General features: G+C 43.4%; 8 protein-coding genes across 16 annotated transcripts in view; 2 read left to right on the forward strand and 6 right to left on the reverse strand.

Annotated features, from left to right (window-relative positions):
• LOC106609148 (probable vesicular acetylcholine transporter-B) overlaps positions 1-2,457 on the reverse strand; it is a 4,069-nt gene extending 1,612 nt beyond the window's left edge. Inside the window, exon 1 of the mRNA XM_014207632.2 lies at positions 1-2,457. This exon is cut by the window's left edge and continues 1,612 nt beyond it. Within this exon, the coding sequence (XP_014063107.1) occupies positions 1-863 (863 nt within the window). The 5' untranslated portion in view covers positions 864-2,457.
• Positions 2,458-3,448: 991 nt separating this feature from the next.
• On the reverse strand, positions 3,449-64,668 carry LOC106609079 (C-Jun-amino-terminal kinase-interacting protein 4). 5 transcript variants are annotated; one of them, XR_006771000.1, is made up of 30 exons: positions 64,031-64,668; positions 48,693-48,813; positions 44,400-44,470; positions 42,877-42,959; positions 27,441-27,585; positions 21,212-21,280; positions 20,018-20,531; positions 19,709-19,805; positions 19,320-19,456; positions 18,230-18,287; positions 17,679-17,831; positions 17,459-17,516; positions 17,240-17,370; positions 16,581-16,638; positions 14,085-14,266; positions 13,748-13,880; positions 13,532-13,627; positions 11,037-11,204; positions 10,678-10,849; positions 10,315-10,530; positions 9,540-9,708; positions 9,342-9,470; positions 9,107-9,255; positions 8,701-8,849; positions 7,247-7,418; positions 6,934-7,047; positions 6,620-6,793; positions 6,407-6,544; positions 4,458-6,285; positions 3,449-4,071 (listed from the first exon to the last, which is right to left on the reverse strand). XR_006771000.1 is itself a non-coding variant. In XM_014207478.2 (29 exons), exons 1-29 carry the CDS (start codon positions 64,328-64,330, stop codon positions 6,164-6,166), a joined length of 4,275 nt encoding a protein of 1,424 aa, XP_014062953.1. In that variant the 5' UTR covers positions 64,331-64,668; the 3' UTR covers positions 4,994-6,163. The 5 variants fall into 5 exon arrangements, 4 of the variants coding, with proteins under 4 accessions (XP_014062953.1, XP_045579643.1, XP_014062962.1 ...); XM_014207478.2 differs by lacking the exon at positions 3,449-4,071 and having other exon boundaries at positions 4,994-6,285; positions 14,085-14,264; positions 16,582-16,638; XM_045723687.1 differs by lacking the exons at positions 3,449-4,071; positions 21,212-21,280 and having other exon boundaries at positions 4,994-6,285; positions 64,031-64,667.
• Positions 64,669-64,934: 266 nt separating this feature from the next.
• On the reverse strand, positions 64,935-76,614 carry LOC106609120 (diacylglycerol lipase-beta). Its single transcript, XM_014207570.2, has 15 exons — positions 75,834-76,614; positions 75,301-75,452; positions 74,932-75,106; positions 74,512-74,779; positions 74,304-74,426; positions 74,096-74,223; positions 72,162-72,288; positions 71,965-72,048; positions 71,811-71,888; positions 71,465-71,545; positions 71,244-71,371; positions 71,059-71,127; positions 69,064-69,136; positions 68,675-68,925; positions 64,935-66,109 (listed from the first exon to the last, which is right to left on the reverse strand). The coding sequence occupies exons 1-15, from the start codon at positions 75,926-75,928 to the stop codon at positions 65,914-65,916; spliced, it is 2,028 nt and encodes a 675-aa protein (XP_014063045.1). The 5' UTR covers positions 75,929-76,614; the 3' UTR covers positions 64,935-65,913.
• Positions 76,615-77,151: 537 nt separating this feature from the next.
• On the reverse strand, positions 77,152-83,904 carry LOC106609110 (zinc finger protein 184). Of its 2 annotated transcripts, none has more exons than XM_014207556.2 (7): positions 83,627-83,904; positions 80,839-81,041; positions 80,625-80,726; positions 80,364-80,459; positions 80,128-80,238; positions 79,895-80,018; positions 77,152-79,739 (listed from the first exon to the last, which is right to left on the reverse strand). In XM_014207556.2, the coding sequence occupies exons 1-7, from the start codon at positions 83,652-83,654 to the stop codon at positions 77,344-77,346; spliced, it is 3,060 nt and encodes a 1,019-aa protein (XP_014063031.1). In that variant the 5' UTR covers positions 83,655-83,904; the 3' UTR covers positions 77,152-77,343. The 2 variants fall into 2 exon arrangements, with proteins under 2 accessions (XP_014063031.1, XP_014063011.1); XM_014207536.2 differs by having other exon boundaries at positions 77,152-79,799; positions 83,627-83,903.
• Positions 83,905-84,039: 135 nt separating this feature from the next.
• Positions 84,040-94,621, forward strand: LOC106609099 (zinc finger protein 271). Of its 3 annotated transcripts, XM_014207524.2 has the most exons (8): positions 84,040-84,393; positions 84,791-84,993; positions 86,807-86,908; positions 91,077-91,172; positions 91,267-91,377; positions 91,467-91,590; positions 91,721-92,222; positions 92,964-94,621. In XM_014207524.2, the coding sequence occupies exons 1-8, from the start codon at positions 84,366-84,368 to the stop codon at positions 94,438-94,440; spliced, it is 2,643 nt and encodes an 880-aa protein (XP_014062999.2). In that variant the 5' UTR covers positions 84,040-84,365; the 3' UTR covers positions 94,441-94,621. The 3 variants fall into 3 exon arrangements, with proteins under 3 accessions (XP_014062999.2, XP_014062982.2, XP_014062990.2); XM_014207507.2 differs by having other exon boundaries at positions 91,721-94,621; XM_014207515.2 differs by having other exon boundaries at positions 91,536-91,590; positions 91,721-94,621.
• A 1,675-nt stretch (positions 94,622-96,296) lies between these two features.
• Positions 96,297-107,924, reverse strand: LOC106609135 (ER lumen protein-retaining receptor 2). The gene is made up of 5 exons (XM_014207612.2): positions 107,605-107,924; positions 105,768-105,868; positions 99,183-99,341; positions 98,789-99,041; positions 96,297-97,437 (listed from the first exon to the last, which is right to left on the reverse strand). Exons 1-5 carry the CDS (start codon positions 107,693-107,695, stop codon positions 97,403-97,405), a joined length of 639 nt encoding a protein of 212 aa, XP_014063087.1. The 5' UTR covers positions 107,696-107,924; the 3' UTR covers positions 96,297-97,402.
• A 65-nt stretch (positions 107,925-107,989) lies between these two features.
• On the reverse strand, positions 107,990-111,649 carry mettl9 (methyltransferase 9, His-X-His N1-histidine). The gene is given in 5 exon segments (NM_001140129.1): positions 107,990-109,806; positions 110,066-110,250; positions 110,311-110,520; positions 110,675-110,865; positions 111,172-111,649. Coding segments are annotated over 5 exon segments (975 nt in total). The 5' UTR covers positions 111,349-111,649; the 3' UTR covers positions 107,990-109,594.
• A 10,259-nt stretch (positions 111,650-121,908) lies between these two features.
• Positions 121,909-126,920, forward strand: LOC106609125 (zinc finger protein 160). Of its 2 annotated transcripts, XM_014207594.2 has the most exons (5): positions 121,909-122,000; positions 123,749-124,004; positions 124,143-124,246; positions 124,814-124,916; positions 125,225-126,920. In XM_014207594.2, the coding sequence occupies exons 2-5, from the start codon at positions 123,761-123,763 to the stop codon at positions 126,166-126,168; spliced, it is 1,395 nt and encodes a 464-aa protein (XP_014063069.1). In that variant the 5' UTR covers positions 121,909-122,000; positions 123,749-123,760; the 3' UTR covers positions 126,169-126,920. The 2 variants fall into 2 exon arrangements, with proteins under 2 accessions (XP_014063069.1, XP_014063059.1); XM_014207584.2 differs by lacking the exon at positions 121,909-122,000 and having other exon boundaries at positions 122,024-124,004.
• Positions 126,921-143,022: the final 16,102 nt, after the last annotated feature.

Genomic DNA, 143,022 nt, shown 5'->3' on the forward strand with positions numbered 1-143,022 from the left:
GCCAGGGGGATGTTGCACACTGTTAGGGCACCTGCCACGACAGCTATGTAGGGGTCAACCATTAGTTTGTAGATGGGGGTACCCACCGGCATATTGTCTCTAGTCCTGTTCGAGAACGGCTTGATCACGGTCAAGAGCAGAATCCCGTCTATAAGGCAAACAACTGCGAGAACGATAAACGGTACTCTTTTACCGGCAAACTCGTACAGGATACCCCCGAAGGGAGGCGCTACCAGGCTCCCGAAAGAGATGAACGCCAGGGCGATACCAAGGGCTTTACTTCTCTCCGATTCTTCGGTGTATTTATCTGCGATCATGGCAATTCCTGAGGTGTCGGCGAAAGCTGAGCCCAGACCTTGCAAACTACGGGCAAAAAACAGCGTCGCGTAGTTCTCAGCGAAAGCAAATATGCATGTGGAAAAGAACATGACGGTTAATCCTATGAGGAGTGGAATGTCGTATCCAACGCGGTCTATGAAAGTTCCTGACAAAGGGTTCACCAAGAGCTGCAAGATAGCCTTCGACGCAAAAAGTACTCCTATTTGGACGTCTAAATTGTCCCTGTTGCTTTTAGCTTGGGCTGAGCTCATTGTGCTGTTGATTGAAGAATTAGGATGGATAACTACGTGGACGTGCTCTGCTTGCTCAAGCTCTAAATCAGCAAGGTAGTCGGGAATAATCGGGACTATAACCATATAGAGCATATTGTCTAGAAGAAGAGCCACGCAGACTATCACTAAAATGATCCGTCTTTGATGGTCGGGGGCTTTCATTGCGTTGCCAAACTGTTTCGTTCTTTCTCCCATCTCGGACAGTTTTACAGCGGCTGATTTGGCCAGCCCGGAGGACCCCCCTGTATCCATGATGATCTGCTATTATTGTTGTTGTCAATACAAAACAGCAGTTGTTTTATTTTCCTCAGTTCTCTGCTGCTATTCTGATATCTCAGCAAGACAGATAATACTGTCCCTGTACATTTATGTAGCTGTTTTTTAGTTCACTTACGCGATGCGAAAGACAAAGGGGCAGCAGGATTGGAACTTTTCTCCTTGTGATTTTCTGACAGCGCGCGAGGCTGCTGGCTTCTTCGGCGGTTGGTGGATTTCTCAGCCTCAACTTGTTCTTGTTTCACTCCCTCGCGCTCACATTCGGTGCTGTTTCATGGTCTCGAGGAGTGACGTGGTGAAATATTGTGCTCTTCTCTACACGAGGTAGGACTTCAACCGCTAATACTCCATGTCAAGTTTCTATGGAACGTTTGTATAAGTTGTTTATGGAACTTGGGACCCCGGATATCTTCGATTCCAATGCTCATGCCTCGAATCACCTGTAGCACGTTTGAGTTCCGTTTTGAGATCACGAATGGTTTCGTTGCCATTGGTACGCATTGATTCGCAGGTTTGTCGATATTTTGAGGTTTTTTTTCTCTCTTTCACCAAGGGCTGTGACGCATCACCAGCTTACCCCCAAGTGGATCCTTTTCCAGATGCGTCCTTTATGCTAATTCAGAACATGGCAGTCCCTTAACCAATAAGAGTGAGCATCATCATGACGTCTCAAATCCTACACGATCGCGGGAAAACCCTCCCAGCAAGGTACACTGATTGACATTCCAGATGTATTGGCCCAAGTTATTAGCCTATTATTGGAGTTTTAATTTATCACTGTTTCTTTACAATTCCCTAATCACGTTGCTTCTCTTGCGCGTTGCTCTGGGATGATCGTGGCTGTGGCACCCGGATTCGCGCCATCCCAAACGTTCTTATATTCAGCACCACAGCGGAGTGGACAGCTCCTGTCCAGTGCACAGTCAGACAGGCCACGCATTTGGCTTTGTACAATGATCAAATCAGTAGCATACTGTATTTCTCTACACAGCCTTTGTCAAATTAATATTAAGAATAATCTAAAACGCATCCAATTTAAATGACTAGCCTACACTAGTTGCACGGGCTTCTTTTGACTCTCACCTAAAATCGAAGTTATTTGAAACATTCCCGGAAGTGTTAGAATTTCTCAGGTTAAACGGTTCCTGATCCCACGCCAGGTCAGGAATCCCAGTGTTACATGCACATAAAGCAAGCAAGTATTTTTCTCTGCCATAGAGCATTGAGCTTGCATAGTGACTAAGTACTCCTGAAGAGGTTGACTACATACACAAGACAATGGTGCAATCTAGTGGTCACTAAAACTACTACAGGCGTAGTATCGCTATACTCTATTCCAGGGTGATTCAACTCCGACCCTACGAGGTTCGAGCCTGCTGGTTTTCGGTTCTACCTGATAATTAATTGCACCCACCTGGTGTCCCAGGTCTAAATCAGTTCCCAATGAGAGGGCAACAATGAAATCACGTAGTGGTACTGGCTTCGAGGTCCAGAGTTGAGTTTGAGTGATCTACAGAATGCAGCTGTGATTGTAACAACCTCTTGGACACTGGTACCCGATTAGCTCTGGTCCAGGGCGTTACATGAGACTCACGATGAACCAGAGCTATGAGATACCATGTACAAAAAGTGCTGTAATTCCTAAATGGTTCAGTCGATATGGATGAAAATACCCTCAAATTAAAGTATTTGTCACTGTCCCAATACTTTGAGCTCACTGCATGTATGCGGTTTTTTTTATTTAAAAAAAAATGTACATTTCAAGAGGTCGATTTTAAACACACCTCATGTATTGGAAAGACCCAGGTCTGTTAAAGAGCAGCTGACAGTGCTTCCAAAATTCTTGGAAATCTTGTAAAAAGCCAAAAGTGGAGGAGACACAAGTTTCCCCACAAGTCAGTTTAATTGATTGTTAAAATAATGAAAGGCTAAAGATATGCTGTATCAGTACATAGATAGGTGATGGATGAACTGTCACTGGGGACAACCATAGTCACGGCAACACAAGTTTTGGGGGTGACCTTGACCTGTTCATCAACACAGGAGTTGGAAGAAGTTGATCTTAGGCACTGACCTGAAGTCAGTTTCACATTTTCCTGAGCAGTAATGAAGGATTTTGTGAAGATACACTGGCCCCAGATCTGTGCTTAATGCCAACTTCCACCCAGCACACTCAACATCCCCCTTTGGAGTGTACAAAACATCAGGAACACCTGCTCTTTCCATGACAGACTGACAAGGTGAATCCAGTTGAAAGCTTATTGATGCCACTTGTTAAAGCCACTTCAAATCAGTGTAGATGAAGGGGAGGAAACAGGTTAAAATATGATTTTTAATCCTCAAGGCAATTGAGACATGGATTGTGTATGTGTGCCATTCAGAGGATAAATGGGTAAGAATGGTTTTTCACAACAGTTTCCTGTGTGTATCAAGATTGGTCCACCACCACCCAAAGGACATCCAGCAAACTTGACACAACTGTGGTATGCATTGGACACCTTGTAGAGTCCATGCCCAGACGAATTGAGGCTGTTCTGAGGGCAAAAAGGGGTGCAACTCAATATTAGGAAGGTGTTTTTAATGTTTTGTACAAGCAGGGTAGTGTATAGCGCAGTAGTCTCTCTCTAATTCAACCATTCCAATTACAATCATTGTCAAAACAATAAAACCAAGCCATTTCAATGTTTCATATACAATTTATATTCATATAGTTATATTCATATTGTACAAAGTTACATTCTGAACCGCAAAGACTCTTTCATAGAAATAAATACTGAAATGGCTAAACTGCGATATGAAGCATCTCTTCTCCTGGAGAGCAGACAGACAGACACACACAGACCGGCACAAAGGCACACACACACACACACACACACACACACACACACACACACACACACACACACACACACACACACACACACGCCCTCGTTCACTCCTCAGGACAGACACCGTAGTAAAACTCACCAGCACAATCTGCTGGTACACAGACCAGAGACACCGGCCGAGTGTGTCAAATGACACCTTACACCGCATCTAGACGCAACCACAGATTAAATGACACCTTACTCCGCATCTAGACGCAACCACAGATTAAATGACACCTTACTCCCCATCTAGACGCAACCACAGATTCAATGACACCTTACTCCGCATCTAGACGCAACCACAGATTAAATGTCACCTACCCATCTAGACGCAACCACAGATTAAATGATTACCCCCATCTAGACGCAACCACAGATTAAATGACACCTTACTCCCCATCTAGACGCAACCACAGATTAAATGACACCTTACTCCGCATCTAGACGCAACCACAGATTAAATGACACCTTACTCCGCATCTAGACGCAACCACAGATTAAATGACACCTTACTCCCCATCTAGACGCAACCACAGATTAAATGTCACCTTACTCCCCATCTAGACGCAACCACAGATTAAATGTCACCTTACTCCCCATCTAGACGCAACCACAGATTAAATGACACCTTACTCCCCATCTAGACGAACCACAGATTAAATGCACTACCCCCATCTAGACGCAACCACAGATTAAATGACACCTTACTCCCCATCTAGACGCAACCACAGATTAAATGACACCTTACTCCCCATCTAGACGCAACCACAGATTAAATGACACCTCACTCCCCATCTAGACGCAACCACAGATTAGGGTCGAAAAGACAAACATACAAAAAGTCAATAATACAAATAGGCTTCAGTATCATATCAACCTATCAGGAGGGATCCTGTTTGGTCAGAGATCAGTCACCCTGTCCCCAGTGTACAAAAGGAAGACGTTGCCCCTAGACGCTCATCTAATGTCAGTGTTGAGTAGTTCCTCCCCTAATTGTTCACGTTGGGATTTGCGGAGGGTAAATTGATCCTAGATCTGTGCCTATGGGTAACATCTACTCTCAGCATACAAAAGACTCCAAAAGCAGAGAAACCAGCTATTATACACAATCACATCTCTGCATTTGCAGAGATGATGGCTTAAAAATATATTTATCTATCCATACACCATGAACCTTATAACAAAGACGGTCTGTCAAAATGTTATTGTATCTACAGAGAGACGGGTTGAAAATGCTGCTACAACGCTGTACATTTACTTTATTCTGATCAACTGAAATTAGTTTTCCTTTGGTAACATTCTTTCACATAGGTATACATAATCAGTCACACTTCAAAAGTCCATAATGTAGTTTTAAACATTTCCTTTCTTTTACTTTCAAACCTAAGGCAACAGTTGATTTTTGTAAAATGTCTGCAAGCTCTAGCTGATGGGAAGGAAGATGGGAGAGCAGGATGGGAGAGCAGCGGCCCAGAAACTAAAGTCAGAGACCCTGTTCCAACACACTTAAAGTGCAACCCTGTAATTAACTACTAATGTGTCTCAATCATCAATCCAACCCAGTTGTAATTACCCCTAGGAAGAGTGGATGCATTTTTAGTTATTGGAATAGGGCGATTTTCTGACCCTGCAGCTACAGACATGATTGATCTGCGATCTATCAGGTTTTCCATAGACCATAGTCATGGAGAACAACACTGATCCCAAGTCCAGAAAACTGACAATTGATTAAACTGTATTGCGTACAATCAACATCCATGTTCTCACAAAATAAAATAAAAATGATCATGCAAGAAGAGCACACCTGTATCATTTAGGACACACAGGATTGGCTCCATCGCTGGATCGTTCTGTAATACTTGCTTTCTTATTGGACATCATGCGGTTGATTTGGTTTTGCAGTTCAAACACCAACATCATTATTCTCCTGTGTGCAGGTGTCTCGTACAGTTTCATACAGTATTGTCTCCTCTGTCCAATCGGTCCTTTACTGAAAGGAAGCAAAGATGAGGACAGGGGTGTGGCCAAAGACACACCCTGAACCTACATCGATTCCCACCAATCACCACGCAGTATTTGTACAGAGGGGTTGGACACTAGGCATACAATATAAAACCAAGTGCAAAACATGACAAATTAAATAAACAGAAATGATTTTGTTTTCAATAATAGTAGTAGTAGTAGTAATAATAATAATAATAATAATAATAATAATAAAAGAGCAACAGGCTTGTATCAGATTTAAAATTCAATACAATCAGTAAAATTACAAATTAAATAAAAAATAACCGTAAAACAAAAAGAAACATGCAGAAGAGTGAATCTGATTGGCCAGCTTTGTTCCTGCTTCGAGCAGGCTCCTCCCATTCTTCATCTCTGTGGCAGGGTTAGAGATCAAGGGTTAAAAGTTCAGGCCTGACTGCCCATGACCTGCCAGACGATCAGGTGACTCCTCTCAGCTTTAGCCAGGAACGGCTGCAGCTTCAGAGTGTGCTCATCCAGTGGCTCCTCAGTCTCCCCAGCCTCGTCACCTACACACAGACAAACATTAAGCCACTTCAATTTATACAAATCTGTATGTTTTCATGCCCTGTCATATACAGACAGTACTTGTCAATTGATTGTCTGATATGATGGTCCTAGCCAACTCACCCATCCTGAAGTCGATGTATCCCTCTCCACCACTCATCACTAGAACAGACCTTTCCTGCTGTTGTTGAGGGTGCTCCTCTACCCCCTTGTCACTCCCCACCTCTGCTGCTCCGCCAGCACCTGACGGGATCACCTGACCTGGGGGAGGGAGGACCTTCATCCAGTTAAAAGGCAGGAGGAGGAGAAGAAGAGAGGGAAGAGAAGTGAAATTACCTGGGACAGCCGTGAAGAACTTGACGGCATCTCGGTGACCATGGAAACAGAGCTGAGCGTGAGCCATGGAGCAGAAGGGTACAGAGGTTCCAGCTGTCACCTTGTCACTGTTTTCATCACCATACACACGGATCACTCCACCAGGTTTACCTGGCCCCGCCGTCACCTTATTGGCTAGAGACAGAGCGAGAGAGAGATTAATCATTAAATAGAGAAAGGGTGAATAGATGGAGGGATGAGAGAGAAATGAATAATTACATAGAGAGAGGGGAAAGAGATGGTGATGGAGAGAGAGATGCATTACTTCCCCTTACTGTCAGTGAGAGGTATAGAGATGATAACACCATTGCCGGTGCCGACCCAGAGACGGTTACAGGACACCATGAGAGCTGTGATCCTAACAAACGAGAAGCCCAGCTTCCCCGTACCTGAGGGAGATTAACATGACTCATTATTTAGAAAATAAAGAATGAAGTACGGGTCTATATTTCCTGTACATGACTTGGGCTTTCTAACGCCATGACTCCCTGTCCCATATTAATCAGCTAACGAGGAAACAAACTCAAACAAGTTGCATTAGAAGCATAGAACACAACAACAGGTGTTTAAATGCCCTGGGTTCCTCACCCAGCATCTTGCTGACGTAGGGTTCTATGTCGACGTCCTGCAGGTGTTGATGTGTGTGGGCGTGGAACAGTCTCAGAGTAGAGTCCAGTCGGATCGACACCCAGATACCATCTCCATCCCATGCCAGCTGTCTCACCTGGCTCTCCTTACGGGGGTGGGCATCAAATGACTTCTACGGGGGGAGAGAGATGAGAGAGGATGGAAAAGGAGAGGAGGGTTACAACTATAATCTGTGGATGGTTAAACTTGTGTGTTCAGTACGCGAGTCAGTCCGTCTGAGCCTGTGTGTTCAGTACGCGAGTCAGTCCGTCTGAGCCTGTGTGTTCAGTAGGCGAGTCAGTCCGTCTGAGCCTGTGTGTTCAGTAGGCGAGTCAGTCCGTCTGAGCCTGTGTGTTCAGTAGGCGAGTCAGTCCGTCTGAGCCTGTGTGTTCAGTAGGCGAGTCAGTCCGCCTGAGCCTGTGTGTTCAGTAGGCGAGTCAGTCCGCCTGAGCCTGTGTGTTCAGTACGCGAGTCAGTCCGCCTGAGCCTGTGTGTTCAGTAGGCGAGTCAGTCCGCCTGAGCCTGTGTGTTCAGTAGGCGAGTCAGTCCGCCTGAGCCTGTGTGTTCAGTAGGCGAGTCAGTCCGCCTGAGCCTGTGTGTTCAGTAGGCGAGTCAGTCCGCCTGAGCCTGTGTGTTCAGTAGGCGAGTCAGTCCGCCTGAGCCTGTGTGTTCAGTAGGCGAGTCAGTCCGCCTGAGCCTGTGTGTTCAGTAGGCGAGTCAGTCCGCCTGAGCCTGTGTGTTCAGTAGGCGAGTCAGTCCGCCTGAGCCTGTGTGTTCAGTAGGCGAGTCAGTCCGCCTGAGCCTGTGTGTTCAGTAGGCGAGTCAGTCCGCCTGAGCCTGTGTGTTCAGTAGGCGAGTCAGTCCGCCTGAGCCTGTGTGTTCAGTAGGCGAGTCAGTCCGTCTGAGCCTGTGTGTTCAGTAGGCGAGTCAGTCCGTCTGAGCCTGTGTTCAGTAGGCGAGTCAGTCCGTCTGAGCCTGTGTGTTTAGTATGCGAGTCAGTAGGCGAGTCAGTCCGTCTGAGCCTGTGTGTTTAGTATGCGAGTCAGTACGCGAGTCAGTCCGTCTGAGCCTGTGTGTTTAGTATGCGAGTCAGTCCGTCTGAGCCTGTGTGTTCAGTATGCGAGTCAGTCCGTCTGAGCCTGTGTGTTCAGTATGCGAGTCAGTCCGTCTGAGCCTGTGTGTTCAGTATGCGAGTCAGTCCGTCTGAGCCTGTGTGTTCAGTATGCGAGTCAGTCCGTCTGAGCCTGTGTGTTCAGTATGCGAGTCAGTCCGTCTGAGCCTGTGTGTTCAGTATGCGAGTCAGTCCGTCTGAGCCTGTGTGTTCAGTATGCGAGTCAGTCCGTCAGAGCCTGTGTGTTTAGTATACCAGTCAGTCCGTCTGAGCCTGCATGATTCCGTGTGTGTGTCAGGCGTGCCTCTATCTTCATGGCTTTGGGCTGGACCACGTAGATCTTGTTCCTGAAGCCACACCAGACCTTGTCGTGAACCACAGTCATACAGCGGATAGAGTGGTGGGGTCTGCCCAGGTCTAACAGGTGGTAGTTGGTCAGATCCCACTGACCATCTGGAGGGGAAGGGGTGGGGTTAGCACCAGCATATACAGTGCATTCAGAAAGCATTAAGACCCCTTGACTTTTTCCACTGTTATGTTACAGCCTTATTCTAAAATGGATTAAATAATTTTTCCCCCCACCCTCAATCTACACACAATACCCAATAATGACAAAGCAAAAACAGTTGAATCCCCTTTTATGGGATTCAAGTAGATCAACGGACACACAAACACATGTAAGAAAGCATATGGAAACACGTCAGCCTTACCCACTCCTCTGTGGAAGATAGCCAGTGTTCCATCAGCCAGAGACACCAACACTCTCCCCTTCACATGGACGATGCCCAGGACAGAGTCCTTCAGCTTTATAGAGTGGAGACACTTCCTCCACTGGGCCACTGACGAGTGCACGTACACACTGAAACACACAACAGTTTGACTAATGGGATCAATATGAGATTGATAAACAGATCTGATTGATTCATTAGCAGATTGGCATCTCACCATCCATTCTGTGCCCCTAGCCACATGGTGGGTAAAACACTGCTCATCTTCTGGGCTTCTTCTCTCATCAGGTCCTGTTCCTCTGGGTTAGGGTTGGAGCTCACACCATCCTTCACCAGATCAGACTCCCTGAGAATGGAAACAGGATGTTATAATGAGTGTTTGTGTGTGTTTTTGTTTGTCCGTGTTTGTCCATACCTCTGTGTGTAGTTGGCTGGCGACTTCCCAGGGCTAGTACTCTGAACACCCAGAGGGTCAGTGAAGACATGTTCAGTGTAGACTCCCCTCTGACTTAAGTCATGTTCCGGACCTGCAGGACCTGCACTGGCCTCTGTAGCTTCAGTAGCCTCCTCTGCAGCCTTGGAGTCTACACAGGGAGGAGAGAGGGAATCCCATTTGGGAACCAATTGCCCAAATCACGTTTCTATAACCCTGTAGGGTACACCTAGGAATTCAGTGGATCATTCCATGGAGAAAGTGGGGTGAAAGGGTTTAGTTTAGAGGTCTTCACTGGTCCGAGTGGGCCTGATATACCCAACAGTTCTAACTTGTCCTTCGGGACCGGGTCGGGTCCTGTTTGATTGTCATCGGGTCTCGGTCGATGTAACTACAGCTGACAGACTGAATGGACCTGACCACAGCTCTGCATAGACTATAGCATATTTATTTTATGCTAATAAGGTGAATGTATTAACTTATAGAAGGCCTAGCCGACATATAAAGACCTACTTCTTAACCAGTAGACCAACTTGGCTGATAAACATAACATTTTTGTCACTCCGGTCCAAATCGGGTCTAGGTTCCATTTGGGTTGCGGTCTGATTGTTCTCGGGTTCGTTCAGGTCCGGGTCCATGACCTCTAGCTAGCAAACCCAGCAATCACCCACTTCTGGAACTAGCAAAGTATCCACTAACTCGGCACATCAGTCCAGTGTGACTAGATCAGTAGAAACTTCAGAGGGACGTCTCTTACCTGCGTCTGTCTCATTCTCTGTGCTTGCTGTCTGGGGGGTAGCCACCGCCCCCTCGGTAGAGCAGCCAACCACATTGATCCCTGCCAGCACTCCAGCTTCGCCCCCTGAGCCACTACTGGTTGTGCTGGCTTCGAGAGTCCCGCCCTCAGCACCCGACCCCGCCTCCGGGTTATGGGGTACCTCCTCCCCTGCTGGGTAGTCGGTCTCTCTGGCACCTGACACACACGCAAGCACATATACACCAAAGACCACCATATATAAACATGTACAAACAAACATGTTATGGTTAGCTACAATCAAAATACATATACGTATTTGGCTTGGTCTTGAGTGATCATATAAAAACGCACACAAACACAGACCTGGCACGCTGGCCATGCAGAGGACGTGGGAGTTGCAGACAAAGAAGTTCTCCAGGACGTTCCCAGGCTGGTTGGCGTCGATGACGATGACCTTAGTGGTGGCCTGAGTACTGGTACAGATCCAGACCAGAGAGGACAGCTCCTCCTGGTGATGCAGCTCCTTCTCCTGCTCCTACACACCAGTATTGTATGAGCGTGCCTGTATTGTATGAGCGTGCCTGTATTGTATGAGCGTGCCTGTATTGTATGAGCATGCCTGTATTGTATGAGCGCATTTGTGTGTGTGTGTGTGTGTGTGTGTGTGTGTGTGTGTGTGTGTGTGTGTGTGCTGGCTGACCATGTGTGTTGTGTACATGTACCTTCAGGTCCTGGTCCAGTTTGTCCAGACTGCTCTGTGATCCTACCTTCCTGCGACGGCTCTCAGGACCAGGGCTGGTCAGGTCACTGTAGAACACACTGGCTCCTACTATTGACCCCCCGTCACGAGTCTTACCCCCTGACAGGTTCACACCGACAGCACACCACAGCTACGGGAGGGAGACACACAGTTAGCAATATGTCCCTGTATATAGAGAGACATACAAAGGTAAGAATAGGTGTACAGACCAGTTTGTGAGCGGAGCTGAGCGGTCCTTTCTTACCGCTCTGCTAAAAACCACTCATCGCTCACAGGAAGAGAACCTGCTGCTCCAAATTCGCTCCATTCATTAAAAATCACAATTGAACCAACACCCATCTATTTTTGTGACCACCCAGACCTACCATTTTGTTTTGAAGTATTGAAACCAAACCATATGATCTGAAGGAAAAGTATTTGAATAAACATGAAAAGATGAATGTAAGAAGCGCTCATCATTTCAAATAGGCTACATGTCATATTAAACAGCACATAAACACTAAATAGGTCAGGAGCCAGACAGGGAGACTAAGAAGGAACAAAATTGAATTACTTAGCCTATATTATTTAAAAAATGTCAAGGCTATAGGCTACAAAGAAATACATTGTGAAGCATTAGCGAGGGCTACACCAGGCTGTCAGGGACATAAAGTGCTCAGCATTTGAAAACAACATTTCGCTGTATTTGTTAGGTTCTGACAAACAGAGTGAAAAACTAACGGACAACTAATCAAAGCTTAAACCAAGTTTGTTCACCCATTGGGTCAAACAGCTGAAAAGACAAAGACATGTCTAACCCAGCACGAGTATTTATACCCTCCTTTAGGCGGAGTCTCCTCCTTGCACCTCTAAACACTACATCTTTGTTGCCAGGCATGTTAAGTTACGTGTAATAATAAAATTAAACTGTTCCTTCTGCCTTCATCTGACCTGACCTCGGCCCACATTCCTCACTAATCCATTGCTATCCAACCTTATCAGTGACCGCAACCAAGTGATTTCCTTTTCCCTTAATTAGTAACTCTCCAGACCCATACTTCTTATCCACCCTCCATTGACCCCACCATATACATTCCTCATACATGTAACCATTAACTTCTAGTGTAGAAAGTATTTTAAACTACAACCCAACATATTAAAGAATTATATTCTATAAATTGCATAATATATATATATATATATACATACACTTTGACTTAGAATTCATTAGAAATTAAACAAAAAAATGCCTTATTAGGCTCAGTCTACAGTGCCTGGAGAACAGGCCAGCAGCGGAGAATACCCTCTAAGCACTTGCAGAACCACTGGGGACGCTAAACACCCTTTGGGCCGTTCTTGCCAGGTTGGGCAGGAATGCGTTTTTCTTTTTCTTTTTTGTAGGTAGGCCTAAAAGGATTTTAGGTAAAATAACCCTATCAAAACAGATAAAGCTCCTTGAAAGAGGTAATATGCCCGGCCTATTGGGCCAAAATGCCTTGGTTTCTCAAATGATTGCCTCGCCTGGTTCACCAACATAGCCCATCTATAATTTAGCCCAATCAACTACCTCTTCCCCTACTGTATTTATTTATTTTGCTCCTTTGCACCCAATTATTTCTATTTCTACTATCTTCCCCTACAAATCTACCATTCCAGTGTTGTACTTGCTATATTGTATTTACTTTGCCGCCATGGCCTTTTTTGCCTTTACCTCTCTTATCTCACATCATTTGCTCACATTGTATATAGACTTATTTTTCTACTGTATTATTGACTATGTTTGTTTTACTCCATGTGTAACTCTGTGTTGTTGTATGTGTCAAACTGCTTGCTTTATCTTGGCCAGGTCGCAATTGTAAATGAGAACTTGTTCTCAACTTGCCTTCCTGGTTAAATAAAAGTTGAAATAAATCAATAAAGAAAGAAAATAAAAATCAATGATGGCCCATTGTATAGATAATAGAACAAAAATGAACCAAACTTAAAGAGATCTGATTTTTAGTTTATAAATACTTTGCTACAATGACACAGCTAGCTACCCACCTCGTTCCTTTCTGTTAGCATCTACACGTACTAAGTACACTATCATGCTTTCGGGATACCAGTCTTTTCTGACCCCATAATGATTCTTTAGTTGTGGACACTACATCACCACACACCCTCTTGTGCTTGGACCTTCTTATCTTTGTAAGTCATCTTGATTTTGCACCTGTGTGTTTTCAGTTTCTTTCTGAAAATATTTAGCATACTAGATGACAGAAACTAAAGCAAGGGGCTATTAGCAGCACACAAGTAGACTACAAATGCATGCTGGGCTGGGCATGGCCTGAGCTTGTGAAGTGAACGCTACTGGAGCGCTACTGGAGCGGGCGAGAAGGCCGAAGCTCCAGCCTTTGGGAAACTCGCTCCACGCTCCAGTCAAATTGGGGGACACTCCGCTCCAGCTCCACTCCAGTTCACATACTCTGGTATACACACCTTCATGGTAGCATCTTTCTCATCCAGTGGTCGGAGGTAGACCGGAACAGGTAGATTCTTCATCTTGTTCTCTGACGTCTGACCACCGTTGGCCACCTGTAAAATAAAATTGTGTGGTCAAAATACCTGGAGTCGCTTAACCTAACCTCACGTAACCTACAGCCCGTATATTAAAAGTCAGCCATATTAAGTAACCCACAAAGAGACTTCAACTACCTTGAATTTCTGCGGCAGGCTCCACCCGTAGGCCTGTACCCGGCCGTCCTCTTCCTTCTCAACGTGGGCTTTCACCTGTCTGTACTGGGCTCTCTTCTGCTCCCTACGAGACACCATGTTGCCTGCCTCAGACCTGAACGGGGGGGGTGGAATGCATAAAAAAACATCCCATCTATTCTGGACACACAATCTGGCGTAGATAGATAAATAAACTGAATGGATAGGGGCATGGAGGTGGGCCAAAGGAGGATTAAATCTCGAATGAGTGAAAAGCTGCATTAATAATTGGGTGGATCATGAGTGAATGGACAGATGAGTAGATGTCTCTAATACTCACTCCTCATTGAGGAAGTCGAAGGCCTTGCTCTTGTCACTGGGTAACTGTTGAAGCGCTGCACTCTTCTTCTTCACGGAGGGCTGGACCTGGGACGAGGGGGCGTTGTACTTCACATTGACTGGAGCCGCCTCCGCTGGTTTCTTAGCTGCTCCGCCACTTGAACTGAACAACCGGCTGAAACTGGAAGACGGAGGGAGGGATGGAGAGAGGGATACAGGGATGGAGAAGGTAGAAAGAAAGAGCAGACAGAGACATATAGAGGGGTGGACAAAGCAGCAGCGGCAGGGTTTAAGGGATAAATATTAAAATCAAGGGTTGATTTACCCCCCCCCCCAAGACTACAACAATGACCAAAAGGAGGGTTTAACAGCGAGCCAGTCTCCACTCAGCAATTTTACAGGGGATGGGAGAGCAGGGAATGCATTGGTTAATACTGTAACACGAACCAGGCAGTTAGTATGTCAACACAGAACACAACAAAAGTTAAACTATTACTGCTAATCCCAGCTCTAGACAACGCTTGTTAAGTAAGAGTGAGATGAGAAGACTAGATCCAAAAATATCAGGATTCTTTCTGTTTAAGATCAAATATCTACAGTCCATCAGGTCAAAACATAGACTTCATGACCCTCTCCATATAGCAGAAAATAGCCTACCCTCTTGGTAACAACCTCACTGTGTCAATTCAGAAATCTGTCCAATCACAGATGGCATACTGCATCTGACTCTGAAATACAACCATCTATTTCACCGTATGCCCTCTTTCTCCTCATCCCAACCCCATCACACACACCCTCCCACATCCCAACACACCTCCTACACACATATGACATCCAACGACAACCATAGGCATGATAACAGAGACAGAGGGACCAGAGGGCAACAGGAAAGACAAGGGATTTCTTCATAAATAAACATGCATTTAACATTTCACGCAACAAATAAATGCTTTACCCTCTGCCTAAAATATAAGTAAATTATTAGTCAGATGCATTACACCCCTCTCAAACAATACATGTCATTCATAAATGAACCACACACCATAGCCATTCCTACTGAAACTCAACAGGGACAGCCTGTATTGGGAAATGGCCATTTACAAGACATTTCAGTTAAATATTTTTAATATGTGTACTAGGTACACACACACACACACACACACCTTCTGATTGTAGGTGAATCGTATTCAAAACTTTTGACAAAGAGGATAAGTGTTGGTTTCCCTTGGGAGTTTTCAAAAAATGTGAACTCACTCCGACTTTAAATGAAAACAAAATGTCACTTGAAGTAAAAAGCCATTCCCTGATCAGGCAGGCACTCCCTGCATGTTTTGTTAATGTTGTTTGTTAAAAACCAGATTCAAGAAGACCCTTAGCATAGCAAAAGTTTACCTACACGCTGGAGATCAAAACGTGATTTTTTAAAAATAAAGAAAAATAGTAAAACAAAAAGGGGAAAACAGAATCAATGATGGTCAACAATCATCGTAGTGACTTTAGCTTCAGGTATGGTATGACACCTCTGAGATGAGGAGTGTATGGCGAAAAGCAGAGACAAAAAGGAAAAAAGTAAAGAAAATTAGATAGAAAGTAGTGGTAGTAGGAGGGGATAGTAGAAAAGGAGGGGATAGTAGGAAAGGAGGGGATAGTAGAAAAGGAGGGTTAGTAGAAAAAGAGGGATAGTAGGGAAAGGAGGGGATAGTAGGAAAGGAGGGTTAGTAGAAAAAGAGGGATAGTAGGGAAAGGAGGGGATAGTAGAAAAGGAGGGGATAGTAGAAAAGGAGGGGATAGTAGAAAAGGAGGGGATAGTAGAAAAGGAGGGGATAGTAGAAAAGGAGGGGATAGTAGAAAAGGAGGGGATAGTAGGAAGGGGGGGTAGTAGAAAAAGAGGGATAGCAGGAAAGGAGTGGTAGCAGGAAAGGAGTGGTAGCAGAAAAGGAGTGGTAGCAGAAAAGGAGTGGTAGCAGAAAAGGAGTGGTAGCAGGAAAGGAGTGGTAGCAGGAAAGGAGTGGTAGCAGGAAAGGAGTGGTAGCAGAAAAGGAGGGGTAGTAGGAAAGGAGTGGTAGTAGGAAAGGAGGGGATAGTAGGAAAGGAGGGGTAGTAGGAAAGGAGGGGATAGTAGAAAAGGAGGGTGGTAGTAGAAAAGGAGGGGTGGTAGGAAAGGAGGGGTAGTAGGAAAGGAGTGGTAGTAGGAAAGGAGTGGATAGTAGAAAAGGAGGGGATAGTAGGAAGGGGGGTAGTAGAAAAGGAGGGATAGCAGGAAAGGGGGATAGCAGGAAAGGAGTGGTAGCAGGAAAGGAGTGGTGGTAGGAAAGGAGTGGTGGTAGGAAAGGAGTGGTGGTAGGAAAGGAGTGGTGGTAGGAAAGGAGTGGTGGTAGGAAAGGAGTGGTGGTAGGAAAGGAGTGGTGGTAGGAAAGGAGTGGTGGTAGGAAAGGAGTGGTGGTAGGAAAGGAGTGGTGGTAGGAAAGGAGTGGTGGTGAAAAAGAAGGGAATCTTACAACTGCCAGATGCTGGATTTCTTCTTGTCTGCGGCGGCAGGGTTCTCTCTAGACGCTCTGAGGGAAGATAACAACATATTTCATGGAGTCATCACTATTCAGCTGAGACAAAAACGATCTTGTTACTCAACTAGCGAGAATCGCCAAGGAGGGAACGCACTAGAAGGGGTGCTTGTTTATCAATAAGAACAATGTGTGGGTGGAACACAGGAGACAAAAACTCTTCAATATGCATCACTTTGTTTTGGAGTAGCTCAGCTTTAAAGGCGCTGCTTGGTCAATCCGACGTCTGCATTGGCGGTCATGCGGCCTCTGCAGAAGTCAGGGCATTCATACTTCCTGCGCTTCACAGAGCAGCGCAGATCTGTTGAGCAGAGCTGTCGTCAAGTGAGTTTGTGTTTATACAGGACCTCCAGCCGCCACCTACCGTCAACCAATCATGTCAATGTGGAGCTATACGGAGCCCTCCGCATTGTTACAAAATTTGGGAGGCCCACAGCGGCACTAAATTTGGCCTTTGCATGCCTCCGGAGGCTCCGCTACTGCGTCACACCATCCATACGAAGCCAACAACCACATTTTGAATCAAGCATAAATTGGCTCTTAGTTACAAGATTCCCCTCCTCCCTCCCTCTCACTTCCTCCCCCCTCTTCTCACCGTATCATCTCTGTCCATCGTACAGCTTCCTGTAGCTCCATCAGTCTCTCCTTGTACTGGTTCCTCTCCATCAGGACTCTGGCCATCTCTACTCTGGTAAACCTCTTCCTCTGAGCCGTGGGAACATCCGCCTGCCAGGAGTGGTATCAGCACCCTCATTAGACACACACGTCCACAAACAACTCACACACACAAACAACTCACACACACACAACTCACATCTTCCTCACTGTTCTCACTCTTGGTCTTCACTTTGTCTTTCTCTGCCACCCGAATCCTAAGAGAGAAACAAACCATGTGATGAACACACACACCAGACACACACATGCTTGAGATGAACACACACAACAGACACACACTGGAGATGCCTGGGGATCCCATATTAATCTCAACAGGGGAACGAACAGACAGAGAGAAGGAAGGCAGAGTAAAGACTGACCTCCTGAGTTCCTCCTCTAGCTCCTTGTTTTTCTCCTCCAGTCTGGTCTTGGCCTGAGTCACAGCCTCTAGCTCTCCCTGCAGCGCCTCCTTCTCACACGACAGCTCATCTACGCGCGCTATCAGGTCATTCTTCACCACGTTCAACGCATTTCTGACGCAACCGTGAGGACAGATTAGTCAGCACGATCATTAGGCCCTACACCCAGTGATTCTGCATCCTGGTCCTGGGGACCCAAAGGGGTGCACATTTCTGTTTTTGTCCTAGCATTACACACCTGATTCCACTAATCAACTCATAATCAAAACTTTGATTAATGGAGTTGGGTGTTTAGTGCTAGGACAAAAACAGAAATGTGCACCCCTTTGATACCAGGATGCAGAAACACTGCACTAGGTGAACTCTTTGATGAAAGATAAATCCCTCCGTGACCAGAAGGTGGCAGTAGTGTGAATTTACTACACAACGTGGGACATTCTTGCTCTGGCACATGTATAATGTTCCATTGATTTCTTGAGCATGGATGCAGGTGATTTGAAAACACGCCTTACTTGGTCTCCAGCAGCTGAGTGTTCTCATGGATGAGGTGCTCTACTTCACGGCCCATACCTTCGAAGAAAAGGAGGGATGAAAAGGAAACGTTTTTAATAAGAAATGGGAATTCCTCCAGTCTGAAATGGAACGATATAAAACAACATGATACACACTCCTTCAGTCTTACCAAGAAAGTTAAGGTCTGAGTCTGACACCCACGCTGGCAATGTGAGGTAGAAAACAAAACTGATTAACTTGACAAGATTGTCTTACAACTTCTATGGGGACTCTACCAGGTCAATATACAGCCTAAAGAACACCTAACCTACAACCTGACTAAGAGGGAGACCCACTGTATATTTCAGTTTGGAAGCTAAGGGAGAACTAGGGAGAGGGTGATGAGTGATAGGGGAGAAAGCTAAGGGAAGCTAAGGGAGAACTAGGGAGAGGGTGATGAGTGATAGGGGAGAAAGCTAAGGGAAGCTAAGGGAGAACTAGGGAGAGGGTGATGAGTGATAGGGGAGAAAGCTAAGGGAAGCTAAGGGAGAACTAGGGAGAGGGTGATGAGTGATAGGGGAGAAAGCTAAGGGAAGCTAAGGGAGAACTAGGGAGAGGGTGATGAGTGATAGGGGAGAAAGCTAAGGGAAGCTAAGGGAGAACTAGGGAGAGGGTGATGAGTGATAGGGGAGAAAGCTAAGGGAAGCTAAGGGAGAACTAGGGAGAGGGTGATGAGTGATAGGGGAGAAAGCTAAGGGAAGCTAAGGGAGAACTAGGGAGAGGGTGATGAGTGATAGGGGAGAAAGTGCAAAGGGGGTGAATGGAATGGTTGATACACACCAGAAAACTCATCTGAAGAGAAGAACCAAGAAAAATATAAAATAATGAGATGAAGTATGCAGTATGGAAATAAAGTTAATGTGATAGGGGAGAAATGGCAAATAGGGGAGTCCATCCTAGTATATATGGCAAGTACACACAAGTGCCAGTTGAGTTTTTGCCATTCATTTGGGACTGAGGTAGAGTTCTCCAGATTTACCCAAGGCGTGGGTATGAGATGATGGTCTTGGAATAGGTGAGCGGCAAGTGTCTAAGGTGGGCGTGTCTTACCGAGCAGGTCGGCCCCCTCGTCCATGTCTGCTATGTCTACTTCCATGTCGGGTCCTGCCGAGGACAGCTCCGCAAACAAAGACTCTGTGTTCCTGTCGAACGCCATGTTTTCTATACCTACTCCTTTAGAAGGAGTACTGGAGAGAGGGATGGGAGGAGGGAGGTGGAAGGGGGGGATGATGGATGGGGGAGGGAGAGAGCGGGAGGTCATCTGAGTGACCACAGCTTCAATACACTGCATCATAAAATAAAGTGTTTGTTTTCATATCCGGCTGCAATCACCAAGCTGGAAGCGATTGTCTGTACAGTTTGACAGATAAATGATGATTGAGTGTTCAGGATAGAGATGCAGAGATGGCTATAGAAACACTAGTTCCTGTTGACCCTACCTGGCATCTTTGTAGCCACTGAGGTCCATGTCCAGTTCAGGAGTGGACTCTATGATGGACTGCACCTCTGATGACTCAGTGTTATCATCTGCTGCGTCTGGAGAGGAGATGGAATAACATGTAGATGGAGAGGAGATGGAATAACATGTACTATCCTTCTGGGAATGTTTGACATGGTGAATACAGTGGTGAGGCCAATGTGATGCCAAACACATTTTAGTATGTTTTCTAACGTAACAAAATCCAAGTCCCCCAACATAGCCAATCCCCATGTTATCTCAGTTTATGCCCTGTAGCTGCAGTACTGACCTGTGAGAGGTTCTGACCCTCCTCTGACTCCTGCTCCTCTCAGCTCGGAGTCCTGTCCCTCGTGTACTGTGGTGTTCTTACTGCTGATGTTCTCTGGCTTCCTGTCGCTTCTGTCCAGGTTCCTGTTCAGACCCTCGCACACTTCCTCTAACTCTTCCTGGTGGGGCGTGCCCACAGATGCCATGGCAACATCAGATGCGGAAGTAGACATGGGAGTGGCCGACATAGACCCGCCCCCTTGACTGGACATTGGGGTGACAGATTTGGAGCCGCCACTTTGCGTGGACATTGAGGTAACCGACTTTGAGTCCACCCCTTGAGATGAAATAGGGGTACCGGATTTGGACTCTCCTTGAGAAGACATCAGGGTAGCCGATTTAGAGCCACCTTGTTGCGAGGACATTTTGGAGCCTCCTCCTTGGCTGGACATGGGGGTCCCCGACTTGGAGCCCCCTTTAGGAGACATAGGTGGGTTAGACTTGGAGCCTCCACGGTTAGCATTTGACATCTCATCCTACCGAAGAGAAAGAGGAGGAGGAAGAATAAATTAAATAAATGACAGATGGTCAAGTGCTATATCTCAAGTCAGCTTCTTTCTCTCAAAAAGGAATAAGCATATTTGAAAAAAAGTTAGCCAATGCAACAAAACCATTAATGCTCAGTCAAAAGGCAGTGGTATAAAGGCAATGGTATAAAAGTGCATAAAACAAACCAAGAAAACTAAATGCAGTTTAAACCAACCAGAAAAACACCTCAATTCAAATCAAAGTTGTTAGATCACACAGTTAGAAAACAAAACAAACATGTTGTAATATATTCTACAGCTAAGGCTAGTTGATTGGGTTGAAGTACAGGTGGTGCCCTCTACGCATTAGTAATCCTAGCAAGCCGACTCAACCCCTGAAAGACTGCGATCCATCTGAAATGGCACCCTACTCCCTATATAGTGCACTACTTTTGGTCAGAGTCCCATAGGGCTAAAAGTAATGCACTACATAGGGATCATTTAAGATTCAGCCCCATGGTCACACCACGGTCCAGGTGAGTAACCTGCTTGGGTTGCATGCAGCTGGCAATGTACTATGATCTACGGTGGCATAAAGGCTAGATTAAGCTTTTATGAGAAGACGACATCGTCGTCGTCAACAACACAGCAATTACAGGCCATAAAAACAACAACACGGTAGTTTGGACCTGGTTCTGTTCAGCCTGCTGATTGGCTGAATGCCTCTGCCATCTGCTTGGGGAGTCTGGTGCCCCCAACTGGTTAAGAGAAAAATTACAACGAAGGCCTGTTTTAGAGCCGCGATCACAACTGGCCACATAATCAAAACACAGAGGTATAAAGATTACAAGGGGAGGGGCAATCAGAAGAGATAGAACAGCAGATTTATGTTCAAACAAGATTATTGCAAAGTCATTAATTAAGTATCTATCTATATATACACACACTGAACAAAAATAAAAACGCAACATGTTTCCTGTGCCAAGATAATCCATCCACCTGACAGGTCTGGCATATCAAGAAGCTGATTAAACAGCATGATCATTACACAGGTGCACCTTGTGTTGTGGACAATAAAGGGCCACTTTAAAATGTGCAGGTTTGTCACACAACACAATGCCACAGATGTCAAAATGGCACAAGTTGCGGGAGATTGCAATTGGCATGCTGGCTGCAGGAATATCTACCAGAGCTGCTGCCAGAGAATTAAATGTTAATTTCTCTACCATAAACTGCCTCCAACATAATTTTAGAGAATTTGGCAGTACATCCAACCGGCCTCACAATCCCAGCTCCCAAGTGGGTGGGCCTATGCCCTCCAGTCATGTGAAATCCATAGATTAAGGCCTAATGAATTTATTTCAATTGACTGATTTCCTTATACGAACTGTAACTCAGTAAAATCTTTTACATTGTTGCAGTTCAACTCATCCAAAACAGGTTGAGGTCAGGTGATTGTGGAGGCCAGGTCATCTGATGCAGCTCTCCATCCCACTCCTTTTTGGTCAAATAGCCCTTACAAAGCCTGGAGGTGTGTTGGGTCATTGTCCTGTTGAAAAACAAATGATAGGCCCACTAAGCACAAACCAGATGGGATGGCGTAATCGCTGCAGAATGCTGTGGCAGCCATGCTGGTTAAGTGTGCCTTGAATTCTAAATAAAATCACAGACAGTGTCACCAGAAAAGCACCACCACACCACCTCCTCCATGCTTCACGGTGGGAACCACACATGAGGAGATCATCCGGTCACCTACTCTGCATCTCACAATGACAAGGCGGTTGGAACCCAAAATCTCAAATTTGGACTCAGACCAAAATGACAGATTTCCACTGGTCTAATGTCCATTGCTCGTGTTTCTTGGCCCAAGCAAGTCTCCTCTTCTTATTGGTGTCCTTTAGTAGTGGTTTCTTTGTAGCAATTTGACCATGAAGGCCTGATTCATGTAGTCTCCTCTGAACAGTTGATGTTGAGATGTTTCTGTTACTTGAACTCTGTGAAGCATTTATTTGGACTGCAATCTGAGGTGTAGTTAACTCTAATGAACTTATCTTCTGCAGCAGAGGTAACTCTGTGGCGGTCCTCATGAGAGCCAGTTTCATCATTGCACTTGATGGTTTTTGCAACTGCACTTGAAATTTAACGGATTGACTGAACTTCATGTCTTAAAGTAATGGACTGTCGTTTCTCTTTGCTTATTCGAGCATTTCTTACCATAATATGGACTTGGTCTTTTACCAATAGCATACCACCCTACCTTGTCAAAACACAACTGATTGGCTCAAAACGCACACCTGTTAATTGAAATGCATTCCAGGTGACTACCTCATGAAGCTGGTTGAGAGAAGTGTGTGCAGTTGCCATCCAGGCAAAGGGTGGCTACTTTGAAGAATCTCAAATATGTTTATTTGTTTAACACCGTTTTGGTTACTACATGATTCCATGTGTTATTTCATAGTTTTAATGTCTTCACTATTATTCTACAATGTAGAAAATAGTGAAAATAAAGAAAAACCCTTGAATGAGTAGGTGTCCAAACGTTTGACTGGTACTGTGTGTGTGTGTGTGTGTGTGTGTGTGTACATTACCATTCAAAAGTTTAGGGTCACTTAGAAATGTCCGTGTTTTGAAAGAAAAATCAAACATTTTTCCATTAAAATAACATCAAATTGATCAAAAATAGTCCAAATTGGTGAAGTGAAAAAAATAACTTATTTTAAAAAAAATCCTAAAGAAATGTGCAGAAAACTGGTGTGTGCATATGTATTCAACCCCCTTGCTATGAAGCCCCTAAATAAGATCTGGTGAAACCAATTACCTTCAGAAGTCACATAATTAGTTAAATGAAGTCCACCTGTGTGCAATCTAAGTGTCACATGATCTCAGTATATATATATATATATTTGGTGGTGTTGCAGAATATGGGGCCTTTCAGAACGTGTGTGTGTGTGTGTGTGTGTGTGTGTGTGTGTGTGTGTGTGTGTGTGTGTGTGTGTGTGTATGTGTGTGTACGTACATACATACATACACACACACACACACGTTCTGAAAGGCCCCATATTCTGCAACACCACCAAACAAGGGGCACCATGAATACCAAGGAGCTCTCCAAACAGGTCAAGGACAAAGTTGTAGAGAAGTACAGATCAGGGTTGGGTTATAAAAAAATATCAGAAACTTTTAAAAACGTCCCATGGAGCACCATTAAATCCATTATAAAAAAATGAAAGAATATGACACCACAACAAACCTGCCAAGAGAGGGCTGCCCACCAAAACTCACAGACAAGGCAAGGAGGGCATTAATCAGAGAGGCAACAAAGAGACCAAAAATAACCCAGAAGGAGCTGCAAAGCTCCACTACGAAAATTGGAGTATCTGTCCATAGGACCGCTAAGCCGTACACTCCACAGAGCTGGGCTTTACGGAAGAGTGGCCAGAGAAAAAGTCATTTCTTTAAGAAAAAAAATAAGCAAACACTTTTGGCGAACACCAAAAAGGCATGTGGGAGACTCTCCAAATATATGGAAGAAGGTACTCTGGTCAGATGAGACTAAAATGTCGCTTTTTGGCCATCAAGGAAAACACCATGTCTGGCGCAAATCCAACACCTCTCATCACACCGAGAACACTATCCCCACAGTGAAGCATGGTGGTGGCAGCATCATGCTGTGGGGATGTTTTCATTGGCAGGGACTGGGAAACTGGTCAGAATTGAAGGAATGATGGATGTCGCTAAATTCAGGTAAATTCTTGAGGGAAACCCGTTTCAGTCTTCCAGAGATTTGAGACTAGAACGGACGTTCACCTTCCAGCAGGACAATGACCCTAAGCATACTGCTAAAGCAACACTCGAGTGGTTTAAGGGGAAATATTTGAATATCTTGGAATGGCCTAGTCAAAGCCCAGACCTCAATCCAGCAGAACCCATCCAACTTGAAAGAGCTTGAAGAATGGGCAAAAATCCCAATGGCTAGATGAGCCAAACTTAGAGACATACCCCAAGAGAATTGCAGCTGTAATTGCTGCGGAAGGTGGCTCTACAAAGTATTGACTTTGGGGGTGGGGGTGAATAGTTATGCACGCTCAAGTTCAGTTTTTGTCTTATTTCTTGTTTGTTTCACAAAAAATATTTTGCATCTTCAAAGTGGTAGGCATATTGGTGTAAATCACATGATACATGCCCGCCAAAAAATAATTTTAATTTCAGGTTGTAAGGCAACAAAATAGGAAAAATGCCAAGAGGGGTGAATATTTTTGCCAGTCACTGTAGGCGTAAAGGCCCATTATCAGCAACCATCACTTCTGTGTTCCAATGGCACGTTGTGTTAGCTAATCCAAGTTGATCATGTTTAAAGTCTAACTGATCATTAAAAAAACATTTTGCAATTATGTTAGCACAGCTGAAAACGGTTGTGCTGTTAAAGAAGCAATAAAACTGGCCTTCTTTAGACTAGTTGAGTATCTGGAGCATTAGCATTTGTGGGTTCGATTACAGGCTCAAAATGGCCAGAAACAAATAACTTTCTTCAACAACTCGTCAGTCTATTCTTGTTCTGAGAAATGAAGGCTATTGCCAGTTTGAGAAACGGATGCCTCAAGTCCTCAACTGAAGATCTCGTACAACGCTGTGTACTACTCCCTTCACAGAACAGCGCAAACTGGTTCTAACCAGAACAGAAAGAGTGGGAACTGGCAGCTTCATTAAACAGTACCCGCAAAACACCAGTCTCAACATCAACAGTGAAGAGGCGACTCCAGGATGCTGGCCTTCTAGGCAGAGTTGCAAAGAAAAAGCCATATCTCAGGCTGGCCAATAAAAAGAAAAGATTAAGATGGGCAAAAGAACACAGACAGAGAAAGAGACAGAGAAACTATGCCTAGAAGGCCAGCATCTTGGCAATTTCTCGCATGGAATAGTTGCAGTTGCAAACCGTAGTCTGGCTTTTTTATGGTGGTTTTTGAGCAGTGGCTTCTTCCTTGCTGAGCGGCCTTTCAGGTTATGTCAATATAGGACTCGTTTTACTGTGGATAGAGATACTTTTGTACCCGTTTCCTCCAGCATCTTCACAAGGTTCTGTGCTGTTGTTCTGGGATTGATTTGCACATTCTTGCACCTAAGTACGTTCATCACTAGGAGACAGAATGCGTCTCCCTTCCTGAGCGGTATGACGGCTGCGTGGTCCCATGGTGTTTATACTTGCGTACTATTGTTTGTACACATGGACGTGGTACCTTCAGGCCTTTGGAAATTGCTCACAAGGATGAACCAGACTTGTGGAGGTCCACCATTTTTTTTCTTAGGTCTTGGTTGATTTTTGATTTTTCCCATGATGTCAAGCAAAGACGCACTGCGTTTGAAGGTAGGCCTTGAAATACATCCACAGGTACACCTCCAATTGACTCAAATGAAGTCAATTAGCCTATCAGAAGCTTCTAAAGACATGACATCATTATCTGGAATTTCCAAAGCTGTTTAAAGGCACAGTCAACTTAGTGTATGTAAACGTCTGACCCACTGGAATTGTGATACAGTGAATTATAAGTGAAATAACCTGTTTGTAAACAATTGCTGGAAAAATGACTTGTGTCATGCACAAAGTAAATGTCCTTACCGACCTGCCAAAACTAAGGTTTGTTAACAATACATTTGTGGAGTGGTTGAAGTACTGAAAACAAATCCTATGGGAAACACTGGTTTGTGTGCAAACTTGAGACAGATCGAATCGGCGGGGGAGAGGGAGAAAGAGAGAGTGGGAGAGGGGGGAGGAGTGTAACCAAAAACTGTAAATCTTTTGGAAATGTCGAATCGGAGGTGTCACACAAAGGCATCCCTGTGAGTCTGAAGTGTGGGAGCCTGATGAAAAGGCTGTGTGTGTGTGCTAAAAACTCAGCGTGAGAGATCCACAGTGACACCTCTATTGTGCCAGAGGCATCTAAAGTGAGAAAGAGACAGTTTAGTGGGATCAGGGATAAAGAAAGCAAAGGTTTGATAGAGAGAAGGGAGGAGGATTTTGTAGAAAATATGATTTAGCAGCAGCCAGGACTGAGCTTCAACATAAGTAGATGAAACTTAAGTGCCAGTCCTATATCTTACGTCAAATGTTGTCTTGCAACTTCTGACATGAAAGACCCCTCTTCCTGGTACCTGAATCATTCCATTTGCCCCCCGTGTAGAAAAATATCACAACAAATGAATACTTCAAATCAGCCCATCATGAATGAGTATTCATGATAGAACTTTTCTCACAGCGTGGTTTCTATGGGCAACAGTGGGGAGGTTCTAGCGTGGCCCCGGCAGAAAGCAGTCCTTCCGTCTGCTCAGACACTCTGTCCTGTTTCTCTGTTAGACTCTTCCCCTCTTCTCTCGCTCCTCTGTTCCCCTCTACCCCTGTTCTCTCCCTCTCTCCTCTGTTCTACTCTTCCCCTGCTCCTGGCCCCAAATGGTACCACTTCCTCTCTCTCCATGGGCCCTCAGCCACACACAGACACACTCTTACCCCACCCCCCTGCTTAGGCATTCCAGGCACACTGATTCAAGTCTCCCTCTCAATTGTGCTTTGGTACTGCAGACGCACTGAATCAAGCTTCCTTTTCAATAAGCCTTCCCATCCTTCGGCAGAGTGACGGGTTGAAAGCGTATGTTTCCACAAAGACACAGAGTATCTACTCTGGGCCAAATTACCCCTGCCTTACGTCACCCCTCAGAGTTCTGGGAAATACTAAGAGGAGAGCAGGCATGGGGGATGGTCAGGTCTGAGGGTACGGTCATTCATCTTAGATTGCAGAATTAAACCACCGAGTACACTTTGTACTCACACAGTGAATTTGTGAAAAGTCTGTCCAAAACAGTGGCTGCATGTTAGAACAATGTTGGCATCTGAGAAAAGCGATTGACAGGTGGGAAGTAGATTGTTACCTTAAGGCTGGTGTTGGAGTGAGGGTGGCTCAGGTCGTTATATCTCCAGGATTCAGACGGCGTTTCCACAGTTTCCCTCTGCGGGTCAGGGGTCAAATCACTTCCTGGTAACTGGAATAACCCCATGGAGATGGGACGTTCCTTCCTGGATTCAGAGAAAGAAGAGGGGGAGGAATAAAGACGGGGAGAAGAGATGGATTGTTGGTCACATCTCCATAGGGTCATTTTTTTCCCTTATTTGCACTTTGTGTGAGTCATTGAGCTATGAACTTAAATCCGTTTTCATCTCATTTCTACTAGAGGTTGACCGATTATGATTTTTCCATGCCGATTCCGATTATTGGAGGACCCACAAAAACCCGATACCGATTAATCTGCCGATTTTTATATATATACAGTGAGGGAAAAAAGTATTTGATCCCCTGCTGATTTTGTACATTTGCCCACTGACAAAGAAACGATCAGCCTATAATTTTAATGTTAGGTTTATTTGAACAGTGAGAGACAGAATAACAAAAAAATCCAGAAAAAAAACGCATGTCAAAATTGTTATAAATTGAATTGCATTTTAATGAGGGAAATAAGTATTTGACCCCTCTGCAAAACATGATGGCAATCACAGAGGTCAGACGTTTCTTGTAGTTGGCCACCAGGTTTGCACACATCTCAGGAGGGATTTTGTCCCACTCATCTTTGCAGATCTTCTCCAAGTCATTAAGGTTTCGAGGCTGACGTTTGGCAACTCGAACCTTCAGCTCCCTCCACAGATTTTCTATGGGATTAAGGTCTGGAGACTGGCTAGGCCACTCCAGGACCTTAATCTGTTATGGCTAGGGGGCAGTATTTTCACGGCTGGATAAAAAACGTACCCGCTTTAATCTGGTTACTACTCCTGCCCAGTAACTAAAATATGCATATAATTATTGGCTTTGGATAGAAAACACTCCAAAGTTTCTAAAACTGTTTGAATGGTGTCTGTGAGTATAACAGAACTCAAATGGCAGGTCAAAACCTGAGAGATTCCTTTACAGGAAGTGGCCTGTCTGACCATTTCTTGAACTTCTTTGCCATCTCTATCTTTTACAAAGGATCTCTGCTCTAACGTGACACTTCCTATGTCTTCCATAGGCTCTCAGAGCCCGGGAAAAAAACAGAATGTCGTCATCCCAGCCCCAGGCTGAAACACATTATCGCCTTTCTCAAGTGGCCGATCAAGGGACTGTGGGCTTAGGCGCGTGCCCTGGCCGCCCCCGTCTTTGTGATTTTTCCTCTGTTTGCCGAAAAGGAGATTCCCAGTCGGAATATTATAGCTTTTTTACGAGATAAATTGCATAAAAATTGATTTTAAACAGCGGTTGACATGCTTCGAAGTACGGTAATGGAATATTTAGAATTTTTTTGTCACGAATTGCGCCATGCGTGCGACCCTGATTTACCATTTCGGATAGTTTCTGGAACGCACGAACAAAAACGGCGCTATTCGGATATAACGATGGATTATTTGGGACCAAACCAACATTTGTTATTGAAGTAGCAGTCCTGGGAGTGCATTCTGACGAAGACAACAAAAGGTAATCAAACTTTTATAATAGTAAATCTGATTTTGGTGAAGGCTAAACTGGCCAGGTGTCTAAATAGCTAGCCCGTGATGGCTGGGCTATGTACTTAGAATATTGCAAAATGTGCTTTCACCAAAAAGCTATTTTAAAATCGGACATATCGAGTGCATAGAGGAGTTCTGTATCTATAATTCTTAAAATAATTGTTCTGCTTTTTGTGAACGTTTATCGTCCTGTCCCCTTAGCAGAAAAACATCCCCAAAGCATAATGTTTCCACCTCCATGTTTGACGGTGGGGATGGTGTTCTTGGGGTCATAGGCATCATTCCTCCTCCTCCAAACACGGCGAGTTGAGTTGATGCCAAAGAGCTCCATTTTGGTCTCATCTGACCACAACACTTTCACCCAGTTGTCCTCTGAATCATTCAATGTTCATTGGCAAACTTCAGACGGGCATGTATATGTGCTTTCTTGAGCAGGGGGACCTTGCGGGCGCTGCAGGATTTCAGTCCTTCACGGCGCAGTGTGTTACCAATTGTTTTCTTGGTGAATATGGTCCCAGCTGCCTTGAAATCATTGACAAGATCCTCCCGTGTAGTTCTGGGCTGATTCCTCACCTTTCTCATGATCATTGCAACTCCACAAGGTGAGATCTTGCATGGAGCCCCAAACCGAGGGAGATTGACAGTTCTTTTGTGTTTCTTCCATTTGCGAATAATCGCACCAACTGTTGTCACCTTCTCACCAAGCTGCTTGGCGATGGTCTTGTAGCCCATTCCAGCCTTGTGTAGGTCTACAATCTTGTCCCTGACATCCTTGGAGAGCTCTTTGGTCTTGGCCATGGTGAGAGTTTGGAATCTGATTGATTGCTTCTGTGGACAGGTGTCTTTTATACAGGTAACAAACTGAGATTAGGAGCACTCCCTTTAAGAGTGTGCTCCTAATCTCAGCTCGTTACCTATATAAAAGACACCTGGGAGCCAGAAATCTTTCTGATTGAGAGGGGGTCAAATACTTATTTCCCTCATTAAACTGCAAATCAATTTATAACATTTTTGACATGCGTTTTTCTGGATTTTTTGTTGTTATTCTGTCTCTCACTTTTCAAATAAACCTACCATTAAAATTATAGACTGCTCATTTCTTTGTCAGTGGGCAAACGTACAAAATCAGCAGGGGATCAAATACTTTTTTCCCCCTCACTGTATGTATTTGTAATAATGACAACTACAACAACACCGAATAAACAATGAACACTTATTTTAACTTAATATAATACATAAATAAAATAAATGTAGTCTCAAATAAATAATGAAACATGTTCAATTTGGTTTAAATAATGCAACAACGCAGTGTAGGAGAAGAAAGTACAAGTGCAATATGTGCCATGTAAAAAAGCTAACGTTTAAGTTCCTTGCTCAGAACATATGAAAGCTGGTGGTTCCATTTAACATGAGTCTTCCATATTCCAATATCTCTCTCATCATCACTCAATGCCAAGGTTTACCTCCACTGTATTCAAATCCTACCATACCTTTGTCTGTACATTATACCTTGAAGCTATTTTATCGCCCCCAGAAACCTGCTCCTTTAACTCTCTATTCTGGACGTCATAGACGACCAATTCTCATAGCTTTTAGCCGTACCCTTATCCTACTCCTCCGGTGATGTAGAGGTGAATCCAGGCCCTGCAGTGCCTAGCTCTACTCCTATTCCCCAGGCGCTCTCTTTTGATGACTTCTGTAACCGTAATAGCCTTGGTTTCATGCATGTTAACATTAGAAGCCTTCTCCCTAAGTTTGTTTTATTCACTGCTTTAGCACATTCTGCCAACCCGGATGTCCTAGCCGTGTCTGAATCCTGGCTTAGGAACACCACCAAAAACTCTGAAATCTTCATCCCTAACTACAACATTTTCAGACAAGATAGAACGGGCCAAAGGGGGCGGTGTTGCAATCTACTGCAGAGATAGCCTGCAGAGTTCTGTCCTACTACCCAGGTCTGTACCCAAACAATTTGAACTTCTACTTTTAAAAATCCATCTCTCTAAAAACAAGTCTCTCACCGTTGCCGCCTGCTATAGACCACCCTCTACCCCCAGCTGTGCTCTGGACACCATATGTGAACTGATTGCCCCCCCATCTATCTTCAGAGCTCGTGCTGCTAGGTGACCTAAACTGGGACATGCTTAACACCCCAGCCATCCTACAATCTAAGCTTGATGCCCTCAATCTCACACAAATTATCAATGAACCTACCAGGTACCACCCCAAAGCCGTAAACAAGGGCACCCTCATAGATATCATCCTAACCAACTTGCCCTCTAAATACACCTCTGCTGTTCTCAACCAAGATCTCAGCGATCACTGCCTCATTGCCTGCATCCGTAATGGGTCAGGGGTCAAACGACCTCCACTCATCACTGTCAAACGCTCCCTGAAACGTTTCAGCGAGCAAGCCTTTCTAATCGACCTGGCCCGGGTATCCTGGAAGGATATTGAACTCATCCCGTCAGTAGAGGATGCCTGGTTATTTTTTTAAATGCCTTTCTCACCATCTTAAATAAGCATGCCCCATTCAAGAAATGTAGAACCAAGAACAGATATAGCCCTTGGTTCTCTCCAGACCCGACTGCCCTTAACCAACACAAAAACATCCTGTGGCGTTCTGCATTAGCATCAAACCGCCCCCGTGATATGCAACTTTTCAGGGAAGTTAAAAACCAATATACACAGGCAGAAAAGCCAAGGCTAGCTTTTTCAAGCAGAAATTAGCTTCCTGCAACACAAACTCAAAAAAGTTCTGAGACACTGTAAAGTCCATGGAGAATAAGAACACCTCCTCCCAGCTGCCCACTGCACTGAGGATAGGAAACTCTGTCACCTCCGATAAATCCACTATAATTGAGAATTTCAAGAAGCATTTTTCTACGGCTGGCCATGCTTTCCACCTGGCTACCCCTACCGCGGTCAACAGCACTGCACCCCCCCACAGCTACTCGCCCAAGCCTTACCCATTTCTCCTTCTCCCAAATCCAGTCAGCTGATGTTCTGAAAGAGCTGCAAGATCTGGACCCCTACAAATCAGCCGGGCTAGACAATCTGGACCCTTTCTTTCTAAAATAATCTGCCGAAATTGTTGCAACACCTATTACTAGCCTGTTCAACCTCTTTCGTGTCGTCTGAGATTCCAAAAGATTGGAAAGCTGCTGCTGTCATCCCCCTCTTCAAAGGAGGGGACACTCTTGACCCAAACTGCTACAGACCTATATCTATCCTACCCTGCCTTTCTAAGGTCTTCGAAAGCCAAGTCAACAAACAAATTACCGACCATTTCGAATCCCACAGCACCTTCTCCGCTATGCAATCTGGTTTCAGAGCTGGTCATGGGTGCACCTCAGCCACGCTCAAGGTCCAAAACGATATTGTAACCGCCATCGATAAGAAACAATACTGTGCTGCCGTATTCATTGACCTGGCCAAGGCTTTCGACTTTGTCAATCACCACATCCTCATCGGCAGACTCAATAGCTTTGGTTTCTCAAATGATTGCCTCGCCTGGTTCACCAACTACTTCTCTGATAGAGTTCAATGTGTCAAATCGGATGGCCTGTTGTCCGGGCCTCTGGTAGTCTCTATGGGGGTGCCACAGGGTTCAATTCTTGGGCCAACTCGTTTCTCTGTATACATCAATGATGTCGCTCTTGCTGCTGGTGATTCTCTGATCCACCTCTACACAGACGACACCATTCTGTATACTTCTGGCCCTTCTTTGGACACTGTTAACAACCCTCCAGACGAGCTTCAATGCCATACAACTCTCCTTCCGTGGCCTCCAACTGCTCTTAAATACAAGTAAAACTAAATGCATGCTCTTCAACCGATCACTGCCTGCACCTGCCCGCCCGTCCAGCATCACTACTCTGGACGGTTCTGACTTAGGTATTTGTAGTTGTCCACATATTCTAGGTGTCTGGTTAGACTGTAAACTCTCCTTCCAGACTCACATCAAACATCTCCAATCCAAAGTTAAATCTAGAATTGGCTTCCTATTTCGCAAAACAAAGCATCCTTCACTCATGCTGCCAAACATACCCTCGTAAAACTGACCATCCTACCGATCCTCGACTTCGGCTACGTCATTTACAAAATAGCCTCCAATACCCTACTCAATAAACGGGATGCAGTCTTTCACAGTGCCATCCGTTTTGTCACCAAAGCCCCATATACTACCCACCACTGCGACCTGTATGCTGTCGTTGGCTGGCCCTCGCTTCATACTCGTCGCCAAACCCACTGGCTCCAGGTCATTTACAAGACCTTGCTAGGTAAAGTCCCCCCTTATCTCCGCTCACTCTGAGATTAAGTAGGCTACTATGTTGAGCTCCTATTGCACAGCAATACTGTAGCCTACCCATACTGGGCAGCACCCACCTGTAGCACGCGCTCCAGCAGGTATATCTCTCTGGTCACCCCCAAAGCCAATACCTCCTTTGGCCGTCTCTCCTTCCAGTTCTCTGCTGCCAATGACTGGAACGAACTACAAAAATCTCTGAAACTGGAAACACTTATCTCCCTCACTAGCTTTAAGCACCAGCTGTCAGAGCAGCTCACAGATCACTGCACATAGCCCATCTATAATTTAGCCCAAACAACTACGTCTTCCCCTACTGTATTTATTTATTTTGCTCCTTTGCACCCCATTATTTCTATTTCTACTTTGCACTTTCTTCCACTACAAATCTGCCATTCCAGTGTTTTACTTGCTATATTGTATTTCCTTTGCCACCATGGACTTTTTTGCCTTTAATTCCCTTATTTCACCTCATTTGCTCACATTGTACATATATAGACTTATTTTTCTACTGTATGTTTGTTTTACTCCATGTGTAACTCTGTGTAGTTGTATGTGTCGAACTGCTTTGCTTTATCTTGGCCAGGTCGCAATTGTAAATGAGAACTTGTTCTCAACTTGCCTACCTGGTTAAATAAAGGTGAAATAAAAAAATCCCAGTTAAGTTTTAGGTTGTTATTATTATAGGCATTATGACGCGTCAACTATTATTGTATTTTATATACACCTTTGACTATTGGATGTTCTTATAGGCACTATGTATTGCCAGCCTAATCTCGGAAGTTGATAGGCTTCAAGTCATAAACAGCGCTGTGCTTCAAGCATTGCTAAGAGCTGCTGGCAAACGCAGGAAAGCGCCGTTTGATTTAATGGTTACGAGCCTGCTGCTGCCTTCCACCGCTCAGTCAGACTGCTCAGTCAGACTGCTCTATCAAATCATAGACATAATTATAATATAAACACAGAAATACGAGCCTTAGGTCATTAATATGGTCAAATCCGGAAACTATCATTTCGTAATCAAAAAGTTTATTCTTTCAGTGAAATATGGAACCGTTCCGTATTTTATTGAACGGGTGGCAACCCTAAGTCTAAATATTGCTGTTACATTGCACAACCTTCAATGTTATGTTGTAATTCTGTAAAATTCTGGCAAATTAATTATGGTCTTTGTTAGGAAGAAATGGTCTTCAGACAGTTCCCAACGAGCCAGGCGGCCCAAACTGCTGCATATACCCTGACTCTGCTTGCACTGAATGCAAGAGAAGTGATACAATTTCCCTAGTTAATATTGCCTGCTAACATGAATTTCTTTTAACTAAATATGCAGGTTTAAAAAAATATACTTGTGTATTGATTTTAAGAAAGGCATTGATGTTTATGGTTAGGTACATTGGTGCAACGATAGTGCTTTTTTCGCAAATGCGCTTTTGTTAAATTATCACCCGTTTGGAGAAGTTGAAGTAGGCTGTGATTCCATGATAAATGAACAGGCACCGCATTGATTATATGCAACGCAGGACAAGCTAGTTAAACTAATAATATCATCAACAATGTGTAGTTAACTAGTGATTATGTTAAGACTGAATGTTTTTAATAAGATAAGTTTAATGCTAGCTAGCAATTTACCTTGGCTCCTTGCAGCCACCAGGTCCTTTTGATGCTGCACTCGCGTAACAGGTGGTCAGCCTGCCATGCAGTCTCATCGTGGATTGCAATGTAATCGGCAAAATTCGGCGTCCAAAAATGGCGATTACCGATTGTTATGAAAACTTGAAATCGGCCCTAACTAATCGGCCATGCCGATTAATCGGTCAACCTCTAATTTCTACCAGCATGTCACATGTGCAACCAGAGGAAAATAAACTCTAGACCACCTTTACTCCACACACAGACGCATACAAAGCACTCCCTCCCACACCAATTGGCAAATCTGACCATAATTATATACTCCTGATTCCTGCTTACAAGCTAAAAATAAAGAAGGAAGTACCAGTGACTCGCTTAATATGGAAGTGGTCAGATGACGCAGATGCTACGCTACAGGACAGTTTTGCTAGCACAGACTGGAATATGTTCCGGGATTCATCTAATGGCATTGAGGAGGATACCACCTCAGTCACCGGCTTCATCAATAAGTGCATCTACGACGTCGTCCCCACACGTGCATATCCCAACCAGAAGCCATGGATTACATGCAACATCCGCACCGAGCTAAAGGCTAGAGCTGCCGCTTTCAAGGAGGGGGACACTAATCCGGACGCTATTAGGAAATCCCGCTATGCCCTCAGACGAACCATCAAACAAGCAAAGCTTCAATACAGGACTAAGATTGAATCATACTACACTGGCTCCGACGCTCGTTGGATGTGGCAGGACTTGCAAACTATTACGGACTACAAAGGGACACCCAGCCGCAAGCTGCCCAGTGACGTGAGCCTACCAGAAAGGCTAAATGCCTTTTACGCTCGATTCAAGGCAAGCAACACTGAAGCATGCATGAGAGCACCAGCTGTTCCGGACGACTGGGTGATCACGCTCTCCCTAGCCGATGTGAGCAAGACCTTTAAAACAGGTTAAAAAAATGTATCTAATTTTTTTATTTTACCTTTAACCTTTATTTAACTAACTAATTCTTATTTTCAATGACGGCCTAGGAACAGTAGGTTAACTGCCTTGTTCAGTGGCAGACCGACAGATTTGTACCTTGTCAGCTCGGGGATTTGATCTTGCAACCTTCCGGTTACTAGAACAATGCTCTAACCACTAGGCTACCTGCTGCCGCACAAGGCTGGAGGGCCAGACGGATTACCAGGAGATGTACTCAGAGCATGTCTGGACCAACTGGCAAGTGTCTCGTTGACATTTTCAACCTCTCCCTGACCAAATCTGTAATATCGACATGTTTCAAGCAGACCACCATATTCCCTGTGCCCAAGAAAGCATAGGGAACCTGCCTAAATGAATACCGCCCCGTAGCACTCACGTCGGTAGCCATTAAGTGCTTTGAAGGGCTGGTCATGGCTCACATCAACACCATCATCCCAGAAACCCTAATTCGCATACCATCAGATCCACAGATGACGCAATCTCAATCGCACTCCACGCTGCCCTCTCCCACCTGGACAAAAAGGAACACCTATGTGAGAATGCTGTTCATTGACTACAGCTCAGCATTCAAACACCACAGTGCTCACAAAACTCATCACTAAGCTAAGGACCCTGATCCTCAACACTGGGGCCCCTCAGGTGTGCCTGATTAGTCCCCTCCTATCCTCCCTGTTCACCCAAGACTGTGTGGCTAAGCACGACTCCAACACCATCATTAAGTTTGCTGACGACAAAAGTGGTAGGCCTGATCACCGACAACGATGAGGTAGCCTATAGGGAGGAGGTCAGAGACCTGGCAGTGTGGTGGCAGGACAACAACCTCTCCCTCAATGTGAGCAAGACAAAAGAGCTGATCGTGGAAGAGGATGGAAAAGGAGGGCATAACACGCCCCCATTCACATCAACGGGGCTGTAGTGGAGCGGGTCTAGAGCTTCAAGTTTCTTGGTGTTCATCTCACCAACAAACTATCATGGTCCAAACACACCAAGCCAGTCACGAAGAGGGCACGACAAAACCTTTTCCCCCTCAGGAGACTGAAAAGATTTGGCATGGGTCCCTAGATCCTAAAAAAGTTCAACAGCTGCACCATTGAGAGCATCCTGACCAGTTGCATCACCGCCTGGTATGGCAAATGCTCGGCATCCGACTAAGGCACCACAGAGGGTATTGCTTATGGCCCAGTACATCACTGGGGCCAAGCTTCCTGCCATCCAGGACCTATATACTAGGGCAAAGACTCCAGTCACCCAAGTCTTAGAGACTGTTCTCTCTGCTACCGCACGGCAAGCGGTACCGGAGCGTCAAGTCTAGGTCCAAAACGCTCCTTAACAGCTTCTACCCCCAAGCTGTAAGACTGCAAAACAATTAATCAAATGGCCACCCAGACTATTTACATTGACACACACACACACACACACTGTTTGTTATCTATACATAGTCACTTTACCACTACCTATATGTACAAATTACTTAGACTACCGGAACCCCCTATATGGCCTCGTTATTTTGTTGCGTTACTTTTTATTCCATTTTTTTTTTGGTTTAGTTTATCTAGAACATATTTTCTTAACTCCATTTATTGAACTGCATTGTTGGTTAAGGGCTTGTAAGTAAGCATTTCACTGTAAGGTACCTATTGTATTCGGCACATGTGACAAATAACATTTGATTTGAAAGAGTTCCAAAAGGTATTGAAAAACCCTCCCGTGGCAATTTCTAAATACTCCAGTAAACGGTACACCGCCCAAGCCTACTTTAAACATCAATGGAAGTGGAGCTCAATATTAACCCACCCACATCAATGAGGAGCTAACAGTAAAGTACCGTAGGCAGAAACAATGGCTTCCATGTTAAAAAGAGCAAGCTGTACTTAATAGCAGCCCATAGACAATCGACACACCACTTTGGAGAGACAAAGACAGGCCTCACTGCCTGCCATTGGACATAAACTGGAGAGAAGCTTAACTAAAAATCAACTATATTTTTTCAACTCTCACAGAAATATCCTAAAACCAAAAATAGCATACAGCTGTGACAGGTCCCTCTTGTAAAGGAGATGTTTTATTTATCAAATGGGATCAACTGTATAAATAAATTATACATTAACGTAAATAATATGCAATGTTAGAATGGATGAGTGTGTCTGAGTATCTACTGTCTGAGAAGGTTCTCTCACCTGACCTACTTTCAGCCTGCAGAACCATAATGCCTGTCTGTCTGTCATAAACACAGCAACAGCATGGTAACCACATGTTAATATAATGGCAACTGGCTTTACCCCACAGGAAGTAAACAAGCAAGGGAAAGAGGGATGAGGTGGAGTTAGAGGGGTAAGCAAGCAGATAAATGTACAGGTGACTTAAGCAGAGAATGGACAGCGTGAAACAAGGAGAAGAGAGGATAAGAGGACAGAGTAGGAACAGAGAAAGAGCAGAGATGGAGAAGAGGACAGGAAGGAGAAAGAGGTAAACACACCTATCTCTTTCACAGAGAGTTACCTTCAGGAGTGAGGCGACTTAAAGTAGGCTGCGTTTCTGTCTCTCACACACACACACACACACACACACGCACAGTACCTGTTGGGTCGTGGCAGGGCGGGCAGGGCAGGGAGGCCAGTAGAGACAGAGTAGTGCACCAGCAGCAGGACAGACAGAGAGACCAGCACGGCAGAGTTAATGACCACGGCCCCCCCCACAAAGCCAAAGACAAACAACAGTATACGCCCCGGGCTCATGGCCCTCCCTGAACATGGCCCAGCGTCCCACACTGCCGGGACCAGGGGAGGGAGGCTAAAACACACGCCTCTGAAGCTTTTACACACTGTCCCTGGATCACAACGCAAAGAAGTATACTTCCCCTTGGTGTCTGTCAACAAAGTACACCTGACATACACATGGTCTGTCGCTGACTGCTGGAGTGAGAAGAATGGTCAGGTACAGGAGATCTGGTTCAGAGTAGAGCGGTCTCGAGTTATGTGAGCTCAGACCAGCAGGCCAACGAGCGACGGCCACAGAAACAACAACAGCAGCAGCAATCCCATTAGCAGCAGCGGTGGTGGCGGCAGAGAGAGACAGAGCAGCAACTGCTACTGTAGAGTGATGCCGGCTTCAGTTCAACACTACTGTGACATCATGCAGAGAGAGAGAGAGAGAGAGTGGACACTGGCTTCGCGGCGGTTTTCCCTTTCTCCACTCTTTGATGTATTGTATCTTCTTTCTGTCAGACGATACTCTTGCTTGTCCTTCTTTCTTTGCTAAGCTGCGACACCGCTGCCGCTGTACAGTCTAGAATTCTCGCTCTCCCCTCCCTCTTTCTCTTTCCCCCCGCCTCCCACCCCCCTTATCCCTCCCTTTCGGATGCTGAGGCAGCATTAGAGCTGGTAACATATGCCTCCTCCCAGCTCGATGCTGATTGGCTGAGCCAGGGAGAGACTGGGAGGACAAACCTGTGGATAATGGCAGCGCCTGCTACTACTGAAAGACTGGAGGGCTGCTGCCACACACATAATGTAACACCTGTGTTAGGGGAAACCGCTGAAAATCACAAATGAGTGCCTTGTGAACAAAAACAAAATGTTTAAATCTGTTTCAATCTAAAAAGCATCACAATCTGCTTTGATGTAGTGGTCAAAGTAAACATCCCTCTCTAGACCATTCAAAAACGGAGGCTTATCCAGGGTGAGACCATGACCTCTTTTCACTTCCGTTTCACTCACTAGTCTGATCTGCTCAGCAGACTAACACACTACAGCTCTGAATCCCTCTAATCATCACACTGAGATTACTGCAGCTGACAACTTCTGGCTGGTTTATATACACAACATAATAGTCCCACTCAATCTCTATATCCCAATCTCCTCTTCATCCTCCTCCACTCCCTTCAACTCAGATCCACTAAAATGTCATCACCTATCCTCTCCTCTTTTGACTGCCCTCTCCCTCTGCTCTGCTCTGCCCATCCCCTCCTCGCTTGCCCTCTCCCCATCCCCTCTCCCATTTCCTTGCCTGCCCTCTCCGCTCTTCTTTTCTCCATCAGGTGCTGACCTACATTGAACTGCCTGTGGAGAGCAGCAAGCATAGGAGTGTTGCCTGAAGTGATGAAGCACCTCACATCAACTTACTCTCTCAGGGTGAGGAGCCAACTATGCCAATGAATCTTGATGTGCTATACTGATACGGACACTGTATACTAAAATACAAAAACACACACGCTACCCAGGATGTACTGGCCACAAACCAGCAGTGTATTTGGGAAACACTGCTATATGATAGTGTACACGCAGTGATTTTGGCATGGGACTTTGATAGTTGTATACAGTACCAGTCAAAAGTTTGGACACACCTACTCATTCAAGGGTTTTTCTTTATTTTTACTATTTTATACATTGTAGAATAGTGAAGATATCAAAACTAGGAAATAACACATATGGAATCATGTAGTAACTAAAAACAAAGTGTTAAACAAATCAAAATAAACTCAGCAAAAAAAGAAAAGTCCTCTCACTGTCAACTGCGTTTATTTTCAGCAAACTTAACATGTGTAAATATTTCTATGAACATAACAAGATTCAACAGACAAACTGAACAAGTTCCACAGACATGTGACTAACAGAAATTGAATAATGTGTCCCTGAACAAAGGGGGGGGTCAAAATCAAAAGTAACAGTCAATGCAGCTGGTGGCCACACCAGATACTAAGTACTGCAGTACATCTCCTCCTCATGGACTGCACCAGATTTGCCAGTTGTTGCTTTGAGATGTTACCCCACTCTTCTACCAAGGCACCTGCAAGTTCCCGGACATTTCTGGGAGAAATGGCCCAAGCCCTCACCCTCCGATCCAACAGGTCCCAGACGTGCTCAATAGGATTGAGATCCGGGCTCTTCGCTGGCCATGGCAGAACACTGACATTCCTGTCTTGCAGGAAATCACGCACAGAGCGAGCAGTATGGCTGGTGGCATTGTCATGCTGGAGGGTCATGTCAGGATGAGCCTACAGGAAGGGCACCACATGAGGGAGGAGGATGTCTTCCCTGTAATGCAGTGTTTAGATTGCCTGCAATGACAAGCTCAGTCCGATGATGCTGTGACACACCGCCCCAGACCATGACGGACCCTCCACCTCCAAATTGATCCCACTCCAGAGTACAGGCCTTGGTGTAACGCTCATTCCTTCAACGATAAACGCGAATCCAACCATCACCCCTGGTGAGACAAAACCGCGACTCGTCAGTGAAGAGCACTTTTTGCCAGTCCTGTCTGATCCAGCGACAGCAGGTTTGTGCCCATAGGCGACGTTGTTGCCGGTAATGTCTGGTGAGGAACTGCCTTACAACAGGCCTGCAAGCCCCCAGTCCAGCCTCTGAGCCTATTGCGGACAGTCTGAGCACTGATGGAGGGATTGTGCATTCTTGGTGTAACTCAGGCAGTTGTTGCCATCCTGTCCCGCAAGTGTAATGTTCAGATGTATCGATCCTGTGCAGGTGTTGTTACACGTGGTATGCCACTGCAAGGACGATCAGCTGTCCGTCCTGTCTCCCTGTAGCGCTGTCTTAGGCGTCTCACAGTACAGACATTGCAATTTATTGCCCTGGCCATATCTGCAGTCCTCATGCCTCCTTGCAGCATGCCTAAGGCACGTTCACGCTGATGAGCAGGGACCCTGGGCATCTTTCTTTTGCCGTTTTTCAGAGTCAGTAGAAAGTCCTCTTTAGTGTTATAAGTTTTCATAACTGTGACCTTAATTGCCTACCGTCTGTAAGCTGTTAGTGTCTTAACGACCGGTCCACAGGTGCATGTTCATTAATTGTTTATGATTCATTGAACAATCATGGGAAACAGTGTTTAAACCCTTTACAATGAAGATCTGTGAATCTATGTAAGTCGCTCTGGATAAGAGCGTCTGCTAAATGTCTAAAATGTAAATGTAAAATGTCTATGGTAACCATGCTGGTTAAGTGTGCCTTGAATTCTAAATAAATGACAGACAGTGTCACCAGCAAAACACCCCCACAACGTCACACCTCCTCCTCCATGCTTCACGGTGGGAACCACACATGCGCAGATCATCCGTTCACCTACTCTGCGTCTCACAAAGACACGGCAGTTAGAACCAAAAATCTCCAATTTGGACTCATCAGACCAAAGGACAGATTTCCACCGGTCTAATGTCCATTGCTCATTTTTCTTGGCCCAAGCAAGTCTTCTTATTATTGGTGTCCTTTAGTAGTGGTTTCTTTGCAGCAATTCAACCATGAAGGCCTGATTCACGCAGTCTCCTCTGAACAGTTGATGTTGATGTGTGTCCGTTACTTGAACTCTGTGAAGCATTTATTTGGGCTGCAATCTGAGGGGCAGTTAACTCTAATGAACTTATCCTCTGCAGCAGAGGTAAATCTGGGTCTTCCTTTCCTGTGGTTTTTACAACTGCACTTGAAGAAACTTTCAAAGTTCTTGACATTTTCCAGATTGACTGAACTTCATGTCTTAAAGTAATGATGGACTGTTCATTGAGCTGTTCTTGCCATAATTACGGACTTGGTCTTTTACCAAATAGAGTCATCTTCTGCATACCACCCCTACCTTGTCACAACACAACTGATATGCTCAGAAGCATTAAGGAAAGAAATTCCAAAGAGAAACGTTTAACAAGGCACACCTGTTAATTGAAATGCATTCCATGTGAAGCTGGTTGAGAGAATGCCAAGAGGGTGCAAAGTTTTCATCAAGGCAAAAGGTGGCTACTTTGAAGAATCTCAAATATATTTTGATTTGTTTACTACATGATTCCAAATGTGTTATTACATAGTTGATGTCTTCACTATTATTCTACAATGTAGAAAATAGTAAAATATTGAAAAACCCTTAATTGCAGGTGTGTCCAAACTTTTGACTGGTGCTGTAAATGACCTTACCTTGATCTGCTTGTGCTTGTGTCCGAGGGTGTCTCCTGCTGGTGTTTGGTACGTTCCAAGTGCTCCATGTAACTGTGGATCATCTGCATAGGACATACCACAGGGAGACGGGGGGGGTTAGCTTGGACAGGGAGTATCCCTATTCAAATACATTGTTGAAAATGGCCATGATGCCTAGTGTTTCTTATGAGGTTTTTGTATCCATATACAGCTGGAACAGACAGCCTCCTGGCATGTGGGGTACAGCTGGAACAGACAGCCTCCTGGCATGTGGGGTACAGCTGGAACAGACAGCCTCCTGGCATGTGGGGTACAGCTGGAACAGACAGCCTCCTGGCATGTGGGGTACAGCTGGAACAGACAGCCTCCTGGCATGTGGGGTACCACGTACAGCTGGAACAGACAGCCTCCTGGCATGTGGGGTACCATGTACAGCTGGAACAGACAGCCTCCTGGCATGTGGGGTACAGCTGGAACAGACAGCCTCCTGGCATGTGGGGTACCACGTACAGCTGGAACAGACAGCCTCCTGGCATGTGGGGTACCATGTACAGCTGGAACAGACAGCCTCCTGGCATGTGGGGTACCATGTACAGCTGGAACAGCCAGCCTCCTGGCATGTGGGGTACAGCTGGAACAGACAGCCTCCTGGCATGTGGGGTACCGGGTACAGCTGGAAGAGACAGTCTCCTGGCATGTGGGGTACCACGTACAGCTGGAACAGACAGCCTCCTGGCATGTGGGGTACCACGTACAGCTGGAACAGACAGCCTCCTGGCATGTGGGGTACAGCTGGAACAGACAGCCTCTTGGCATGTGGGGTACCACGTACAGCTGGAACAGACAGGCTCCTGGCATGTGGTGTACCATGTACAGCTGGAACAGCCAGCCTCCTGGCATGTGGGGTACAGCTGGAACAGACAGCCTCCTGGCATGTGGGGTACCGGGTACAGCTGGAACAGACAGCCTCCTGGCATGTGTGGTACAGCTGGAACAGACAGCCTCCTGGCATGTGGGGTACCACGTACAGCTGGAACAGACAGCCTCCTGGCATGTGGCGTATTCAGCTGTCAACTGTGCCAGTTTCTAAAATCTAATTTCCTTCCATATTTAAAATGTCGTTCTCTATGCAGGCAAGAGTGGTTTGTTTTGGCGTCTGGGCCAATGTGTAATACATTATGGAAAACAAACTTTAGACAGACTGAGTTGAGGCAACATATTTAAAATGTAGGGAGTCTCTCTTAAGAATAGGATGCAATAGTCTGCAGACCTGGGTCTCAAACATATGTCATATAGTTACAAATACTTGAGTTTTACTTGATTTTAGTTTTCCCAGCACAATGGAAAGAATGGAACAGTCCCAATCACGGATGGAGTCAATTCTGAAAGTAAACTAAATTCCAATTCCACATTTTCCTAACTGAAAAGCATTGGAAGAGAATTGGAATTTCATTGTAATTTCTGAATTGATATAAAATTGACCCCAACACGCACTATAACACACTTCCCTTCCCTCCTCATACCTCGGTGTGCCTCTGGTGGAGGGCATTGTACTCTTTCTTCAACTCGGCTTCTCGTTCCTCCATTCTACCGACTGAAAGAGAGAACGTGTGATCTCAGTTAAAACATAACATGGTCAATGAGGCAAAATAACACTAACTGTTATAAAGAACATAGAAAAGCCTTTTGTGTCCAGTTAGTTAAAAGTGAATGCAATCTTGGAACATCAGTAACATCTGTGCGCGAACATCAGTAATATCCTTCTAAAAACAGGCTTCCAAGATGAGAAACCAAATAAAGTACCAAACTGCTGTCAGTTGTAGTAGCAATGCATGACCACCAGGTGTCATTCGTGCACTAGTAACAACACTGTCTGGCTCACTCAAACAGTCATGCAGAGATATTTTACACTGCTTTGGGTTAGGGGTCCCTGAGCAGCCATAATCCTGCCATGAGTAAAAACGTTTCCCTATGAAAAATGTCAGGAATTCTATGCCGTTTCATACACAAAGTCGTACCATTCATCACACACTCGGAAGCCATGTTTAAACTGTACGATAAAAAAAGCTCAAGCAGGAACCCAAACACACTAGCATACATTAGAATCAACTCTACTCTATTTCAGTATAACACATAGCTCTGAGCTCTGTAACTTAATCCACTGTAGGAAACTTGGCTGGCTTGGACTGTTTATAGTGAAAACACCATGACAATATCCTGTGTGAGTGTTCAGATGACTGCCCAGCCTAACTATGGTGGAATTTGTATTTGCAAGGCCCGGTGCCCTGGGTGGGTGGAGATTTCAATTAAAGGACCAATGGAATGGTCTAAAATTAGCTAACTCCGCCCACCCGGGCCATGCGAAACGAACTCGACCAATGCCTTCACAAAAGGCAGAATGTGTGAATCAGAGACACTAACCCAAGCAGGCATACCATCTGGTCACTGACAATGACCCTCCCAACACAGCGTGAGGTGTTTGTGTCAGTAAATGCTAACACAGTTATCTAAATCAAATCTGCTACCCCCCTTTACATTTCTCTATGATAGCACGGCTAACAGCGGACTGTGTTTTTCTGTCTTTGGCTCTTAGTGGAATATGATATAGGTCTGGGATTTGCTTCAGTAGAACACAGGCTTCAAACCCAGACCATCAGAGGTGGTTTAGTGAATGCCTAGCTCTGCTGTCTATGTGATTTGTGAGTTACCATGACAAGTGACTACTGGTAGACAAAGAGGAACCAAGTAGAGAATGAACAGACAGAAATAACCCTTAAGGAATTCACCTGCTGTGTGTGTATTGGAAAGTGGAAGTGTGTTTAGGGCTTGCGGTCTACTAGATCTGTCCTGTTCATCATCTACTCTACCCACACCTGATGAGCAATCTGAACTATGAGCTGGCCTCATGAGGAGTGTTCTCACATCTAAATGACTCAACACATGCGTATTACTGCTCAGCCTCTCCCTATCTAGTGAGTGAGATATATATTATATATATATAACAAACGGCTGAAAGAAGTGAAATAAAAGAAAGGAAGAGGTGGTGACAGGGGGAGAAAGACAACATTGGAGAGAACAAGGCCTGTGGACCTGGCGGTGAGTGTTGGTGAATATCAAGTCCGGCAGGTGTGTGTGTGTGTGTGTGTGTGTGTGTGTGTGTGTGTGCACTCAGTCAGGGTCAGTTGGCAGAGCGCTATACATGTACAGTGGGGGGGGAAAGTATTTCATCCCCTGCTGATTTCGTACGTTTGCCCACTGACAAAGAAATGATCAGTCTATAATTTTAATGGTAGGTTTATATGAACAGTGAGAGACAGAATAACAACAAACAAATCCAGAAAAATGCATGTAAAAAATGTTATAAATTGATTTGCATTTTAAATGAGGGAAATAAGTATTTGACCCCTCTGCAAAACATGACTTAGTACTTGGTGGCAAAACCCTTGTTGGCAATCACAGAGGTCAGACGTTTCTTGTGGTTGGCCACCAGGTTTGCACACATCTCAGGAGGGATTTTGTCCCACTCCTCTTTGCAGATCTTCTCCAAGTCATTAAGGTTTCGAGGCTGACGTTTGGCAACTCGAACCTTCAGCTCCCTCCACAGATTTTCTATGGGATTAAGGTCTGGAGACTGGCTAGGCCACTCCAGGACCTTAATGTGCTTCTTCTCGAGCCACTCCTTTGTTGCCTTGGCTGTGTGTTTTGGGTCATTGTCATGCTGGAATACCCATCCACGACCCATTTTCAATGCCCTGGCTAAGGGAAGGAGGTTCTCACCCAAGATTTGACGGTACATGGCCCCGTCAAATTATGTGGTGAAGATGTCCTGTCCCTTTAGCATAAAAACACCCCCAAAGCATAATGTTTCCACCTCCATGTTTGACGGTGGGGATGGTGTTCTTGGGGTCATAGGCAGCATTCCTCCTCCTTCAAACACGGCGAGTTGAGTTGATGCCAAAGAGCTCCATTTTGGTCTCATCTGACCACAACACTTTCACCCAGTCGTCCTCTGAAACATTCAGATGTTCATTTGCAAACTTCAGACGGGCATGTATATGTATTCTTGAGCAGGGGGACCTTGCGGGCGCAGCAGGATTTCAGTCCTTCACGGCGTAGTGTGTTACCAATTGTTTTCTTGGTGACTATGGTCCCAGCTGCCTTGAGATCATTGACAAGATCCTCCCGTGTAGTTCTGGGCTGATTCCTCACCTTTCTCATGATCATTGCAACTCCACGAGGTGAGATCTTGCATGGAGCCCCAGGCCAAGGGATATTGACAGTTATTTTGTGTTTCTTCCATTTGCGAATAATCGCACCAACTGTTGTCAACTTCTCACCAAGCTGCTTGGCGATGGTCTTGTAGCCCATTCCAGCCTGTGTAGGTCTACAATCTTGTCCCTGACATCCTTGGAGAGCTCTTTGGTCTTGGCCATGGTGGAGAGTTTGGAATCTGATTGATTGATTGCTTCTGTGGACAGGTGTCTTGATATACAGGTAACAAGCTGCGGTTAGGAGCACTCCCTTTAAGAGTGTGCTCCTAATCTCAGCTCGTTACCTGTATAAAAGACACCTGGGAGCCAGAAATCTTTCTGATTGAGAGGGGGTCAAATACTTATTTCCCTCATTAAAATGCAAATCAATTTATAACATTTTTGACATGCGTTTTTCTCTATATTTTTGTTGTTATTCTGTCTCTCACTGTTCAAATAAACCTACCACTAAAATGATAGACTGATCATTTCTTTGTCAGTGGGCAAACATACAAAATCAGCAGGGGATCAAATACTTTTCCCCCCCACTGTACTTCCCCATAAAGTGGTTAGTTAACCCGATCCGAGTCAAACACCAACTCAGCAGACCGGAATAAACTTACTTTGATGTGTGATGCAGAATTAAATTAAAGTCTCTATTGAAGACTGCACTTAGACACCCTCCAAACAACCCCCTTATAGACACCCTCCAAACAACCCCCTTATAGACACCCTCCAAACAACCCCCTTATAGACACCATTTTTTTTTTACAAAATTAGACACCTCCGAACAAACCCCCCACCACTGCTGAAAATAATCTTAGGGGAGACACTGATTAAAGGTTCACAGCTCCAGTCCTAAAAGACAATGATTGATCAATTATGTAACTGATTGAGTATTATGGGTGAAATTACAAGATTATTTTATAATACCTTTATTGCATCAAATGGTTGTTTTATGCAACAGAATAAGGGGTTGTTAGAACGCTCATCTGTGGGTGTTCTACTGAGGATGGGCCTCTGGGAGATAACACTGACAGGAGATTTACCATGTCTTTTGGGTGACAAAACCTAAAGAGACTGCATTCCAGAGCACGAGTTAACGCTTCTGTTCTATAAGGTACCAGGGAGAGATGACCCCAGGGTCAGACCTTGGAGTCTACACAATGAGAACTGTTTTTACAGCAGATACTGTCTGCTGTGAATTATAAGTAACTTTCATACAAATCTTAACCCTTGTGACCCATTCTATACATCTGTTGTTCGTCATGTAGGTTGAAAGGGGTGTATCTTGGCTATAAAAATACCGTTTTCCTTTTGTCTCGGGGCTCTCAACGAATCATCTGAGGGTGATTCGTCGACAAGCCATCATTATCGTAGAGCACTCAATCAATTCACTTTATGTGTGTGTGTTGTATTGACCTGCTCCCTTATTAATAAGTGATTAAAGATTTAGTTTAAGTATAACTCTGACTTGTGTGACAAGTTTGTCTCTCCTCATTTGATAATAAAGAAATTAACCACCACAGTATGAATCTGTTCGTTTGTGTGTTTGTTAAGACTCACTCTGGTCTGAGTAGTTCCTGGTCTTGAGCTCCATTTGACGTGTGTGAGACTCCAGCATCACCAGTCGACCCTGAAGGTCCTTCTTCTCCATGTCCTGACTGTCCTCAAACACCATGTACCTCTACAGACAGACAGAGTTGTTAAAACACTATGTATAACACAATGGCATGTGTCCATGTGTGTTAAGTACTTGTGAGAAAGGTCATTGATCTCTAGCCAACAGACAGGACACATTGCTAGCTGTATGCATCATGTTTGTCAGATTCATTCTGCCACCACCTCCTGTGATCCTTAGAGACACACACACACACACACACACACACACACACACACACACACACACACACACACACACACACACACACACACACACACACACACACACACACACACACACACACACACACACACACACACACACACACACACACACACACACACACACACACAGAGAAGTGAATTGCGAGAGACTAGGGACTGACTCAAATCTGGAGTGAGATCAATGAGACAAAACCCACCTGTCTGCCTGTGTGTGTGTCTGCCTGCAGCTCCATTCAGTGTGTTGTTTTGTGTGTGTCTGCCTGCAGCTCCATTCAGTGTGTTGTTTTGTGTGTCTGCCTGCAGCTCCATTCAGTGTGTTGTTTTGTGTGTGTCTGCCTGCAGCTCCATTCAGTGTGTTGTTTTGTGTGTGTCTGTCTGCAGCTCCATTCAGTGTGTTGTTTTGTGTCTGTGTAACAGGTCTGAGGTCAACATGAAGAGTCAGTCGGTCTTCAGTTCCATTCAGTGGATGTCAGACAACAGGTTCAGAGCGCCAGCTCCTTGGTGCCCACACACACCAGAGTGTGTGTGTGTGTGTGTTGTACTGACAGATCAGTGTCCGGCAGTAAGTCTTCTTGTTGTTATCCATTAGAGCTCAGCACCAGTATCTTCAGATCGACAATTGTTGTAGTTTTTCCATTGATGGGAATGAGAGAATCTGTCTGTAACTGGAGAACTCTCTCTGCCGCTGCTAGCAAAAACAGGCTGAGGAGTTATGACATAACCTAGCGAGACATAAACCCTCCCAACACATACTGATCAACTGTCTACTTTTTATTTTATTTTATTTTAAATAACCCTTTTTTCCCCCCAATGTCGCGATATCCAATTGGTAGTTAACACAATGCTCGCTTAACCCGGAAGCCAGCCGCACCAATGTGTTGGAGGAAACACTGTACAGTCGTGGCCAAAAGTTGAGAATGACACAAATATTCATTTTCAAAGTCTGCTGCCGCAGTTTGTATGATGGCAATTTGTATATACTCCAGAATGTTATGAAGAGTGATCAGATGAATTGCAAAGTCCCTTTTTGCCATGCAAATGAACTGAATCCCCAAAACATATTTCCACTGCATTTCAGCCCTGCCACAAAAGGACCAGCTGACATCATGTCAGTGATTCTCTCGTTAACACAGGTGTGAGTGAGGACAAGGCTGGGGATCACCGTCATGCTGATTGAGTTCGAATAACAGACTGGAAGCTTCAAAAGGAGGGTGGTGCTTGGAATCATTGTTCTTCCTCTGTCAAACATGGTTACCTGCAAAGAAACACATGCCGTCATCATTGCTTTGCACAAAAAGGGCTTCACAGGCAAGGATATTGCTGCGAGTAAGATTGCACCTAAATCAACCATTTATCGGATCATCAAAAACTTCAAGGAGAGCGGTTCAATTGTTGTGAAGAAGGCTTCAGGGCGGCCAAGAAAGTCCAGCAAGCGCCAGGGCCGTCTCCTAAAGTTGATTCAGCTGCAGGATCGGGGCACCACCAGTACAGAGCTTGCTCAGGAATGGCAGCAGGCAGGTGTGAGTGCATCTGCACGCACAGTGAGGCGAAGACTTTGAGGATGGCCTGGTGTCAAGAAGGGCAGCAAAGAAGCCACTTCTCTCCAGGAAAAACATCAGGGACAGGCTGATATTCTGCAAAAGGTACAGGGATTGGACTGCTGAGGACTGAGGTAAAGTCATTTTCTCTGATGAATCCCCTTTCTGATTGTTTGGGGCATCCGGAAAAAAGCTTGTCCGGAGAAGACAAGGTGAGCGCTACCATCAGTCCTGTGTCATGCCAACAGTAAAGCATCCTGAGACCATTCATGTGTGGGGTTGCTTCTCAGCCAAGGGAGTGGGCTCACTCACAATTTTGCTTAAGAAAACAGACATGAATAAAGAATGGTACCAACACATCCTCCGAGAGCAACTTCTCCCAACCATCCAGGAACAGTTTGGTGACGAACAATGCCTTTTCCAGCATGATGGAGCACCTTGCCATAAGGCAAACGTGATAACTAAGTGGCTCGGGGAACAAAACATCGATATTTTGGGTCCATGTCCAGAAACTCCCCAGACCTTAATCCCATTGAGAACTTGTAGTCAATCCTCAAGAGGTGGGTGGACAAACAAAAACCCACACACTCTGACAAACTCCAAGCATTGATTATGCAAGGATGGGCTGCCATCAGTCAGGATGTGGCCCAGAAGTTAATTGACAGCATGCCAGGGCAGATTGCAGAGGTCTTGAAAAAGAAGGGTCAACACTGCAAATATTGACTCTGCATCAACTTCATGTACTTGTCAATAAAAGCCTTTGACACTTATGAAATGCTTGTAATTATACTTCAGTATTCCATAGTAACATCTGACAAAAATATCTAAATACACTGAAGCAGCAAACTTTGAGGAAATTAATGTGTCATTCTCAAAACCTTTGGCCATGACTGTGTCAGCGTGCACTGCACCCTGCCCGCCACAGGAGTCGCTAGAGCGCGATGGGACAAGGACAACCCAGCCGGCCAAACCCTCCCCTAACCCGGACGACGCTGAGCCAATTGTGCGCCACCTCATGGGTCTCCCGGTCGCGGCCGGCTGCGACACAGACTGGGATCGAACCAGGATCTGTAGTGACGCAGATAGCACTGCGATGCTGTGTCTTAGACCTCTGCGCCACTCTGGAGGCCCTTCAATGGTCTACTTCGCAGCTTAGAGCAGTGTGTGACACACCCACCCTCAAAGAGCAACTGCATACCACCTAGCTTATTACAAACATACAGTAAAAGAGCTGAACCAGCCGGTGACAGTTTAGAGACCTGTTAGAGTGGTGTTGAAGGCTTTGGGTCTGGCCCAGCACCAACACACCTGACACTAGATTGAGGTGAATCCGGTGTTATAACACAAGGCTGGAACTAAAGTCTGCCCTCATTTACCGCAGACACACGTAAACAGTCTTGAGTCTTGTGATCATAGAGCTGTGTGTGGATGAAGGGCTTATCGACCTGAGCCCATCGGGTGGGATGAGCAGTCATCTGCTACGGGATTGACTCACCCGAGTCCCCTGCTCTGCCGGAGGCCTACTGGAACAAATAGGCTCTTCTCTACATGAAGGCAACTTTCTGTGTCAGAAAGCAGATGAAGGCATTCCTCAGAATGCCTTTGACGAACATTAAATCATTAGTTTGGCTGCAGGTGTATTCAAGGCCCTGTTCAAATGGTTAGGAAACCATAAGAACAGCATGAGGACGAGAGGGCAAGAAAGAGAGAAATGGATTAAGAAAACGATGTGGGAAGGTATGAGAGAGGGTCTGAAGGGCAGTAAAGAAAAGACAGACTTCCTCACAGTAAACTCCAAGTAAAACAGCAAATCTAATAAGAGCATTAGGCTACATGAGGCCTGGACTGGACAAGAGGGCTGGGAGAGGAGCAAGGAGGGGGACTTGATCTGTCAACAACACTAAACACAAGGCTGCTCGTCACATATGGTTTTAACTGTCATAAAAGCATAATACCCAACATCAATCCCTAGAATCTCACCCCCTCTTCCTAATCCCTTAGACTCCCCCCCCCACACACACACACACTTTCTCCGTGCTGCTCATCATATGACCCATAGTTGGGTGTTCATAAGACAACGCTCCAGAGAAAGAGTTTCTCTAGTCTCCATCTACCTCCTCTTCCCCCTCTCCTCCTGACCATGCATAATGCTCCCTTTGTCCCTTCACACACACACAAACTCTCCCTCTCTCTCTCTCACACACACACAGCGCTCTCACACACACACACACACAGCTCTATCACACAGACACACACACGCTCCATCTCACACAGCTCTCTTTCTCTCTCACACGCACAAAGTGCCCCAGTGTATCCACATTATATTGACGGGGAGTTTTATTAAGTGCACGGAGTCTTCTTTGGGTTGCTGCCTGGGTAGAACAGGGCAGCTGGGTTAGCAGGATGGCGCTGCCAGAAAGGAGATCAGATATCACAGATCTGGAAGTCACTAAAAGGGGTCATGCATCTGTGGTTGGCAAGATCCTGAAGAGTTAGATTTGAGGGTGTTTATTAAACACGCAATCAACTTAAAATATTGTGTTATAAATGTGTTCCTTGGTTTGAGGGTCAAGTGTGTGTGTGTGTGTGTGTGTATTGTGCGTGCATTGATGTGTCTGGGGTTGGAGCAGGTCACAACACGATCTGTCAGAGCGTCTGTGAACTTCCAGTGAGACAACACTATAAGAACAAACATCATGTGAACAGGAACACGAAGACCTTTTCACTTTCAACAAGTCAATAACAGCCAGGGGGTATTCAATTAAAGCCCGTTATCATTTTTTTAAATCCCAATTGACAATAATATGAAATCAGAACTGGCTCAACATCAAACATCCCGATCATTGTCCAAATCAACAAACACAATATGAATGGTTTAGGCTGTGAAATTCAACTGTGGGGCTAACTTCATTTCAACTGATGAATCTGGTTCAATACCTGGTCGGTTACACAAGTAGGTTAATTGAAACAGCACGTCGTTTTACAGCAGAAATTTAGGTCTAATCCAGAGAGCCACGTTGGTAGTCCTGGCTCTCTGTATGTGGTGTGTGTGTGTCAGTCCTGACTGCTCCTACTCATCCTGGGTACAGATGCAAGAGAGTAAGAGCTCCTGCCTTTAACAGGCCCATAGCTTAGGGAGGGTCTGCTCTGTTCACCCTCTCATCAGCTAACTACAGCAAAGTAGGGGCTGACCGACTGTGGGGTTTGTTTTAGTACAGTAGTGTGACAAACTGACAGCTGGACTAGAGCCTGGGTTTGACGTAGTGCTGGGCGATAAATCAATAGAGGTAACTACTTCCCTCAATAACGATATAAAAACGTTTAGATTACTTTTTCAACAATGTCGATATAGAATAATTAGGTACAGCAGTCCATTTCACCTCTGTGATGTAGCAGGAACGTGCGGAAAAGTGACAATATGCACGTGGAGAGGTATACGCCCACTAAAAACCACTTAGCACCTCGAGTGATGGAGGAGCCACTATTAACCACGAAAAATGTGTAATTTAGGCAAAAACAGTGGCAGTAATAGCCATGGAGAAGAAGCAGCTTCCCTCGAAGAAATTATTGATAAAAAAGGGTCCAAATGTTTCAGTTATTTGGAAGTGGTTTGGCTTTTTGAAGTCCGACAAAGAGCAGAGCAAATCATGCCGTAGACAGGTGGCTACCAAGTCTGGTAATACGACAAACCTTTTTCACCATCTGAAGCAAAATCACTCTTTGGAAAATGCATAAAGTTTGAGTTTGCGCTGCGATATTGATAAACGCCCCTCAAGCACCAGCCAATCTAGGGATGTTCGCCCGAAGCAGTCAACACTGACAGCGTTTATACCCTACAAGCAAACATCGAAAAGACACAAGGACATCACAAACGCTAGTATGCATTGCATTGCTAAGGACATGCTACCAATTAGCACAGTCGAAAAGTAAGGTTTCAAGTGGCTTATCAATTTAAATTGACCCCAGGTACGTGCTCCCTGGCCGCAAACATTTCTCTCACATCGCACTGCCTAAACTACGCCGAGTGTAGGGAAAAAGTTGAGGAACAGCTCAAGACAGATTTGATGTATTTTGCTACTACTACCGATCTGTGGTCTAGTCGCACATCAGAGCCTTAAATTAGCCTCACTTTCCACTATATTGACAGTGGAATCTTCGTAATAAATGCCTTCAAACATCATACTTTTCAGATGACCACACGGGTGAAGCTATAGCAGAGGGGCTCATTGACGCTCTCGCCTCCTGGGGACTCAGTCAAGACAGACAGGTCTGAGTTACAACGGATAGTGGTGCGAACATTGTGAAGGCGCTCAAATCAAATGGACCCCGACTGCAATGTTTTGGACATCGTCTGCACTTGGCCATTGGTAAGTAACCTTGTCAATTGTGTATATTGAAGTGATTGGATAGAATAAACTAAATGTGCATTTTTTTTCATCAAGTGATTAAGTTAAATATTACATTTGTACATAACTAAAGGGATTATTGTGATTTTAATATTTTATTAAAATGTCTTGATTTCTCTTACAGAGAGTGGGTAGAGACAAACGTGTGGATCAAGCAATTGGTGTGTGTAAGAAAGTGGTAGGTGCCTTTCCCTATTGGTGGAAAATTAGAGACCTGGCAGTTGATCAAAAAGAACACAACCTACACAAGTTGGTGACAGAGCCACCTACCAGGTGGGGATCACATCAAAAGATGGTGCAAAGAGTACTGGAGTAGGAGAGAGCCATTTCACAGGTCTTGTCCAGTGACAAGACGACCCGGCACTTAGCTCCCACCTATACAGATATAGATGTTCTTGAGTCCATCAACCAGGCATTGACCCAACTCCTAGAATTCACAGATGCTCTGTCTGGTGAGTCTTATGTCAGTGTGTCTTACCTGAAGCCAGTACTATACCTGTTCAATACAGAGGTCAGGAAACAGGGCTCACCCAAACCATCAAAACAAATGATAAATATGATGACCTAGCCACAGATGACCTCCTGGACATAGCCTCGTTGGTCGACCCTCGGTTGAAAACACATTACATCAAACAGGAGAAGGTGGGCCACATAAAAGCAAGAGCTGTCTCAGAGATGGTCAATGAGGGACATGAAAACCCAAACCCACCTTTTAAACATTATTTGATTAATATCGTGATAATGGACAACAACAAAAAGTTGCTTTTCTTGCAAAAATAAGGACATTTCTAAGTGACCCCAAACACACCTGTTCAAAAGTTTGGGGTCACTTAGAAATGTCCTTGTTTTTGCAAGAAAAGCAAATTTTTTGTCCATTAAAATAACATCAAGTTGATCATTAAATAGTACCTGCAAAACACCAGTCTCAACATCAACAGTGAAGAGGCGACTCCAGGACGCTGGCCTTCTAGGCAGAGTTGCAAAGAAAAAGCCATATCTCAGACTGGCCAATAAAAATAAATGATTAAGATGGGCAAAAGAAACAGCCACCGGACAGAGGATCTCTGCCTAGAAGGCCAGCATCCAGGAGTTGCCTCTTCACTGTTGACGTTGAAACTGGTGTTTTGCGGGTACTATTTAATGAAGCTGCCAGTTGAGGACTTGTGAGGCATCTGTTTCTCAAACTACACACCAATGTACTTTTCCTCTTGCTCAGTTGTGCACCGGGGCCTCCCACTCTTTCTATTCTGGTTAGAGCCAGTTTGCGCTGTTCTGTGAAGGGAGTAGTACACAACATTGTACGAGATCTTCAGTTTCTTGGCAATTTCTCGCATGGAATAGCCTTCATTTCTCAGAACAAGAATAGACTGACAAGTTTCAGAAGAAAGTGCTTTGTTTCTGGCCATTTTGAGCCTGTAATTGAGCCCAAATGCTGATGCTCCAGATAATCAACCAGTCTAAAGAAGGCACGCTTTATTGCTTCTTTAATCAGAACAACAGTTTTCAGCTGTGCTAACATAACCCTTTTGCAATTTTCTAATGATCAATTAGCCTTTTAAAATTATAAACTTGGATTAGCTAACACAACATGCCATTGGAAGACATGAGTGATGGTTGCTGATAATGGGACTCTGTACGCCGATTTTTTTTTTTATCTGCCGTTTCCAGCTACAATAGTCATTTACAACATTAACATTGTCTACACTGTATTTCTGATCAATTTGATGTTATTTAAAAAATGGACAAAAAGTTATTTTCTTTCAAAAACAAGGACACTTCTAATTGATCCCAAACCTTTGAACGGTAGCGTATATCGTGATAATTTAGTTGCCATATCGCCCAGCCCTAGTTTGACGTGTCTATAAACCTGTGAGAAACTGACACAGCTGGCCTAGAGCCTGGGTTTGACACGTCTATAAACCTGTGAGAAACTGACACAGCTGGCCTAGAGCCTGGGTTTGACACGTCTATAAACCTGTGAGAAACTGACACAGCTGGACTAGAGCCTGGGTTTGACACGTCTATAAACCTGTGAGAAACTGACACAGCTGGACTAGAGCCTGGGTTTGACGCGTCTATAAACCTGTGAGAAACTGACACAGCTGGCCTAGAACCTGGGTTTGACGCATCTATAAACCTATTCGTCACACATCCACTGACTAGTAGGACAAGGACGACTCCTGGAAAGTTCGCTTCAGATAAGTGCAAACTCGCCCCGACCTCGGTTTTCCAGCCCCAATTCAATGACATGCTTTTTTAGTCGCTCCTGATAACCGCTGTGAACTGACAACTGGGATATGGTGGAAAAGGCATGAGTGTGCTGTGGATCTGACAAATGACATAACCCTCTGACATCATCCTGAACCGGTCCGTGACCTCAGGATGTCTTGAGGAATGTGCCCCAGGAGTATCCTGGGCAGAGAGAGGAACTCAGGAAGTCTTGTTTTCACAGGAATTTCCTGCCTGGCCCTGCTCTCTTCCCCTCTCCGTCTGTAGTGAAGAGTAACAGTCCATCTCGGAAGAGTTCCTCTGGGTTCAGCTCTGGGAGAGACCAGTGCAACACTAGATTTACTGAGACTGTTTGGGTCTGTCTGTTGCTTGAGTCCCAATAGTATTGAATGGGTTGTAGAAGTACTTGTGACCGGGGTGTTCATCTGCAGTGTTGCTCACTAACTGAGAACCATCATGTCTCTACTTACAGCCTAGCAGGTGTCTGGGTTTTTACAGTCCTGCGAATGTGAATGGGTTTTCTAGAGCCTAACGAACAACATGACTGAGTTAGCCAGGCCTGTATGTAAAGCAAATTAAGCAGACGCAGTTTTCAACCTCGAAGTAAACACCTAGGCATCACACTGGTATAGAATTTAACATTGGACTCATGCTTTTTCTATTTGTTTATAAAGTGCTTATGAAGTACTTTCCCCGTTTATTAACTACTTACGAACCGTCTCGATTCTTGTTGTAATTCCACATGCCAATGAACTGCAACTCTGAGGAGAACTTCAAGAGCAGTGCAAAGCAAATGACTGGAGGGACACACACAACACACACACACACACACCTGTCCCTTCCCAGACCTACCTAGTGTGCAAATCATGACATGTCTAATAAAAACTAGGCCTACATACTCAGTGTACTACAAGAGCTCCCAGTATTGGTGGCTAATGGCAGAGAATGCCGTGACAAGACAAAGTGAGAGATAAGTCGCAGATTTGGAACATTACACTGTGACCTTCAAATGTTGTCTAAGTGGTGTTATTTGGGAGTTAACACGAATAGTGAATGAAGTTGAAGGGCACAGGACCACACACAATCCATAACCAACACTACAAAAGAGGTCTCCTAAACCATGCTCAGAGAAAGCAAAACACATTTAAAAACAGGTCAAGCCAACAGCATTGCTGCTGTCAACTGCTAAACAAGGATCACCTGATCTGTAAATTAACCCATCTATAGGAGAGGAAAGGAGCTTTCAATTTGGCGGTGTGGTGGCAGAATTTAGGGTGAGCTGTTGTAACTTCAAGGGATATGTTCTGTGTTGTTATGCTTTTCATAGACTCCTGGTATGTCTGCAGCCTAACACAAGGCCATTGTGTTCTGGAACAGTTGCTTTTATTCAAAGAACTGTTGTGCAAATGATATGATTGTATTATCACCTCCCACTATATAAGGGACATGTAACCATTTCTTCTTGGAGTTCATCCCTGTGAAATCAGAGATAGAGCTCCCCTTGTAGCTGCTTGTGTTAAAGATTATTCTATTATATCATTGAATAGTCTTTGCCTTAATCTTTGGATCGAATTTTCCACAACAGTAGTTATGGGAATAAAGAGAGTTCAACGACACAGACGGGGGTTGGGGGGGTGAAATACAACCACACTAGAACAGCGTGATTATAAAGAGACAGAGAACATATGGATAGCCTAGTGGGTGAAAGGCAGAGAACTGGGGGAGAGAGAGAGAGAGAGCAACAGGGGGACAGAAAGAGAGTAGTAGATAGACTGCATAATGCGTTGGTGGCAGAACAAACAACTGTTCAGTTGCAGCAGGAGAGCGAAAGAGAGCAGTCTGAAGCTAGGAGGATATGTCATCTGGATGCAACAGCTGATGACAAGGTTACACATAATATTATGGTTGTGACAACATTACTGTACTTCAGTAATTTACACCATACAAATGGAGCTCCACCTAAGGGGAATGACAGAAGATGTACTATATTACCTGTCAACATATTTAAGGCAAGGTTTATATGACCCCATTTCAAACAGCCCCTTATTTACCACTTTCTAGCAGGTAGGTGTTGTTAAATGGAAGTGGTCATGAGTTTACCTGCAAAATGCAGAGAACCATTCACACAGACCCAATACGTGTATTTTGGTTACAGTGTCTGTGAAAATAAAGATTTTGGTTTAGCATACATTTTAAAGTGAAAAATCTGAGTCTCAGCATCATTCAGGCTGTGTAAGAGCTATTTGACCAAGAAGGAAAGGGATGGAGTGCTGCATCAGATGACCTGGTCTCCACAAATCACTCAACCTCGACCCAATTGAGAAGGAAAAGCAGCCAACAAGTGCTCAGCGTATGTGAGAACTCCTTCAGGACTGTTAACCTGGTTGAGAGAATACCAGGAGTGTGTAAAGCTGCATCAAGGCAAAAGGTCGCTACTTTGAAGAATTGTAAATATATTTAGATTTGTTTAACACTTTTTTGGTTACTACATGATTCCATGTGTAATTTCCTAGTTGATGTCTTCACTATTCTACAATGTAGAAAATAGTAAAAATAAAGAAAAACCCTTGAATGAGTAGGTGTGTCCAACCTTCAGACAGGTACACATACATATAAAAAGGTTTGTCATTTGCAGACGCTCTTATCCAGAGCGAGTACATATATTTTCGTACTGTCCCCAGTGGGAATTGAACCCACAACCCTGGCGTTGCAAGCACCATGCTCTACCAAGTGAGCCACACAGGACTCCTAAATCCCAATAAATGACCATGCCTGCTTTTTATACCAGCCTTTTCATATCTGAAAGGGGTAGGGGGTAAAATAAATGGAAATGAAATGCCACCTAAAGACCTACTCATGATTCCTGCATTTTCACAGACCCTGTAACCAAAATACAGGTATCAGATCTGTGTGAATGGTTTTCTGCTTTTTGCAGGTAAACTCATGAACACTTCCATTGTTTAACACTTCCCTAATTTGAAATGCAAACTGACCCCATTGTTTTACACCCCCCACCAACTCCCAATTTGCCAGTTGCCCCTTTTTATACATATCAGTAGGTATGTATGAATCAAAATCAAATTTTATTGGTCGCATACAGGTTTAGCAGAAATGCTTGTGTTTCTAGCGCCAACAGTGCAGTAATATCTAACAATACACACATTTAAAGTAAAGGAATGGCATTAAGAATAAATAAATATTTGGACGAGCAACATCGAAGCGGCATAGACTAAAACAGAATATAATACAGTATATACATATGAGTAGTGCAAAATATGTAAACATTAATAAAGTGACTAGTGTTCCAATTATTAAAGTGGCCAGTGATTTCAAGTCGATGTATATAGGGCAGCAGCCTCTTAAGTCCAAGTGATGGCTATTTAACAGTCTGATGGCCTTGAGATAAACTGCTTCTTTCAGTCTCTCGGTCCCAGCTTTGATGCACCTGTACCGACCTTGCCTTCTGGATGGTAGCGTGGGTGAAAAGGCAGTTGGTCGGGTGATTGTTGTCCTTGATGATCTTTCTGGCCTTCCTGTGACATCGGGTGCGTTGGGCAGACCACACCACCTTCTGGAGAGCCCTGTGGTTGCGGGCGGTGCAGTTGCCGTCCCAGACGGTGATACAGCCCGACAGGATGCTCTCAACAGAATATGTTACAATCCCTGATGTCTCTCTTGAAGGAAATCCTCGCCCTGAGCTCGTCAACTTTATTATCCAGAGCCTGAACATTAGTGAGTAATATACTCAGAAGCAGTGGGTGGTGTGCACGCCTCCTGAGTCGGACTAGGAGTCCACTACGAATACCTCTTCTCCGCCAGCGGTGTTTTGGAGCAGCCTCTGGAATAAGTTCAATTGCCCTGGGGGTACAAACAAAGGATCCAATTCGGGAAAGTCGTATTCCTGGTCGTAATGCTGGTGAGTTACCGCCGCTCTGATATCCAAAAGTTATTTCCGGTTGTATGTAATAACACAAAACATTTGAGCTAGCAATGTAAGAAATAACACATAAAAAAACGAAAAACTGCAAAGTTGTTCATGGAGCAAGAATAACGGCTGCCCTATCTTTCAGCGCCATCTTGCTATACCTGCAACAAAGTGATAAATAAGGGGCTGCTTGAAATGGGGTTATAAACATGGCTCTATCAATATATTTTTTTTTTTTTAATTTATTTTTACACAATATAACACATCTTCTGTCTGAAATGGGTATAGGTGGCTCTTCATTTTCCATGGTTTTTACACATTACCACTTTCAGATATACAAAAAAAAGCTTGTATAAAAATTGGGCATAGTAAATTCGTGGGATTTTGGTTTGTATATGAAAGGGAAAGAGAGTAGGAAGTCAACCAGATAAATGTCTCTAGCCAGAAAGCTTGAACCTAGCCATACTTATTGCCATGTTTGCGGTTCCCTTGTGAAATTGGGCTACTTTCAAAACAATGTTGTGGGTTGCGGGTTTTTGGGATACTTCTAAATTGCACTGTGGCCGCCATGGCATTTCTCTTAAAAAAATAAAAGAATATAACCTGCTGCTGCTGACTATCAGGCAGTGAGGTAGGCTGTTACTGAGTGAGTGTTGAGAGCACTGGTTGAGACTGCTGCAGCGGGCAACTGATTCACAAAGATAGAGCAGCACTCGCACACATCATGGCAACTTCTTGCCAGTTGTAGGTAGGCTATTTACATTGGTCATTGTGGAGACACTTATTTTCAAATCTTTTTCCATAAAACATATTAAAGCGTAAGAACTGATATAACGGCAACAAAGCACTGGAAAACGACTTTAGGCGCACTAGAGCGCTTTAGATAAATTCGCTCAGAGGTGGTATAAATAAACTGCATTCTAATGTCAACATTTCTTATGGAAAACCATATCAAGCATAGGGTTTTATGCATGCTCAGTTCTTGGGACTTGAGTCCTGCACGAGTAAAATTTGAAATGGAAGTTATGTTACGTGCTTCTGTTATGGGGGGAAAAAATCCACAAAAACTGACGTTAAATATGGAGAACGATAGTTTTTCATCTGTTGGCCATCCAGTAGGCTATTAATAGGCTACTGTAGCCTACAATTCGATACAATAAATATGTTGAAATTACAATATCACTGGAGTCATTGAAAATCAATTTGTGACACTTGTGTAACCTACCAGAACTGGCAAACAGATTTAATAAATAGCTTATAACTTCAGTTTGTTGTTGTAGCCTTGTGTTATTATGATATTATTAATAGCCATGTTTAATTAAATTGGAAGTAATCAATTGTAATCATGGTCAAAGCTCTATCGCAAATATATCATTCTCCACATTTAATGTCAGTTTCATTGTGGACTTTTCCCTAAAATGAGATACTGGGATATCAGGAGCCATAGGCTACCTGCATCTAGCTCAGCAAGCCATGGCAAAGTTGAATTGCAATTATTAACTCAGATTTTAGTCAGTAGCCAGTCTATGCCTATTGAAATGCATCACTCGCAAATAGGCAATTTGTAACGGGTTGTAGTCTTAACATCTGGCACATAACAGCACAATTGCCAGAAAATTGCCAAAGACTCATTTTTTTTATGTCTGTCCAACTTTTATCACTCAAACTCTCCTGTCGGATGGATCTGTAGTTATGTACATGCAAACTGGATTTATTTACAATTATAAACTGGGTTGTTTGAGCCCTGAATGCTGATTGGTTGAACGCAATGGTATATCAGACCATGTACCATGAGTATGACAAAAAATGACCTTTACTGTTTTAATTACGTTGGTAACCAGTTTATAATAGCAATAAGGCAGTGGTTTGTGGTATATGGCCAATATACCAGGGCGTTGGGCTGTGTCCTAAGAACAGTCCTCAGCAGTGGTATATTGGCAAAATACCACACCTCATCGGGCCTTATTGCTTAATCATAGAAGTCAAAACAAGATAATCAACATCCATTGATGGAAAATGATCTAATATGGACAAATTATATTTTCTCTTCTGACATTCTTAAACTCACTGTAATTATTATTTTAAAGGAAAACCACATTTTGCTTCTTAGCCTACTTCGTTGCAGCGATATTCCTTCCTAATTCGCTCATAGCATTATCGAAAAAGGGTTTCTTGGATAAATGATGCCAGTCTTTTGGTTTCTTGGATAAATGCCAGTCTTTTGCTGCAGAAAAATAATGTTGGGCTTGTTTTCCCGGACATGTGAGCCGTTTTTGATGGGTCATTGGGCTACACATTTTTTGCTAGACCTGGCAACCCTGTTTACAGCTATCTGGAGCTGTGACCTAAAAGGAGTCAGCCGAGACCCACCACTCCGTCCTGACCGGAGTGGTGGGTCTTTTATATGAGAAACATGTAATTCTCCTTGGGTGAAGCTGTATTTGTATAGTGTAAATTATTTAAGTACAGTAATGTGTCACCGGCCATAATATTTGCAACAGTGCTAAATGAGTCATGTGTATCAGCTGTTGCAGCCAGATGACAGTATCTTCCTAGCTTCAGACTGCTATAGCTTTAAGGTTAGCTTACAGGCTACTAACATTGCCATAGATTGCATGCATGCTAGCATATTAGGGGATTAAAGCTAGCGAACAAACAAGCGAATATATAGCTAGCAAATGGTTCGCAAGTTCTCCTAAGAAACATGCACTACTAGGTGCAAGTTATCTCAAATTGGAAAACTTACTAGCTACATACAGTATTGGGTACAGTATGTATGCGCTGCTTGTTGTGGAATATTACTTGTGCTTGAACTGTCAAAGCTAACTTAAGTGGTCTAGCAGTTGGAAGCATGCAAAGCTTTTCCATCAACGAACTCTTGTCCTTTTCCCTCTTTGACAGTCGAGGACTCAAACCCACCTCTTCTGTAGATTTTCTGAGCGATTTCTCCCGTTCATACTGGGTAACAAGTTGTTCGTTATCCTCTTTCAGAAGCTCCAACTCGACTTCGTGCTCCTGGTTGTCCGCGAACACTGCGTCCAAGTTCTCCAACACTGCGACGACGAGCGGCATGAGTTCTTTCACAACGTCCTCGTCGTACTGACATATCAACCGTTCAAACTCTCGGTAAATTGAGCTCGCCAGACCCGAAACCCGTTCAGACATCATCGCCGAACTGCCAGAGTCGTCCTGGTAAAGAACTCCATCGTCCAACTCCATTTTCTTGTCCCACTCTCTTCTCGCCAGCTAGCGGGCTAACAGCAGCCGAGGAAAACGTTACGCTACTTGTGAAAGCCTGCCAGCAGCAACCCACCTTATAGTTCTGTGGTGCAGCGAGACCAAATAGTGTCCCTAAAATATAACCGCGTTACCATTAGCTACGGAGAAGATAAACAATAGTAAAATGAACGACTTTCAACAAGTTGCGGTCCCTTTCTCCTATGGACAGTTGACTTACAAGGGTGCTAAAAAGAAAAGTATCTTGCTTGCTACTTGGCTCCGCTTTTTAGTTACCCTCCCGACTTCCCAACAGATGAGCTTCTGTGTTGTTGACTGGCCCCCGTCATGGTGACGTCACATGCTAAAAGAGGGCTGGGCATGAGGGGGGAAAATTTTATCATTTTGGATATTTTGGAAACATTTTGTAATTTGTGCCAGTTTTCATTCACATCAATATTGGTCATATCTGTAATTGGCCATCTTTATTCAATGTGCCTCATCAATGTACTGTTGTTTTAGCTCAACAGGTAGTCTAAAAAATCTGCTTCGGTACTTTGCAAATGTTTGATAAATAACGTAAGCTGCCTCCAGATACAAAAATAACTACAGAAACATGACATGCTTTTATTTGTATCGTCAAACTAAATAATACACAATTCAGGATGTAAACTACTACATTACTTTGACTTTCTGTTATCAATGTTGAATTACCTGATGATGTAATATGTAAATAGCAAATGAACAGAAAAAGTGTTAGGAAACTGGAGTAATTTAGGTTACCTCGTATCACCCGGAAGTTGTTTTCATGCAAATGAACTTGTTTCATGCACTGCATACAAGGAGCAAAACAAAACACTGGTCAAGCATCGAGAGTATTGATGAGACTTATTGTTATGCGATGCATAGGCACTATTCACCCTGATCTTTGAGGAGGTAGAAGTTGTCCCCAACCACTTACACAGGGTCAGATATTGTTCATCACCCTAATGGTTAGGGGGAGGATAATCTGATCTTAGATCTGTGGTCCAGAACAATTTCTTCCTCAAGTCTCAGACATTCAGCACAGAACAAAGACAAACCACAGTTAAACAATCAACAATCTCTTCAAAACCAGCAACATAAAAAAAATAGTCAAAATAAAATCTGCATGTACACTTTTGGAATTACAGTTACACTGCAATAATATCTAACTATGTACACAAAGCACAATTGATGTTAATGACACTGACAGTTTTTCATGGAATTACTCAAAAGAAGAAAGCAATAACCAATGAATTGGCAACAAATTATGACAACAAATAAATAATCAAATTGCAACCCCCTTTCCAAAGTCAGTGAGAAAGACAGTCCTGCACATTCCTTTTATTGATGAGTCTAATTGTCTTGCCCCTTTGACTTGGCTGTTGAAGAACCCCTCATGGGGTGGGGACAAAACAAGGACAGAAGCTGGGGGGGACTTAAGACAGGGGAAAGGAAGAAACAGGACTGGAACAGAAGGACTGGGGACAGAATGGGGTCAGACTAGCGAAAGACAGTCAGGCTTGTCCTGTTCAGGTGTGTGTGTGTGTGTGTGTGTGTGTGTATCAGATGACGTTGAGGTGGCTGTTGCTAAGCGACGAGGGGCAGAGGTTGAAGGGCCTGTCCTGTGTCAGACTGCGAAGCGACAGGAGCACAGCGTCAGGCATGTGGTCGGCCATCATCCTGGGGCTGATGAGAACACTACGGAACGCCGTTTCACTGGACCACTCCACCCGGTAACGCACCTGGGAAAAACAGGACCTAGGAGGAGGGAAGGGAGAGAAAAAGTGGAGGACTTTGGTCAATGACAAAGGCAGACATGGATGTAATGTACTTAAAGGGGCAGTGTAGTTAACGTGATTTTCCTGTTGTTTATCCTTCTTCATATTTCCACACGGAGGTCAAAAATAAATTGTGAAAATGATAATTAATGCCCTTTTTGTGTAAGAGCTGTTTGAAAAAAAATCCTGGAATGTGTGTGTCACAATGTGATCTGATTATAATAGACCATGACTATTCATCTGGGCAAGGGGGTAGGCTCGAAACCGTCCTATCAGCCAATCATTGCTGTGTTTGTAAATACAGTTGAAGTCAGAAGTTTACCTACACCTTAGCCAAATACATTTAAACTCAGTTTTTCACAATTCCTGACATTTAATCCAAGTAAAAATTCCCCGTCTTAGGTCAGTTAGGATCACCACTTTATTTTAAGAATGTGAAATGTCAGAATAATAGTAGAGAGAATTATTTATTTCAGCTTGTATTTCTTTCATCACATTCCCAGTGGGTCAGAAATGTACATACACTCAATTAGTATTTGGTAGCATTGCCTTTAAATTGTTTAACTTGGGTCAAACGTGTCGGGTAGCCTTCCACAAGCTTCCCAGAATAAGCTGGGTGAATTTTAGCCCATTCCTCCTGACAGAGCTGGTGTAACTGAGTCAGGTTTGTAGGCCTCCTTGCTCACACAAGCTTTTTTCAGTTCTGCCCACAAATGTTCTATAGGATTGAGGTCAGGGCTTTGTGATGGCCACTCCAATACCTTGACTTTGTTGTCCTTAAGCCATTTTGCCACAACTTTGGAAGTATGCTTGGGGTCATTGTCCATTTGGAAGACCCAGTTGCGACCAAGCTTTATCTTCCTGACTGATGTCTTGAAATGTTGCTTCAATAGATCCACAATTTTCCTCCTCATGATGCTATCTATTTTGTGTAGTGCACCAGTCCCTCCTGCAGCAAAGCACCCCCACAACATGATGCTGCAACCCCCGTGCTTCACGGTTGGGATGGAGTTCTTCGGCTACAAACATAACGATGGTCATTATGGCTAAACAGTCCTATTTTTGTTTCATCAGACCAGAGGAAATTTCTCCAAAAAGTATTTTCTTTGTCTCCATGTGCAGTTGCAAACCGTAGTCTGGCTTTTTTATGGTGGTTTTGGAGTAGTGGCTTCTTCCTTGCTGAGCAGCCTTTCAGGTCATGTCGATATAGGACTTGTTTTACTGTGGATATAGATACTTTTGTACCGGTTTCCTCCAGCATCTTCACAAGGTCCTTTGCTGTTGTTCTGGGATTGATTTGCACTTTTCGCACCAAAGTACGTTCATCTCTAGAAGACAGAACTCGTCTCCTTCCTGAGCGGTATGACGGCTGCGAGGTCCCATAGTGTTTATACTTGCGTACTATTGTTTGTACAGATGAACGTGGTACCGTCAGGCATTTGGAAATTGCTCCCAAGGATGAACCAGACTTGTGGAGGTCTACAATTTATTTTCCTGAGGTCTTTGGCTGATTTATTTTGATTTTCCCATGATGTCAAGCAAAGAGGCACTGAGTTTGAAGGTAGGCCTTGAAATACATCCACAGGTACACTTCCAATTGGCTAAAATGAAGTCAATTAGACTATCAGAAGCTTCTAAAGCCATGGCATAATTTTCTGGAGTTTTCCAAGCTGTTTAAAGGCACAGTCAACTTAGTGTATGTAAACTTCTGACCCACTGGAATTGTGATACAGTGGATAAGTGAAATAATCTGTAAACAATTGTTGGAAAAATTACTTGTGTCATGCACAAAGTAGATGTCCTAACTGACTTGCCAAAACTGTAGTTTGTTAACAAGAAATTTGTGGAGTGGTTGAAAAACGAGTTTTAATGACCCCAACCTAAGTGTATGTAAACTTCCGACTTCAACTGTATCTTAAAATTTGTTTCCTAATGCCCATACGATCAGCCTGAGCATTTCAAGAAACAAAGGAGGCTCAGGGAAATAAATGATCCAAAATTATTTTCAATAAATAAACAGTGATTTATTACGACAAAGTGATGATTTCAAAATAACATTAAAGACTCCATGCAAGGAGAAATGTACTTTTTTTTTTTACAACCAAAATGGTGTACTTCTGAACTTCAGTAACGTTATATTCCATTTTGTATGACTCAAGCAGTTTCCCCTATCCAGGTGTTCCATTCTCTGTGTAGGCCGCGTGGAGAATGGAGGGAGAGGTATCACTCAAGTCGCAACAAAATGGAACATAACGTTGCAGATAAAGTCGGAATCACACAATTTCATGTGTACAACATCTAAAAGACCCGCATCACTATACTGAGAGTGTTTCCGTTTCTAAAAGGATGTCTTTGGGTGTTTTTGGAGCATTTGTTCATGTTTTGTACGAGCCCCCATACTTCAGAACGAGGAAGTCTCACCGGTTGGACTAAGTTTCTCAAAAACAAGTGACATCACAAAAAGTGTCTGAACACTTCTATAAAATCCTAAATACAGATCTGGTTGTAAAAAAGTTAACTTTGTGTGTGTGTGCCTCATACACACCTCCGTGACGGCCCGTCCTCTGTAATGTGCAGTATACGTCCCGGTAAGAAAAGTGGCAGGTGGGAGCCGTGTACAGGTGACTCCTCGGAAGCCAAGCCTTGATAGGACGATGAGCTGCGAATCAGCAGTGACTCCTCCCCCAAAAGCGGTTGGTTAAGCTCCTCCTTCCGTCTGTTGTCCATCTCAGTAGGGAAGTCATCAGGCTCTCCCCCAAACAACTCATACCAACAGCCCTGGAGCAGGATACGGTACTGAGAGGGAGTGGGAGAGAAAAGGAGAAGGAAGAAGTCATCAGAAATCATCAAGGTCCCTCTCCAAAGTTAGGATTCTGCCCATATCATTTTACTCATAATAAACTTAATTTTGGATTTGAATGATAATGTTCTCACCTTGGGCTTATTGCAATTAGAAACCATTTTTAGTATTCTCCTCTTCAAGTCCTCCATGTTGGGATAACTCAACCTGAGAGATGGAGGAGAGAGAGAAAATGTAATCTGTGCAGCCTTTCAACAAAACACAGAACAAGCACTTGAACGCTAACTCGGAGAGAAAAAAATAGTTTGAGAGGGCGGTGGAGTTGCTGTCCTTTTCTGTGTGCCTGTAACAAGGGGACAGATCCTAAATATATCGTCTCCATCGTACACCATAGCCCTTTCACATTCAGACTCAGAAATCAGGAGTTTCCACTGGAGTCGACACACTGAGTCGGTAGAGCATGGTCCTCTGCAGCTCAGTCGGTAGAGCATTTTTAAAAAACATTTTATTTAACCAGGTAGGCCAGTTGAGAACAAGTTCTCATTTACAACTGCCAGCTGACCAACATAAAGCAAAGCAATGCAACAAAAACAACAGAGTTACACATGGGATAAACAAACGTACAGTCAATAACACAATTGAAAAATCTGTATACAGTGTGTGCAAATGAAGTAAGGAGGTAAGGCAATAAATAGGCCAAGTGGCGAAGTAATTACAATTTAGCAATTTACACTGGAGTGATATATGTGCAAATGAGGATGTGAAAGTAGAAATACTGGTGTGCAAAAGAGCAGAAAAACAAAAACGGGATGAGGTAGGTAGTTGGTTGGTTGGGATATTTACAGATGGGCTGTGTACAGCTGCAGCGATCAGTAAGCTGCTCTGACAGCTGACGCTTAAAGTTAATGAGGGAGATATAAGTCTCCAACTTCAGAGATTTTTGCAATTCGTTCCAGTCATTGGCAGCAGAGAACTGGAAGGAAAGGCGGCCAAAAGAGGTGTTGGCTTTGGGGATGACCACTGAAATATACCTGCTGGAGCGCGTGCTACTGGTGGGTGTTGCTATGGTGACCAGTGAGCTGAGATAAGGCGGAGCTTTACCTTGCAAAGACTTATAGATGACCTGGAGCCAGTGGGTTTGGCGGCGAAAATGTAGCGAGGACCAGCCAACGAGAGCATACAGGTCGCAGTGGTGGGTAGTATATGGGGCTTTGGTGACAAAACGGATGACACTGTGATAGCAAATTGGATGCAGTCTGAGTAGAGTGTTGGAGGCTAATTTGTAAATGACATCGCTGAAGTCAAGGATCGGTAGGATAATCAGTTTAACGAGGGTAAGTTTGGCAGCATGAGTGAAGGAGGCTTTGTTGCGAAATAGGAAGCCAATTCTAGATTGGTCCTCTGTAGATCAGTCGGTAGAGCATGGTCCTCTGTAGATCAGTCGGTAGAGCATGGTCCTCTGTAGATCAGTCGGTAGAGCATGGTCCTCTGTAGATCAGTCGGTAGAGCATGGTCCTCTGTAGATCAGTCGGTAGAGCATGGTCCTCTGTAGATCAGTCGGTAGAGCATGGTCCTCTGTAGATCAGTCGGTAGAGCATGCACTGCTAGGGTTATGGGTTCGATTTCCGGGGCCATCCATACGTAAAATGTATGTACGCATGACTAAGTCACTGGATGAAAAGCATCAGCTAAATGGCCCATATTATTATTACATGCGGAGGAACAAGTGTTTCCCAGTCCCTATCCTGGTCCACTGTGTGTAGTAGTATAATTATAATTTTTTTTAACCTTTATTTAACTAGGCAAGTCAGTTAAGAACAAATTCTTATTTTCAATGACAGCCTAGGAACAGTGGGTCAACTGCCTTGTTCAGGGGCAAAACGACAGATTTTTACCTTGTCAGCTCGGGGATTCGATCTTGCAACCTATCGGTTACTAGTCCAACGCTCTAACCACTAGTAGGCTACCTGCCGCCCCAAATAATGTGTAATAGTGAGAAACTCATAACAGAAACTCATTAATAGAACACAGTTTGTTTCAGGGAAACAATTTGTCTGAGATAAACATGGGAGCACAGAGGGTCTCCATAACCAGAGGGATGGGTTGAGAGGGGCTCCTCTCCTCCTCACCTTGGCACCAAGTCCTTCCCCAGAACCACAGACACTACAAACTCCTTGGAGTAATCAGCCAGGGCTTTACTGCAGAGAGAGCACAGAGGGAAATCAATCTAATACTATGTACATTACACCAAGTTAAAACAACGCTTGATGTAATGCTAAGCATGCATTCTTTTTACGTGTGTTGAACTTGTTACCTCATGAGTCCCCCTGGTGGAGAGAAGGCGTAACACCGCAGGGTGGGAAAGGAGCTCCGTAATAGAATGGCCAGGAGAGAGGCTGTACCCCCTCCAAGACTGTGGCCTGTGATGACTAGCTTGTACTCCTGAAAAAACACACAAACACACACAGTTGGTGCTTTTACGGTTATATACAACTAATGTACTTTCTCTGAAAGAGGAAAGGTAAGGGTTCTTACAGGTGCGATGGTGAAAGCCTGGTTTAGAATGCCGTCGTTGAGGAGTTTCTTACAGATGTAGCTGGCTGCCTGAGACATGCCCTGTGGAACATAAGAGGTTACACCAGCTCATGTCTACCAATACCTCCCTTCGCAGATGAGTTATAATATGATAGAAATTCTAAGAAATTAAAGCTCAATAGAAGTTAAGTTTAGTCCCGTGGCCCCGCTGGCAGCACCAGGGTTGTGGGTTCGATTCCCACGGGGGCCAGTACGAAAAGGTACCCACTCACTACTGTAAGTCATTCTGGATGAGAGCGACTGCTAACTGACTAAAATGTAAATGTAATGTGATTATTGCACCCACCTTGTGAGCATAGCATGTTCCTGACACTCCCTCTACTGGCAGGTTCTCACAGTCTGCAGACAGGTCAGTCAGCAAATCCTACACAGAAATGTACATTAACTAGTGAAAGATTGAGATGGATAGACAGGAGGTTTGGAGTGATGAGAAGTCTCACCCGTAGTGACAGTGTTCCTCTGATAGCCACCAGTACTGCCTCTCTCTTATGGTCCAGAGCCACAAAGAACGGAATCTCATAGATCTGGAACAGACAGAGTTATATTTATCAGTACTAGAGAATTCAACACTGGCCAACGAGCAGCACACTAATGGGGGAATAGGATCTCACTTGAGATTTGCCCTGAGTTGAAGTACCTGGTTGTGAAAGCTAACGTAGATGAAGTCTCTGTACTGTAGGCCGGTGCTGTGGAGGACGGAGGAGAAATGGCAGCCCATATTGTCTCCTCCGACAATGTCATACTCAGCAGACTGGGTCTTACAGCTGAAACATACAGTATATGGGCATATAGGTGTTTACAGTACATACAGTGGCAATAAAAAGTATGTGAAGCCTTTGGAAATACCTGGATTTCTGCATAAATTGGTCATAAAATGTGGTCTGATGATCTAAGTCACAACAATAGACAAACAGTCTGCTTAAACTAATAACACAAACAATTATACGTTTTCATGGCTTTATTGAACACACCGTGTAAACATTCACAGTGCAGGGTGAGAACAAGTATGTGAACCTTTGGATTAAATAACTGGTTGAGCCTCCTTTGGCAGCAATAAACTCAACCAAATGTTTTCTGTCGTTACAGTTCAGACCGGCACAACGGTCAGGAGGAATTTTGGACCATTCGTCTTTCCAAAACTGTTTCAGTTCAGCAATATTCTTGGGATGTCTGGTGTGAACTGCTCTCTTGAGGTCATGCCACAGCATCTCAATCAGGTGGAGGTCAGGACTTTGACTGGGCCACTCCAGAAGGCATATTTTCTTCTGTTGAAGCAATTCTGTTGTTGATTTACTTGTGTGTTTTGGGTCGTTGTCCTGTTGCATCACTCAACTTCTGTTGAGCTTCAATTGGTGGACAGATAGCCTTACATTCTCCTGCAAAATGTCTTGATAAACTTGGGAATTCATTTTTCTGGACGATGATAGCGAGCTGTCCAGGCCCGAGGCAGCAAAGCAGCCCCAAACCATGATGCTCCCTCCACCAAACTTTACAGTTGGGATGAGGTTGATGTTGGTGCTGGGCATTTTTTTCTCCACAGTGTTGTGTTCCTTCCAAACAACTCAACTGTAGTTTCATCTGTCCACAGAATATTTTGCCAGTAGCGCTGTGGAACAACCAGGTACTCTTTTGCCAACCTCAGACGTGCAGCAAAGTATTTTTTGGACAGCAGTGGCTTCTTCCATGGTGTCCTCCCATGAACACCATTCTTGTTTAGCATTTTACGTATCGTATACTCGTCAATAGAGATGTTAGCATGTTCCAGAGATTTCTGTAAGTCTTTAACTGACACAAGGATTATTCTTAACTTCATTGAGCATTCTGCACTGTGCTCTTGCAGTCATCTTTGCAGGATGGCCACTCCTAGGGAGAGTAGTAACAGTGCTGAACTTTCTCCATTTATAGACAATTTGTCTTACCGTGGACTGATGAACATCAAGGCTTTTAGAGATACTTTTGTAACCCTTTCCAGCTTTATGCAAGTTAACAATTCTTAATCTTAGGTTTTCTGAGATCTCTTTTGTTGGAGGCATGGTTCACATCAGGCAAGGCTTCTTGTGAATAGCAAACTCAAATTGTGTGAGTGTTTTTATAGGGCAGCTCTAACCAACATCTCCAATCTCACCTGATTGATTGGACTCCAGGTTAGCGGACTCCTGACTCCAATTAGTTTTTGGAGAAGCCTATGGGTTCACATACATTTTCCAACCTACACTGTGAATGTTTAAATTATGTATTCAATACAGACAAGAAAAATACAATAATTTGTGTGTTATTAGTTTAAACACACTGTGTTTGACTATTGTTGTGACTTAGATGAAGATCAGATAAAAATTGAATGACCAATTAGTGCAGAAATCCAGGTAATTCCAAAGGGTTCACATACTTTTTCTTGCCACTGTATGTGTTTACAGTACATATGTGTGCTTGTGTTTTTGTTCATGTAGTTGCTTAATACACTGATGTCCAGTGTTTTTGATATTGCTGTTAACAAATATGTAGGACAAATTACTTTCATACCCCGGCTCAAAAATCGATGAGCACATTAAATTAGAGGTACCACAGTCTTACCAGTCCCTGCTGAGTTTGCAGGCTCCGGTGAGAGGGTTGGAGTAGACATACATGGGCCAGCCATATGCAGCTACAGCAAATTGCATACAGTGGGCTGCCTTCTCCAGCTCTGCCTGAAGATCTTCTGCCTACGGAAAACACAGACACCAAGGCAACTGATTGATTGATTGACAGACTCACTGATTAATTGACTGACTCCAGTACTTACGATAGGTGATGAGGGACTGTGAGATAGGGCCTCGTCTGGATCTCTACACTGCTCCATCTTATCCTGCTCCTGGTGTAGCAGAGCCAGACCTGCTGCGATGTCACTGGGAACCAGGTCTGTATCCTACAATTACACAAAGAAAACATGATTACTTAAAAAATGAACAAGATGTGCATGCACGTACACACACCCTGTTTCCTTTACTTACCGAGAAGAATCCACTGACAAGCTGAGCTATGCTGGAGAAGGCAGCTCTGTGGCTCTCATCCCGAGGCAGGCAGCAGCAGAGGAGCCTCAGCCTGCTCTCCCACACCCTGACAGCCACGGAGCGGGCAGTGGACAGGAGCTGGGAGCCCTGACTGCTCTCCAGGTCCCTTACTCCCAGCAGCTCCTGGGACTGAGACCCAGGATGGGTGGTGCCTAGCGGGTCGAACACAAACAGCACCCCCACCCCTGTGGACAGCAGCAGAATCCAACTGCCAGGGAGGGAGACGGGAGAATGTTTCACATCATGTAAACTGACAATGTGTATTCATGGGGCATGTAGGCCTATATGTGTTGCCCTTAACCACACGTAAACATACCACAGTATACGTTCAGGGGGAAAAAATGAGTTCTTCCAACCCACCTGGCGACCACTGCAGCGATGACGGCCCCCACCTCAGCAGGCCGACAGCCGTGGCTGTCATCAGACACCCAGATGGCCCCCAGGATGGCCCAAATTATCTCAGGGACGTACAGCATCGCCCGCACGTACACCAGCACCGGGATGGAGCGTCGCGGGCCTGGGTTAGTGATAGTCCCTAGGGAAACAAAGCAATCAGAGATGAGTTCCATGTTGACGATATATGTTATGATAAACAGACCTGTTTATTTTTAATATATTATTATGAGTGGTAAACAAAAACAATTGACATATCACACCAATTCTAAACTCTGTGGATAATTCATGTAAATTCCTCATCATATCATAACAGTAAAAGTGTGCCGGATTCACCTTGAGCGCTGACGTAGACGATGGCACATAGAGACAGGATGATGAAAGCCAACAGGATGAGTAGAACCACCAGGTAGCTGTGTAGAACTCTCCCACCAGAACAGTCAAACTTCCCCTTATGGAGAGTGTACAGTGCCAGTGTCCCTATCCACCTGTAGGGCAGGACAGAGGTACATATTGATTTTATTAGATCATTAAAACATCAATGCAATACCAGCAGAGGTCACTGCAGCAACCTTTGGAAGGGTGTGGTTGTGGGTTGGGCATAGCAAGGAGGATAACATAGATTTTCTTGCTTTTATAATTTTCGATTTAAATAAATACAAACCAAGAGGAGAGAATAGGCCTTCAGCAGCTGCCTTGCTAGTTGTTACAGAGTGTGGGATCGAGGTAGCTATGACTGACAGCAGTCTTTAATACTGCACGTGGGAAATGACAACACTTATGAATCATCCCTCCGTTTAAATATCGTACCATTAATGTCGAGCTCACTTTTGATAGGACAAGTTTAATTGTGTGGTAACAACACTTACCATAGAACCCTGACGAACAGCTCAAAGGAGCCGGGGAAGACCAGATCGTCGCTCGCAATTCCCCATCGCCGGCCAAACGCTACCATTCCAGGCATCTTGACATAGAGAAATCTCCCTATCTAGCAAATAAAAGTGAACAGCTAGCTAACTGGCCAACGTTAGAAATTCTGAATTGTTATCTCTGGGTGAAGAAACACTACTTTTTAAAGATTGCCATTTCGCAACACCCTCGATCGACCAATTGTTGTTGATGTAAAGCCAAGGGGACGTCGTTAATGTGTTGACATTGGACTGGTTCGCTAGCTAGAACGTCACCGGCCGCAATTTTAAGAGTTCGTTTATAGCTAAACTACCGCACACTTCTTCACAATCTAATTGTAATGTCACGGATTTGTAACAAAAAACAGCTAGATCATTTTTGCTTCGTTGAATTCAATTTGCTAGCTAATTTATCAAGCAGTGCGCTAATGATACTGCGATTGCGCACCAGCTTGACCTGTCATTTAATTCCTGGTAAATTCCTGGAAGCCATCGTCAACGTAGATTTATACATTTGAGGAAAAGTACAAAAAAAGCTCCCAAAAAGAATGATTAATATAGTTAGCAGGCTGACAGTACAGTATAGGAGCAGACAACAAAGCTACTCATAGGCTGCTCGAAATGTTTTTCTTGTGATTGTGTCCGACTGTTAAAAGACCCCAATCAAACGATGTGATGTGAATATCAGTTCCACATCGGTTGTCCAACATTTGCATATTTCCATGAGGTTCATGAGATTTGTGTTGAATGAGCGAATTCTGTTATGGCGTTTTCATAAGAAAAATAAAGTCTCCAAGTACTTTAATTGTTTTGTGTTCTAAGCACAAGACAATGTAAAAAATACTTGCATACTAAATTATTTTTATAGGCCAGGCTGTGTGCAATGTAGCCCAGGTTGAGGCAAAGAGAGTGACTAAAGGACCATGGTTACACACACAAATCTAGAGGCGAAAGAAACGCACACCTATTTAGACGAGGCGCTGGCTATCGGAGTGGAACACTTGAAAAATAAAAGGAGAGCCGCACACTCTAGGAGCTCAGATGCAAAAATTGAATGTCCAACGTTTCGACAGACAAGCTGTCTTCATCAGGGTATAATGACAAATACTGCGGGGTGACTCGTTTATATAATCTCAAAAGACACACAGGTGTCTGTAATCATGGCCGGGTGTGGCCTGATATCATTGGTTAATTCTCATATATTAAAACAGACGTTACATTTTTGCATCTGAGCTCCTAGTGTGTGTGGTTACACATACACAAAACCATACAACTCCAATTATGTATTGTATTCTACTTTTATTAAAATGTCACTTATGGAAGAAAAGTATAACTGCAGTAATATGAAAATAACATTTACAGATTGACCATGTTAAACAAAAAAACGGGGAAATTATTTATCAGGCTACAATCTTATCAACTCTGTACACATCTTCTGTTATATTATGCAAAAAAAAATTACATTTCAATACTATGATGTACATGATCGTTGATGTACATTCAACAGCGTTTTACGTTCGAAAGCTTTTCCACAATCCAGGCACTTATAAGGCTTCTCGTTTGAGTGTGTAGACATGTGTCTCTTCAGGGAGTCATGGTAGTTAAAGCGTTTGTCACAGAGGGAACATGAATACGGCTTCTCCCCTGTGTGAGTCCTGTAGTGCGTAGTGAGAAAATTGGCTTGAACAAAGCCCTTTCCACAGACGTTGCACTTGAACGGCCGCTCTCCAGTATGGTATCTCATGTGTATCTTTAGTTCAGCTCTCGACCTGAAAGCCTTATCACAATTCTTATGATTGCATTTAAAAGGCCTCTCCCCCGTGTGAATCAGATCATGCCTTTTCAACGAATCTGCACAAACAAACTGCTTACCACAGTACGTACACGGGTAACGCACCCCACCGTGCTGAGTCTTCTCGTGGTTCGCACGGGAATTACTAAGCCTGAAAGGTTTCCCACAATGGCGGCACGGGAAGCGATACTCTGTGGATTTTTCACCATGGCTATTCTGCATGTGTTGTTTCAGGTCAATGTTGGTGTAAAAGGCCTTGCCACACTCCCAGCAGAGACAAGGCCTGTCGTCAGAGTGCCTTTTCTCGTGTTCGACTAGGTCATAATTGTAGATGAATCTTTTTGGACACTGGGAGCACTGTAAGGGGAGGTTCCCGGTGTGAACCATCTCGTGTTTGATGAGGGAATGGAACTTCTTGTAGCTTTTCGGACAATGGGTGCAGACGAACGGCCCGCTGAACTTATGGACATCCAGATAGTGCGTTCTGAGGTTTGTGAGCATGAAGCTCTCCTCACACATGCTGCACTGAACAGGCCGGTGCCAGAGCTTGTGTCTGGTTAAAGTTTGTAAGTCAGGCAATACCTTTCTGCACCCTGCGCAGTAGAGCGGGCCGTGGATAAGTTTGTGTTTCCTTAGTTTTGATTGGATAGTGAATGTCTTCTCACATTTGTCACACTCAAAACGTATGTCGAAGCTGTCGAGCTCAGCAGCGTCAACTGTCTGAACCTTGCAGTAGCGTCTGAGATGGGCCCTCAAACCTCCGCTGTGTATGAACTTCATCCCACACTGAGGATGAGGGCAGGAGAAAGGGCGCTCGCCTGAGTGAGTTCTCATGTGATACTCAAAGGCGCCAGCAGTCACGCTTTTACCACAAATACGGCAAATATGTTTTTGGAAAGTTTTTCGGTCAGGCTTCTTTGCTGTGCTGGAACACTTGGGTCTTTTGATCTGGCTGGGTTCTGGGTCGTAAGACAGGTCCTGGTGTGTACTGCTGGTGAAGGACGAGTCACTGTCCTCAGGTGTTGCCTCAAGAGGAAGACCACTGGACGGCTCTGTGACCCCTCCTTCAGGTGATGGTTTCTGGACTGTTTCCGCTTCTCCGAGAGAACAGTGGCGATTCTCTGAGTGAATCTTCATGTGGGTACTCAAGTATCCAATGCGATGCACAATCTTGCCGCACACTTTGCACGTTCTACGGTCTATGGAGGATTGTGCGAATTCTGTCTCACACGTAGTAAACGGAGTACTACTGCCCTCTCCAGAGGGAACCTCCTCTTTTTGCTCTGTTCCAAACAGACATGACTTTCTGTGAGTTTGCAAATTGTACAAGTGCTTGAAAGTCTTCTGACAATTGCGACATTGATAGGTGCGACCGTTGTTATGGGTTTGCATGTGCTTTTTCATGTCTGAAAAGCGGGATAAGACACGTCCACACACTGTGCATGTATTGGGGTTTTGGGGTGTTTTAACTCTTTTGCAGACACTGCGTTTCTCTTCTGAAAATTCAGTTTTGGCTTGTTTCCATTCTCCTGCTAGCAATGTCTTCATCTTACACCCCCTGTTTCTTCTCACTGGTCTTAAGGGCAATGTTAGGTTAGTGGTATTAATCCTTTGTATCTCCACTGAGGGCTTGTGAAGCATGGATGTTATGATCCTATCAGACAGGTCTATGCTTTTCATTTCTGCAGGGCTAGGTTCTCTGTGTTTCTTTCCATGAGGCATGCCACTGGCATCACTTCTCTCTCTTTTGTGCCTTTTGAGCTTATTCTTCTTGACTAAAGGCTCCATCGTCCCATCTTCCCCTAAAACCGTCACAGTTTCATACACTGGTTCCACCTCTTCAGTCTCTGGGTCAGCAAACTCTGCATCATCATCCTCCTTATTTTCCTTTCTCTCACATTCCACGCTCTCCTCTCTTTCTACTACATCCATACTTGTCCCCGGTTCCATCTCTGTGTACTCTGTCAATGTTGCAGAGTCCACCTCCAACTCTTTGGTGAATGTATCCATGAAGACATTCAAGGATGATACTGGTGTTTCTGACTCTGTCTGTTCTGTTGCAATCACCACCCTTTCTACAGGAGGGAGACAGAGAGCAGAGAGAATGCAGTCCCCGTCGGTGGAAGACAGAGTATCTAGAAAAGGATAGTATGGTTAAATAAAGAATAAATGTTAATGTCCCCAACTGAAAAAAAATCTAACATCTACATGAGTCCTGAAAGATGCCTACCATGGTTGTCTAGCAGGCCGAGGTCTCTGTGGTACTGAAGCAGGGTTTTCAACTCTTGAGGGTGAGACACAGACTCAACACATTCCTCCAGAACAGAGGGAACATTGCTGAGCAGCGAGGAAGCCTGACAATGACGAATACAGAGTTAGAAGGAATATAGGTAGAATTCCCACAGTGCCTAAATGTCAAGTCCATGGTTCCTCTATATGATCTTAGTTTATTTCTACTAGTACCTGTTGGAAACTTGATACGGGAAGCAGCTTCTCAAGTCTCGAAAGAAATTGCCATACGAGTTTCTGGATAGCTTCGTCATAACTGGGACCAAATTCTACAGGAAAAACATCCTAAAACAGTGTAAAGAAATATGAGCTATGGAAACCTCTCAGAAGAGATTATTTAAATTGTTGAAATACACAGCAGTCTTGAGGAAATGGCCCAATGCTATTACATAACCCACATACTGACTGACCTGGAAGAAATGTTCTCTCTCATCAGGGTCTTTCAGAAGGGTTTGAACCAGCCCCAGGAAGTTGGATTCAGATAACCCTACCTCTGCATCAGTCGCCTGAAACACAGAATATAAACATGTTGCCTCCATTAGGACATCTAGACGATAACTTGTCATTTAGGCTGCATATGTTTTTACAAAAATGCACCAATGTCTTATCAGAAATATCGCTAAGACTGACTGATTTAGACATTAGCTGAGTCTCTGCCCTAAGCAGCTCACCTGTGTCCCCCAGAGAGGTGTGAGGGTCTGTATCCTGTCCAGGTGTGGCTGAATGGTCTGGAGGTCTGTGATTGGCTTGGAGCAACACAACTCCAGGACCAGCTGAAACCAGAGAAAACCAGTCAGGAGACATAGTGGGTACAAGAATACTAAATATGATCATCTCATCTATCCAATGGTTTGATTAACACTAGCCCACCCCCCCCTTCCTCACACGTGCTCGAAGACCCAGAATAAGTTGGGCCCTCTGACTGTGATTCAGAAGCTCTGGAACCATCTCTGTGACCATGGTAACAAACTCCTCCAGCATCCCATAATCCATCACTTGTCTCTGCTGGACCGTTTGCCAGATGGCTGCTGAGACCAGCCGCAGTGGTGGAACCATGAGGCGCAGAGAGGGGAGAGGAAGAGGGGGACCTGAAAACAGAGAACTTGGTTGACGAGGACAGCAATGCCAGTTTTGTTACAACTGATTCCGTTCAGACGAACCATAGACTGAGTCATCAATAACGCCACCCCATTGTTTCCTATGTGAAGTCTCAGTTGCACATTTCAAGATCAAGTAGTGTCGTTTTAACGCTTCACCATCTTGCTTCATGGAGCAGTTTTTGGAAACATTGAATGAGATTTTTGAGCTCCTCAAGGAAGCGTCCTAAACAGTAGAACAAAGTTTAACATTTCCAAAATGTAGTATACTTTAAAATGCCCGGATGTCATACTCATTTCAGCTTTGACAACAGCTTATCAATTAGATACGGGGGTGCTAACCACTTTTATTTTGCCCGGATGTGATACAGCCTGGATTTTTACCAGGGACTGTAGTGACACCTCTTGCACTGAGATGCAGTGCCTTAGACAGCTGCACCACTCAGGAGCCATTTATTTTACTTTTTTTTTAATGTAGGCCTAAATCATAATCATATTGCAGGGCATGTCTCTCTTTTTCTGACAAGACTTGTGTATTCCCGCTCCACAATAAATATTAGGCTACCATTTATTCGTCGCTCATTCAATTGCCAACCATGCTCAAACGTAAATAGACCGGTAGTCTATGACAGTATTTATTTATTTTCCATTTATTTAACCAGGTAGGCTAGTTGAGAACAAGTTCTCATTTGTAACTGCGACCTGGCCAAGATAAAGCATAGCAATTCGACACATACAACAACACAGAGTTACACATGGAATAAACAAACATACAGTCAATAATAGAGTAGAACAAAAGAAAACAAAAAGTCTATATACAGTGAGTGCAAATGAGGTAAGTTGAGGCAATAAATAGGCCATGGCGGCAAAGTAATTACAATATAGCAATTAAACACTGGAATGGTAGATGTGCAGAAGATGAATGTGCAAGTAGAGATACTGGGGTGCAAAGGAGCAAGATAAATAAATAAAGTATGGGGATGAGGTAGGTAGATAGCCCATCTGTAAACAGCCCATCTATGTACAGGTGCAGTGATCTGTGAGCTGCTCTGACAGCTGGTGCTTAAAGCTAGTGATGGTTATCTGAGTCTCCAGCTTCAGAGATTTTTGCAGTTTGTTCCAGTCATTGGCAGCAGAGAACTGGAAGGAAAGACGACCAAAGGAGGAATTGGCTTTGGGGGTGACCAGTGAGATATACCTACTGGAGCGCGTGCTACGAGTGGGTGCTGCCCAGTATGGGTAGGCTACAGTATTGCTGTGCAATAGGAGCTCAACATAGTAGCCTACTTAATCTCAGAGTCTATACCAAGGCAGGAGATAATACATGATTGTGTTTCTAATAAAACAAAATAGTAAACAATTCACCTTTTGCATAGACATGTGGGCTGTAGGCAGCATTTACTTTTAAATTGTTCAATAAACAAATCTTGCAGAATGAAAGGCCAGTGTTTGGCACTCGCTATATGCATGCATTTTGTTTGAAGAAGTCACTGCAAAAGATTAAAACATTCTGCCCACACCTCTACAGAAAAGTGATCAAATGTTCTATTCTGTTTTTGTTACCATAAAATGTATCAATGAAAACAGTTAAAGAGATACTTTGGGATTATGGCAATGAGGCGATTTGTGTACTTCCCCAGTCAGCTTAACTCTTGGACACAATTGTTATGTCTCAGCCTGCAGTTTGAGGGAAGTTGCTAACTCGTGCTGGTGTAACTGTTAACTAACTTAACAGATACCCTTAGTGGGTTCCCGAGTGCCACAGCGGTCTAAGACACTGCATCTAAGTAATTGAGACGTCGCCACAGACACCCTGGTTCGATTCCAGGCTGTATCACAACCGTCTGTGCTTGGGAGTCCCATAGGGCGGCGCACAATTGGCCCAGCATCATCCAGATTTAGCCGGTGTAAATAAGACTTTGTCCTTAACCGACTTGCCAAGTTAAGTAAAATAAAAATACCAATAGACGTCCAATCATTGCGCTAACGCCAGTTGGCATTGGCTCACAAAACTACATCCAACTTCCTTCATACTGGACACAGATACATAGAAATGGCATCCACACGGTCATTTGACTCTGGGAAAGTAGATAAAAAGCTTAATTTGCAAGAAGCCGAAGTATACCTTTAAATCCCAAAAATGTGTGGGGCAGGCTACTTCTAGAATCTCCATTTACTCCAGAATGTAGTAAAACATCTAGGCACGGGGTGTTAAATCAGTCCCCTGCTTTCTGGAAACAACAGCCTGCATTATCGCGGTTGGCCTTGAACTTCGTGCCATTAATGAGAAGGGGCAGTCGTTCTACGCTGCGATGAACAATGCAAACATGGATGGTGGATGGCTAAGCTAATACATGACTAGCTAGCTTGAGTTCTTTGGTAAAGCTACACATGGCTAAAATAAATGCAATTCGACCCGGACAGTTCGCAGGTTTAGCAAAGAGCGTGAACTTCACTGGCTAGCGTTAGGTAAAAGAGAAAAGGACGTGCACTTCGCTGGCTAACGTTAGCTAAGTTAGATAGCTAGCTTCTCTGTAGCGTTACTAGTTTGGATCACAAATTCTACTGCATTTTACCATTTTTTCCTGAAATGTGTCCGCTCATCGTGTGGTATTCGCTCCAGTCACATCTATACTCAAAAACTGTGGTGTTGTTTTATGGTTTATCAAATTAATTTCCGGTCTTAAAGTTCATGAATGTGAGGCGCCAAAGATTTGCCTCGGGAAGCGCTCATTGACAGAGAGGAAGAGGCGAAGTAAGAGAGTTTACTCCGCCCAAAATCTGTCCACGAAAATAAAACCACGAAGTGAGGATTTTATGTATGGAGGTCAATGAGAGTATCGAATTTGGTCAACAAAAACATTTAATTGCTACGTGTGTCTTATTTGATCGAATATTAGTTAGGTTGTTACTAATCGGATTATTTCCATTGTTGAGTGGTTGCTCGACTATCTTGTCAATATAATAGAACATCTTTGTCATTGCGCTATTAACGGAAGCGCTTGTCGGCAGTCCTGCTCTAAAATTATTCCGTATGGAATTGATCGCGCTGCTCAAAAGTTCTGCGCAGCGAGTTATTTTTTTGTTTTGCTCTAGCGAGCTTGTGCGGAACCATTGCAATGTCGATATAGCTTCCACACGGATGTAAAATAGGTTCCATTAACGACCATTGAGCCACCATCTTTGATTGAGTTACAAAAGATAACGTAACGACCTAACATTTTTTTTTGGTGCAAACTTACGAGTAAACGTGGCTATTATTAACATCATTTTCACACCTACGGTTTTCGGATGTAACGGCAAGGAACACTCAATATGGAAAGACGCATCCATGGGGGAAAAGGTAAAACAGGACTTTTAGCTAAAGAGGTAGCTAGACAGTGGATATAAAGAAATCAGTATAGCAGCTACATGACGAGCTAGCTAACAAAGTGGCTAACTTCCTGAAACCGAATGTTGAAGAACATAAACAAAGAACATATATTTATCACAGTCAGTTGCAACTGCATTACTTGCATTTTGGGGTTGTAGGCTGGGTATCTGTATAGCCCTTAGTGACAACTGCTGATGTAATAAGGGCTTTATAAAATATATTTGATTCATTAACTAATAGTTGCTCATCGTTCTCACATCTTTTAGTGTTTTATAGTTTGTTCATCCTGCTAGAGTTTGATGTAATGTGCAATAATAGGTACTTATAAATTGATTTGTGAACAACTAAGTCAACTTCTGTGTTTCAGGTCCCCCTCTTCCTCTCCCCTCTCTGCGCCTCATGATTCCACCACTGCGGCTGGTCTCTGCAGCCATCTGGCAAACAATCCAGCAGAGACACGTGATGGATTATGGGATGCTGGAGGAGTTTGTTACCATGGTCACGGAGATGGTTCCAGAGCTTCTGAACCTCAGACAGAGGGCACAACTTATTCTGGGTCTTCGAGCAAGGGTGAGAAGAAGAGACAGAACTAGTGCTCATCATACATTTTACATTACATTTTAGTCATTTAGCAGATGCTCTTATCCAGAGCGGCTTACAGTAGTGAATGCATACATTTCATGCATTTCTTTCTCCGTACTGGTCCCCCGTGGGAATCGAACCCACAACCCTGGCGTTGCAAACACCATGCTCTACCAACTGAGCCACACAGGACCTGAAAGAGCGGCAAAATCTGGATCCCTACAAATCAGCTGGGCTAGATAATCTGGACCCTCTCTTTCTAAAATTATTCGCTGAAATTGTTGCAAACCCTATTACTAGCCTGTTCAACCTCTCTTTCGTATTGTCTGAGATCCCCAAAGACTGGAAAGCTGCCGCAGTCATCCCCCTCTTCAAAGGGGGAGACACTCTAGACCCAAACTGTTATTGACCTATATATCCATCCTGCCCTGCCTTTGTAAAATCTTCGAAAAGCCAAGTTAACAAAGAGATCACCGACCATTTCGAATCCCGCCGTACCTTCTGCAATCTGGTTTCCGAGCTGGTCATGGGTGCACCTCAGTCACGCTCAAGGTCCTAAACAATATCATAACCGCCATCGATAAAAGACAGTACTGTGCAGCCGTCTTCATCGACCTGGCCAAGACTTTCGACTCTGTCAATCACCGCATTCTTATCGGCAGACTCAATAGCCTTGGTTTCTCAAATGACTGCCTCGCCTCGTTCACCAACTACTTCTCAGATAGGGTTCAGTGTGTCAAATCGGAGGGCCTGTTGTCCGGACCTCTGGCAGTCTCTATGGGGGTGCCACAGGGTTCAATTCTCGGGCCGACTCTTTCCTCTGTATATATCAATGATGTCGCTAGATGCTGGTGATTCTCTGATCCACCTCTACGCAGATGACACCATTCTGTATACATCTGGCCTTTCTTTGGACACTGTGTTAACAAACCTCCAAACGAGCTTCAATGCCATACAACACTCCTTCCGTGGCCTCCAACTGCTTTTAAATGCAAGTAAAACTAAATGCATACTCTTCAACTGATTGCTGCCCCCGCCCGCCCGCCCGACTAACATCACTACTCTGGACGGTTCTGACCTAGAATATGTGGACAACTACAAATACCTAGGTGTCTGGTTAGACTGTAAACTCTCCTTCCAGACTCACATTAAGCATCTCCAATCCAAAATTAAATCTAGAATCGGCTTCGTATTTCGCAACAAAGCCTCCTTCACTCATGCTGCCAAACATACCCTGGTAAAACTGACTATCCTACCGATCCTTGACTTTGGCAATGTCATTTAGAAAATAGCCTCCAACACACTACTCAGCAAACTGGATGTAGTCTATCACAGTGCCATCCATTTTGTCACCAAAGCCCCCATATACTACCCACCACTGCGACCTGTAGGCTCTCGTTGGCTGGACCTCGCTTTCTTCTACTACAAATCTACCATTCCAGTGTTTTACTTGCTATATTGTATTTACTTTGCCACCATGGACTTTTTTTTGCCTTTACCTCCCTTATCTCACCTCATTTGCTCACATTGTACATAGACTTATTTTCTACTGTATTATTGACTGTATATTTGTTTTACTCCATGTGTAACTCTGTGTTGTTGTATGTTGTCGAACTGTTTTGCTTTATCTTGGCCAGGTCGCAATTGTAAATGAGAACTTGTTCTCAACTTGCCTACCTGGTTAAATAAAGGTGAAATACTTCCAGTTCTCTGCTGCATTATGTGGGGAATGATGTAATATGAAAATATTTAGTCATCTTTGTCTCAAATAAGTCTCCCGACTTGTTTGCGCTGGTTTCAGCTGGTCCTAGAGTTGTGTCGTTCCAAGCCGATCACAGACCTCCAGACCATTCAGCCACACCTGGACAGGATACAGACCCTCACACCTCTCTGGGGGACACAGGTGAGCTGCTTAGGGCAGAGACTCAGCTATTGTTTAAATCAGTCAGTCATAGGCATATTTTTGTTAAGACATTGATTAGGGATGCACGATATATTGGTGAGCATATCGGAAACGGACGATATTAGCCCAAAATGCCAACATCGGTATCGACCCGATGTCTAGTTTAACACCGATGTTAAAAACCGATGTCAAAGCTACCGTGCATACTAGAGGTTGACCAATTATGATTTTTCAACGCCAATACCGATTAGTGGAGGACCAAAAAAAGCCATAACCAACTAATCGGCCAAATTTGTTTTGCATTTCAAAAAATAATTTTTGTAATAATGACAATTACAACAATACTGAATGAACACTTATTTTAACTTAATATAATACATAAATAATGAAACATGTTCAATTTGGTTTAAATAATGCAAAAACACAGTGTTGGAGATGAAAGTAAAAGTGCAATATGTGCCATGTAAAAAAGCTAACGTTTAAGTTCCTTGCTTAGAACATGAGAACATATGGTGGTTCCTTTTAACATGAGTCTTCAATATTCCCAGGTAAGAAGTTTAAGGTTGTAGTTATTAAAGGACTATTTCTCTCTATGCAATTTGTATTTCATATACCTTTTGACTGTTCTTATAGGCACTTTAGTATTGACAGTGTAAGAGTATAGCTTCCGTCCCTCTCCTCCCCCCTACCTGGGCTCGAACCAGGAACACATCGACAACAGCCACCCTCGAAGCATCGTTACCCATCGCTCCACAAAAGCCGCAGCCCTTGCAGAGCAAGTGGAACAACTACTCCAAGTCTCAAGGCGAGTGACGTCACCAATTGAAACGCTTTTAGCTCGCACCCTTCTAACTGGCTAGGCATTTCACATCGGTTACACCAGCCTAATCTCGGGAGTTGATAGGCTTGAAGTCATAAACAGCTCAATGCTTGAAGCACAGCGAAGAGCTGCTGGCAAACGCACGAAAGTGCTGTTTGAATGAATGCTTACGAGCCTGCTGCTGCCTACCATCGTTCAGTCAGACTGCTCTATCAAATAACAAATCAGACTTAATTATAACATAACACACACAAATACGAGCCTTTGGTCATTAATATGGTAGAATCCGGAAACTATCATTTCGAAAACAAAACGTTTATTCTTTCAGTGATATACGGAACCGTTCCGTATTTTATCTAACGGGTGGCATCCCTAAGTCTAAATATTGCTGTTACATTGTACAACCTTCAATGTTATGTCATAATTATGGTAAATTCTGGCAAATTAATTACGGTCTTTGTTAGGAATAAATTAACTTCACACAGTTCGCAACGAGCCAGGCGGCGCAAACTGCTGCATATACCCTGACTGCTTGCATGGAACGCAAGAGAAGTGACACAATTTCCCTAATTATAAGAAATTCATGTTAGTAGGCAATATTAACTAAATATGCAGGTTGAAAAATATATATATTGATTTTAAAGAAAGGCATTGATGTTTATGGTTAGGTACACATTGGTGCAACGACAGTGCTAAATCATCACCTGTTTGTCGAAGTAGGCTATGATTCGATGAGAAATTAACAGGCACCGCATCGATTATATGCAAAGCAGGACACGCTAGATAAACTAGTAATATCATCAACCATGTGTAGTTAACTAGTGATTATGTTAAGAATTATTGTTTTTTTTATAAGATAAGTTTAATGCTAGCTAGCAACTTTTTCTTCTTGCTGCCCTCGCGTAACAGGTAGTCAGCCTGCCACGCGGGCTCCTCGTGGAGTGCAATGTAAGGCAGGTGGTTAGAGCGTTGGACTATTTTTATTTTACCTTTATTTAACTAGGCAAGTCAGTTAAGAACAAATTCTTATTTTCAATGACTGCCTAGGAACAGTGGGTTAACTGTCTTGTTCAGGGGCAGAACGGCAGATTTTTACCTTGTCGGCTCGGGGATTCGATATTGCAACCTTTCGGTTACCAGTCCAACACTCTAACCACTAGGCTAACTGCCGCCCCAACCAGAAGGTTGCAAAAACGAATCCCCGAGCTGACAAGGTAAAAATCTGTCGTTCTGCCCCTGAACAAGGCGGTTAACCCACCGTTCCTAGGACGTCATTGAAAATAAGAATGTGTTCTTAACTGACTTGCCGAGTTAAATAAAGGTGTAAAAAAAAAACTAAAAAAAACGCCACAATCGGTGTCCAAAAATACCGATTTCCGATTGTTATGAAAACTTGAAATCGGCCCTAATTATTCGGCCATTCCGATTAATCGGTCGACCTCTAGTGCATACCTATATAACTTAGGTACATGACGTAATAACGGCACGTAAAATTTTGCGCTACACGTGCAACACAGCATTCCTAACCTAGTCCACACAATGTCTGCTGTGTGGATTGAGCAGTGAACAAATGGAGCAGTCGTTTGAAAGAGTAAGAACATTTCAGCGAGACAACTCAAAGACGAAGTCCATTAAAGCCAACCGTTCTCTGTCGTGGGTCATGTTGGCTTAAGCCGACTGGTCAAGCACCGAGTGCGCTATTTTTCAGATGTTGCCCTACCGGAGTTACGCAGTAGAAGCTTCACTGCTATTCGCTTCACGACATGCATACTATGGAACACCGTTTGGGTCTTTGCGTGTCAACAAAGATACAGTAGCACTGTCAAAACTGTACAAAAAAGTCTGCAAACACCAGCCACGAACGATGTGTTTACAATACCGCATTGGTAATAAAGCATCACTTGTTCAACCGCAAATTCTGGGGTAGTTAGCTTTAGCTTGGCACCTAGCTAGCATCAATACAACCAGCCTGAAAACAATGACCAGTAGAAACTGCAGTCATTTTCATTATTCTTAGCAATGATTTAGGAATCCTTGTGAGTAAGTATTAGCAAGGTTGCCACTTGCTTATTGAAATTGAACTTCAGTTCATGAAAATAAATAGCTAGCCAGCTACTTAACCCTGTTGCCCAAAGCTAATGTTATAAGCAGCCAGCTAGCTTCATCTGGCTAGTGAGGCGGATCGTGTTGTGAAGCTAGCAACAATAAGGATTTGGCACAATAGTGGAATTTGCGGTTTGCCTTCCAAATAAAAGAATGTCATTGACAGTGATGCAAATGAATACAAATAGTAGAATTATGCCATAGTTTTATTTTGAAGGCTAACTGCAAAGTCCACTATTGTGGCTAATCCATATTGTGCCTAGCTTGGCATAGATGTGTCCGACCACCATTTAATCAAATAAGAACTGTTTTATAAATTATTTTAGATGACAACTAGCTATCTAGTTTGCTAACTAACTATAGCTACTGAAACAGATTGTTTTGCTATGTTTTTGGGGAAGAACATTGTTTGCATCCATGAGCTTGCTAGCTTTTTTTTATGACCAGCACTGTAGGTGCGTGAGACAACTTTACCAGCATCATAGCATATGTATCGATGAATCGTTGTGACATATGAAATACGAGGGATAGTGTAATCAACGTGTAAAAATTAATGAATGCATATTCAGGTCCTGGTTGGTCAACAAGCTTATTTGACATGTCAAATAGTGTTATTTGACGTGTATCTTTTTTGACACGCAAAGACCCAAACAGCGTTCCATAGAAATCCTGGTTGAGAATGAAACGACTGAACAACGAACCAGCACAGCAAGTATGTGAAAGAAATAAGTTTTGATTATGTTTTACTGGTAATGGGGACATACGCAAATGCCAACAAAATAGCTTTTTGGTCAGTGTGGTGTGTGTGTGTGTAACCTTTTTTTAACTAGGCAAGTCAGTTAAGAAGTAATTCTTATTTACAATGATTGCCCGGACGACACTGGGCCAATTGTGCGCCGCACTATGGGACTCCCAATCACGACCGGATGTGATACAACCTGGATTCGAACCAGGGACTGTTGTTACGCCTCTTACACTGACATGCAGTGCCTTAGACCACTGCGTCCGTGTGTGTTAACAATTTAACTGTACTAGAATGCTTAAAAGGACGTTAAAATTTTAAATATCGGTTATCGTTATCAAATGTTTTGTCAAGGAAAATATTGGATATCGGTTTCAGCCAAAAATGTAATATCGGTGCATCACTAACAATGATACATTATGGCAAAAACATATGCAGCCTGAATGACATGTTATCATCTAAATGTCCTGATGAAGGCAACATGTTTATATTCTGTGTTTCAGGCGACTGATGCAGAGGTAGGGTTATCTGAATCCAACTTCCTGGGGCTGGTTCAGACCCTTCTGAAAGACCCAGATGAGAGGAATCATTTCTTTCAGGTCAGTGGGTATGAAATAGCTGTGTGTCATTTCCACAAATGAAATAGTCTCCTCTGAGAGGTTTCATAGCTCATATTTCTTTACTCTGTTTTAGGATGTTTTTCCTGTAGAATTTGGTCCCAGTTATGACGCAGCCATACAGAATCTCATGTGGCAATTTCTTTCGAGACTTGAGAAGCTGCTTCCCATGTCAAACTTCCAACAGGTACTAGTAGAAATAAAATCGTATAGAGGAACCATGGGCTTGGCGGGAATTCTACCTATGTTCTTTCTAACAGTATCCCTCATTGTCAGGCTTCCTCGCTGCTCGGCGATGTTCCCTCTGTTCTGGAGGAATGTGTTGAATCTGTGTCTCACCCTCAGCAGCTGAAAACCCTACTTCAGTACCACAGAGACCTCGGCCAGCTGGACAACCATGGTAGGCATCTCACAGAATCCATCATTTTCATGCTTAATATGATGGATTCGTTTTGACACACCCAATGGCAAATTACTTCTATTGAGCATTACTGGGTTGAGTTTTGGTTCCCTTTTTCCTTCTTTCACAGACTCTCCATCTTCCACCGATGGGGACTGCATTCTCTCAGCTCTCTGTCTTCCTCCTGTGGAATGGGTGGTGATTGCAACAGAGGTGGAGAAAGAAGGAAAAAGTATGGATGTAAAAGAAAGAGAAGAGAGGGTGGATAGCAGGTCAGGGGAATGTGAGAAAAACAAAAGATCCTCTGTTAGTGACGAGGAGGCAGAGGATGATGCAGAGTTTGCTGACCAAGTGACAGAGAGAGATCCGGAGTATGAAACAGTGATGGTTATAGGGGAAGATGGGATAGAGAAGCCTTTCAAACTTCTCAAAAAGCACCCCCAAAAGAAAGGGGAAACCCATGGTGAAAAATGCAGAATAACAGTCAAACCTGGACAAAAGATAAGCATAGGCGTGTCTGAAGCAATCATGTCCTCCATGATACAAAAGCCCTCAGTGGACCTACAAGGGGTTGTTATCGCTAATGTAACACAGGCCCCCAAATCCAGTCAAAAGGTTGGGAGAGCCAAAAGGTCCCTGGAGCGTAGGACATGCAAGGTGTGTGGTAAGGTCGTTCAGCGTCCTGCAGTCTTGAGGAAACACATGGTGACTCACACTGGTGACTGGCCCTTTCAATGTCCTACCTGTAAGAAGATTTACAAGACCTTGGGAAGCTTCCAGGAACATACTGAAAAATGTGTCTTTCCTGTTGAGGAAACGCCTGAGGAAAGTGAGGCGTCCATATCAGTAATGCAATACAAGGGTCTGATGTTGAAGAAAATTTTACCACGTCCGCCAGCACAAAACGAAAAAAAACTAAAACGCATTGTCTGCAAGACATGTCCTGTTTGTGGGAAAACTTTAGCCACAAGTTCGAGCATGAAGCGGCATCAGATTATCCACACCGAGCCCAAAAAGTGCAGAGTGTGCGAACAGGTCTTCCCTAACCCTTCCGAACTGAAGATCCACATGGAGTCCCATCCGAAGAAAGGCATCCATCAATGTAGTAACTGTGAGAGGACTTTCAAGCACGATTACAGTGTGAAGGCTCATGAAGAGGCTTGTCTGTTTCTGAGTCGTCAACAAGGGGAGCTTGGAGAGAGCAGTGGTCTTCCAGCTACGGGTCAGACAGACCCAGGGCCATCGGGCAGTACACACCAGCAGAGCGTGAAATGTGAACCAGAAATCCTACAACTCTCTGCCACCCTGAGCAAACAGAATTCTGCCTTCACCTACATGCATTCTGTGGAGGGGTCATCCGCAAGGGCCAAAAGGTCCCTGGAGCGTAGGACATGCAAGGTGTGTGGTAAGGTCGTTCAGCGTCCTGCAGTCTTGAGGAAACACATGGTGACTCACACTGGTGACTGGCCCTATCGATGTCCCACCTGTAAGAAGATTTACAAGACCTTGAGAAGCTTCCAGAAACATATTGAAAGATGTGTATTTCCTATTGAGGAAACGCCTAAGGACAGTGAGTCGTCCTCCACCAATGCAACTGAATCTTCTTCCCCGGAACCCAGCGCACCTATAGGATCATCCAAACGTTGTGCAAGGTGTCCTATTTGCCATAAATTTATATTGGGATACCTGCGATATCACATTCTATCTCACTCAGATGAGCGCCCACATGTTTGCCCTCGTTGTGGGTCGAAGTACAAGTTTGACTTTGTGTTGAGGAGGCACATGAGACTGTTCTGCAAGGTGAAGAAGGGTGAACCTGTTGAATTAGGGGAAAAGAAAGTCCATAAGTGTAATGAATGTGGTAAGGAATTTGGGCTAAAATCCACACTGACGGCACACAAGCGCATCCACAACCCGCTCCGCTGCGCCTATTGCCGAAGGATGTTCCCAGACCAAGAAACACTTGCAGTACACAAGGTAGAGCACAAACCGGTTCAATGCACCATGTGTGAGAAGAGCTTCAATGTGATAAGGTACCTCTCCAGACACTACGTCGATGACCATCAGTTCAGTGGTCCATTCCGCTGCACCTACTGTGAGAGAAGCTACGCTGATTTAGCAGCTCTCATCAGACACCAGAGGATTCACACTGGCGGGGAGCCCCCATACAAGTGCTCCCACTGTCCAAAGAAGTTCCATTTTGAAAGTGCTCTTGTTACACACCAGAGAAATCACACGGGAGAGAAACCTTGCCTTTGCTGGGAGTGTGGTAAGACCTTCCAATCTAAGGGGATTCTGAAATCTCACATGAATCGTGTTCACACTCCTCAGGTGAAACGCATCCCTTGTTCCCAGTGTACTAAAGTTTTCAGGGACAAAGGTCAAATGAAGATGCATGAGAATGTTTACCACAAAGGGGTGCGTTACCCGTGTTCCTACTGTGGTAAGGGGTTCTACAGCCCTGCCCCATTGGCAAGACACGTGCTGATTCACACAGGGGAGAATCCTTATTCCTGCACATATAAGGAGTGTACAAGGGTTTTCAAATCAGCATCTGAACTGAGGATACACATGAGATACCATACTGGAGAGCGGCCATTCAAGTGCAAGGACTGTGGGAAGGGTTTCGTTCAAGCCCATTATCTCACCATACACCGACGAAGTCATACCGGGGAGAAGCCTTATCCGTGTCCCACCTGTGACAAGTCCTTCGGCACCTCCCATCAGTTGAGCAGACACATAAAAACTCACACGGGAGAGAAGCCCTACCAATGTATGGATTGCGGGAAAGCTTTCAATCGTAGAGACCGTTTGCGGACTCATCAAGACAAATTCCACCCAGCTTATTAGTCAATGTTATATAAATGCTTATCTTATCCAACTGTAAATTAACTGCAAAATATGTAGCTTATTATGTAGCCAGTAGCAAATAACACTGCCTGAATTGAACATGCATAATGTTGCATTTAATTTTTTACTAAGGCTGTAGTGATTAATTTCTCCTGCGATTAATAAAGTACAGTCATCTCAACACCTCTCTCACTTCTCATTCAGTCAAGTCAGGAAGCCAGAGTCAATGTTTCCTGTAAAATCTTTGATGGCAACATCATGCAAAAAGAAAGTTCAGGGGAAAAAAACGTATCCTTTATTTGGCAGGATCTGCATGTGAAGACAAAGTCATGGCAGATGTCTACTCATTCTGGTTCCAATTTAACCTGTTGGGGCTAGGGGGCAGTATTTTCACGGCCGGATAAAAAAAAAACGTACCCGATTTAAACTGGTTACTACTCTTACCCAGAAACGAGAATATGCATATAATTAGTAGATTTGGATAGAAAACACTCTAAAATTTCTAAAACTGTTTGAATGGTGTCTGAGTATAACAGAACTCATATGGCAGGCCAAAACCTGAGATTCCATGCAGGAAGTGCTGTCTGACAATTTGTTGTCCTTCTAGGGCATGTCTATCAAAAATACAGCATCTCTGCTGTAACGTGACATTTTCTAAGGCTTCCATTGGCTCTAAGAAGGCACCAGAAAGTGGAATGAGAGCTCTGCAGTCTCTGGGCGAAAAAACAGCAGGAGTGTTTGTGTGGTCAGGCAGGGAACACTGACACTGGAGCGCGCATGCACGAGAGGACTCCATTTTCTCTCTTTGAACGAATACAACGTCGCCCGGTTGGAATATTATCGCTATTTTACAAGAGAAAAATCGCATAAAAATTGATTTTAAACAGCGTTTGACATGCTTCGAAGTACGGTAATGGAATATTTTGAAATTTGTCACAAAATGCGCCCGTGCGTCACCCTTCGGATACTGACCTCAAGGCACGAACAAAACGGAGCTATTTCAATATAACTATGGATTATTTCGAACCAAAACAACATTTGTTGTTGAAGTAGAAGTCCTGGGAGTGCATTCTGACAAAGAACAGCAAAGATAATCCAATTTTTCTAATAGTAAATCTGAGTTTGGTGAGGGCCAAACTTGGTGGGTGTCAAATTAGCTAGCTGTGATGGCCAGGCTATCTACTCAGAATATTGCAAAATGTGCTTTCTCCGAAAAGCTATTTTAAAATCTGACACCGCGATTGCATAAAGGAGTTCTGTATCTATCATTCTTAAAATAATTTGTATTTTGTGAACGTTAATCGTGAGTAATTTAGTAAATTCACTGGAAGTTTGCGGTGGGTATGCTAGTTCTGAACATCACATGCTAATGTAAAAAGCGTTTTTTTGATATAAATATGAACTTAATTGAACAAAACATGCATGTATTGTATAACAAATGTCCTAGGAGTGTCATCTGATGATCATCAAAGGTTAGTGCTGCATTTAGCTGTGGTTTTGGTTTTTGTGACATATGCATGCTTTGAAAATGGCTAAGTGATTATTTTTGGCAGGGTACTCTCCTGACAATCTAATGTTTTGCTTTCGTTGTAAAGCCTTTTTGAAATCGGACAGTGTGGTTAGATTAACGAGAGTCTTTAAAATGGTGTAAAATAGTCATACGTTTGAGAAATTGAAGTTATAGCATTTGAGCTATTTGTATTTCGCGCCACACGATTCCACTGGCTGTTGACTAGGTGGGACGCAAACGTCCCACCTTGCCCAGGGAGGTTAACAATGCCCGTAGAATCATGTTTGTCACAAAAATAAACAGCTAGATCTCTTCTAAAGTGAGCTCAACAATATGCAGACAAGTCTATGGACATGATCTTTTATTGAAAGGAAAGACACACAAAATATCTGAATAGAACATGAATGGCTTCAGGAGCTGATTTCTGCCTTGGTAGCCTACAGTATATTGCCATTGAATGAACTAATTTCAGAAGAGCCATTTTGAAATGACAGACTATGATAAATATAGCTAGCCCATTGTAAGAAAATGTTGACGTAAATGTGAATTGAAATGAAAGCCATTTACAGCAATGCAGATGCAGCAGTTACTGTATCAGTGAAAACATCTTTGGGGCTCTGAGTGAGATCTCATATCCACTGAAAATGTACAGTTAATTCAAATAACAGGTGACAGTTACTGGTAAATTCCAACTTCATTCAAAAAAATACATTAAAGTCAGTTTGGGGTAATATTAAGTATTGACTAGGACATGAACAGTTTTAACTGCCGTCTTTATACAGGAATGTACACTGGGTCAGAAAGACAAATAAAACAAAAAGGTTTTCCAGACAAAGCCAAGGGATACAACGCCTCCATTACACTGCCGCTCCATTGGGATTCAGGAAAAAAATACTATGTACATTTGAGATAGCAAATACTCTTACAAACAGTTTTAGTTAATATCCCACCCCAAGAAGTTGGCTCCAATATTTTACAGTGCCAAATCAAAGGCAATTTGTTTTCAACTCTTTCGCTAATGTGTCAAATCAGAGTACACTTATGTAGAAAAATTATTCCTTTATACAGAGTGATAAAAAAAGGCAAGATGTATCAAACTGAAAGCTGCAGGATGGCCTCTTCAGGTTGATTCTGGGGTGTATTCAGCGAGGTGAAGCATTCAAAGCGTTGCAGATAGAAATATAATGAATTGAGCTGACAACTATTTTCTAGTTCTACATAATCATCTGTTCTACACAGTACATTTCTTTCTGAGAGCCCTTACGTTTGCACCTCCCTGAACAGGCCCATGGGTGTCGCTGATAGTGGTCAGGAGACAGGACAAACTGTAAAAGTCTCGCTCTCTGTCTCACGCATCTTACACTGGTGGGGGTAGTAGAGGGGGTGGGATGGCAGCAATGGTTTCCTTTGTCGCGCCGTCCACGAGTCTGCCAAATCGATGATCTTTGGCACTTATGCTGGCAGACTCAGCTTCTTTCCTTTCAGTACTGAAACAGAGGAGAGATGTTTAGGTTCAATGCTCCTGTTCCACCGATGCTCAGCACATTTTCTTCACATCTGTAACAACAGATACCAGAGGCTCCTGGTGAGTGTTGAAAGTGACAAGCCAATCATATATACTGGACTTTAAGACCCTAGGCTTCCACATTGAGAGTAGGAGTGAAGTGCCTGGTTAGTTAGCCAACGTATACAAATGCTGAACCATTATAGCTCCCAGTTAATATAGAACGGGGTAAGATGACACTAGACTCACAAGTCAAAGTTCATGCTAGCTTATTTACGCTGCACGGCCGCATTAAGTCACCATTGCGCGATACACCCAGCCCCATTTTCTTACATTTTGCTTTTTGTCAAAACCAGTACCTCATAGAATACTTAATGCCTCATTCACATTACATCTGAGCAGTCTGTAGAGATGTGCCGGATGTCATTTAAATGTGGACCGTATGCAACAGTGTTATCACAGCGCACCCTGCAGTTGAAGGAAACGGATGTGCATACTTCTACATTTTTTTCCAAACTTTGCGTTGTCATCAGTGTGCTTCAGCGCAGCCAGAGTCCGTGTACAAGTACAGTGAAATGACTTTCTAGCAAGCTCTAATCCCAACAATGCAGTAATCAATATCAATGTAGCACTAAAAATAACGTAGAACAAAAACAAACGAGAAATTAAATAAAAACAAGAAGCTAAGTACAGGTGATTTTCAGCAATGGTTTTATGGGATAGCTAGTGGCTCGTAAACAATCATTCCTATAAGTGAGTACTATTTTAATAGTATTGTTAAATACACGTTGACCGTTAGCCCATTATTCTATATAACTTGCCTCCCATTTGAGTTTGTTTTTTATTCTAATTATTAGGTGTAGGTCGCTAGCTACAATATCTTCAGCCTAGCTTTTAGCTACCGTAAGCTAGTTTAACTTGTTAGGAAATTTGATAAACAAGTTTAGGAAGCACTAAAATAAAATGTTTTATCACCTGAAACAATGTTTCTCCTGTCGAGAATGAAAGTCGTTTTGCAATCTTCCAAAATAAATGTGATCTCTGACTAGAGACTCTCCTCAATCTTGTCTTGCGTTGTCATCTTCATGCAATCTGGTTCCATTACTGGATGGAGAAGCATAGGGTTTCTATGCTCGCCGTCCAGTAGCGGAACCAGATTGCATGAAGATGGCATACGGCATAATGAAATAAGTCACGATGTGAATGGGGCATTACTCTTAAGCACTTTTTGTAACAGTTTCAGCGACTGTAAGAGGAGTAAAAGGACACTACAGCGTCACACTTGGCACCAAACGTACTTAGGAAATAAGTTGGAAGACTGCAACTCGACTCACCTTTCGTTACATACAGATAGAAGAAGTCGCAATAGAGGATTGTCTGAACGACACCGGCCACGATAGCGATCATGTCGAAGAACCCCTCGAAATAGAAGCGCCAGATCCAGTTGATGAGGTAGAGAGCCCGGTACAGGCCCAGGAAGAACAGGTAGTGGGTGGTGATAGTCTCTGCCTCGCCAGTCTTACTGATCATGAAGAGCTGTGGCAAGATGGCCACCGACTCCAAGTAGATGGAGAACGTCCACAGGATCTGGAGGGAGAGAAGATGGGGGGGGAGAGAGAGAGAGGTGGAGTGTGTGGCTCTAAATCAGTTGCTGTATAAGACACTGATGCAGTATGCACTTATCATACCGAGACGTGTGTGTGTGTGTGTGTGTGTGTGGTGCCTTACCTCGAGAGGAGAGAAGTCGTGGTTGACAAGGAAAGCCAGCCCTCCCACGGGGACGACCAGGAATTCCACTCTGAAGGTGTCATGGTTACCGTCGTAGGTGGCCTTGAACTTAGTGTAGATCAGGTACACGGTGGCATACGCACAGCCAATGTAAATGACCTGAAACATAATACAATCCACTAGTCAAGGGTGAGGATACATACAGCACTCTGATTAGATGATCCCTTCACTGTAAACTTGGAAGGCGAGTGTGTGTGTTTACATCCAAATTACTTGAACCCAGGGGTCTCCAACAGGTAGATTAGCTCGCAGCTCACCTATGAGTAACTCGCCAATCAATTCTGAAAGTACATGCATTGAAAGTGTTCCGATGCAAACTGTCAAACATAAATCTCCCAGCTACTATCCAATCAAAGCCACATTGACATTATCCCACCTCTTGTCAGCCACTATTGCCTTAAAAAGCCAAATGTAACATCCGCCAATAAATGTTCAGCAATATTGCCGCCGTGTGTTTGGTGTGCGCGTGTCTATCAAGACAGTTAGCGATGCTAATGATAACCATCTTGTGGGTAGACCGAATGAGTTTCCCCCAAAAACTCAAATCTCATTGAAATGTTAACTGCAAAGTAGGCTTACCTGACAGCACTATATTGATACACATAATCATTGGGTGGCCATTGTTTCTCAAACTGCCATGACGTGCAGCGGCAGTAGGCCAACAGCAGAACATTGCTAGACCTCCACATTCCTCTCTTGCTAGACGAGCAATTAAATGGGAATTACACCAACCAACAGAAATGTAAATCAGACCTCAATGGTCTTCTGATGCAATTTAAATATTTTCATGGACTCAGAACATACAATTACTCATAGCGAAACAATGAAAATGTAATATTGAGTAACAAAATAAAAACAGCAAACTGAATTTGGGAAAAACTAAACATTTTATGGGGTCCCCTTAGATTATTTAGCAGATATATTGACAGAAAACATATTGTACATCACAGACCCAGGGAAGAGTTGCAGGGTAGAGAAGAATGTGCCAATTTGAAAGCTATAAAAAAAGTTCAACCTTTTGCAAGCTCTAAAGTTAAGAAATATATACACACACACACACACACACACACACACACACACACACACACACACACACTAGAAAAGGTTGCAGACCAGAGTTAACCAGAGTCTTCAGAAAGTATTCATACCCATTGACTTATTCCTCGGTGTGTTATATCCTGAAAATATACTGCTCAAAAAAATAAAGGGAACACTTAAACAACACATCCTAGATCTGAATGAAATAAATAATCTTATTAAATACTTTTCTTTACATAGTTGAATGTGCTGACAACAAAATCACACAAAAATAATCAATGGAAATCCAATTTATCAACCCATGGAGGTCTGGATTTGGAGTCACACTCAAAATTAAAGTGGAAAACCACACTACAGGCTGGTCCAACTTTGATGTAATGTCCTTAAAACAAGTCAAAATGAGGCTCAGTAGTGTGTGTGCCCTACAACGCCTGGGCATGCTCCTGATGAGGTGGCGGATGGTCTCCTGAGGTATCTCCTTCCAGACCTGGACTAAAGCATCCGCCAACTCCTGGACAGTCTGTGGCGCAACGTGGCATCGGTGGATGGAGCGAGACATGATGTCCCAGATGTGCTCAATTGGATTCAGGTCTGGGGAACGGGCGGGCCAGTCCATAGCATCAATGCCTTCCTCTAGCAGGAACTGCTGACACACTCCAGCCACATGAGGTCTAGCATTGTCTTGCATTAGGAGGAACCCAGGGCCAACCGCACCAGCATATGGTCTCACAAGGGGTCTGAGGATCTCATCTCGGTACCTAATGGCAGTCAGGCTACCTCTGGCGAGCACATGGAGGGCTGTGCGGCCCCCCAAAGAAATGCCACCCCACACCATGACTGACCCACCGCCAAACCGGTCATGCTGGAGGATGTTGCAGGCAACAGAAAGTTCTCCATGGCGTCTCCAGACTCTGTCACGTCTGTCACATGTGCTCAGTGTGAACCTGCTTTCATCTGTGAAGAGCACAGGGCGCCAGTGGCGAATTTGCCAATCTTGGTGTTCTCTGGCAAATGCCAAACGTCCTGCACGGTGTTGGGCTGTAAGCACAACCCCCACCTGTGGACGTCGGGCCCTCATACCACCCTCATGGAGTCTGTTTCTGACCGTTTGAGCAGACACATGCACATTTGTGGCCTACTGGAGGTCATTTTGCAGGGCTCTGGCAGTGCTCCTCCTTGCACAAAGGCGGAGGTAGCGGTCCTGCTGCTGGGTTGTTGCCCTCCTACGGCCTCCTCCACGTCTCCTGATGTACTGGCCTGTCTCCTGGTAGCGCCTCCATGCTCTGGACACTACGCTGACAGACACAGCGAAACCTTCTTGCCACAGCTCGCATTGATGTGCCATCCTGGATGAGCTGCACTACCTGAGCCACTTGTGTGGGTTGTAGACTCCGTCTCATGCTACCACTAGAGTGAAAGCACCACCAGCATTCAAAAGTGACCAAAACATCAGCCAGGAAGCATAAGAACTGAGAAGTGGTCTGTGGTCCCCGCCTGCAGAACCACTCCTTTATTGGGGGTGTCTTGCTAATTGCCTATAATTTCCACCTGTTGTCTATTCCATTTGCACAACAGCATGTGAAATGTATTGTCAATCAGTGTTGCTTCCTAAGTGGACAGTTTGATTTCACAGAAGTGTGATTGACATGGAGTTACATTGTGTTGTTTAAGTGTTCCCTTTATTTTTTTGAGCAGTGTATATTAAAATAGATTCTCTCATCCATCTACACACAATAACCCCATAATGACAAAGTGAAAATGTTAGCAACTATTGAAAATGAAATGCATAAACATACAATTTACTTAAGAATTCACACTTTGTAGAAGCACCTTTGGCGGCAATTACAGCTTTGAGTTGTCTTTGGTGCTGTATGTCTATCAGCTTTGCACATCTGGATTTGGGGATTTTCTACCATTCTTCCTTGTAGATTTTCTCAAGCTCTTTTAAGTTAGATGGGGAGCTGCGGTGAACAGCGATCAAGTTCTTCCACAGATTTTCAATAGGATTCACATCTGGGATGTCCCTGTACTTGGCTCCTAGTCTCTGCTACTGAAAAGCATCCCCATAGCATGATGCTGCCACCACGCTTCACGGTAGGGATGGTGTTAGAAGTGTGATGAGCTGTGCCTGGTTCTCCAGACATAGCACTTGCATTCAGGCCAAACAGTTATATTTTTGTCTCAGACCAGAGAATATTTTGCCTTTCATGCTGACCACAGCACTTGCGTTACGTGCACGACGAGCGTTGCAAAATAAAATTACACATGTTATTCAATCATTGTATCCACACTGCTCACTCGTGTCTACATGGCCAGGCGCTAAAATAGCTGAAAGTCCCATCTCTTCATTGGTTTAAGAGCATATACCCACGTGGGTGATTGAACAATTAACTGAGGTCTACACTCCAGTTCAGTTGGTGGTGATGCACCTTAGTCGGTTGCCAACCGCCATATAAAGTTCAAAGAAGAGATTACTAGAAACTAACTCTGTTTACCTTTAATTGTCGGAGTAGAGGACATTGTGTATTTCACGTAAAATTACAACTCAATGTTTATATCCCAGGACAAATTAGCTAGCAACAGTACGCTAGCTAAATTGCCATGAATATTTAATGCTTTTCGACCAGTCCCCAAATTAATATAATTGTTTCGGAGTTCGTTTTGATATTTCAACCAGCGTGTCCTGGTCGCGTCTAGACAAAAATCAACATGCGCACGATGACGCACGCGGTCCAGTCAGCATGTCTTTCACCTGCCTTTTTCGCAGGATTGCCTTCCATCTGGCCACTCTCTCAAGGCCCAGATTGGTGAAGTGCTGTAGAGACTGTTGTCCTTCCAGCAGGTTCTCCCATCTCAGCCAAGGAACTGTGTAGTTCTGTCAGAGTGGTCATTGGGTTATTGGTCACCTCCCTGACCAAGGTCCTTCTTGCCCGGTACTCAGTTTGGTTGGACAGCCAGCTAGGCAGAGTCTGGGTAGTTCATGTTTTTTTCCATTTCCCAATGGAGACCACTGTGGAAATTTTCAACACTCTAGAAATTTTTATACCCTTCCCCAGATATACAGTAGGAAGAAAAAGAACGTGAACCCTTTAGAATTACCTGGATTTCTGCATAAATTGATCATAAAATGTTATGATCTTCATCTAAGTCACAACAATAGACAGTCTGCTTAAACTAATAACACAAACAACTATACTTTCATGTCTTTCTTGAACACACCGTGTACATATTCACAGTGCAGGGTTGAAAAAGTATGAACCCTTGGATTTAATAACAGGTTGACCCTCCGTTGGCAGCAATAACCTCAACCAAACGTTTTCTGTAGTTGCGGATCAGACCTGCACAACGGTCAGGAGGAATTTTGGACCATTCCTCTTTACAAAACTGCTTCAGTTCAGCAATATTCTTGGGATGTCTGGTGTGAACTGCTCTCTTGAGGTCATGCCACAGCATCTCAATCGGGTTGAGGTCAGGACTCTGACTGGGCCACTCCAGAAGGCGTATTTTCTTCTGTTGAAGCAATTCTGTTGTTGATTTACTTGTGTGTTTTGGGTTGTTGTCCTGTGGACATCCAACTGCAAAATGTCTTGATAAACTTGGGAATTCATTTTTCTGTTGATGATAGCAAGCTGTCCAGGTCCTGAGGCAGCAAAGCAGCCCCAAACCATGATGCTCCCTCCACCATACTTTACAGTTGGGATGAGGATTTGATGTTGGTGTGCTGGGCCTTTTTTTCTCCACACAGTGTTGTGTGTTCCTTCCAAACTACTCAACTGTAGTTTCATCTGTCCACAGAATATTTTGCCAGTAGCACTGTGGAACAACCAGGTACTCTTTTGCGAACTTCAGACATGCAGTAATGTTTTTTTTTGACAGCAGTGGCTTCTTCTATGGTGTCCTCCCACAAACACCATTCTTCTTTAGTGTTTTACATATTGTAGACTCAGATGTTAGAGAAAGACTTGCAGAAGATGCTTAGTCTTTAGCTGACACGCTAGAATTCTTCTTAACCTCACAGTTGGGATGAGGTTTTGATGTTGGTGTTCTGTGCCTTTTTTTCGTGCAGAAATGGGTTTTTTTGCACAGCAGTGGCTTCTTCCGTGGTGTTCTCCCATGAACACCATTCTTGTTTAGTGTTTTATGTATCGTAGACTCGTCAACAGAGATGTTAGCATGTTCCAGAGATTTCTGTAAGTCTTTAGCTGACGCTCTAGGATTCTTAACCTCATTGAGCATTCTGCACTGTGTTCTTGCAGTCATCTTTGCAGGACGGCCACTCCTAGGGAGAGTAGCAACAGTGCTGAACTTTCCAATTTATAGACAGTTTGTCTTACCGTGGACTGATGAACATCAAGGCTTTTAGAGATACTTTTGTAATCCTTTCCAGCTTTATGCAAGTTAACAATTCCTAACCTTAGGTCTTCTGAGATCTCTTTTGTTCGAGGCCTGGTTCTTCTCAGGCAATGCTTTGAGCAAACTCAAAAAAAAGTGTTTAATGGGGCAAGGCAGCTCTAACCAAAATCTCCAATCTCGTCTCATTGGACTCCAGGTTAGCGGACTCCTGACTCCAATTAGCTTTTGGAGAAGTCATTAGCCTAGGGGTTCACATACATTTTCCAACCTACACTGTGAATGTTTAAATTATGTATTCAATATAGACAAGAAAAATACAATAATTTGTGTGTTATGTTTGTCTATTGTTGTGACTTAAGATGAACAGATTTAGTCAAATTTATACAGAAATCCAGGTAATTCCAAAGAGTTCGCATACTTTTTCTTGCCACTGTATGCATCATCACAATTTCATCTTGCAAATCTATGGACTGTTCCTTCAACTTCATGGTATAGTTTCTGCTCTGACATGCACTGTCAACTGTGGGACCTTATATAGACAGGTGTGTTTCTTTCTAAATCACATCCAAACAAGTTGTGACAGGAAGAAAGATCAAAGGAAATTGGATGCACCTGAGCTCAATTTGGAGTGTCATAGCAAATGGATGTCAATACTTAAGTAAATTAGTTATTTCTGTATTTCATTTTAAACACATTTGCAAACATGTTTTCACTGTCATGCGGTACTGTGTGTAGAGGGGTGAGAAAAATAGAACATTTTATATTCAGGCTGTAACAAAATGTTGAATAAATGAAGGGTTTTGAATAGTTTTTGAAGGCACTGTTGACATCTTACTGAAAGCAACCTCAGATACAGATGAGAAAATGTAGCAAATGATCTGCTTGTTGGGTTTTAAAAATTACTAACTAGCGGTATCCATAGTTGGAGGTAAACGTTTGACACACCCACTCACATACACCAATGAACCTTGGATATACAAGGGTGTGTCAACTTATCAGTACTTCAATATTGACTCGTGAGTAGATCGCTCTACTACAGAGCAGGGGTGGGGCGTGTTGCTTGCACAAAGAGCTGTAAGAGGATGAGCCTGCCACCTCATGGAGGTGAGGGGGTCTATGGTGTGGGTGTCTCACCTTCATGGTGGTGTTGTAGAGGGAGATGAAGGAGGTGAGCAGGTCCAGGTAGCGCGTGGTGAACAACAAGGCGAACAGGATCTGACTCTTCCCGGAGATACCTGTCAGAGAGACAACCAACCAACAGGTGTATGAGACGTCAGATGTTGCTTTTCTCTGCCAAACTCACAACAGTCCCCCAAGAGTGCATCTCAAAAGCCTTAAGGACTTCATACTTCCTCTTCTTGTCCTTCATCTGAAATTGTTGTGCATCCTTCCTTAGAATGACCACTGATGTGACGTGACAGGGTTGGTGTCAGTCAGATCAGTGTAACTTCCCAGGGAGGAACAGGGACTGTGGTGGCCTCTTGATAGGAATCCAAACCTGGCAAGCAAATTTTATCCCATTTCACAGGCTAACCCAGTTAAGCCTGGTGTAGGGTCTATGTCCTCGCTAGCATGGCCAGATAGTGATGACTGTGATAAGAACTGTAAGACTTCCAAGGTGTTTTATTACAGGCAATCTAAACAGGCATAGACTCACAGCTGCCCCTCAGAAGGCCTGCCTGCAAACACTGTCAAGTGGAAACATGTCCCCTCACACCCACTTGTGGTCAACCTCCCAATACATTAATAACACCGCTAGTCTTGAGTATACTAAAGAACGTATTCAACTTCAGTGCTTGCAGTGGTGTGGTTATGTTCCTAATGACAGGCCCAGTACCTGAGCATAAACAGATTTTTGCCTGACTGGAATTGGTGTCACAAATCCAAACTCTTGTGGGCCAAGCTCAAGTTGTTGATACATGACAGGTGTCAGTGGTGACTGACAGCTCAGATAATGCATCCTAAACCTGACCTTCAACCCCAAACCAGTTCACACAACAAACCTTGTATTCCCAGGGGACATTGGAATTGAACTAATTTAACTTTGTATATGGTAAAGTCAATATTCTGCTCTAGCTGTGCATTCGACAGCTATTTTTCTTATCCGCGTTTAATAAAAGAGCTGCCACGTCACAGGTCAGGCCAGGGTAGCGTCGGCGTTCAAATCAACTGGGAACTCGGAAAAATACCAGGTCAAATCATGACGTCAGTGACGATTAAGGTCGGAAAGTCTAGACTAGAAAGAGGCGTACGTTTTCGAGTTGGAATTCCGAGTTGGATGGCCGGCCATAACGATTTTTCCCAATCTGAGCGCGTTTGTTTCCGAGTTCCCAGTTTCTGTACTACAACAGGGATAATTTTATTTATTTTTGTTTTACCGTTATTTATCTAGCCAAGTCAGTTAAGAACAAATTCTTATTTGCAATTACGGCCTAGGAAGTGGGTTAACTGCCTTGTACAGGGGCAGAACGACATTTTTACCTTGTCAGCTCGGGGATTCGATCTAGCCACTAGGCTACCTGATGCATGGCATATCACACACGGAAACGGGTTAATAGTGGCGCCCGCTGCACTGATGGGTAACCCCAGACTGACATGCGCAGATCTGTTGCCTGACAACACTAGCAGCTAGCTGGTCAGTAAATGAATGGGAGAGTCAACTAGTTGTTTGTTTCTTGTTAATTAGTTGTACAAGCTAACTAACGATAACCAACCAAATGTGTCGTGATCACTGGGATTTGGGTGATTTAATTTGGCTAGGTGTATTTCGGCCTTTCCCAACATTGTTAACAAGGCCGTGCTAGCATCAATGTTAACAATCTGGTTTGATAAAGCCGCAAGCGCTAACGTCATTACCGAGCTAACTTGTCAACACAAGAATCCACTGCAAGGAAACGTTGCTAGCTGGAATGAAGACATCAATCGGAGATATGTGCAGCCTGCAAATACTCCAAATGGGAATCTTACTCACCGGCACAGGACCTGGTTTTCCATATTTTTAGAAGTAGAATAATGATGGCTGCTAAATGGGAAAGATCGCCGGTGAGTCTGAAAATGTTCATGATTCTGCTGGGTGTTGCAGGCGGCTTTGCCTTCGCTAGTACGAACTTATGCCCGTCAAAACAAATTCGACCTTCTAGCCCCCGTTACTGACCGTTTTAAAACCTTACAAGAGGTTCTGTCAGGCACCTAAATATACTTTTTCATCGGTCTGAATGGGAAAATGTCGAGTAATGCGCGACGTGGCCAAAGATAGCGGCGCCCAAATGCAAGTCGGGAAAAACTTTACGTTCGCGCAATGGGACACGCCCGTAGGAGGGGCACGTCCGTGATCACAGAAATTGAATTTCTATTCATTATTTTTAACTAGTATATTTATTTTAAAAACGAACTAATCCACAGACCGAACTGAGAATTTGACATTGGATTTAACAACTACATTGGAGAGTATATTCAAATAAGCTTAAATAGACTAAGTCACTCAAATGCACATAATACATTACACTGGCATCCAAGACATCCTTCATGCAAATGACATCCTATCTGATACATACTGCACATACGTCATCTCAAATGTCCACTGCACTTTATAAATATTTTAAATGTTGAGGTGATGTTACTTTACGTAAAATACACTGACTGGAACATTAAAGTAAACTTGTTCTGCTGCCTAAAAAACTGTAGATGGGAGATATTCACTGACAAGGCCTCACATTGCTATAAATAATCAATCCCGATGTTATTGTAACAGAACGTTACTGCCCAGTTGATAATACAACAGTTAGAAACAGTGTGCTTATAGTTAAACCTTAAGACAAATAGGGGGGGGGGGAATTCCCTCCATCTGTGCTTGACTAAATCAATTAGATCAACCGGTTCATATGTACAGTATCACAATGTTATTATTGGGGAAATAACCAACTAACCCAGAATAAGACAATACATTTACATCACTATACTTAAACCAAGAACAGACAATTTCCACAGTGATATGTTGGCACAGAAGATGAGATCCTCCCTATCATTTACAAAGCTGTGTTGTTATATTCCAATCAAGTTATTATATTCAATGGCAAACATCCATTTTGTGTTGTTTTTTTTGTTGCTTAGAATGTAGAGGTATGACACAGTATGACACGACAGTTGGTAAACAGTGGAGCTACCCGAGTTTCAAACCAGGATTCCCCAGCTGACTTTAGAGATAAAGTGGTAATGTAAATGATAAATACTCTCAATGTAATTAAGAAAATCTTACTTATCCTCCACTAATTCAATACAAATCCAGCAGCCAGTCAGATAGCTTTCTACTGTATCTACTGTACACAGATGCTCTAAGAAAGGTCTGCTGATGCATCTCAATAGTCTAAAGTTGCTTCCTCTCTTCGGTCTGCACTCATCTGAAAACAGAGGATGGGTAAAAGCAACATGGCAAAAACCTCTTGTCCAGTCCCTAGGACTCCTCTTTGTATCTGTGCTATTATAGCAGCATTGAGGCAATGTCCATTTTCTTCACGATTGGCTGATCCCTACTGATGACTGGGTTGGGCATGACTCCAACAGGGTCACCAATAGGAATCAGCCAATTAAGTTGGAAGTCCCACCCAGTTGACAACATTAAAATGGTGGAAGCCCTAAATGGCGCTGCCCATGCTAATACAGCCTTTTGGCCTCTAGAGGACTATCATTGGCCGTGTTTGAAAGCATCAAATCCATGATGCATTGTGGGTAAATGGTGACTGACCGAACGATCTAAAAATAATAAAACGAGTTGTTATTTATGGTGCCAAATAATTTGTAGATCAGTCAGTCAGCAGTCGCCTACACTGTGGAACCAGCCCATTATCTATGGTTCAGTCCCGTTGGAAGGACGGTTGGTTGTTTTAAGATAATGCAGATGGAGGAAGGAGACAAGGATGCAAATTTGGATAATTGAGATGCACCTCAAGATACAGTAACTGACTTCACTCCTCCACAGGTTTCAGGACGAAGACAGCATCATCCAGTACATAGTAATCTTTGTACATGTCTCCCTCACACAGGTACGGCAGCCGAGTCACTGCCTCCACCTCAAACCCCACTTCCCGGAACACCTCATTGGACAGGTTGGTGACTTGCTCCTCCCATTTCTTCCCCTTCACTTTGATGTGCTCTCTAGGGCGCTGCCACTTCCCACCTAGAGACAGAAAATACACAGATTCAGGAGACCAATCTAGAAAAGGCCTTGTGGCAGCCAAAACAATAAAAGTATTCTACGTGTCCCCATACATTTTATTTGAAATACTGTGACTATCCAGCCCGAAAGGACGAAAGCAGTTCCATACACATTCACACAAATATCTCATTGACATCAACATATGATTTAGCTGGAAGTCTCAAGTAAGGACATGGCCCTAAGTCGTCAACCTGTATCACTGATCTGTGCTCCATCTCACCTATCTCCACCCAGGGCTGGAAGGGCAGGACAGCGGCCAGGATGAGTCTTCCCGTGCTGGGCACCAGTGAGCGGTGGATGCCCCTGAGGAGATCCAGGGGGTCGTCACAGCGGTCCAGCAGGTTCAGACAGCTGATCAGGTCATACTGGAACCCAGTATGCTGCCATTCATCAATGCCTAAAAGCCTAAGAGAAGGAAGAGAACATCAGAGACTGTGTGGTGTATAATGTGTGTGTATCACTTACCTGTACTTCTTCCTCTGGAGGTGCCACTTCATGGGAGGAGAAACCTCAGTGGCGTAGACCTCTCTGAAGTGGGCTCCCATCACCTCAGTGACGCCCCCATCCCCGGCCCCTAGGTCCAGCAGTCTCTCCCCTCGCCACTCGGGGGCGATGCGAAGCAGCTGCTGGAGCTGATCCGCAGAGAACACAAACATCGAGCCACGACCTAGGAACCTGGGAGAGAAGTAGAGAAAGGAGAATAATGAGTGAGGGGTACGGCACCTGGACAAAAAATATTGAAAGAGGCGAGAAAAGAACAAGCAGAGACCCAAAACAGTAGGGCATGAGAAAGACAGAGAATGACAGCATTAAAACACTGTTTACCTACCCATTGATGGATGTGCGTGACACCAGGGGGCTGAGGACAGTGGAGATGAAGGAGTGGTAGAACTGGGTGAACATCCAGCCAGACTTTTCTATGCTGCGTCTCAGAAAAGCCTGGGTGTCCTGGTCCAGATGGCTCTGCACAAACAGAGGCCTAACCACCTCCCCCAACAGGTCTGGAGAGCACTTGTACCACTGAGGAGCAGGGAGGGGAAAGGAGGAGAAATTGGAGGTGGTTATTACCACAACACTGGTTTATGCGGTTATTTGTGTCAATCTCTTCATAAACAATGACATAAAATAAAAGCTCTTTAATATTTGATAAATATGACTTCTATTCCACCTGGCAACCAAGGAACTACAGTCGCTGGTTCTTGCTGAATGCACAATTTTTCCTTTAAAATGCTCACTTCGGCAAAATGATGTCAGGGAGAAGTGTGATATTCTGCCAGTAAATAGTTGTTTCTTTGTTTAAAGGTAACTCTGTAGTTAGACACTTACCTCTTGGGTTTCTTGTCCGGCTTCTTCGCTTTCGCCTATCATGTTCATGAAAAGTGAACGAGCGAGTGGACTGCGCACGTATTTCCCTGTCCACATCTTTCTAGTAGCGAGCAGAAAGGCGATGTAGCCCAACACCCACGCTACAAAAAGCAATGTCCTCAGCTGTAGATGACACATACTAACAATAACGCAACAGATTTGGCAGCTATGGGAAAAGTGCCTGCGGCAGCCTGGTTGTTCACTAACTGGTCACTAGATTTTCAAGTTGTTAGACAGATGTAATATTAGATAAGCTAGCCAGAGTATCCAATTGTGATAGCACACGCAGTGCATACCTTCAGGTCCAAACATAACAAACACACAAACCTGAAGGCGTGGTGACCTTTTGGAGTCCACATGTTATTCATTCGACATCTTAATCCGTTGTGCAAATACTTTCAGCTCAATTCGAATTGTCTTGTGACGGTCGCATCTGAAGACTGCCAGCCTACCAATGCTGCGTTCAAAACAACTGGGAAATATCACATTTCCGAGTTCTGTGCATTCAAAACAACTAGGAACTAGGAAAAATCGTTTTCAACAGTCATCCACCCGGAATTCCAATTCCGGGCCTCTTTCTAGAGCTCCGACTTTCCGACCTGAAGTTCGCTGACGTCATGATTCGACCTCGTTTTTATCCGAGTTCCCAAGTTGTCTTGAAAGCACCATAAACCTACAAAAAAAGATAGGGGGCAAAAATCTGGAAATACACGTTTGCTTCCTGTGTTACATCTAAATAGTTCCCACACAGTCTTGTCCAACAATTCATTGTTTTCTTTTTTCTTTAACCTTTATTAAACAATTCACACCCCACACCACACATCGGCAGAGATGGATGGCATTTTCGAACACCTGAACGGCTTCCCTGCGGCTCAGTTGGTAGCGCAAGGTGTTTGCAACGCCTGCATGGTGTGTGCAACGCCAGGGTTGTGGGTTCGATTCCCACGGGGGGCCAGTACAAAAAAAAAATGCATGAAATGAAATGTATGCATTCACTACTGTAAGTCGCTCTGGATAAGAGCGTCTGCTAAATTACTAAAATGTAATGTAAATATAACACAGTTTCAGTTGTCTGGTGTGACTTAACGTTAAGTGGAGAGGCAAGGTGCACAGAGACATTTCTGGGGAGGTAGCATATTTGTAGTTATTAACTGTGTGGTTCCAGCCCTGAATGCTGATTGGCTGACATATACCACGGGTATGAGAAAACATTTAGTTTGACTGCGCTAATTACGTTGGTAACCAGTTTATAATAGCAATACGGCACCTCTGGTGTTTGTGGTATATGGCCAATATACCACGGCTAAAAAGGGCTGTGTCCAGGCACCCTGCGATGTGTCGTACGTAAGAGCAGCCCTTAGCCGTGGTATATTGGCCATATACCACACCCCGTCGTGCCTTATTGCTTAATTATACATACGCTACTGGAGTTAGGTAGGACGTGTAGCAAGCTATGACTAACTTCCTGCTGCATTGTGCGGGAACTGTCACCATGACCAGCGTATCGTCAGCAACACCACAGATAGAACAATGAGACAGATATTTCACTGGATGTATAAATATGAAGAATTCGCTTGGCGATTCCACTCAGTATCAAATATGCTAGTGAGAGGAAGCCCACTAGCGAGCAGTGGGAGAAGATGGAAAGAGATGGATTTTGGCCTACATTCTGCAAATGTTCTCATCGGTTAAACATTTGATCTCAATGCAGTGTTCTGTTCCCAAAACTAGAATATGTTATGAATAGAGTGGACTAAGTTTTGTAGACTTTAGCCTTCGCCAAAGTTGTAAAAAAGTATAGCACACGCGCATTTCACATAGTAGGCGTTCGGTAACGGAAATATACATATGTATGCTAGATCGGGCAATAGGATCTCGGTAGCTTGTGCTTGGCTCTGCCCACCTTCTTGCTTGTTCTGTCCACTATGACTCATCTGTTCCCATTTGAAACGACAGGCTGTGGTCTATCTTGGTTTAGTTATACAAATCTTTGGCAACACTAAAAAAAGCATTTCCGGGCCACGGAATTTCTGTCATTTTCGAAATAAAAGTCCCCCACGTAATATTAGAAAAGTGTCAATAAGTTGTATTTATTCATAATAGAGTAAACATAATTGTATAAACATTAATACTTATTCATATTTGTTCATATTTAAGTGAAATTTGCATTAAATGTGGGTTTCAAAACAAACACGTTCCAAAGTCAAATAAACTAAGAATAACATTTCTGTATACCGCACATACAAATATTGCACTGTACAGGAAAAACTATTGATTGTGTCTCTATAAAACCAGGGTCCAGTCTACTCACTATAGTCCCTACAATACAAAACAGATGAGTTTGAACAAAAGCTAGGTCATTTTAAGTGTTGCTGGCTTTTTACTCCGCCCCTCCATAGCCTCCAATGCAATTCATTGTATATGGAATACATATTGGACTGTAGAGAAAAAACAACTTTACTACCTGTCTCAAATAAACTGGGGTGGAAAATACTCAGTGGGGTTTCTACTAACCAAACATAATTCGTTTTGGAGGGGGACTGTGTCGTACAGACTGTTGCTGGCTTTTACTCAGCCCCCTCCTTAGCCCCCAATGCAATTCACTGTATATGGAATACATATTGGCTGTAGAGAAATTTTTCTCATAGGATTTAAAAAATGAGTCGACTGGAGTAGACAGCGCCATTAGTAAGTAAGTAAACTGTAATAGGACCAAAGAGTTCATCAACGTGATTTTACCATAAAAAGACAACTATTTACCTCTCCATGTTTACAGAATCTTATCTATTTTTGCAAACTTTATTGAAATCGATTGTGGTAAGTTAATTCATATTTTTTGAGATGTGAATACCAAGTATGTCTACTTCACCATCCGCCCATTTTATTGGTAAACTACAAGGTAGTGTAAACACTGTGTCTTTTAACGATCCAATATGTAATATGGTACACTTGTCATAATTAGGTTTTAGTCCAGAGAGGCTAGAAAAGTTATCAAGATCTTCAATGAGACTGTGCAGGGATCCAGATTGCAGACTTTAGAAAAACTTGAGTCACCGGCATACATTGACACTTTTGTTTTTATCCCCTGGATTTCTAACCCCTTGATGTTCTTGTTGGATCTAATTTTAATAGCTAGCATTTCAATGGCCATAATAAATAGATATGGAGACAACGGACAGCCTTGTTTTACTCCTCCTAAAAGCCCAATACTTTCTGAGAAGTAACCATTATTTACTATTTTACATCTGGGGTTGCTGTACATAACTTTAACCAATCGTATAAGAGATTCACTGAAATTAAACTAATCCAGGCATATGTATATAAACTCTTGTAGTACTTTGTCAAATGCCTTTTCAAAATCTGCTGTGAAGACCAGGCCTGGTATCTTTGATCTTTGATGTTTCATAATGTTCAATTGTTTCAAGTAATTGTCTTAATTGTCTTATCTCCAATAAATCGTCCATGTAAAAAACCTGTCTGATCAGAATTAACTATCTGGTAAAACCTTTTTTATTCTATGTGCTATGCATTTCGGCAGGATTTTCGCATCACAACATTGAAGTGTAAGAGGCCTCCAGTTTTTTAAATGGACTGGATCTTTATACTTACCACCTCGGTCCTGTTTTAATAGTAATGAAATCAGATCTTCTTGTTGAGTGATGAATTTAAAAAGGTGGACTTTGTATCATTTATTGCAATGTCAATAAACTGCACAGGGCAAATAGAGAAGCAATCGGAGAAAATTGGCATCATTGTGAGAGCAGCTGAACGTATTTTGTGAATCAGTGATTTTACAGCTGAGACCATGCAAGGAATCCTGTCGAAGAATGTTCCACCCTCACAGGCCCCTGAGCATGTAGGGATGTGATTTGAATTGGACTGTGACTGGAGGAGTGGGATGGTTTTTAAAGTGTCTATTTTTGTATTTTTTTTTTCACCACTTACATTGGATTTTTTTCTATTGTTTACAACGCCGTACAGTAGGTGGCGGCAATACACCTTATCGGTTGTAGTCTGCCAATAAACCTCAAAGAATAAAAAGAAGATGGGGAAAGGCTATATGGCCACACCTAGTGCCCAAAATGTGTGACGTACAGTGGCTTGCGAAAGTATTCACCCCCCTTGGCATTTTTCCTATTTTGTTGCCTTACAACCTGGAATTAAAATATATTTTTGGGGGGTTTGTATCATTTGATTTACACAAGATGCTAAATATTTTTTCCTGTGAAACAAACAAGAAATAAGACAAAAAAACAGAAAACTTGAGCGTGCATATGTAACAGTGTAGGTTCCGTCCCTCTCTTCACCCCAACCCGGGCTCGAACCAGGGACCCTTGCACACATCAACAACTGACACCCACGAAGCATCGTTACCCATCGCGCCACAAAAGCCGCGGCTCTTGCAACGCAAGGGGAACAACCACTTCAGGTCTCAGAGCGAGTGACGTCACCGATTGAAACGCTATTAGCGCGCACCACCGCTAACTAACTAGCCATTTCACATCGGTTACACATAACTATTCACCCCCCCCCCCAAAGTCAATACTTTGTAGAGCCACCTTCTGCAGCAATTACAGCTGCAAGTCTCTTGGGGGTATGTCCCTATAAGCTTGGCACATCTAGCCACTGGGACTTTTGCCCATTCTTCAAGGCAAAACTGCTCCAGCTCCTTCAAGTTGGATTGGTTCCGCTTGTGTACAGCAATCTTTAAGTCATACCACAGATTCTCAATTGGATTGAGGTCTGGGCTTTGACTAGGCCATTCCAAGACATTCAAATATTTCCCCTTAAACCACTCGAGTGTTTGTCCTGCTGGAAGGTGAACCTCCGCCCCAGTCTCAAATCTCTGGAAGACTGAAACATGTTTCCCTCTAGAATTTCCCTGAATTTAGCGCCATCCATCATTCCTTCAATTCTGACCAGTTTCCCAGTCCCTGCCAATGAAAAAAATCCCCACAGCATGATGCTGCCACCACCATGCTTCACTGTGGGGATGGTGTTCTCTGGGTGATGAGAAGTGTTGGGTTTGCACCAGACATAGCGTTTTCCTTGATGGCCAAAAAGCTACATTTTAGTCTCATCTGACAAGAGTACCTTCTTCCATATGTTTGGGGAGTCTCCCACATGCCTTTTGGCGAACACAAAGCGTGCTTGCTTATTTTTTTCTTTAAGCAATGGCTTTTTTCTGGCCACACTTCCGTAAAGCCCAGCTCTGTGGAGTGTACGGCTTAAAGTGGTCCAATGGACAGATACTCCAATCTCCGCTGTGGAGCTTTGCAGCTCCTTCAGGGTTATCTTTGGTCTCTGTTGCCTCTCTGATTAATGCCCACCTTGCATGGTCCGTGAGTTTTGGTGGGTGGCCCTCTCTTGGCAGGTTTGTTGTGGTGCCATATTCTTTCAATTTTTTAATAATGGATTTAATGGTGCTCCGTGGGATGTTCAAAGTTTCAGATTTGTTTTTATAACCCAACCCTGATCTGTACTTCTCCACAACTTTGTCCCTGAGATAGCTGCCAAAAGGTTGAACATATGTATTGTTCAGATCATAAGAAAATCCATATTGTTAGGATCGCAAGAGAAGCCAATACGTGAAACGTAAAATTAGATCTGTAAACGTTCAAATCCTATGTTAAGACTATGAATGAAAATTTACACATTCAAATCTTACATTTTACATTTACATGTAGGTCATTTAGTAGACGCTCTTATCCAGAGCGACTTACAAATTCTTCCTTTACTCGGATACAGAGCTTTTTTAAACTTAAAAACTTTTGTCAGTAATGTGGCATTTTCTATTTAACCTTTGTTTAACAAGGCATGTCAGTTAAGAACAAATTCTTATTTACAATGACGGCCTAGGAACAGTTACCTGCCTTGTTCAGGGGCAGAACGACTGATTTTTACCTTGTCAGCTCGGGGATTCTATCTTGCAACCTTCGGTTACTAGTCCAACGCTCTAACCACTAGGCTACCTGCCGCCCCACATCTGCAAAGGACATGAACCGAACATAGCTAGTCGAAGTTAGCAAGTCAATCAAGCAACTCCAGCCCAGACGTTAGAGCTTGTTTTAGAACTGCATTCAATAACGGCGTTATACCAATAGATGGGCCTTCAGCAAATGACTTGTGTGAGAATTATAGACACAGAAGAGCCTTTTCTAAAATAACCGCCTGAGCGGCAAAAAAGTTTATATTATTTAGGCTAGGCCTATTCCGCTATCTAAATATGCCATGATGTTGTGTGTTATTTAATGGCCACATAATTGCATATATTTTTTATATCTGCTTGGGGCTACTGTGTTGATAATGTAACCTAATGAATCACACTTTTTTCCCAGTATTTGGGAGAATGGACTGTAGGCCTTATATTAGGCATTTTGACAGTTGTTTTAGTAAAGGCTTGTTCTAGCCTTTTGCCTTGCACAACCCCATCACGCCGGACGACGCTGGGCCAATTGTGCGCCACCCTATGAGACACTCTATGGGACTACGCAGGACGACATCACCAACACGATCAGTACAAGACTAGAGACTTGGTTTGTTTTACTTTAACAAACTACCTAGTTAACTAATACAAGTTTACTATAGTTTTCCTATTCATATCTGGATCCTGGGACGCATTTAGCGTTAACGCTGGGACCGCTGATATATGTCCCAGGATCCTTGCTCAAACAAGGTGGTACTACATTGGCGAAGCAGCTAACCTAGCTGCTAGCAATCAAGCTAGGCAACCTGGTCTACTATTGCCGGATACCAAGCACGCTAAGCGGTTAGCCCTTGTGGCTAGGGCTGCACTTTTATTTGTCTCAGTTTTAGGACCTCCGATTTCCAGAATTTTCTACTGCCGGTGTCTCTCATTTCACGGAGTGAATAGCGGGCTCGTCCTACTATCAGTACTATCATTCCTTCGAAAAAAGACGAGGATCACATCTCTGCTGGGCAGGTACGTGAACTCTTGGAGAAGCAGAACGTTTTCTATAAGGAAAAGATACTTCAGCAGGAAAATAACTTTAAAAGCTTCATACAAATGATCATGGAGTCTACCAACAAACGGCTGGACGACCTGACTAAAGATGTACCAGACATTAAAACCAGCCTTCAGTTCACACAGAAGGATGTGGATGTATTGAAGACCACACAGGATACACTTTCCAGAAACTGTTCCTCTATGCGGAATGAAATCACCACAGTCAGGGAGGCCCTCCAGAACATGTCTGGGAAGGCTGATTACCTGGATGGACAATCGAGGAGAAATAATCTTATAATAGATGGTATCCAGGAGAGCCAAAGTGAGACATGGGCTGAATCAGAGGACAAAGTTCGAAATCTGTTTTCTGAGGAGCTACAATTGGATCAACAGGTTGAGCTGGAACGTGCTCACTGGTCTGGGAAACCAGAGGGCACTGATGGTGCCAATGGAACCAGACCCAGGTCAATTGTAGTGAAATTCTTAAAGGGTCCTTCATCGTCATCAATGAGGATTTCTCAGATGCAGTCCGTCAAAACTAATACCAGCTATGAAGGCTGCACGAGAACGAGGTGACATAGCATATCTGAGGTATGACAAACTGATTGTTAACCCTCCCTCTCAAGGAGTTAGGAGGAGCGACAGACAAGTAATTCCAGACCCCCACACACACTGACTTTCTCTCTCAGATTCCAACTGCTGATTCATGTTTGGACATATAAATACTGTAAATCTACCAAAGAAATGTCTGTTAATTACTCACTTGAATATATGTAGTTTAAGGAACAAAATTCATTAAATATGCTGTCTAGTGCAGTCAAACAATATTCATGTATTGGCAATATCAGAGACTCACTTGGACTCTACTTTTGAGGATGCTGAGATCTCTGTACATGGAAACAATTTGTTCAGGAGGGACAGAAATAGATATGGGGTGGAGGTGCAGTTTCATCCAGAGTCATATTACAGCAAAACAACATACAGACTTAATGTGGAATGGATTAGAGGCGCTATGGGTACAGGTGCATGTAATGAACACGATGGGAGACAGAGCTGGTTTCAAGCGCAGGGCGCAGCAGGTGTTCATTGTAAAGGACCACAGGAGGAGGTAGGTAACTGGGTCCAGGGGCAGGCAGAAGGTCATACACAGTGGGTCCAAAAAGGCAACAGTACAGGCAGGGAAAAGGCTAGTAACGTCATCCAGGAGATCAGGCAATAGGTTGATAACAGGAAATCCGATAGGCTAAAGTACAGGCAGGGAATAGGTAAAAGGCTTCATTAGTGAGGCAGGCAAAAACTATCATACACAGGAGGAGTAAAACACAAGGAGGAGTAAAACACAAGGAGGAGTAAAACACAAGGAGGAGTAAAACACAAGGAGGAGTAAAACACAAGGAGGAGTAAAACACAAGGAGGAGTAAAACACAGGAGGAGTAAAACACAGGAGGAGTAAAACACAGGAGGAGTAAAACAGCACTCCAAATAGAAGTGTGTCAAAAACAAACAATGCCTCACAATGATGGGGTGCAAAGAACTGAACTAAATAGTGTGTGATAATGACATACAGGTGTGTGAACAGGTGATCAGAATTCAGGTGATTGGGATCTGGAGATTGAGCTACGTTCAGGGGATCTATGTGTTTGAGAGTGTGAGCTGGAAAGTGAGCTGCGTTCAGGGGATCTACGTGTATGAAATTCAAACATGCAATGCCTCTCCTTCATGATACAATCTTTTATAAGGGTATATGACATAAGTTGGAATCATAGCATTCCTCAACTTGTCCACTTTGCCTGTAAAATATTCATGAAAGTAGTTTGTGATGTCATGTGGTTTTGTAATATACCCTCTGATTCAACAAAAGAGGCAGACATGTTTAAATTCCTACCCATAATAGTGTTCAACGTTCTCCACAGTTTTTCCCATCACCCTTTACTTAATACATTTTGTGCTGATAGAATCCCTTCTTCTTTCCTTTATTTAGCTTAGTCACAAGATTTATTAATTTACAATAACTTTGCTTATCAAACAGAGTGCCAGATTTATCTGCTACTTTTAGAGGCCTGTGAGCTATTGTCTCTTTTTAAGGGGAGTCTTATAATAATAAAAAGTTCTAAAACACAAATAGAATTCAAAAATTATTCCGCAAGACACCAGTACCCAAAATGATAGCCGAAATTGCAATGCCTACAAGTAGAAAGACTATTTTTTATTTGGATATGCCTAAATTAAAACGTTGAATTATTAAAGTGATAGGCTAAATAACATAATTTTAAATACACACATGGATTTCAATAATGAAATGGATGTGTTCTATTCTCTTTGATTTAGTTCCTATTGCAACTCAAACAAATTACTGAATGGATGACATACTGACTCACTGAACTGAATGAAGGATGAATTAAATGTTCAAATATGTTGGAATGACAAGTTTATATATATATATTTTTTTACAAATCTTTATTTTAACAGGGAATACAGACTGAGACCTGGATCTCTTTTACGGCTGTGCCCTGTGTAAACATGTTGACGTGTACAGTTTTAGGCATACAGACAAGAACATTTCAAACATACAAAACAAAGACACAATTCAACAGAAACAATCACAGACAACATCATATTGATCCTCCATAACATTTCTGAAATGGGCAAGGGACACCAGAGTGTCTAACTTAAGTTGGATCTGCAGTTTGTTCCATAAATAAGGCGCAAAGGAACTAAAGGCAGTCCTACCCAACTCTGTGGAGACCGCAGGAGTCTCTAATGTAATCCACATCTGTGATCTGGTTTAAAATTAGTATATCTAGTGGAAATTAATGATGATATATATGGAGGTAGTTTTAAAAGAAGTGCTTTATAAATAAACAAGTTGCACGCATCATGCATACTCTGCACTTTATTTGGCTAGTAGCCAAATAGGCTTACATTAGGGTATAATTACTCTATGGCTACAGAAGGGCATCTTCTGAGGCTGAGGGGTGCTTTTCTGAAGGCGCATGATGCTGTGGTTCTGCATGAAGATCACAAGCTCTTCAACTGGGCAGCAGTGTCGCGATGGAGGGAATAGCCTATACGGAGACGACCTAAGACCACTGCAACAGAGTTATCGTAAAGTGTTGGAATAAGCTTATGCCAGACTTAGTCAACATTTAACCTCTCCCTTGTTCATTTCAAAGTCCACAAGTTCATGACCCCGGTTAAATAATTTGCAATTATTTAAAATTCATATTAACCAATCCTAAAGAATATGCTTTGGCCAGATTTTGAGAGATGAAATAAACAGTAGCAAAGACTCCAGTGTTTATACATAATTCATAGATTCACCTAACATCTATTATTATTCTATGTTTCATTATTCCTGGTAGATACTACTGGTTATGATTCATTATTACTGGTAGATACTAATGGTTATGATTTATTATTCCTGGTAGATACTACTGGTTATGATTGCAGACAGAGCCCAGTGAATGGGATGGTGCGATATTGGATTAGTCATGTTTTAATAAGGTGCATGCATGGGGATGCCCATGCTGTGGAGATACACCTAGCGGACTGAAACTTCACTGTTGTAGGCACAATACAGCTAGTGCTATCTAGACTCACGCTGGCAAACAAATCCATTACGTTAGCTACCTAAATGTGAAGTAAACTCAACTGAGTAATAGAGAATAGAGACTTTTAACTTGAAAACGTGCAGGATAACTCTTTCCGGTTTCCTTGACTTCTGTTTTTTTTACTGTGTTATGCTTGTTCTCGTAGCACTCCTCACAGGCCGTTTGGTGTACATTTTTTTGTAGGTGAGATGAAACTGCCAAAACTCTAAAAGGTATTATTGTACATCAGAATTGCAACACATGATTTGTTCAAGCCTAAAATGTTAGTCCGTAATCGCAACATGGTGTTTGTATGTTCACAGACGTAATTTTACATTTACGTGTAATGTTTCATGCATGGCTTTTCTTACGATCCTAACAATTTACATATGGATTTTCTTACGAGCCTAACGATACGTACGTGAAACCTTTTGGCAGGTATCTTGCTCCATACAGATGTTTCACCAGATGTATAAATGTGAAGCATCCAGTTGGCATTTCCACTCGCTACCAAATATGGTGGTGGGAGGAAGCCTAGTGGCCGGCAGGGGGAGAACATGGCCAATATGGATTTTGGCCATTCTGCAAATTTTCTCATCAATGAAACATTTGATCTCCACAACATTTTCTGTTTCCAAAACTAGAATCTGTAACAAACAGAGTGGACTGCGTTTTGTAGACTTTACCTTTTGCCAAAGTAAAAAAAAAAAATGTTGTTGAGGAGTGCAAAGGCGAATTTAGTTATTGCACACTCGCACATCACATTGCTTGCTGTTTGGGGGTTTTAGGCTGGGTTTCTGTATAGCACTTTGTGACATTGGATGATGTAAAAAGGGCTTTATAAAGACATTTGATTGATTGATTGTAGGCGTTCCATAACAGAAATATACAATTAAATGCTAGAACGCGCCAATAGGATCTCACTAGCTCGTGCTTGGCCCTGTTCACCTCCTTGCTTGTTCTTGTTCTGCCCACTATGATTTAATTGATTTGCTCCCATTGGAAACGACAGGCTCTGGTCTATCTTGGGTTAGTTATAAAACATCTTTGTATACCACGAAGAAGAAGACCCTTTTTTCACTACCCGTACAGTAGGTGGCAGCAATACACCGTATCGATTGTAGTCTGCCAATAAAGCTAAAAGAAGAAGAAGAAATTGGGGAAAGTAGTGGTATGTGTTAATTGTAGGGGTGCCCATGGGGCTGGAGATCAGAAATGTCCCGTGTGAGAGAAGCAGGTTGAGGTTTCCAGGGTTAGAGTAGTGCAGAAGTTGTCATATGCTGAGGCAGTGAAGAAAGTAGAGGAAGATGGGTCAAGGGGGAGGGATCCTGAGAGGACGTACGTTAAGGAGTGGTGTGTGTAGTAGATCTGTACCAGTACAGAGGGATAGGCCAACAATTGATATATGTTTCAGTAAGATTTGATTTTTAGCATTTATTGAAATGGTTATCAACTGTACTGCACGGATGGAATGTAAGTCGCAGAAAATTTAGGTTATGTTGGCAGCTGCAGAGAGATATTTGGGTATACGAGACTTGACATCAGAAGAGTTACAGGGTTTCCCATCCTTTCAGGTTGTTGGCCTGTGGTAGGACTAAATACAATTAAATCGTGGAGTTTGGTGGTGTTACTTTTTTATTATTAGATTTTTTTGTGAGTGGTGTAGATGATAAGGTATTTTTTATTTTTTTTTTCAAGCAAAGTATAAGGGAGTTGTACTCCAGTCTAGTAGGTGGCGGTAATGCAACATTTATTGGATGCCAACTGTCATTAAACCTTATCAAAGAAGAAAAGGCGACAGACGCTGGTGGTCCTCTGTTTACTTTTTAGTGAACTACACTAAATTTGATTTCGAGGTGTCTGCATCTAGCTGTACTTATCAACAGTATATTGCTTCTACACTACACGTCCATTAATAATTACTTTTTCGAAGACCATTTTCGGTCAAATAATGGCAAATGACGTTGCTTTTCACACTCAGCTAGCCTCCATCATGGAGGTTTTGGCTAACGCCGCCGTGGCTGAAATCTGCGAGCTTGTTGACAATGGCTATGCGGTCCTGCATTTGGAGATATCTCAAGGGCAGAAGGAGAATGAAGCGTTGAGGAGAAAACTACGGATGATGGAGCTGAAAGTGTCTCGTGCGAGTGCTCCGAGAGCGGGAATGGGAAGCTCAATCCTCGCGCACAGTCGTTCTCGAACTCACTTTGGCATGGAATCGAAAAGGACATCAAGCAGTAAGATTAGCGTTCCAATAGAACACATACTAACTACATGTATCGGTTACATCATTTTAGAAATTAACTTATCAAGACACCATTGATAAAGTGTGTTGTGTGTGAATGTAAACAATTTATCTTGTCTGCTAATTTTAGGCGAGGTACATTGTCGGAGAGGAGTTGATTCCCAGTTGGTCACCAGCCTGTTTAGGGACGGAAAGTCCTCAGGTGATACTGGACAGACTACCACACAGAGAAAGGTAAGCATTTGTCCACACTTGTTTCAGAAAGGGCAGCCTAATATTTCAGTGGTTATCAACATAACCTAGGTCTGAATGTAAATATGACGTATAGCTTACCCATGCAAGTGGTAATCTTGCAATCCTGTTTTACCTGTTTACTGTTCTGTTAGTGTTCATGTGTTACATCATTTTTCAGCTGTCTTTGACTGTGACTGTACAGAGTACATTTTCTCACAGTTAGTGGATTATTCCCAGTTATAAACTGTGTGGTTCCAGCCCTGAATGCTGATTGGCAGACAGCCATGGTATATCAGACTGTATACCATGGGTATGACAAAACATTTAGTTTTACTGCGCTAATTACGTTGGTAACCAGTTTTATAATAGCAATAAGGCACCTCGGGGGTTTGTGGTATATGGCCAATATACCACGGCTAAGGGCTGTGTCCAGGCACTCAGCGATGCGTCGCGCCTAAGAACAGCCTTTAGCCGTGGTATATTGGTCATATACCACACCTCCTCGGGCCTTATTGCTTAATTATATCTTGCGTCCCAATTGATTTTACCCAACCTTGTGTCCAACAGCCTGCTGCGTTGGATGAGATAAAGCCCAAATCACTTACCATCAAAGAGGAGAGGCAGGAAGAAGCCTGGGACAATCATGACCAACGAGAGAGACTGAGTACCGGTAATTAAATGGGAGACGGGCTTAATACAGTGTTTTCATTATGCCTTTTGGGAAAAAAAACATGATAAATGAATACTGTCATGTAAAATGATTGCAATAATGTTAGACTGTACTGCATACAATTCATAAATTGATTTAATTATAAGTAGAACAGATTTCATGCCAATATTTTTGGCTTTCATATAGACTAGATTTATACTAATACATTTCTCAGAAATTGCTCATATCCTTTGACTGATGTGTAGTATTTGATTACCTTCATTAGCATCCAGTTCAGTGATTCACACACTGTGTTGTTGATGTTGTAGGAGCTTTAAATCCCAGTGTTGGAGGAGAAAGGCATTCCAACATCGACACGGAGGCTGCTCAATCAATCAGCAAACAGGAAAACGCCAGCTCTTGTATATGGGTGAGTGGTGAAACGGACAACAGCCTCTTGCCAGAATCAAATGAAAATCTGAGTGTGAACAAAAGATCTCAAACCCCAGCATTGGAAGATGGTGATGGAATACTTGACCATGTGGGCTTTGATTGTATGATGTTTGAGCCCCCCAGACAACTTGGGACCCTTAACACCCAGGGTCCTGGGGCTGATCTTCCCGAGTGCTCTTACTCTCATGTGGATGTTGTACATATTAATTCTGATTCAGAGAATAGTTTTCCCTTTTCGATGAACAAGGTGAGTCGCTCCATAACTGAGCAAAAACAACCTGTAGCTTACAGAGACAATAGACAGAGGGTGCCGTTGCCCTCAGATGAGCCTCACATGACTGTGCGAAAAGGCATGGAGACTGGATCCAATGCCTTGGTAATGACGGATGGTTGGGTCTCCCATGACAGTCATAATAACGACGCTGTGAATTACAACCAAGACGGCACAGCAGGTAACCGGTTCATTTGTACTTTCTGTGGTAAGACTTTGGCTTGTCTGAAGAACCTCAAGACACACCTTAGGGTTCACACTGGGGAGAAGCCGTTCAGCTGCATGCAGTGCGGGAAGCGCTTCTCCGACTCCAGCAACCTCAAGCGACACCAGAGCGTTCACACAGGGGAGAGACGCTATGGCTGCAGCCACTGCGGCAAGCGCTTCGCCCAGTCAGGCTCACTCAAAGTCCACCTTAGCATACATAAAGGATGCAAGCAGTTCCGATGCCCACAGTGTGAAAAGACTTTCATATCGGCCAATCACCTCAAGAGACACATCAGTGTCCACGATGGAGAAGAAAGTATTTTACCAACCACTTTTCAGTGAGTGAAAGCATACCCAAACGTGCTTCAGCCCAGCTTGAACAAAAAAGGAATTGGGTGCTCGACTGAAGGAGTTAATCATCCAAAAAGTATTCCATACACTTTTGAATTAGTGTTTTTGTAACTCTTATCATTGAAGTTGTTTATCACTCATCCTCAGCCCACTGTGTGAAAAGCAGTTTGTGGACTCAAAGTAATCTCATTAGTCACACCGGATACTACATACAGTGTGGTGAGAGGTTTGCTGCGAAGCACATTCTTAAAATTCACCTAGAGAGAAACTATTCTGGTTGCTCTAGTGCTGGAGATTGTATTGTCACTGAGTATACCTATTCATGAATAATTCTACTTGAACATTTTGACTGAACACATTTTGTCTCTATTGGGCTATTTGTTATTTACAGTTTAGGAGTAGTCTTATAACAAAAGGAATGGAATTAAAACAAATGATTTTGTATGTGTACCTCCATTATTATTTCAAAAGTGCTGCAAGAAATATATGAACAATACAAACTGATTGTTACTACTATTATTATTAGTAGTAGTAGTAGTAGTAGTAGTAGTAGTAGTAATATAAAAAATACTACCTCTTTTAGGAAAAACACTCCTCCAAGCCAACCAGTCAAGTAAAATGATATCTCCCAAAGGCCCATGTATGACATTTGGAAATATGAATTATCTTGCACACATTATTTTTGTAAACATTTCCTCTGAAAATGTGTTTTTGTGAAATAAACAATTGTAAGAAAAAGGCCAGTACATTGCTGACTTTTTTGACTCATCCAGTAGGATGCAGAACCAGCCTCTCGTCAGCAACACTAAGTAAGCACTTCCGGGTCATGAAATTTCTGAATAGTAGAATTTCTAATAGTAGAAAAGTGTAAATAACCTGTATTTAGTCATGGCATATGAAAAATGATTGCCTAAACAATCATAATTATTCATTTTTGTTCATATTTAAGTGAGATTAGTATTAGTTGGGTTTTAAAACATGTTCCAAGGTCAAATAATAACACATTTCTGTATACAAATATTGCACTGTACAGGAAAAACTATTGATTGTGTCTCCATAAAACCAGGGTCCAGTCTACTCACTATAGTCCCGAGAATTCAAAGCAGATGAGTTTGAACAAAAAGCTAGGTCATAAGAAGTGTTGCTGGCTTTTTACTCTTCCCCCTCCATAGCGGCCATTGCAATTGACCGAATATGGAATACATATTAGACTGTAGAGAATAAACTTTATTACCTGTCTCAGCTTAAGTGATGTGGAAAATAGTCAGTAGGTTCTCTACTAACCAAATATGGTAGACTGGACTCTGGTTTTATGCACACACAATTTTTTTTCTGTACAGGGCTGTTTTTGTACTGTTCAGGCACTCCACTTTAGCTGTTTGAACACAGTAAAAGGCCAGCAACACTTCCATTGACCTAGCTTTTTGCTCAAACTGTTTTGTATACTAGGAACTCAAGTGAGTAGACTGGACCATGGTTTTATGAACACACCATCAATAGGTTTTACCTGTATAGTGCAATTTGTTTGTGCAATACAACAAAAATACTGTAAGACTTTGCTTAAACATTACATTTCAAAAGGCATTCTTGAACAATCGCACCAGTAAATTAACAGTAATTATACAATCTTTTTTTTTTGTATTATGTTTTATTTTCTTACCAGTAGACTATTATGTTCCTTACATGAATTGACTTAAGCTCCAACCATTTCTCAATGTGCTCCAATTTATAATATTATTTATCATATATAAAGTAGTAATTGTCTTTGGTTTAGATTTTTCCATGATGAAGTTGGCTGTCATTTTGTAACAGTTCTAGCATTATGCAAATCTACAAAAAATCTTGATTTCTTATAATACACATAGCGTTTACAGTGGACTTTTAATTTTGAAAGCAAAATCTGAAAACTTGAAGTTTTTAATTTGGATAGATGCAGCTACAGTTGAAGTCAGACGTTTACATACACTTAGGTTGGAGTCATTAAAACTCGTTTTTCAACCACACATTTTTTGTTAACAAACTATAGTTTTGTCAAGTCGGTTAGGACTACTTTGTGCATGACACAAGTAATTTTTCCAACAATTGTTTACAGACAGATTATTTAACTTAGAATTCCAGTGGGTCTGAAGTTTACATACACTAAGTTGACTGTGCCTTTAAACAGCTTGGAAAATTCCAGAATATGATGTCATGGCTTTAGAAGCTTCTGATAGGCTAATTGACATAATTTGAGCCAATTGGAGGTGTACCTTTGGATGTATTTCAATGGGAAAATCAAAAGAAATCAGCCAAGACCTCAGTAAAAACAAATGTAGACCTCCACAAGTCTGGTTCATCCTTGGAAGCAATTTCCAAACGCCTGAAGGTACCACATTCATCTGTACAAACAATAGTACGCAAGTATAAACACCATGGGACCACGCAGCCGTCATACCACTCAGGAAGGAGAAGCGTTCTGTCTCCTAGAGATGAACGTACTTTGGTGCGAAAAATGCAAATCAATCCCAGAACAACAGCAAAGACCCTTGTGACGATGCTGGAGGAAACGGGTACAAAAGTATCTATATCCACAGTAAAATGAGTCCTACATCGACATAGCCTGAAAGGCCGCTCAGCAAGGAAGAAGCCACTGCTCCAAAACCGCCATTAAAAAAGCCAGACTACGGTTTGGAACTGCACACCTGACTCAGTTAGACCAGCTCTGTCAGGAGGAGTGGGCCAAAATTCACCCAACTTATTGTGGGAAGCTTGTGGAAGGCTACCCGAAACGTTTGACCCAAGTTAAACAATTTAAAGGCAATGCTACCAAATAGTAATTGAGTGTATGTAAACTTTTGACCCACTGGGAATGTGATGAAAGAAATACAAGCTGAAATAAATAATTCTCTCTACTGTTATTCTGACATTTTACATTCTTAAAATAAAGTGGTGATCCCAACTGACCTAAGACGGGGAATTTTTACTAGGATTAAATGTCAGGAATTGTGAAAAACTGAGTTTAAATGTATTTGGCTAAGGTGTATGTAAACTTCCGACTTCAACTGTACATGCTGCTGATATAATGGAAGTCCTGTGGGCAAAAGTGTTGGAACAACTTTTGCAGGTTTGGGAGCATCCAAGCAAAGAAAATGAAGATTCTGTAAAACAGTCTTGTGCTGTTATGAAGGTAGATGACTAATAATGTGACAGTCCATAATATCTCTTGTCTGGGAAATGTTTACTACGGTTTTAGGCACCCTAGTTAAAATGCAGTACTGGTATAATAGACTAGGACACGGATGAGCAACTTTGTGTGCCGACGATTTACACTGAGGATGACCTGTTTTGTTTAAACCTTTCTTGCACTATGATTTTTTGGGCACCATGTTCTAATAAATATCTTGATTTTCCATTCAAGGCTCAGTTTTGGATGTTTTCCTTTTTTCGACAGTGTGCTGGTCTCCATCTCTTCCAGGATATAAAATGTAACACAGGGTTTGCAAGCAAGTAAAACATTTTGTTTTTCTACAGAAAAAGCTTAATTTGTCTTAAGTATCTTCAGTCTCACCAGCGGGTTCACGCAGGAGAGAAACCCTTCAGCTGCTCTGTGTGGGTAGAGGTTGTGGTGGTTCATTTCTTTACTATCAAATGAGGAGAGACAAACTTATCACACAAGTCAGAGTTATACTTAAACAAAATCTTTAATAGTGAGAGCTTTGCAATAGCAATGGCTTGTCGACGAATCACCGTTTCTGATGATCCGTTGAGAGCGGCGAGACAAAGGCTACTGAGATCTTTTATAGCAAAGATTCACCCCCTAGTCGACATAACAAACCACAGATGTTTTGAACGGATCACAAGGTGAGACTTTTTAAATGAGAAAGGTGTAGCCAGATAGCATTCGCTATTAATTATCGTTCAGTTTGGCCCCTAAGACGAGGTTCCAGTCTCGTTCCTGGTACTTCATAGCACAGAAACACCAACTCATCCAATGGCATAAATCAATTGTCAACTCCAGATACTCCCATCTCAAGTAAAACCCCTTCTTGACCCCACTCCTGGACAAGGTCACTGAGGGTAGTGAGCCTCTAGGTCATACACTAGCCCAGGATAAGTGCAACATCAGAGATGCCATACAATGGTTCCAGACACTACCACACACATCCCCCAATGCCAAAGGAGGGAGTGACTGGCGCACAGACATTGTGGAGACAAGTAATTGGTTCCCCATTATTCACGCCATCCCTTCACATGGTTTAAGAATAGGTAAACACATTCACATATGAAGACAATGTTCCCTCCTGCCCTCTTCCCTTTCTGATATTCTGCATAGCACCAGGGACATGTGAAAGACAAGCCTGACCTCTCCTCTCTGGGCCCCAAGTGACTGAGCCCCAACTGAAGGAAGAAGTGCAACTGCCAACACAAGAGTACGAAGGGATACATTCTAATAACAAGTATATCACATAAGCATATTATGCAGATAAGACATCTTAATTATCTATGTTACACAACTAATTCTGATTCTTCCACCACAAGGTTCAGCCAACCTGGTTATCTGAAGAAACATCAGAACGTCCACACGAGAGAAACCATTTGTTTGCCTACTGTGTGGAAAGCAATTAGTGGACTCAAGTAATCTCATTAGATACAAGAGTGTTCATACAGGAGAAAGACCCTTCATCTGAATACAGTCTGGGGAGAGGTTTGCTGCAAAAGCACAACCTTAGAATTCACCTAGAGAGAACATTCAGGTTGCTCAAGTGCTGGAGATTGTATTGTCAGCATACCATGAACACAATTAGTCATGAATGATTAAATTGTTTAAACATTTTTACTGAACACATTTTGTCTGTAGGCTATTTGTCATTTACATTTGAGGACTATTGTAACAAAATGTGTGATTCATATTTCAAAAGTGCTTAAGCAATATATGAAAGGTGCCATACAAACAGTGATTGTTACTACTATTATTATTATTAATATAAAAAATACTACCTCCTTAGAAAAAACACTCCTCCAAGCCAATCACTCTACATTTACATTACATTTAAGTCATTTAGCAGACGCTCTTATCCAGAGCGACTTACAAAAAACTCTAGTAAAATTATATCTCACAAAGGCTCACATGACATTTTTAAATATGTATTCTTTTGCACACATTCTTTTTTTTCCAGAATTGGCCCTTAAAATTGATGTTATAAATTTATTATTGTTATATTTACACCCTTTTTCTCCCCAATTTTCGATCTTGTCTCATCGCTGTTCTGTTCCAGAACAGAACCATTATTTAAAAATGCATGGGAACTGGTTAATAAAGTTATTTTTTGTTCGCTGCATTTTTTCCCAGTCCCACAAAAATCGCAACAAAGTGCCTATGCAAAGCCCTCACTCTGTCACTCAAACTTATTCCAGTGTCTGCCTGCCAGCTGGAAATCTTTGACAGTGTACTACCTGCCCTCCCCCTCCGAAGCATACGTTTCTGTAGCCAACTGAAGACATTATCACATTTCACATTGGATTTATTAACTACAAAAAGGTAAGGTGTGTTTTTAATTCTCGTGCTGCTCTGCACACACAAGCTTGTTAGCTAGCTAGCTAACGTTAGCTCTGGTCCAACGTTAAGCCAACTCTCGGAAGTTCAAAAACATTCAAAGTTCCTCCATAGAAGCCGCTCCTCCAGAGGTGTAATTCTGTGGGCCTAATTCATATAATGCATGTCATAACAATATGACCAGCGCTTCAAGCGAAGCCTCCTACTCCACCCACTTTCGCTTTCTCCCCACCCGCAAAATGTCAGTTGCATCTCGTGGCCTACACTTGTCTGTCCATAGTGACTGGCAGCACAGTGTTTGTTTGTCTTTCATCATGATTTAACCATGCTGTTATGGCAAAATACAATTAGCTCTTATCGACTTTCCTATACAGATAAAATAGCCTGCCTGCTCCATAGCAAGCTGCTCTATCCACACTGATTGGTGAAGTAATTTTAATGTTGAGCTAAATAAAATAAAGATTTCAGAGCATTAAAAAGGAACGATATAAACCAGTACTTTTTTTGTTTCGAACCGGTTCAGAACATTATTTTGCTTTTCCGAACAGTGGAATTGACCCCCAAAAATAATGGTTCTGTTCAGATCAAAACAATCAGAAAATTATTTTGGTTCCAACCCCTGCTTTAAAAGGGAGATAGCCTCAATGGCGCTGCCCATGCTTTTACAGACACTATAATGTCACATATACAAATATGTCCTATATCTATCTCTATGATCTATCCACATTAAAGTGGCACTCCAGTCTCCTTTTAGGCTAATTTACTTAACAAAAGGCCACAATAGGTGGTCCAGGTGAGTCTTGACAGTCTTACTGCTGACATCGCCACTTACCATCAAACCAACTCCTTGAAGCTTGCAATTGTGTCTAAGAAACACTATTTTGTCAGACCATTTTTTTTCTCCCTTTAGTGTGTGTACTTTACTGTATTTATACATGGGATATCACGTCCTAAAGTGTTTCCATTCCCCTTTAAATCACATTTTGAAATGTAATGTTTCAGAAAAGTCTTATTGTATTTGTGTTGTATTGCACAAACAATTTGCACTGCACAAGAAAAACAATCGATTGCTGCACTAGCATTTCACCCCATCCTAAATTGGTTTAGACATGATTCTTCAGCTTTCTGGCTGAGTATAGAGAGAAATGTGGTGTCTCCTATTGCCCTGGAAGAGGTGGTCTTTACTGATATATATATATATACACACACACACACCTTAAACAATGTAACCTACGCTTTGGTCCTATTATTGCTCGCATAATTTCTATTTGGTGTACAATTGAAAAACAATGTAACTGGGAATCAAAATGGCATGTCCATACTCCAGTATTTCACAATAATGCCTTGTGATCTGGAGGGCGGCCTTTTGCATCCCCCCCAATGGTTCAGATGTGGCATCCGTATCCTTGCAGATATCATGGACAATAATGGTTTAAGAACATTCCAAGATTTGAAAGACACATTCACATTACCAGTGTTAGGTTCTAAATAAATAGAGTAAAAACTCAGACGACTAGTAAAGCTCAAACCAAATTTATTCACCCACTAGGTCACGGTTGCATAAGACAAAGACATATTTACACAAGCACTGGTATTTAACCTTCGTCCTATGCTGAGTCTCCTCCTTAAACATCTGGACAGTCAATACATCTCGGTTGCTAGACTGGACTTTAGTGATGCCTGTTCTTTCTCACTTCATCTGACCTGACCTCGGCCCAAATTCCTCACTCCTCCCCAACTCACGGCTGTCCTGTTGACTTGTAACAGACTGTGGACCTTCTCTTTTCCATAGGATACCTGATGTCTAACAATAACATATTCTGAACAGAATGTTAACATTCTGCATTCCCCTCTATCCCTCAGTGACATGAATAAGGATATTTCATATTTTCAAGTTTAGAAGTCAGAACCCATCAGTCCCCCCTTTTTGAACAATAATTCCACTGTTCAACATTATATAAACTTGGAAATTACATAAACAATTTTTTATTTTATTTTTCTCCTTCTGGTTCATAAGAGAGTGATAGCAAGACTTGAAAAGAAAAAACAAAATATAACAAGTATAAAAAATGTGCTAAGCTATGCATAATTATATAAGAAAAACCAAAGTTTGATAACATGATGATTCCTACTCTTCACCTGACTCTATACCTTCAGGATACTGTTCTGCTGGGGACCACAAACATGAAGGCCCTAAAAAACCTCATGCTTTCACCCAGTCTTCCCCCGTCCGGCCACAGGTTCCAAGAGGTGTTCCCAAGCCATGTCATTTTCACTTCGCTCCCCATCTCTGCCGGTCTGCAGCCAACAAGGCTGAGTTCATCTCAGCCTATGCTACCCTCCAGTCCCTAGACTTCCTGGCGCTGACGGAAACATGGATTACCACAGATAACACTGCTACTCCTACTGCTCTCTCTTCGTCTGCCCACGTGTTCTCGCATACCCCTAGAGCATCGAGCCAGCGGGGTGGTGGCACTGGAATCCTCATCTCTCACAAGTGGACATTCTCTCTTTCTCCCCTGACCCATCTGTCTATCTCCTCATTTGAATTCCATGCTGTCACAGTTACCAGCCCTTTCAAGCTTAACATCCTTATCATTTATCGCCCTCCAGGTTCCCTTGGAGAGTTCATCAATGAGCTTGACGCCTTGATAAGTTCCTTTCCTGAAGATGGCTCACCTCTCACAGTTCTGGGTGACTTTAACCTCCCCACGTCTACCTTTGACTCATTCCTCTCTGCCTCCTTCTTTCCACTCCTCTCCTCTTTTGACCTCACCCTCTCACCTTCCCCCCCTACTCACAAGGCAGGCAATACGCTTGACCTCATCTTTACTAGATGCTGTTCTTCCACTAATCTCATTGCAACTCCCCTCCAAATCTCCGACCACTACCTTGTATCCTTTTCCCTCTTGCTCTCATCCAACACTTCTCACTCTGCCCCTACTCGGATGGTATTGCGCCGTCCCAACCTTCGCTCTCTCTCTCCCGCTACTCTCTCCTCTTCCATCTTATCATCTCTTCCCTCTGCTCAAACCTTCTCCAACCTATCTCCTGATTCTGCCTCCTCAACCCTGCTCTCCTCCCTTTCTGCATCCTTTGATTTTCTCTGTCCCCTATCCTCCAGGCCGGCTCGGTCCTCCCCTCCTGCTCCGTGGCTCGACGACTCACTACGAGCTCACAGAACAGGGCTCCGGGCAGCCGAGCGGAAATGGAGGAAAACTCGCCTCCCTGCGGACCTGGCATCCTTTCACTCCCTCCTCTCTACATTCTCCTCTTCTGTCTCTGCTGCTAAAGCCACTTTCTACCACTCTAAATTCCAAGCATCTGCCTCTAACCCTAGGAAGCTCTTTACTACCTTCTCCTCCCTCCTGAATCCTCCTCCCCCTCCCCCCCCCCTCCTCCCTCTCTGCGGATGACTTCGTCAACCATTTTGAAAAGAAGGTTGACGATATCCGATCCTCGTTTGCTAAGTCAAACGACACCGCTGGTCCTGCTCACACTGCCCTACCCTGTGCTTTGACCTCTTTCTCCCCTCTCTCTCCAGATGAAATCTCGCGTCTTGTGACGGCCGGCCGCCCAACAACCTGCCCACTTGACCCTATCCCCTCCTCTCTTCTCCAGACCATTTCCGTAGACCTTCTCCCCTACCTCACCTCGCTCATCAATTCATCCTTGACCGCTGGCTACGTCCCTTCCGTCTTCAAGAGAGCGAGAGTTGCACCCCTTCTGAAAAAAACCTACACTCGATCCCTCCGATGTCAACAACTACAGACCAGTATCCCTTCTTTCTTTTCTCTCCAAAACTCTTGAACGTGCCGTCCTTGGCCAGCTCTCCTGCTATCTCTCTCAGAATGACCTTCTTGATCCTAATCAGTCAGGTTTCAAGACTGGGCATTCAACTGAGACTGCTCTTCTCTGTGTCACGGAGGCTCTCCGCACTGCTAAAGCTAACTCTCTCCTCTGCTCTCATCCTTCTAGACCTATCTGCTGCCTTTGATACTGTGAACCATCAGATCCTCCTCTCCACCCTCTCCGGGTTGGGCATCTCCGGCGCGGCCCATGCTTGGATTGCGTCCTACCTGACAGGTCGCTCCTACCAGGTGGCGTGGCGAGAATCTGTCTCCGCACCATGCGCTCTCACCACTGGTGTCCCCCAGGGCTCTGTTCTAGGCCCTCTCCTATTCTCGCTATACACCAAGTCACTTGGCTCTGTCATATCCTCACATGGTCTCTCCTATCATTGCTATGCAGACGACACACAATTAATCTTCTCCTTTCCCCCTTCTGATAACCAGGCGGCGAATCGCATCTCTGCATGTCTGTCAGACATATCAGTATGGATGACGGATCACCACCTCAAGCTGAACCTCGGCAAGACGGAGCTGCTCTTCCTCCCGGGGAAGGACTGCCCGTTCCATGATCTCGCCATCACAGTTGACAACTCCCTTGTGTCCTCCTCCCAGAGTGCTAAGAACCTTGGCGTGATCCTGGACAACACCCTGTCGTTCTCCACTAACATCAAGGCGGTGACCCGATCCTGTAGGTTCATGCTCTACAACATTCGCAGAGTACGACCCTGCCTCACACAGGAAGCGGCGCAGGTCCTAATCCAGGCACTTGTCATCTCCCGTCTGGATTACTGCAACTCGCTGTTGGCTGGGCTCCCTGCCTGTGCCATTAAACCCCTACAACTCATCCAGAACGCCGCAGCCCGTCTGGTGTTCAACCTTCCCAAGTTCTCTCACGTCACCCCGCTCCTCCGCTCTCTCCACTGGCTTCCAGTTGAAGCTCGCATCCGCTACAAGACCATGGTGATTGCCTACGGAGCTGTGAAGGGAACGGCACCTCCATACCTTCAGGCTCTGATCAGGCCCTACACCCAAACAAGGGCACTGCGTTCATCCACCTCTGGCCTGCTCGCCTCCCTACCTCTGAGGAAGCACAGTTCCCGCTCAGCCCAGTCAAAACTGTTCGCTGCTCTGGCACCCCAATGGTGGAACAAGCTCCCTCACGACGCCAGGACAGCGGAGTCAATCACCACCTTCCGGAGACACCTGAAACCCCACCTCTTTAAGGAATACCTAGGATAGGATAAAGTAATCCTTCTAACCCCCCCTTAAAAGATTTAGATGCACTATTGTAAAGTGGTTGTTCCACTGGATATCATAAGGTGAATGCACCAATTTGTAAGTCGCTCTGGATAAGAGCGTCTGCTAAATGACTTAAATGTAAATGTAAATCTCCTCCATGGCCACCCGATCGATATACACGTGCGGTGGCCCTAATCAACTTTACCTCATCTTGAGGTAACTCAGCACTGTACATACATTTCACATCAATGCCCTCAGAAGATGATATCCCAACAATGCCACTAAGGTAACCCCTGCTACTACTAATACTGCCCATGATGAAAACTTCAAAATCTCCTAATTTGCACTATAGTCCAGTTCCATGCTGTTACTATAGCATCCATAAGCATTGTACCTTTGACGAACCCATCATTGAAATTTGACAATGGTGCCTGAAATGATCACACTATCTCTGCTACTCCCACCATGATCTGGGTGTGTGTGACTTTCAATTTAACTTCGTAGTCTCTATATTGTGCACAGTTAGCTGTCCTTCCTCTCCTACGAGCTATTTCCTGATATCATTATACACAGCGGAGTGATATACTACCTCCTTCCTTAATTTATGAGCCACACAGATCTCCTCAGTCACATTCCATTCCGCTCTCCCAATTCCCTATAATGTTAATGCCTTGGTTTTTGGGACTCCACATAATACACTGATGACGGTCTTGCCAGACTGCAATTAACACCCTTATGCAAACATCCTGTCTCCAATACCTTGCCTCCGGCCACAAATACATTCGCACATAAGTCATTCCATCTTACCCATAACACATTAGTCACTTCTAAAGTCAATCTCCAACAATCCCTCCTCTGGAACAATGATCACTCGTTCCATGACACCTAGAAAACATACAGTTGAAGTCAGAAGCTTACATACACCTTAGCCAAATACATTTAAGCTCAGTTTTTCCCAATTCCTGACATTTAATGAGTAAAAATTCCCTGTCCCTGAAATGTCAGAATTACAGTAGAGAGAATGATTTATTTCAGCTTGTATTTCTTTCATCACATTCCTAGTGGGTCAGAAGTTTACATACCCTCAATTAGTGTTTGGTAGCATTACCTTTAAAAATGGTTTAACTTGGGTCAAACATGTCAGGTAGCCTTCCACAAGCTTCCCACAATAAGTTGGGTGAATTTTGGCCCATTCCTCCTGACAGAGCTGGTTATCTGAGTCAGGTTTGTAGGCCTCCATGCTCGCATACTCTTTTTCAGTTCTGGCCACAAATTTTCTATAGGGTTGAGGTCAGGGCTTTGTGATGGCCACTCCAATACCTTGACTTTGTTGTCCTTAAGCCATTTTGCCACAACTTTGGAAGTATGCTTGTGGTCATTGTCCTTTTGGAAGACCCATTTGCGACCAAGCTTTAACTTCCTGACTGATGTCTTGAGATGTTGCTTCAATATATCCACATACTTTTCCCTTCCTCGTGATGCCATCTATTTTGTGAAGTGCACCAGTCCCTCCTGCAGAAAAGCACCCCCACAACATGATGCTGCAACCCCCGTGCTTCATGGTTGGGATGCTGTTCTTCGGCTAGCAAGCCTCACCCTTTTTCCTCCAAACATAACAATGGTCATTATGGCCAAACAGTTGTTTTTGTTTCATCAGACCAGAGGACATTTCTTCAGAAAGTATGATCTTTGTCCCCGTGTGCAGTTCCAAACCGTAGTCTGGCTTTTTTTAATGGTGGTTTTGGAGCAGTGGCTTCTTCCTTGCTGAGCGGCCTTTCAGGTTATGTCGATATAGGACTCGTTTTACTGTGGATATAGATACTTTTGTACCAGCATCTTCACAAGGTCCTTTGCTGTTGTTCTAGCATTTATTTGCACTTTTCACACCAAAGTACGTTTATCTCTAGGAGACAGAGTTTTAAGGTAGGCCTTGAAATACTTCCACAGGTACACCTCCAATTGACTCAAATGATGTCAATTAGCCTATCAGAAGCATTTTCTGGAATTTTCCAAGCTGTTTAAAGGCACAGTCAACTTAGTGTATGTAAACTTCTGACCCACTGGAATTGTGATACAGTGAGTTAGAAGTGAAATAATCTGTCTGTAAACAATTGTTGGAAAAATTACTTGTGTCATGCACAAAGTAGATGTCCTAACCGACTTGACAAAACTATAGTTTGTTAACAAGACATTTGTGGAGTGGTTGAAAAACTAGTTTTAATGACTCCAACATAAGTGTATGTAAACTTCTGACTTCAACTGTATTGTCTTGAACAGGGAAGAGAGAAAATACATGTTTAATAATTTCACACCACCCTTGATGCGAATAAGACTGGGGAAAGAACCGTCCATCCGTTCTGTTCTATGCCAATGGAATGCTAGTCTTCATCCTCGGGTGTCAAAGCAAGACAGACTATGAGCCTTGTACGTAATTAATTGTACTGTATCATCCAGCAAGCCATATGTATTGATACGCTTTAACATTAGGAATCTGATGGCATGGTAAAATTAAACCCCTACTATCAAATACCCCCTCATAGTTAACCCAAGCTATCATCTGTTTTAGTGGTTCTCTAATAACCTCCCTCTCAGAGGACACTAACAGAAAGTTTCCTTGGACGAAATCCTCCATAGACTCAATAAATCCGAGTAGTGCACACTCCCTTCACTTTGTGCTCTCCTCACAGCTTAGGGGCAGCGTCTCTCTTTCTCTCCTTTCCGAATCATTATTAAACACTTCATAACTTATCCAACCCAAATTTAGAATGACAGTCCTTAGTGCTTCACATTGAGTCTATCACTCAAATTCAAGACCCTCAACTGACACTGTTAGAATGTACATTTACAAACAGGGAAAATACATAAACAGTACGTACTACTTATATTACAGATATTAACTTTTCTCATTACGGACCCCGTTTGTCCCCGTTTTACTGTCGCGAGTGGCATGTTAACCTGTTATGGATAGGGGGCAGTATTTTCACAGCCGGATAAAAAACGTACCCGATTTAATCTGATTATTACTCCTGCCCAGAAACTAGAATATGCATATAATTATTAGCTTTGGATAGAAAACACTCCAAAGTTTCTAAAACTGTTTGAATGGTGTCTATGAGTATAACAGAACTCATTTGGCAGGCCAAAACCTGAGAAGATTCTGTACAGGAAGTACCCTGTCTGACCATTTCTTGGCCTTCTTTGCCATCTCTATCCATTACAAAGGATCTCTGCTGTTACGTGACACTTCCTACGGCTCACATGGTCTCTCAGAAGGCGGCAAAAAGCTGAATCGTGGCTTTGCAGGCTCTGGTTGAAACAAAGTAGCGCGTTTGGGTAGTGGCTGGTTACAGTACTGTGAGACTCAGGCGCGTGCCCGCGTCGACCGAATGCTTTGTTTTCTTTCCTCTGTTTACCTAAACGCAGATTCCCGGTCGGAATATTATCGCTTTTTTACGAGAAAAATGACATAAAAAATGATTTTAAACAGCGGTTGACATGCTTCGAAGTACGGTAATGGAATATTTAGAAATCTTTTGTCACATATTGCGCCATGCTCGTAACCCTTATTTACACTTCGGATAGTGTCTAGTACGCACGAACAAAACGCCGCTATTTGGATATAACGATGGATTATTTTGGACCAAACCAACATTTGTTATTTAAGTAGCAGTCCTGGGAGTGCATTCTGACGAAGACAACAAAGGTAATCAAACTTTTGTAATAGTAAATCGGAGTTTGGTCAGGGCTAAACTTGGTCGGTGTCTAAATAGCTAGCCGTGATGGCTGGGCTATCTACTGAGAATATTGCAAAATGTGCTTTCACCGAAAAGCTATTTTAAAATCGGACATATCGAGTGCATAGAGGAGTTCTGTATCTATAATTCTTTAAATAATTGTTATGTTTTTTGTGAACGTTTATATTGAGTCATTTAGTAAATTCACCGGATGTTTGCGGGGGGTATGCTAGTTCTGAACGTCACATGCTAATGTAAAAAAGCTGGTTTTTGATATAAATATGAACTTGATTGAACAAAACATGCATGCATTGTATAACATAATGTCCTAGGGTTGTCATCTGATGAAGATCATCAAAGGTTAGTGCTGTATTTAGCTGTGGTTTTGTTTTTTGTGACATTATATGCTAGCTTGAAAAATGGGTGTCTGATTATTTCTGGCTGGGTACTCTGCTGACATAATCTAATGTTTTGCTTTCGCTGTAAAGCCTTTTTGAAATCGGACAGTGTGGTTAGATTAACGAGAGTCTTGTCTTTAAAATGCTGTAAAATAGTCATATGTTTGAAAAATGGAAGTTTTCAGATTTTAGAGGAGTTTCTATTTCGCGCCACGCCCATCATTGGATATTGGAGCAGGTGTTCCGCTAGCGGAACGTCTAGATGTAAGAGGTTAATGACAGATCGGTATCTCAATGCATTTTTAACCTAAATTACCATGATTTTTCCTGTGTTTAGACCTCCAAAATCAACCTGATACCACAAATAAACAGTTTATTGAAACACTGTGTTTCAGCGAGCTCCCGTGTCATTCGTAAATTTATATTTTTACATTAATCACCTAGCTTGAAAAAGTGGTAGAATTGGCTAAATAAGTTATCCTACAATGAGTCTTGATGGCTATTTCTCAAAAGTCCCCGACAACATGCCCAACAGAACTACTAAGAACTCGACCAAAACCACCATCGCTGTGGATGTGCAGGAGGAGTTAGCTAACGTTATCCAAGCTTACACCATTGCGGATCCAGGCACAATGGACCTGGTGATTCAAAGGATGACGGATAACATTACTAAAGTGATCGGTGGGATAGGACATGGAAGCAATAGCAGGCCATTCAGCTGAACTACAGAGGGTTGTCAAATGTGTGGATGAGGCGGAAGGAAGAATTGCTACTGTGGAAACTTCAACTACATCTATGGACACTAAGATAAAGGCACTTGAGAAACAGGTGTGCGAAATGGCGGAGCACATTGACGACTCGAGGACGCAGATGCAATATCCGTGTTGTGGGACTCCCGGAAAATTCTGAAGGGACACGTTCAGTAAATTCTTTTGAGGAATGGATCCCTGGCTACCTACAAATGGACACTAAGGCTGGTCGTGTGAAGCTGGACAGAGCCCATCGCTCTTGTCGTGTCTTTGGGCACCATTAACTGAAGACAAGTTTATCAAAATAACTCCCTGTTATTATTATCACGCGATTAAACTGATTAATCGTTTAACTGTAATTAACTAGGAGATCGGGGCACCAAGGAAAATATTCAGATTACAAAGTTATAATTTTTCTAATATAACTTTCCTATATTATAACATTATATATTATATTATATTATATTATAGTATAGGCTGATTATCTTCTGGTTTAAATGGTGTATTTTACCTCGCGTCCAGTCTCATTCCAAACGTTGTAAATTGTTGTATCTGCAAGAACCCAGTCTTTACTAAGTCATCCATACATCAACTGTCTTAAAATAATTTATTTACTAAACAAAGTAATTCACAGAAAACATACAAACAGTAGTTATCGTCACAAAGAATTGGTAGAGTAATGTTCCCTAGTGGGCTAAACCGGCATGGCGGGTTGTTTAAACAAACAAGGGGGGGGGTCAGCTGAGAAGACCCTACAGAGTTGATAAATATTAACAATTGATATGCTAAACCTTTGCACATGAACGCTCACTCATTCGGGAACAATTGCAATCAATATATATTTATGCTCTGTGTGTCGTCGGGATCCTTGTTGGAGAGTTTTTGTCCTGTTGGAGAGTTTTTTTGTCCGTGTTCTCTCTCTCTCGGTTAGAATGGATCTTTCAAAGCGACATTCATTAATGTCGTTATAGAATGCATGTTTCGTCGGTCTTCGCGTTCGATGATATCAAATTTCTAGCTGCAGACTATTAATTAATATCAAAGACTTGTTATTATTCTGTCGGTATCGATCGTCTAAAAGTTTAACCACGTGGTATGGTTAAAGTTCAGTAGAGGGATGCATGGTCAAACCTTGGCTCTCTCTTCTGAGGTAAGCTGGTCTGCTCTCTCTTCTGAGTTAAGCTGGTCTGCTCTCTCTTCTGAGGTAAGCTGGTCTAAAGAAAATAACCCTGGGTGGGGGTTTTATTCGGAATGACAGAAAAAGGCTGTCTCATGAACGCCAGGTCTTGTCTGTGTCCCTGGGGGCGTGCCGATGACTGAGTTAAGCTTTGAACAGAAATA

The sequence above is a fragment of the Salmo salar genome, chromosome ssa01 (genome assembly GCF_905237065.1).
Source record: "Salmo salar chromosome ssa01, Ssal_v3.1, whole genome shotgun sequence".
Lineage (NCBI taxonomy): Eukaryota > Metazoa > Chordata > Actinopteri > Salmoniformes > Salmonidae > Salmo > Salmo salar.

What these genes read in the sequence shown, in the direction of transcription:
- LOC106609079 (XM_014207478.2), bottom strand. Translation starts at nt 64,330, where the DNA reads ATGGAGTTGGACGATGGAGTTCTTTACCAGGACGACTCTGGCAGTTCG. An exon ending in AGTGGCTACAAAGATGCCAG is followed by an intron (nt 19,457 to 19,708) that starts GTAGGGTCAACA and finishes CCCTCTCTCCAG; the next exon opens with TACTCCTTCTAAAGGAGTAG. An exon ending in AGAAAGATGCTACCATGAAG is followed by an intron (nt 11,205 to 13,531) that starts GTGTGTATACCA and finishes TCCCTCCCGTAG; the next exon opens with CTGTGGTGTGCTGTCGGTGT.
- LOC106609120 (XM_014207570.2), bottom strand. Translation starts at nt 75,928, where the DNA reads ATGCCTGGAATGGTAGCGTTTGGCCGGCGATGGGGAATTGCGAGCGAC. An exon ending in AGGCTTTCACCATCGCACCT is followed by an intron (nt 71,372 to 71,464) that starts GTAAGAACCCTT and finishes GTGTTTTTTCAG; the next exon opens with GAGTACAAGCTAGTCATCAC. An exon ending in GAGGACGGGCCGTCACGGAG is followed by an intron (nt 66,110 to 68,674) that starts GTGTGTATGAGG and finishes CCCTCCTCCTAG; the next exon opens with GTCCTGTTTTTCCCAGGTGC.
- LOC106609110 (XM_014207536.2), bottom strand. Translation starts at nt 83,654, where the DNA reads ATGAGCGGACACATTTCAGGAAAAAATG. An exon ending in TTCTGGGTCTTCGAGCACGT is followed by an intron (nt 80,727 to 80,838) that starts GTGAGGAAGGGG and finishes CTCTGGTTTCAG; the next exon opens with CTGGTCCTGGAGTTGTGTTG. An exon ending in CGGCCTGCTAGACAACCATG is followed by an intron (nt 79,800 to 79,894) that starts GTAGGCATCTTT and finishes ATCCTTTTCTAG; the next exon opens with ATACTCTGTCTTCCACCGAC.
- LOC106609099 (XM_014207507.2), top strand. Translation starts at nt 84,366, where the DNA reads ATGGAAAGACGCATCCATGGGGGAAAAG. An exon ending in CACCTCTCTGGGGGACACAG is followed by an intron (nt 86,909 to 91,076) that starts GTGAGCTGCTTA and finishes TCTGTGTTTCAG; the next exon opens with GCGACTGATGCAGAGGTAGG. An exon ending in CGGCCAGCTGGACAACCATG is followed by an intron (nt 91,591 to 91,720) that starts GTAGGCATCTCA and finishes CTTCTTTCACAG; the next exon opens with ACTCTCCATCTTCCACCGAT.
- LOC106609135 (XM_014207612.2), bottom strand. Translation starts at nt 107,695, where the DNA reads ATGAACATTTTCAGACTCACCGGCGATCTTTCCCATTTAGCAGCCATC. An exon ending in GAAAACCAGGTCCTGTGCCG is followed by an intron (nt 105,869 to 107,604) that starts GTGAGTAAGATT and finishes TCTCTCTGACAG; the next exon opens with GTATCTCCGGGAAGAGTCAG. An exon ending in ACGACTTCTCTCCTCTCGAG is followed by an intron (nt 99,042 to 99,182) that starts GTAAGGCACCAC and finishes CTCTCCCTCCAG; the next exon opens with ATCCTGTGGACGTTCTCCAT.
- LOC106609125 (XM_014207584.2), top strand. Translation starts at nt 123,719, where the DNA reads ATGGCAAATGACGTTGCTTTTCACACTCAGCTAGCCTCCATCATGGAG. An exon ending in AGACTACCACACAGAGAAAG is followed by an intron (nt 124,247 to 124,813) that starts GTAAGCATTTGT and finishes TGTGTCCAACAG; the next exon opens with CCTGCTGCGTTGGATGAGAT. An exon ending in ACGAGAGAGACTGAGTACCG is followed by an intron (nt 124,917 to 125,224) that starts GTAATTAAATGG and finishes TTGATGTTGTAG; the next exon opens with GAGCTTTAAATCCCAGTGTT.